We start from the raw sequence: 135,756 nt of genomic DNA on the forward strand, positions 1-135,756 counted from the left end.
GGATATAACCGGCACGAATATATTCTCAACACTGCGGCATGTGAAAAAGTAGGTCAATAGTCAGAGAATACAGGGTGGGTGCGGCACGCCGCACCCACCCAAAAATGAATACAAAAACTTGGGACTATAAACCGACCTCACTTGGTTCCATGGTAAAAGGCCGTATAAAATTAATTCGTTGGTTCTCGGCCGCCCGCATCGTTTCCAAATCTTTGGGTTTAAAGCTCCAGCTATCGTTATTATGATAAAAAAAATATTAAAGTAACATGAGTCACTTAAAAGATACTTTTATACTATGCTTCCCTCAATGACCTTCAAATAATAAGTCGTCTTCCAAGAATGCGTCGAAAATAGATTACAACTGCTAAATGTATTATAGTATACCAATTTTGCATTGCAAACAACCTCGTTGATGAAAATCATGGACACGAGAACCGAAAAACTAATGTGATGAGGCATACTTGAACATGGGACTCAAGTGTACAACGTAATTATGATAAACATAACATGATTTAGTGCTCAAAATCTTAAGGTTTATTTTTCATCATACATGTACATGATATTCCAAGCCAACATTACTGTTATCTTAGAACTTTCTGTTTTGGTGTTTAATGCAGATGCTGCGGAGTTCAATACATTTACAAGTTTCAGTTTAAGGGTAGACGAGGTATTGTTGGTCGAAGCAACCTAAAAATCGATTTTCATTATCTAGATCAATATATTATTAAAAAGTAACACCTTGATGTTTTGCAAAAGGTCATTCTACAAATCGTATATTTTGCAAACTTGCTTAATTAATTGTTGTTAACATGAGTTATGTACGTTTTACAAAAGTGTTGTTGTTTCAGCCCTCTTTACAACGTAACTTAAGAACCGCAGCACCTATAAAAGTATATCTGTGATATTTTAATTCTTCTACACGCTCGCTATGAATTGAGCGATGCAGTTTTTGCCAAAGCTCACTACCATTCGTAAGATGCTGTGAACTACCAAATTACAACAGTTTAAAATAATTAATAACCTTAAGAGGCGCAGTTGATGCACAATATGGATGACCGCACCCTGTATTGTTCGACTATTAACCCTAACACTGACCCATGCTTTTTGGTATCGGAAGTCAGAGAAGATCCGAATTTTTCAAGAAGAAGAAGAATTTTTGATTCGAACCTTTGACCCCTCGCATGCCAAGCGAACGACCGCGGACCGGTAGCTGCTCGGGTTATTGCTGCCCGGCCAGCAATTCCGTGAGCATATCACACTTCGGGTGATTGCGTCATCGCAGACCCTGGGATGCATGCATGTTATGAATTTTTCATCGTGGTATTTTGTGGTAGGGGTAATGGACACTCTAATCTGGAAAAATACATCTTTTTTAACCCTAACACTGACCCATGCTTTTTGGTATCGGAAGTCAGAGAAGATCCGAATTTTTCAAGAAGAAGAAGAATTTTTGACTTGGCACCCCCGGGATTCGAACCTTTGACCCCTCGCATGCCAAGCGAACGACCGCGGACCGGTAGCTGCTCGGGTTATTGCTGCCCGGCCGCGATTTTTTTTTCCACGACAAGGATGCGTAATAGGACTCTCATACACAGTTATATATTATACGCTCTACATAGTTGAGTGACCACCACTGTACGCATGGTATTTGTACAAGAGACTCACCATGCTCTGACAGCGATACCAGTGGAGACTATCCCATGCGCTACCACGTATCAACATCAGTGTGACTTGTAATACAAGTTGTATGTGTAGTTCGCTGTGTAGTAGTCATGCATATCACACCTGGTGCTATTTGTTTTTACTCACACACGCAGGCCGAAGCATTTGTGTGTGTACTTTGAAAATTAAATGAGGTTTTTATTCAGATTTTAAAATGTTTCCGTTAAATATTTCAGAATACCAGGGCCTAGGCCTATACAATCTTGATTATGTGTTACAGATATAGGCCTATACAATCTTGATAAGTGTTACAGATTTAAGAGAGATTTTCTGAGAAATACCGATGATATGGGAAAAAGGCGGAAGATGGGGGTCAGCAAATTTCAACCATATTTTGGCAATTTAGTAAGTTTGGATAAGTGTTCACAGTAATCAGGTTTAAAAAATCTGGTATGCCCCCTCCTAGGAAATATGGGACCCCCTAAAATATGCCCCTAACACATATTTCCCTGACTTGTAAAATACCGTTTTATACCATTTTTGAGCAATATTTTGGCGCCTAAGACGACCATTAATGAAAATAAATTTTTATACACAAAAACTTTCATCCTTCGTCTTCTTGAAAAAATATAAAACATCAAATATTTATATCGGGATGTTCCATTTATTTACAGGGGAGGGGGCCCATATTTCACATTTTACAACTTTTGAAAAAAAATGAAATATCCCTCTACTTGGTGACGTCATTGTAAGAGTTCCCCAATCTTTTTCAAATTGCTCATTACAGGAGAGAAGCTCTGTACATAGGTTATTCATATAATGCAATAAAAATCATGGAGACTTCTTTACTTTTCAGAAAACACAAACATGTATTTCCCCAATATATGGCATTGGTATAATGATGCTGTATATTACACCAACATCAAACGTATGATCTTTTCACTGTATCAGTCCCTTATTTTGAGTCAATAGTCAGTTATTGCTTTGAAGAGGTGATCACCACATTTAAGAATACAAACCAAACCAAGTATATGGGTGCTTCTCTTTTACAGCACATTGGTAAAATCGCCAGTAAATAATGCTCCATGAACTCCCAAACGCGTATTTCCCTGACTTGTAAAATGCGGTTTTATACCATTTTTGAACAATATTTTTGCACCTGAGACGAGCATTTATGAAAGTAAATTTTTGTACACAAAATCTTTTATCCTTTGTCTTCTTGAAAAAATATAAAACAACAAATATTTATATCGGGATGTTCCATTTATTTACAGGGGGGGCCATATTTCACATTTTACAACTTTTGAAAAAAGAAGTGAAATATCCCTCTACTTTGTGACGTCATTGTAAGAGTTCCCCAATCTTTTTCAAATTGTTCATTACAGGAGAGAAGCTCTGTACATTTTCCCCATATATGGCATTGGTATAATGATGCTGTATTATATTACACCAACATCGAACGTATGATTTCTTCACTGATTGATCAGTCCCTTATCTCGAGTCAGTTATCTTGAGTCAGTTATTGCTTTGATGAGTTGAGCACCACATTTAAGAAAATACATACCAAGTAGGCCTACATGGTTCCAATATCTGTGATGGCTGCTTCTTTTTTTACAGCATATTGGTAAAATCACCAGTAAATAATGCTCCATGAACATATAGGCCTATATGTTAGCATTTATCACGATTATTATGATGATCACAAGCTCCTATTCTGACTTTTAATCATTTTACATGTATCAGCACTCTCTGACTTTGGGTATAGGAACTCGGCCTACAAAGGGCCCATGCAACAAAAGTTAAGTACAAAATCCTATTAACCTTGGGAGGGGGAGGGGGGATAATCACAATACTAGTAGTGGGCTTTAATTGATCATGTTTTGTTTTTCTTAGGGCGGGGTGTGTGGGTTGTCTGGGGTCCACAAAAAGGGTGGGCCTACCGGGCAAAAATCTATTTTGACCAAATTTACCCTTTTTTTACTCTAGACTTTGAACCATGCCCGTAAACCTCATATAGAAAAAAGCTAGACAACAGTTTAAAAATTACATAACAATATTGATATTAATGATGAAATAGCAAAATAACATACTGTTAAAAATGAAACATGTAGATAAATTGTTTGCTCTTTGTTTTACATCTTATATTTTGATTTATTCTATATTTTTGATATACAGTGTAAGGTATTCGGATAATTCAAAGGGAAGGCAGTTTCCATGGCAACAGCCACTTATACTCATTCAGTCATTTTTAAGCGAATTTCCCCCGTAACATTTGGTAAATTTTCTTTCCAAAAAATTGCCCTTTGGTATAAATGGTTGATGCCATGGAAACTGTAAACTGCCACAGTTGCAGGCATAATCTACTGTTCGATTGTGACCTGGTTATCATGAGTGCCATGTGGTCATGGTGGTCCCTGCCAAATTTCATCTCCTGTACCAGCTCCTGATCCACTCGGAAGGTTCCATCCACATTATCATCAAGTTAAACCCACTATGCCATCTTTTGTTGCCTTCCTTATTCCAGATGACAGCAACAATATTTTTCTGTGGCCTATGACCTCTTGAAAAATGTGTGACTATTTTTGCATTTTTCTCAAAAACTAATAAAACACTGGTAATAAAAGTTATGTATTTGTAGGGGCAAGGAATCCAGTTACTACACTGGAATTTCAGTGACTCAAGATAAGTAGTTATTGATTTATTGATCAAATATTGGTTTTCCTCATTTTTGACTGTAACTCCACAACTGTTGTCTGTGCTGAAATTTTCAGTGCAGTAGTTGTACATATCTTACTTGTCACCAATGCACTATAATCTGTGAGAAAAATGCAAAAATAGGCACAAAATTGGCCAGGGGTGTAGTACCACCTTAAAGCCGACGATCAATTGAAAATGTTGACCTTAATCTGATATAGATTTTTTTCCCAAAACACCAAAGCAAGTTAGGTCTTTTTGGGGAAAATCCGAGCCCTTAATTGAAAATGTATTCTTTATTTAATACAACTAGAAAGGATGTAAAAATTGAAAAATATTGCCACGCATGGTAGAAAATGCCACTTAAAAATGTTGATTTTTACATGCTTTGCAATATGATGGAGCATGGAGAGAGAGAGAGGAGGGGAGAGAGGAGGAGGAGAGAGAGAGAGAGCACTCATAGGAACCTCAATACAAATCCCAAAATCAATTGAATGTCAGCAGCATGATTGGTATTTCAAAAATAAGGAATCATAGACAGATAAGCATTTTTATGTTTATCATAATAACACCCCTACTTGATGAATGTATCATTCCAATATTACTATTGTCTTTGTTGTTCACTACATGTGATAGAAAATAATTGTAGGCTATATCTAAAGAGATAATATTCATTTGAGGATGCATATAAGCATGATGGAATTTTAAAATCAAAACAGAGGGAATTTTAGTACTGACACGGGGTATTGACACCCAACAAATAATGGAATGGTTCTTTTCTAAGCATTTCTACAGCAAAATTTAGGCCCCAAACTTATTATGCAACAGTATTGTTGATGTTGTTTACTTCTAATATGCTCACTTTTTATCCAATTTCTTTTCAAACATGGAAAATCACCGAACATGAGTTTATAGCTTAGAAATGTCGCGGTTGCATTTTCTGAAAAAGGGCATGAAATAAGATGTGCTCATTTTAAAACAGAAAAAGTCTCCATGATTTTTATTTGCTCAATTGTTTGGCCTATATTTACTTTATCCAACATATCAATAACTTTTACAAAAATATTGGGGAACTCTCACAATCATCTTGTAAACTTGGCTTCAAAATCAGGGATTTTTAACATTTATAAAATTGCTGAAAAGGCCATTACACCCCTCTCTGAAAATGGAACAATCCAAACTTTTTTTAAAGAATTTGTAATTGCTCTGTCGAGATAAAATGTGCATAATTACTGTGAAGTATAAATAAATTGTCTGCAAATTGGTGTTATTACGTGGCTCTAGTCGAAAGTTAGCGCATATTTCGAAGTTTTTGTGTCTGAGAAGACAATCATAGGGGTTCATTTTGAGGGGGGTCCAGTATCTCCCAGTGGGGGTCCTCAAAATTTTTAATACCTCCACTGTAAATACTCATGGACACATGTTTGATTGACAAAATATGAACAAAATTTGCTGACCCCCATCTTCCACCTACCATCTGAGTCTATCGGATAAACTCTCTTAATGTGATGGTATTCTTCCAGTTTATCCTTTTGAGATACGTAGGCCTACTAAAAAAGATTCTCATGTATGAATATTTCCGGGGAATATTTTGATATAGATGTACATGTACATGTAGCTATAGGACTTGTGTACTATGTTGTTGTTGGGGTGTACCTACATGTTTGGTAATGTCAATATTATTGGGTCTTCAACCTGTTGAGTGGAGTTGAGTTTATTTATTGACAATAAATAAACTCAACTCAACTCAACAGGTTGAAGACCCAGTTGAAGAAAGAAGGGAAAGAACGAAGGTAAAATGACTCAAAGCTCTCTCTTTCTTCAAATATGGATAGATGTAAATATAATTGAGTTTAATAATAGTAATACATGGTCACAAGTTCTATGGCTCCAGTATTTACATCAAACAGCATTTATCAAGGTTGCTATTTTGATCACAAGTCTGCACTGCAGCACGCCATAGATTTTTAAAATCTATGAGCACGCATAGATGAAGTTGGGATGATTTTTCTTGCAACTTTTCCCAAAAATATTAAAAATACTTCCAGATATTTAGTTTACCTTTTGATTTCTCATTATATAGGATCAATGTTAGCTCTCCTTAGCAATGCAAACGTGCACTGCTCTCAATATATTAAATATTAATTTGTATTAAATCGCATAAGAGTGTTGTGACTATTTTATATATAAGACATTCTTACACGCGGTCAGCGTGGTTCCCCTTGAATTGCACTACCACTGATATCGCTGTATAGTGAGTCTCTTGTACAACTACTATGCGTACAGTGGAGGTCACTCAACTATGTAGAGCGTATAATATATAACTGTGTATGAGAGTCCTATTACGCATCCTTGTCGTGGAAAAAAAAATCGCTGTCCGGCCAGCAATTCCGTGAGCATATCACACTTCGGGTGATTGCGTCATCGCAGACCCTGGGATGCATGCATGTTATGAATTTTTCATCGTGGTATTTTGTGGTTTTTACTGGTGTTAGGGTTAATCTAGTGGGCTTTGATATTGCATGCCCACACTGGCGTTCATCTGCTGCGCGCTTAGTACATCTACTCCGCCTCTTGCCATTTTATAATATGTATGTGAAATTACCGTAACCACTGAACTAGAAATATTGATTAAAGTATAACCACCTTTTAATGGCGTAAACAGTGGGGACCGGGGGCGAGCTGCCCCTCCCCCGAGACAGAAAACTGGGAAGAAGAGCAAAAAATAGGGAAGGGGGAAAGGGGGAGGAGAGAGAAAAAGGTAAAGAAAGAGGGAAGAAAAGAGAGGAAGGAGAAAAAAAAAAAGAAAAAGGAAAGAAGAGGAAAGGGGAAGGAAGAAGAAAAAAGGAAATCAAAAGAGGGAAGAAGAGAAAGTATTGCAGCTTCAAACAAATCTATACTACTTTCATTGTGAAATTTGTACTCTGAAACATTGATTTTGTAGCTTCTAATGTGCCAAAAACCAGGACCTCGCCCCACCCGTTTAACGCTTAACGTTTAACGCTTCGCGGCAAGTCGCTCGCTACAACTTTTGATCAGATTATTGGGATTTTTTTAATCGTGCCCCCCTCCCCCAGAAGGTCAGGTCTTGTTACGCTACTGCCACCTTTAGCCATCATGTGCGAATATATGTTGATCGCACATTATTGGTTTAATAAATAAAATATTAAATGGTCACTATTATGATGGCGTGGTTATAAGGAAAACAGTATAGCTATATTTGAGTTACAGTTTTCCGGATCTGGTTTAATATGGATTTAAACCATAGAGTCTTGAACTTCTAACATATCCATACAATACTACAAAAACCTTACAACAAGAAAGATACAGAATGAAAGATACACAAGATGATACAGAATCCGCTAAGTATACGTACGACGCTCTTCGTTGGTCAAATTAGAAACATAAACCATAAAGCACTGATTATATAAGTGAAAAAGCTTAAAATTCCCTACGTTAGACTAAGGACTGTACAACTAAGTTAGCTATTTATAGTCGTAGTCGCGGCAACTGGCGGTAGTTGCGACTTTTGACTATGACCTGGTGATAATCGATTATTATCAATGTCACACAGTGTCATCGCCCCGATATCTTCATGGGAGAAATCGCCATGGTAGGTTGAATCCACAGCCACGCATGGCCATTTTGTTCCGACCTTTGAGACGCATAATGAGCCGAGGGATATGACTAAGGCTACTGACAATAGCCTGGTAATTGATCTCTCTGTGTGTGAGTGAGCTTGTATACGCCATTGAGGTAAATGGTCATCGACTTTATACTGCCTCCACAGGAGTGAGTGCAGCTATAGCCTACGCGCTGTAGTCCATACAGGACCAACGCAATATAAAATCAGAATTTTGGTCAGTTTTTGAGTTCAAGACGCACGCTTCTTTCTCAATACTCAAGCTAACGACTATCATATCCTTTCAACAAATATGTTCAAGTGCAAGGATCTAAATATGGCCTCTTTAGAACAAAAAAAAATATGGGAGATATAAATCATATTCTGCCCCGGTATAAGATTTATCGTCAGAATATCAAATCGTGCATAGCACATTCACGTGTATCGATCCCGGGTGTTTATTTTAGTATCTCTGCTGTACCAAGTAATTATTAGCCAGGCGATGTCGGTGTGTGTCATCAAACAGCATAACATTATTATTCACACGCTTACAATGAGGGTAAAAAGTGGACTACAAATTATTTATAAAATTGGTCTTTATTTATGATACATTATTTCATAAGTCTATGTCTGAGCAGAATGTGTTTGGTGTCTTTTTTTGTAATATCTTTTTCGCACCATTATTTTAACCTTGAGTTTTATTCAGATTTGAGCCACCAAATAGTCGTCCTAGTGGCGACTATTTAATACCATCAAATAGACGTCGTAGTCGCGACTATCAAAATCGACTGCTTAAATAGTTTAAAGTCGTGCAACCCTAGAATTACCTTAAAGGTGAACCTCATTGAAAATAAAGTTACATATCAATGGAAAGCTTATGATGTCAGGAAGCAGAAAAGAATATTTTTTATTTGCCTAACGTACCAGGCTAGTCAAAATCTCCATGCAAAGATTGGATATTGGCACCCCCCTAAATTATAAAACGAAATCGTTCAAATTGGGCGCTTTCGTTGATGACGTCAGCTCGGGGACACACAGTTACTTCCGGGTTTGATTGTAAACACAATGTCCATGCATTACTGTGGCATGCATCGGGCCAATGTACGAATTAAGTCATTGTCAACTTACTTTACATGAAAAATATCTTCAATAAAATAAGAATAACATGAAGGAAACATCATGACCAAATCAAGAATGAAGTTCCTGAATAAAGTGTGTGGATAAAAATGGAAAAAGTGCTGGCCGGGGTGATTTGGGATAGGCCAAGCCATCCACGATATGCATAGGGAATATTACAGTTAAGCACGAAGAGCGAAGATTCGCCGAAGAACCGGAATGAAAACAGATTGCAAAAAATAACTGCTAGTGCTACCAGTTCAGATCGTCACACCAAGTTGAGATAAACTTATCACAATGAGAAAATGAAGGAATAGAATAAGGTACATGTACAGGATTTTTTAATTATTTCTTAGCTTTACAACCGGTCATGTATGATAGGCGAACTCGTAGATCATACATAACGGGATGAACTCAGTGACTGACTGAGTCGCCGAGTGTTCGGTATCCGCGACTGTACTGTACTTGCAGACAAAATGACCGATTTGATATTCACATTCTGATATTTCCAACTTATTGCTACTTCATCAGCAAAATTTATTCCTGTAAATGTTCCAAATATCAAGGAACGATTGATCAAATCAGCTAATACACCCGGCTAATACACAGAGAAGTGCTCCCGGAAGACGAAGACTAGCGCTGTTTGGGCATATCCATACAACAATTACATACTAGATGTTTTTCTTTTTCAGTAGGCCTACACCGATTATGCTATCATCAAGAACTGTGACAGAAATGACAATATTATAATTTAGATTTCAGAATTCCATCAAGTCTACCAAGCCTAAATTGTATTTATAAAGTATTTGTTTCTTTCAATTGTCAATTCATGGAAAGAATATTTTCCGCAATGAATGATATCCGACCGGGGAATGATCACGGCGCTAGATATGAAAACCTTTTTATGAGCTGGATTTAATGAAATCTTTTTTTGATTACTGCAAGACAATATTTTTTAGAAATCAGATATTTTAAAATTAATCAAGAACAGGGAATGTCACTTGATAAGCAAGTATTTAATTTGATGTTTATATTATTATGCCATGACCGGTCACCGGTCGCAGCAAGCATTTGCGCATGGAATTGATCACAGCGCGAAATTCGAACTCAATAACCCAATTATACCCAGCCAGTTTCGACTGATTTTGTCCAAAATTTACGGAAAATGTATGTGTTGACAATAATTCTATTATTTGCAACTTGAATATTCCTCTAATTTCAAGCTTAATTGCGAAAATGCATACAAAAGCAGACTTGATCAAATCTGCTGCAACACACATCGCACCGCAAGTGCTATACCGGAGGACGAACTTGGCGACTCGCTGTGTTTGCGCATATCCACCTTGGTCGGGTAAATGCTATTTCTTCAGCAGCAATTTACGCATCGTGTTCGGTATAAATCCCCCATAAAACATGAATGTTTCACTTTTTCAGTACCGTACACTGATTGTACTATCATTAAAGAATCGTGACACAAGTGACAATATTTTAATTTTATTCAGATTTCAGAATTCCATCTACTAAGCCTCAATTGTACTTATTTTATAATAAAGTATGTTTCTTTCAATCGTGATTGTGTGGAAAGAATGTATTTACCGCAATGCGCTAAATATGAAAACCTTTATGGGCTGGATTTGATGAAATCGGCGGTTTTTTTTATTAATTTTTTGATTACTGCAAGACGATATTTTCAAATATCAGATATTTTCAAATGAATCAAGAATAGAAATGTCACAAACAAGTATGTAATTTGTTTTTCGATCATGTTTATTCAGTCCATGACATGAGCGGTAGCAGCAAGTTTGCGCATGGAATTGATCCCAGCGCGAAATTCAAACTCAATTTCCCAATTATACCCAGCGAGTTATGACTGATTTTGTCAAAAATTTACGGAAAATTTATGTGCTGACAATAATTCTATTATTTTTAATATATATAGAAGGAACCAGCAACTTGAAGATTCCTCTAATTTCAAGCTTTATTGTGAAAATCAGACTTGCCGGGCAGCTTGCAAAGTACAGGAAGCAAGTCTTGTTTACATGTTTCCGAGTAGGATCACGTGACTGCGAACCCTGAGCTTACGTCACGAGCATTCTCAAGGTCATAGACGATTGATTTGGGTGCTTTTTGGGCGCTTAAAAAAAGACAAAAAATTCATTCATTTTTTTAATTTTTCAGCTTTATTAGCCATCAAAAAAATCGGAAAAAATAATTTTTAGTATCCTGACATCATAAGCTTTCCATTGATATATAACTTTATTTTCAATGAGGTTCACCTTTAAATAATCTGATCATGCATAAACGATATTGAGACAATTCAATTTAAATAACAGACTGGACAAAAATTATGATCAGGTCATAATTATCAGCAACAAGAAAGTTTGGTGACGTCATCAAAACCAGACAAGAGTGTTGCCGGTTCTAAAAACACCTAGAAACACCAGAACCAGAGTGAAAAAGATTCATGATAGGAATTGAAATATCTCTGCGTGAGTATAATTTTATTGGATCTGATAAAGAACCTTTATCAATCAAAAATACATCAAGAATGTTTTCATTTCTGAACTAATTAGACTTTTGAGCTATTTCAATCCACGACAGGTTGGAAATTATGAATCTTACCGAATATATGCATTTATAGCCTGGACCAATAATTATTGAGTCTTTTCTTTGACCACCTTACTACCTTGGATTTGATAAGTTGTTGACCGATAAGCATAACATGAATAAAAGTATACACCTCGTGTATCGGCTTATCGGAAGGAAATGTTTAAACATACTAGCACCAATATGCTTTTGATAATGTGATTATTACCTATAATAGGCCTAAATCGGGTTCGTTTATGTCAAGACAAGGCACTGCAGAACACAAAATATTTATTACTAGATAAAGTTGGCGTACAAGTGAAGTTTGATGTGCTTCCATTAAACAACCAGATGGAATTTAATTTATTTTATTAATATAAATTCACGATAGTGACCAATGTAAGTTTCACCTTTTCTAGTTTATTTTGCAAGAAAAATGATTGACTTTACTGCAATTATTATCATTCCAGTTGCCAGCATTCATTTCTGTGCAGTGTTCATTACCAAAGGCGTTGTTGGGCTCGGAAACACCCCAGTTAGTGTAGTCAACAGGGCTACCATCAGTCCATTCAAAATTTCCCTCGGAGGACATGTCGTTGAAACCAATCCAGCCCTACATGAAAACAGAATAAACACAATTAAACATTTTATGCAGTCCTTGTCTTACAAATGAAGACTTGAGCACAAGAAGACCGTAAGTCCACTTGGCCCTTCAACATGTATACACTAAAGTTACGTATAGTTTCTTATAATGTGTAATACATGTTCCAGGGTGAAAACATCACGAAAGGTTGTGAACGATTTGTTTTGGCCCCTGAACATGTATATAAAACATTACCAAACTATACATACTGCAGTTACTGTCCGTTTTCCTATACACAATACACAGTGCTCTCACCATTGACGCGTGACCCCTACAAATGATGTATGTTGGGAGAATGGACACTTGCCTAGTTAACATCACTGTGTGAAAAATAACCAGCCAATATTTTATTTATTCTCCAAAACTTCTAGCAAATATATTTCTCTAACATGACCTAAAATTACAGCTAGGTTAGATGTTCAGAAATGGTCGCACTTTTGTAAAATATGAGTGAGGGCAAGGCATAGCTAGCCAACTCCCCGTGTTATTTGAATGGAGATTTGACCGAAAATATTGGTATCGGACCGCTCACTTCTGAAGGATGCCACAAAAAACCGGTAAAAGCTACATTTAAATTATTCTAAATAGGTTCTAGAAAATAAAGTTTTGTAACATGTCCTACATTTTTAGCTAATTTAGGTGTTTGGAGAGGGTCGTACTTTTGTGTTTTAGGAAGGACATGTAAACGACAGATAACACCAAAAATATGAAGAAATTATTTCTAAACCGTGTTAAGTCAAAAATCATTATGTTGCTCATTTTCAAGAATGCTGGTTTACAAAAGCACGACATTGTCTGATTTCGTGAACAAAGCCACACATAACATTGTTTCCTTTCGTTTCCTTTATAATCGGTTACCCAACTGAAGCTATGAATACCAGCTTTATTGCGATATCGCACATGAAAACAGTCACTTGTGCACAACCAGAGAAGATCCGATTTAATCAGTTGAGCTGTTTCAATGAGTGTTATCTTGGTTTAATAGCTTTTAATGGGGTTAAGTCCTGCAAAGGTCGAGATGAATTCTACTGTAGACATGACTGCATCATGACGAAACTATACGCAACTTTAGTGTATATGTTGAGGGGCCAAGTGGACTTACGGTCTTCTTGCGCAGCCTCGGGTCTTCATATATTTTACCCGGTGCACTACAATAGTCCAATAAATTCCCGTAACAATCGTGCAAATCATGTTGAATTTGCCGTATTAGAGATACAGTATTTAATATAGCACTTATCATTATAGGCTATGGAAGCATTTCAATAGCACCCTTATTTGCTGGGAAAAGGTCGTTGAACTTTTACACATATGTCAAGTTCAAAATTGCTCGGACTTGTTTAAAAACACAAGCAATGTATTCCTCTAGACATAAGGATTCAGAAAAAGTATAGTTTGACCTATCTATGATGTACGGTTATGAGCAAAAACGTAACATTGTAACGTCATAAGTCTAATTTTGGCACCACATGGAGTAAAATTGAAAAATGCTCCGATTTTGTTGAAAATAATGCCAAATTATTGGCCTTTCCATGATAAATCAGAAAAATAATAGTGTGTGCTATGTAGAATGGTTCGTTACCTCAGTAACACATCAAAATCGACAATAGGGCCTTATACCTATTGAGTCATCGGTCTAATTTTGGCGCATTGAGTTCTATATTGAATCAATTTGACCTTGACAAATTGCTGTGTTACCTGTATATGAAAGCATCCAAGATAGTAAGAACTATCCTTTTTCTGATTTCTTGCAACAAGACGATTAATTTGAGGCCAGTTTCATCAAAATCAGAGCAAATTTCATTTCGCCCCAGCGGGGCAAATTGGCCCTATGGCGTCACAATGTTACTCTTTTGCCCAAAACTCCATAACCGTCTACATCACAGATAGGTCAAAGTATACTTTTTCTGAATCCTTATTACCAGTGGATCACTAGATGTGAGTTTAAAACAGGTCTGAGTAGTTTTGAAGTTCAATGACATTGCGGTATAATTTCTATCCGGTCAGAAAAGTCCACGAGAAGTGAACCTTTTCTTATTTTTCCTTCAACAAGGGCTGAATTTCAACGGTTTTTACACACACAAAAAGAATCATTGGTTGTCAATCGTGTGAGTATTCGAACTAATTAATGAACACTCGCAAATAAACGGGATCCCGGGATTGAGATAACAGAAACGGCCAGTGACTTCATTACAGAAAGGCCTCGAGAAATGATGGGCCATGACTGTCTACATAGACTTGAGGATTGATTTCAGATTTTGAACTATTTTTCTGCTGGATTTGTTCGCATGTGGACCAGGGCTGTCAACTCTCACGCATTGGCCGTGAGTCTCACGCATTAGGTCACTATCTCCCCGACTATCTCACGGTCTCACGCCAAGGTAGTATAATCACTCCTAGTAGTAAATATCACGCAAAATGCTGGAAAATGAGTAAAATCTCACGCATCGTCAAAATAATTTTGGTCCCTACATGTACTGCTATTTTTCCGAGATTGGAGGTTTAGGGATCTATGATAGCTATTCCGTCATAGTTTTATTGTGAATTTAAAATATAAATGTTACTTACGCCAGCCATCTGAGAGACTAGGTCATTTTCCTCGGTAGAATGAATATTGACAAGGTCTCCATTCAAACCTTTGCAGTGATTGCTTGCATCTTGCCATGTCTTCTGCTCAGAGAAAAACTTGTAGCATCCGCCGTTGAATTCTAACCATCCATCTGGGCAGCTTAGAGCTGGGGACGTAGTCGGCGTCTGAGTAGTGGTTGGTGCTGTGGACGTGGTCGACGTCTGAGTAGTGGTTGGAGCTGGGGACGTGGTCGGCGTCTGAGTAGTGGTTGGAGCTGGGGACGTGGTCGGCGTCTGAGTAGTGCTTGGAGTCGGAGACGTGGTTGGCGACTGAGTTGGAGTTGGGGAAGCGCAAGTACATTGGCCAGTACAAGTCCAGGTAGTACATGGCTCATTTGCATTAGTGAATGCTATGACTAAAGCAAGCACTAAGACTTTAACGACAAACATCATTATCTGCTGGGCTGATGAACAGTTTAAAGCAATGGAGATCCTGGGCGATTACTGAGGACGGTTTCAGAAATCTCAAGTTTATATGGCAGAAATTGTGCATCGTTTGTATTTCTGCGATGACAAAATATTACAATAAGTTAATAATTCCAGGAATAATACAGAAAGAATATAATAGGCCTAAATATATCACGCTAAATGCGCAAACTCTGAAAATTGGCTGAAAATGTAGTTGCACTGGCGAGGGGGTATTGTGTTGTTAGGGTACTCTTTAGACGCAAGACCTGGGGCACAATCGGGCAGCCAGGTGCATCACAGCCTTCACTACATCGTATACAAATTCTGTCTATTTATGCCCCAATTCGCAGAAACAGGAATACAATAAAACTTCTTTTTTTTCCTTTTTTTTTCCATTATACTATGATATTAATAACCCTAGCAAATAATAATGATGATTAACGTAACAAAAGCACAGTTGTTAAATCAAGTACGTTAATCAATGGGAGCAGATTCACGGAAGGCAGATGTCGATTACGCAATTCTCATGTCTATTCCATTTTGCCAATTTTACTTTGTAGTTTTTTTAATGTTTCAAGGGGTGGTCAATGTGTAATGAAAGTTGACCTTTGACACAATATATGGATGATTTTGATGAAATTTCTTAATGACCACATAAAGAATCAACATAATGTCTTTCAAACGATGTATAAATGATACCAGTTTTATTGACTGATGCGTAACATCATTTGTATAAAATCAATATGCTACAGACATTTTGTTTTTTAAATTAAATTGAAGGCATGTGTTTAAAACTACTAGTATATAGGACTATATATACGGTGTGTCATAAGTCTGTTCCTCCCCCATAAGAAAACCACTTTAAGATGCTTTAAATTAAACTTACACAATTAATTTGATATTAATTTGTTACTGGTTATTGTTTTAGATTAATTAAAATGTCACTTAGCAATTTATTTGAAGTTGTTGTCTCTTTATGGTCGATAACCTCCGAAGGTATGCAAACCTCAGTCAGTATTGTTTTTCCATTGAAATCTGAGGTTTGCAGATCTTTGAATCCGTCAACACATACACAATTAGCTCTAAAACTGTAGAACAACGGCCGACATATTTTTTTCTTTGCAATGCGCCTTTGGATTCATTGTAGCTAGTAGCCCAAAGGCAAATAAACAGAGGGGGTACTTCCATATTGACGCTACGCTCCATGGGAAGTCGGAATATAGGTGGAACGGACTTTCCCGGGCGGACTTTATAAATGGGTCTAGTTTTGGGCATTTAGAAACATTAGGTCCCTGGTCTGTCTTTGGCAGAACCAGAGACTCACCATATAAACTTTGCTAGAAACAAGGCGTCTTTGAACTTCAACAATAGGACTTGGGATGAAGCAACATATTTTTTTAGCTTGTTGTTTACCTATTATACATTTTTTTTTTTTTTTTTGCAAAATCACAAAAGTGACAAACATTAATAGTATCCAGTTTCACGTCATTTTGATACAGCCTCGCGGGGGTTGCTTCTTTACAATATGGTCCAAAAACAGCTGTACACAACTACAAAGAATAATTTCTCGGAGTTAAGTCACAATATTGCTATGGTTTGCACGTAGTTGAATGAGTATTCGACCCCGATTTCTACTCTTTGCTCAGCTCATTTTGGATATAGCACAAAGCCGAATAGTTGTAAATACCCGTTTTGAGGGACATATCGATTGTTTCAGAACATTCAAGCATTGTAAATAATTCGTGCACATTCGCTTCTATAATATACATTTCAAATGAGTGCTCACGAATGTTCTAAATTTTAAGAAGGACCAATGGAATGGAACCGAGATTTTCAAACGTCGTTTAATTAAGGCCGTATAAAATTAATGTTTTGGTTCTCGTCCCCTCCCTCCTCAATTTCTGGGATTTGTGAGATTTTTTTATTTTTTTTTAGATTTTTCAATTATTTTAGACTTTGGAATGATTTATGAATTTTTCATACACATAAATAAGTTTATTAGAGAACAAGGATCACTTCAAGTCTTTTGTGGTACTCTAGGGGTTTATCCTCAGAATCTCACATTTGAAAAAAAAAAAAGTGCCTCATCGTTTCCTCAAGCACTGTTGGAAAAGAACGAAAACTACTGACAATGCTGATTTTACATTGGAAAAAAAAAAAAAAAAACCACCTCCCTCCCTCATCAATTCATGAAAATCCTCTGGACGAGAACCAAAATATTAATTTTATATGGCCTAATACTCAGAACGGCAATTTTGCGTATTCGGCACTCTGCCGTGTTCATAACGATATGCAATACTGGCATGTTCTGAAACAATCGATATATCCCAATTAAACATGTATTTACAGCTATTTGGCTTTATGCTAAATCCGAAAAGTTTCCACCGCTGCGCAGAGAGTTGTATGCGGGGACGATGTATCCTTGATTTGGGGCTTTTATGCAAAAATAACTGTTTGTCTTTTGGCACTAGCGTTCATAACGATATGCAATACTGGCATGTTCTGAAACAATCGATATATCGATCCCTTTAAACAGGTATTTACAGCTATTCGGCTTTATGCTAAATCCAAAAAGTGTCCACCGCTCCGCAGAGAGTTGTATGCGGGGATGCAAAAATAACTGTTTGTCCTAAGGGACCGTTCACAAACACTTGTAACTTGTAAGGGGGGGGGGCCTGATGCAAAAAAATTTTATCGCGAAAATTTTTCGGGGTCCCCCCTTTACAGACCTCGAAAATTTCAGGCCCCCCTTTTTGACATGAAAATTATCGGTCAACCCCATAGAAAAGCATATAAACTCAATTTTCCCACAAAAATTTGTGGCCATTTTTTTCAGGGCCCCCCTTAGGAGGGTAAAAAATTATCAGGCCCCCCCTTTTTGCATCAGCCCCCCCTTACAACCTTACAAGTGTTTGTGAACGGTCCCTAAGGCTATGGATTCTAAACTTTATTTATTTATTTAAACTTTCTTTAGGCAGGGTAGCCCCTTCAATGACAAAGCACTGATTTCCAAGGAGGCCCTGCAAGTACATAACATAGTTAAAAGTTAAAACAAAAAATTAACATAGTAAAACATAACATAATTAATACAATACAGCAAAATGTGAGATGCAGATTTGTACAATGATAATATAAATTAAAACTAATTTACATGACATCACCATGTACAGTGATAACAACATTTTACAAAAATATTATTTCAAGGCAGGTTTTACAAATGCAGCATTCTTAAGTTGGAAAATACTCATGTTATCAAAGTTATTACAAATACTAACAGGAAGATTATTCCAAAGTTTAACTGCTCTCATTTGGAAAGTGCGCTTACCAGCATTATTATTCCAAGATGGTTCATGTAATAAATTAAAAGTTTGACTTCTGGTACCTTTTGAATGAACAGAGTGCATGAAGGTAAACTGAGATGAAAGATAAGATGGAGCAGTACCTTTAAGACATTTAAAGATTAGAGTTAACATGTGATTATTCCATCTGTCATTTAGTTTAACCCATTTCAAAGAATTCATCATCTCATTAATTGGACATCTTGGGTCAGCAGACAGGATTATACGTGCTAATCTGTTGTGAAGAACTTGAAGTGTACTTGAGAGCTCATTTGAACAATTAGACCAGACTGGACTACAGTAGTCAAAGTTGGGCATAACAATAGCATTTGCAAGCATAATTAGGATATTATTAGGAATATAATATTTAACACGTTTTACGCCACCACAGATATATTGCACAGGGAGATTCGTAACCTTGCCAACATGAATAAGGTCGAGAACACTATTCATGTCCCCAACATTGATCCTACAAATTATGTAGCGGTTGCCAATGAAATTAATATCCACTTAGCCAGTTTCTCTCAGTCTCAAACAGCACTCAAGCTGGATGATCTTCCTGCATACTTGCCCAGTAAAGATCCACCCCCTATCATTCAACCCTGGGATATTTATGGTGATCTTAAGAAATTATCAGCTTCAAAAGCAGGAGGTCCGGATAATGTTCCACCAAGAGTTCTGAAAGAATTTGCCTATGAACTCAGTAGGCCTGTTGCAGATATTATCAATTCTTCTCTCAGGCAAGGTAAAGTACCCTCTCAGTGGAAGGAAGCTAATGTAGTGCCTATTCCAAAGCAAACCCCCCCTTCCATTGACAAACTTAGGCCAATTTCTCTTACAGCTGGTCTTGCCAAGGTTGCTGAAGGTCGTGTAGCCAAATGGGTCCTTGATGCTATTCAGCCCCACATTGATCACCGACAATATGGTAATCAGAAAGGAATGTCAACCACCCACTGCCTCATTGATGTTTACCATCATATGGTTTCTGGAGCTGAAAAGGCTGGTAATGTTAGCACTCTTGTCCTTACGGACTATACCAAAGCCTTCGACATGATAGACCACAGAATTGCTGTCATCAATTTGTTGAAGATGGGCGTCTCCCCTGCAATTGTGGAGTGGGTGATTGACTTCCTTTCCTCCCGTAAACAAAGGGTTAAGTACAAGCAAACCTTTTCTGAATGGGTTACTCTCTCTGGAGGTGTTCCACAAGGTACCAACATGGGACCTATTACCTTTCTTGCCATGATCAACTATGCATTGAATGATGTCCAGCATACAAACAGAGTCTGGAAATACGTTGATGACCTGACAATAGGTGAAAATCGGGCATATAGTGATGATAGTGCAATCCAAGAGAATCTTGATGCCCTGAATGAGTGGTCTAAGAGCAATAAATTGAAGTTGAACCCTTCAAAATGTCAGGCCATGCAAGTTTTTTTTGGTAAGAAGGCTACCCCACATGTTGATCTCCATTGATGATCATAAATTAGCTGTTGTTGAGAAGGTTAAACTCCTGGGTGTTATGATCCAAAACAATTTATGTTGGGATGAACAAGTTGATTCAATGTATGCGAAGGCCAATCGTAAACTCTTCATGCTCCGTAAACTGAAGGAAGCATCTCTCTCACCCGAGGAGTTGTTATTGGTGTACAAGGGGTACATCCGCCCTGTTTTAGAGTATGCCGCCCCACTTTGGCATTCTGGTCTTACTCATAATCAGGTGGCCCAGCTTGAGAAAATTCAGAGACGTGTTTGCAAATACATCCTTGGTAGAAAGTATACTACCTATGCAGATTCCTTAGCTACCCTTGAACTTCATTCATTGTCTGAGAGGAGACAAAACATCTGCAAGGAATTTGCCCTGAAAGCAAGCACGTCTGTGAGGTTCTCACACTGGTTTCCACCTAGTAAGTATCACTCCCACATGACTCTTAGAAGACAACCAAAATTTGACTCTTTTAGATGTAGGACCAACAGATTTCAAAATAGTCCCCTACCATTTCTCACCAACATCCTAAAAGCAATGTAATTTGCTTTTATTGCCAGTCATTTTTTGATATTGTTCCAAATCCAGTCAAGTGCAATTATAATGTGTTCTTATTTATTTGTATGTTTTTTAATGTTTGAGTGGTTTAATTATAAATGTATGTATTTTTCATAATGCTATTTTTAATGTAAATGTCATGCAATTCAGCCGTTGGCTGCTATGTGATTTATAATAAAATATACAATACAATATATACAATCTTTTGGAGATATCTGCTGACAATTTACTTACATGTTCTGACCAAGACATAAAAGAATCAAAAACAACACCAAGGTATTTGAATTGATTAACACGCTCAATATAATCATTGTTGTAATACAAAGTGATATCATTAAATTTATCAAGAATATGACGTGTACCAAACACCATGAATTTAGTTTTCTTTACATTTAAAGTAAGATTGTTAGTTTGAAACCAGCTAGCTATTTTAAGTAAGTTTGATTGAAGCTCAGATTCAAGAATAGTTGGATTATCAGAAGTACAAAGAAGTGTTGTGTCATCTGCGTACATAGTACATTTACAGGTAACATTATTAGGAAGACTGTTTACAAAATGATGAAAAGAAGTGGCCCAAGTATTGAGCCTTGAGGAATACCAATATTTATATTACTAAAATCAGAAATACAAGAATTAATATTTACAACCTGTGATCTTCCACTAAGATATGATTTAAACCACTCTAACGAACATCCAGTAATACCATAATCACAAAGTTTATCAAGCAGAATGGCATGATTCATGCAGTCGAAGGCTTTACTTAAATCAAGGAAAATTGCCCCTGTTGCACGACCTTCATTCATGTTGTTCAAAATATAATCTTCAACATCAAGTAAAGTAGTAGTGGTAGAGTGATTGGCACGGAAGCCAGACTGATTAACTGAGAGAAGACCATTATTGGTTAAATAAGAATAAAGTTGATTGTGAACAGCTCTTTCAACAATTTTAGAAACAATTGGAAGAACAGAAATTGGTCTGTAGTTTCCTACATCAGATTTATCACCAGCTTTGAAAATAGGGGTAACTTTAGCCTTTTTCCAATCTGCTGGGAATATGGATGTACAAAGAGACAAATTACAAATATATGACAGAGAGATACATATGTACGGAGCTGCTAATTTGAGCAGCTGAACGCTGAAATTGTCCAGACCAGGTGACTTATTATTAGGCAATTTACATATATGATCATAGACAAAATCAGGAGTAATGTAACAAGTTATTTATAATTAGTCATCCCACTAATATTTAGTGAAAACACCGGTTGAAATCAAGGATTTTAGAGTAGAAATAACAATATTGGCCTATATCTTGTGTATAATTTTCTGTGATTTCCCAATATTTGTGACGGCGCGCCGCGGCGCTCTGACATAATTACGCCATAGCAATATCATGTGGGGAATGTTTGTACTTATTTTATTGTATCACTGGATAGAAGATACCTATAGCTAACCATTGGTATCAAATAACAGTATAGGACATGTAATATAGAAAATTCGGAAGTTTTCACCTATACTATGCAAAAGATCAACCTGACTTGTGCAGCTAAGTATACGATTCGTCTTTTGGTCCAATTCATTAATCGCACTTAGGCCCGATTCGTCCAAATCACAATTTCAATATCTACGTCGGGAAGTAAGATTTATCATTAATTTTTGGTGGAAATGAAAGATCCCCTGAAACATAATTACAAGCATACAATGACTCAATTTGCTTAAGGTAGAAAACCCATGAAAGACTTTCTTTTCTTTATCTTAATTCTGGCCCAAATTAGATGACAAAAATTAAGCGATTTCACTCAATTATGCATACTGACAAATTATAGGTATCCAATATGGCCGCCGGAAGGTCGAAAATTAGACATTTTTGGGACGTCATTTCTCCTCAACCCTACCACCTACAGAGTTAAAATAGTTTTTGCATTTTCAATCTCAGTTTTGCATAATTCTTAAAAATAAATCGGGTTTTCTTCAATTTTGACGCCTAAATAAGTATGCGTATATAAAACAGCAATGTTTTACTGGTTATTGTGTCTTTTACACAGCAAAATTCGATACATGTTCAGGAAAGTCTTTATATTGACCCTTTTCCATACGTTGTTGACTTCGATCGGGTGAGCACTTGTTGGTTCAAGTCATATTAATTGGGGGCATAGGTTCGAATCAAATAAGTTGTATGCACATTTAAAAAAAAAAATGTGTAAGCATATACAAGGTTATTAACTAGGAATGAACGCAAGGTCCAACAGCTGTACACGATCCAACCGTGATTGTACGCGGGCCATTCAAAAGTTCTACCTCCATCGTCACATTTCTGTTATCTTACGTGCCAGGAAATTGAAATTACCCATGACTACACTCTTAGATCTTGGCTACAAAATAAAAGTTATTTGGTTAAATTGATTTTTGGTTGTTAAGATGTGTTTGTTAACGTGAATACAGATTTGGTGCGTCGGAGACGGTCTGAAAGGAAAGGCTAATTTTGATTAAAAGGTTGCCCACATCTAATGTGGAAATCATTACAGATTTATTTCTGAAAATGATTAAATTGCTTTATTTTTGTTTAAATAATTTAATCAATATCTAATGCTTGAAGATAATACAGTTTTACTGGGTATCGTGTCTTTTGCACAACAAAACCGATACCGGTAGATGTTCAGATTGATCGGGTGAGCACTTGTTGGTTCAAGTCATATTAATTGGTTCATAAGTTAAAATCAAATAAGTCGTATGCACATTTTTTTTGTATTTCGTAAGTATATAGAAGGTTATGAACAAACTTGTCATCTTATTACCATGTCATGATGCATCCATTGCTTAGAATAAGGATGTAACTACGATTTCCCTTAAACGTGGTCAAGTCGAAATCTGGTTAATTTCACAAACATTTGTGTTTCTGTTGAACCCTTCCATGTTTTCATCTCATACAAAAACATGTTTTATTTTATTTTGAAGTCCCAAGGCATGTCAGGAAGCTCAATTAGGAACAAAATATATATCCTGAGTAAGCAGTTGGACAACCGCATCTTATAAACATTTTATGGAGATTATCCAAAGCTACAATATGATGCTTACTAAACTTTTGGCTTCAGTTTTTAACCGTTTTTAACCATGCATGTATTCACTTTAACCAACACATCTTAACAACCAAAAGTCACAGTTTAACCAAATAACTTTTATTTTGTTGCCAAGATGTATATATGAGTATAATCAATGTTCTGGCGCGTAAGATAACATAAATGTGACGATGGAGGTAGAACTTTTTGAATGACCCGCATACAATCACGGTTGGATCGTGTACAGCTGTTGAACCTTGCGTTCATTCAATTGAAATTCCTAGTATAGTTACATAATCTAAATATAAAAACAGATTTGGTGTAAAAATAACTATTCAGGAGAAAATCACACACAAATATATAAATATTTCCCTCTCTATAGGGCTACATGCTATAAAAGTAGGTATGTCACAGTTAATTACTACACTTCACAATTTTTTTTAAAGTTCTGAATATTCAATTAAACTAAACTGCTCCAAGAAAGTATCCTTACGTTTGGAAAAATAATCACAATTTCAAAACTAAACCATTGTTTGTTTGTTTTGTTTGTTTGGTATTATTAATTATTTCTAATGTGCAATATTTGATATTTATGATATTTAAATGTTTCTCGTGTGCAATTATTCTAAATGTAATTTGATGTTTTTACAATTTCTAAATGTGTCTTTAAAATGTTATTTGATGTTTTTATACTATCTTACTATAAATAGGCTAATGTTGTGTGTATGTATCTATGTATGTGGCATATGTAAAAGGCTCCGTCAGTTTCGATCCAAATGTCGCCAAATTCATACGGGAGATCGAGGAATATACGGGAAATTGCCTGGACTTTATTTGGTTGAAATCGGTCAAGAATTGGCTGCAAAAACAGAGAAAATATGGGTAAAAACGGGATTTTTGTTATGAAAATCAGTTACCACCTGCGCGTCACTGCAGCTGGCAGGCAGCGCGTCGGCGCGCGAGCGAAATTCGCACTACGCCAATGCGCGCGTAAACGGCGCAGAGCCACGCGACTTGCGAGCCAGAGACCAGTGGACATGATAATACAGAAAGAAGGAAGAATAAATAAAAATTAAAGGACAAAAAGGTACATGGACGGGTCACGGGATTATGATAAAGATGAACACGTCCGCATACACGCTATGAGAGGACGTATACGGGAAAAATAGGCCTATGTGTGTTGTATAAACAAAATGAAGCGGTAGACCTACTATAAAGACAAGGCGGTTCTCGAACCACGAGTCTCGCCTGCTTTTGCAACCGCATGCTTTCGCGATTACTTTCAGTAGAAGTAAATGAATTTCGCAAACCGCCTGCTTTCGCGCTTACTTTTGATAGAAGTAAATGAACCTGCAACAACCCATGGTGAACCCGAAATGACCTTCCAAAAATTTGGCTCTAAATGTTGCCCACAAAGTTTCATGGCAATACGACAGTTTTTACTCATTTGACCTCAGATGACCCCTGGTGATCCCTAAATGATCTCCCAAAAATTTGTCTTTAAATGTTGCCTGTACCCACCAAGTTTCATGCCCATACGACAGTTTTACTAATTTGACCTCAGATGACCCCTGGTGACCCTGAAATGATCTTCCAAAAATGTGGCTTGAAATGTTGACTGTACCCACCAAGTTTCATGCCCATACGACAGTTTTACTAATTTGACCTCGGATGACCCCTGGTGACCCCGAAATGATCTTCCAAAAATTTGGCTTTAAATGTTGACTGTACCCACCAAGTTTCATGCCCATATGACAGTTATTACTAATTTGACCTCAGATGACCCCTGGTGACCCTGAAATGATCTTCCAAAAATTTGGCTTTAATTGTTGACTGTACACACCAAGTTTCATGCCTATACAACAGTTATTACTAATTTGACCTCTGGTGACCTCGAAATGACCTTCCAAAAATTTGGCTTTAAATGTTGACTGTACCCACCAAGTTTCATGCCCATACGACAGTTTTGACTAATTTGACCTCTGGTGACCTCGAAATGACCCTCCAAAAATTTGGCTTTAAATGTTGACTGTACCCACCAAGTTTCATGCCCATACGACAATTTTTACTAATTTGACCTCAGATGACCCCTGGTGACCTCAAAATGACCTTCCAAAATTTGGCTTTAAATGTTGACTGTACCTACCAAGTTTCATGCCCATACAACAGTTTTTACTAATATGACCTCGGATGACCTCTGGTGACCTCGAAATGACCTTCCAAAAATTTGGCTTTAAATGTTGACTGTACCCACCAAGTTTCATGCCCATACGACAGTTTTTACTAATTTGACCTAAGATGACCCCTGGATGACCTCAGTGACCTTGAACCACTAACCAATACAAATTTGGTTCTGTCTCGGGTCAAGGTGCACCCACCCACCAAGTTTGAGGAATGTGCGACTCCTAGTCTCCGAGAAAATAGGCGGAAGGCAAACTTTAACCAAAACTTTAACCAAATTTGTCACATACACACACACACACGCACCCCTACCCACATAACCCTGAAAATGGGGACATGGGTAGAGATGTAGGAAATTGGGGACAACCTATTGCATGACATTATGCTTGAAATTTTATTGCTTATGTGTAGGTATACCCTACTTATCAACAATCTGTAGTGGGAATTACAAATTTCAAATTCCTTGTCCTAGTGATTTTTACATTGGAACTGTGGACACACACCAATACACACTCAATGAGATTTTTAACATGAAATATGGGGATATAGAATATCCCCATTTTAAATGTAAAGTTCTGGAAGTGTGTATGGGTATTTAACATATTAACTGGGGACATTGGAACTGTGGACACACACCAATACACACCCAAATGAGTTTTTAACATGAAAGAGGGAAAACGGAGTGCGTTCATATAAAATGTGAACAACCCCTCTCAAGTTCTGGGAGGTGTGTATATAAATGTTTAAAGCCAATTTTAGCTACTTTAGGAAAAGTATTGAGAACTAAAATGAAATGAAATAATAAGGAACCCTGAAAGTACATTGTATGTTTTAATTCTCCCAGTCCTGGGGTTCTTTCAGATCTGGAAAAATTATTCTTGTGCAATATTTGCCACATTTCCCTTCAACATGGCAGGATTCCCACAGGAGTCAATTGGGGAAGTAGGGATATCTCCAATTCTCTTTTGATTACATGGGGGTGTGGCAGAATGTTGCAATTGGTCGTATGCCATGAACTGGGTACGCTAAAATGGGGGAGCCATTTTTTTGTCAAGTTTCATTCAAATTTATTCTTAAAGTACTTGACTGTGTTCAAAGTATTTGGTATCAATTTATTGCTAGAGGTCTGCTCTAAAAATAAAACCATTTCCAGCCCATTTGGACTAGTATTGCATTAGTGTTGCATTTGAACTACAGGGTGTCCCAAAAAAAAGAGGCCCCACATTGCGCCCTCTTTTTCTCCTATTTCTGAAACGTTGATCAAATATATTTTGGTATGTAAAGAAACCCTAAATCGTTAGCTTTAATTAAACCAAAACAATTCTTTCAATCGGCTCACAATTTTTGAAGATATAATATATGCCCTCTTTAAGAAATGTACCCGTTTTTCACTCTGTCCACGGATGAGGTTTGGCTACATCAAAGATTTAAACGAAACACACGGTTAATGACATGGATAGATAATAGCATTAGTCTTGGGAAAGCATTCACTATAAGCGAGGATCACCAGCTAGCTTCAAACATCTTCGCAACCCCGTATTACTGCTGCATTCGCAAGTATCCGGCGCACAAGGCCTTAAGGATGGTACGCAACGCAATTAATGCAATGAGAACTAGGGCTGAAACCTGTATTCGTCACGGAGGCAACCAGGTAGAGGGCAGAGCAGCACAGTAAACTCACTTCAAAAGAACCAAAGACAAACTAAACAGCCCTTTTCAGGGGTACCTTTTATTCCAAAAAGAGAAATGACTTATGTTGTCAATAAAACGACAGCAAGAAACGAGAAAAACATAAGTAATTGCAAGTATAGCAAAAGAAGTCCCATCCCACATCAATTTCGCCCAAATTAATGACACTTAACATTCCCTTAAATAAAGTTGTTATTTTATAAAGTTATCATCAAGGAATGTTTTATATTCATGCATGGTATATGCACTTTTCAATCTTTGAAGTAGCCAAACCTCCTCCGTGGACAGAGTGAAAAACGGATACATTTCTTTAAAAGGACATATCTTCAAAAGTTATGAGCCGATTGAAATAATTGTTTTGGTTTATTAAAGCTAACGATTGTAGGTTTCTTTACATACCAAAATATATTTGATCAACTTTTCAGAAATAGGAGAAAAAGAGGGCGCAATGTTGGGACACCCTGTACAAGTGTAGGGAATTGAAGGAAAGGATGTATGTATACAAACAAGCTAAGCATGATTCAAATGTGGTTATTCCAACAGGTTGTGTTCTTTATGTTGGAATAGATATGATACATGAAAACAATAAATTTGTACTTCGGGTTGAAGACAATATGTGCTCAATATCCGCCTAATAATATACCATATTTAAAGTCACCCTGTATAGTACCATTTTGCATAGAGATGACAAATAATATATGTACTTAACAGAATGTACAAAGGGCCACTTAATTACATAGAAGAAAATGAAGTTTGTATTCCATGACTACACTTACTACATTAAACCTGTTTAATTTTGATGAATTTCGTACTAATGAGTCAAACATAATCACCCTGTATAATATGTTGATCACCCTGTATACTTAATATTTGAGTATAACTATGGGCAGAAACTCACGACTCATGTATTTCTCTTTCTAATTTACATTTTCAGTGATGAAATATAGGACTGCTACTTAAATAAAGAAGTTAATTGATCTTCAAATTAATTTTTTGCATCAAAAAATACAGTCGAATTTGACCACCCTGTATGATCAACACAGAACACCCCCAGTCGTCCCGTTTATGATTTGTTTGTGGGCCATTGTCATATTTTTTTTAATCCACATCTGTTTTGACTTGTACATTTTGGGAGAAAAAGATGACTCAGGTATATCAAAATTTCAAAATATGTAATTTTTTTATGTTACACCCTATAGGAATTTTACCCGCCCTGAATATTGGATCTCTTTTTGCCGTATCTAACATCCTTGTAATAAGCTTTCCAAAAATATATACGTGTGTGCACTTTAAATGTAAGGAATAAAAGTTATGCTTACTGCAGTACATATTGGTGACGTTTATGTCATTTTTCAGTGTGTAATATTCATGACATACGACCAATTACAGACACTTATTTCATGCTGAAATTGGGGATACATACAAGGATTCTTACTAGTCAATTGGGGAAGAACCGCGAAATAAGGATATCTTCATATTTCTCTTTTGTTTACATGGGGATGTGGCAGAATATAACAATCAGACACTTATTTCATGCTGAAATTGGGGATACACACAAGGATTCTTACCAGTCAATTGGGGAATCGAATTGGACACAAAGGTGTGGCAGAGTGTCGCTCTCACAGACACTTATTTCATGCTGCAATTGGGGATACACACAAGGGTTCTTACCAGTCAATTGGGGAAGTACCGCAAAATGTGAATATATTCATTGGGCATTTAGGTGTGGCAGTGTCACAGTGGCAGGGTTCTTACCAGTCAATTGGGGAAGTACCGCGAAATGTGAATATATCCATTGGGCATTAAGGTGTGGCAGTGTCGCTATCACAGACACTTATTTCATGCTGCAATTGGGGATACACACAAGGATTCTTACCAGTCAATTGGGGAAGTACCGCGAAATGGGAATATATTCATTGAAAATTAAGGTGTGGCAGAGTGTCTCTCGCTCTCACAGACACTTATTTCATGCTGCCATTGGGGATACACACAAGGATTCTTACCAGTCAATTGGGGAATCGAATTGGACACAAAGGTGTGGCAGAGTGTCGCTCTCACAGACACTTACATGTATTTCATGCTGCAATTGGGGATACACACAAGGGTTCTTACCAGTCAATTGGGGAAGTACCGCGAAATGGGAATATATTCATTGGGCATTAAGGTGTGGCAGAGTCTCACAGACACTTATTTCATGCTGCAATTGGGGATACACACAAGGATTCTTACCAGTCAATTGCGGAAGTACTGTGAAATGGGAATATAAACATTGGGCACAAAGGTGTGGCAGTGTCGCTATCACAGGCACTTACTTCATGCTGAAAATTTGCTCTTTCAGATTATCCACCCCCCCCATTTCCCACTCCTTTTCCTCTCAATATTGCATGGGAATTCCCATCACGAAAATGCCTAGATTGAATGGCTATAATGCCTATTGCTCAGAATTCCATTTATGTAAATACCTATTGTTTGGGAATTCCCATCAGAAAAATGCCTCTTGCATTGGAAATTCTCATCACAAAGTAAAGTACTCAAACAAAAATGTGCAATTGTATTGCAAAAAATAACCAAAACATGAGATTAAAATTGGTCTGAAACTGGGGTAAGGGCTCTGGTATGAACGTTTGTCATTTGGACAGTATTTTTTATGGGACATGAGAGCACATCATGCATCAGACATATCGAATTGAATTCTGAATACGAGGAATGTCCTGATGATATCAAATAATTTAGATTTTTTGAAATTTGTGATATAATTGGCAAGATTTTTTGGCAGGCCGAGAGGGGTTGGGAAGTAATTTTTGGCAGGCCCAGAGGGGGCAAATGATTAAAAATTGATATTTTTGATATTTAACAGTCCTCGAAGTAAACTTTCTAAATCTAATGATAAATCCAAGCAATCCAGGTAAATCATCCACATAGTAAATTGCTCAACCAGGCCATCCTACACTCATTGCATTATGTTCTGATGTTCTGATCTGATGAGTGTAGGTCGGCCTAGCCTGCTTGGCTTGCCTTCATGAAACAATGTTGTAAACAACAATGTTTTAATCAACCACCAAGTTCATTTTAAATATAAATCTAATGATGTGTACTTAAAGTGTATGTAGCTGGGATGAAAAGCTGACAATCAAATGAAATGTTTGACCTTTCGTATTGAAGATATGGATTTTTTCCCAAAAACACCTAATTTTTATTTTTGTGGTGTTTTGGGGAAAAATCCATATCTTATCATATGTCTGGTGTGCTCTAATGTCCCACAATAAATACTGTCCAAACGTTCATACCCCATCCCTTAAATGGTCTATATTGTGAGTGCAACAAACAGGAAAATTTGCATATTTTAAGCATACTGCTTTTTAAGCATTTTATTTAAAAAGGGGCCCCATTAAGGAATCGGATAACAACGTTTGCACAGTATTCTTTGTGGGACCTGACATAGTTATAATAGATATCGGCAAGGGAATTATTACAGCATGACGCTTTGCGTGTGCAGCAATCCTCTTGACAATCAACCAATTAGAAAAGCACATTACAAAAATATTTTCGTAGAGTTGAATTTATTTCAACTCAGAAATATATTTCAATTTTAATCTCGTTTCACGTTTAGCAGCACTTTGACTTGCGAAAAAGAAACAAAGGGGCAGTGATGATAAGTATACTCTGTGGAAAGCCATAGAGGCCTAATAATTAAATATATAGGCGTTAGTCTTTGCCAAATATTTATATTTTCTATGCGGAATTTCTTTTTGTATACATTACAATAAAAAAAGACGGGTCATACTTTTTAAACGTTCAACGCGTTTATTAGTAGGCCTATACTAATTGTAGTTCTATTAATTTTATTATGGTTGTTAATTATATGAATTAAAATTATTATTTTATTATAGTTTTATTAAAGTTGTATTAATTGTGGGATCATTAGTACCCATGCGTTGCATATGATTAACATTATTCATGTTTTAATGTAGGCCTATTTTGGGATGATAAATAGAACATACTCCAACATTACATGTAATATCACCGATATCAACATGCACAAAGTGTTGCAAATTCATAACCCAACGTGTTTATGTTGTAACCAGTTCTGCAACTCTTATTAATTTATTGTTTTACAAAGTGTTTTGTGTCATCCGGCTTTTTTTATTATTCCAGCGTAGGCCTCTAAATACCGTACCAAACTATTCATGTTTATTGATAACATAAATAAAATCAAAGCAATTTTTATTACCGTATTATTATGTGGGATGTCTATAAAATTAATGTAGTAAATTATCCGGTTTTTTTTGGTTTGTTTGTTTTAAAATTAGTAATTGAAGTATAAGCCTACTGTACAGTTAAAATATTATGCAAGAAGACATCAAAAGGTGTTCATCATTGCGTGTAAGAACACTCACTAAATTTACCACTCTTAGAAATTGAGCAACTCCTTATGAATTAATTAAGCAACACCCAATATAACAAAATATATATTTTCCCGGTACATACTTCTCATTCGACGTGTAATACTTTTTGACGTCACGAAAAGTATTATACATAAAATATTATATGTAACATGTGGAGTCTGCAGACTGCCTTAAGGCCAGAGTAATGGAAGACACATTCGTCCACGACCGAATTTGAGATTTTTTGATATTTATCAACACTAAGATGTATTCTTTCACTTGAAACTGATAAAATACAACTTGCTAATATTTATTCGTATTTTCGCTTGATTTATTTCACTCTTTTCAACTCTAAAAAGTCACATGGCTCAATACAGCTTAGTAAATTGGCGGGAAATAATGAGTCAGAAATGCGCGAATGCGAAATATTGTGATTACGCGCGATTCACGTCGCGTGACGCGACGCAACTCTGCGCGTATGTCCAACGCAGTCAAGGCGCATTCGGTATATTGTTAACGCCAGCAAATGTGGTGTAAACAAAACAAAAATTTTCAGTCAAAACTGCCACTTAGATTTTTTAATTATTTTGAATTTTGACGCACTGAAAGCAGAGATTATTGATTCATTGGTGCAAAAAGATGCATATTTAGACCATGCACCAGATACAGCTTTTAAAAGTGTGAAAGTCTTACCGTTTTAAAATTTAAGGACGTTTTGTGCATAATTTTGACATTTTTTTACTAAAACGTCGATTTCTCAGAGTTCACTTTTGACAATATTGCGTGATTTTTGTGACAAGATAACTCGAAAAATATGCAAGCAAAGGGTAAACTTTTTGCACTATCCTTTAGAGTACATCAAAGTCTAGGGAAGGTTTTTCATTTTTCAAAATATTTGTTTTTAAACAAAAATATACACCATTATGTGCAATTTTAGCTTAATAGAGTGACAAAATGGCTTTTTTCACATGTTTTTTCAATATTTCGAAAAAGAGACGAATTTCAAAAAATTAAAAACCTTCCCTAAGTTCATGTCTCTTCTTCATGAAAAGCTAACTGATTTTTTTTTTACTCCGAACGGATTTTTTTCTAAGTTGTCACAAAAAAATTGGGGTAAAAAAGTGAATTTTTGTGATTTTTTCAAAAACGTGAGATTTTTGAACAAATCTGACGTCACCATGGGATTCCTTGACTCATTTCCTTTCCAAAAATGTATAGTTTTATATACTTTGGACATACAATTCAGAAATAATGAAGCTCGAAAAGGTCCATGTTCTCTCCCATTACTCTGCCCTTAAGCGGTACCCTTGGACAATAGTATTACCCATATACGGATTCATTCAATAATTACCATTTTATTCATTCATTAACATAATAGCAAAATTTGAACCTCTAAACTCAATATAGATATTGTTAAATCTATCATGTTACCTACGAATACCTGGGTTTCTTCACCTATCATTTAATAAAGTGTTAAGTGTATGCTTATAGTAGGGATGACCAATGAACCATCAACTTGATTAGAACACTCCCATAGACATGCAGGGAGCTCAACTGTGCACTGCTTGCACAGACATTTCTAAATTGAGCTCATTCTTTTATTTTCATAATTTTTCTGTAAAAATTGAAGATGTTAATGCCAATTATGTTTTGTAACTATCCTGCAAATTACAGCATCATAACTTATTTGGTTTTTCTGTAAGTGTGAGTCAAAATTGGTCCATCGCCACAGTGCGCTTAATTGCCAGTGGCCCAGTGCAGCACTGCTCAGAATGGCACAAAATATTCAGATGAAAAAGATCAGGTGAACACCTTGACCTACTGAGCTGTAATTTGGCAGAGTTGTTGTTATTACCTCTATCATACCCTCTGTAAAAAGGAAAAAAAACGGACAAGTAGATCTCGAGTTAAAAATTAAATCACCAGCTTCCCTTTGGAATTTCCAAACACCTTTCGAATCATGTTAAATAGACACCTTTCTGAACATAAATGTGAAGTTTCATGCTCATTTGTTGTATTATTCACCTGATCTCAACCCTAAACATTTTCTTATATTTATACCATCTGCACTGACTTGCTGCTATACACGCACAGGAGCTGTACTTTTAAAATACGCGCCTAATCAATAATGAGTCTTTCACTCCATTGTTAAAGTATTGTGCTCCCTGTAGCATATTGTGTGACCAGGCCCTGGATGTGATGGTTTTGTAGCACATGACAGTATTCATTCAAGCCTATCAAGGTCTGTTATTAGCCACTTGCTGAATGGCTGGGCATTATCAGCTATCAAAGAGATACCTTATGCTGCTGCCAATCACAATAGAGGTTAAACATTTTGTTAAAACCCCAGAAGTGATATCAGGACAAAGCTGTGCATGTTGGTACTTGATTGTTTGGATTCCTATGTTGAAAATCCCTTGTAGTACATTAATATTTTTCTTATGTGTAGTGTATATTGTTGTGGAAAAAAAGTTCACCTGGACTTTTGATTTTGTGCCACTTTGGCCATTATGGATGATTTTTGCCAAATGTTTTCTAAAAGCATGATTTCAGTGCCTCGGTTTGAAGAAATACTTAATGCTATTGACTAGTAAAGTGCCATTTCATAAGAAACCCCTTTGATACTTTCACAATATGCTTGTTTCATGTTTGCATATACCGGGTGTCCCAAAAAAAGGTTACATGTAGATTTTTGAAAATAATCTAAGTTAATGTTAACAAATATAAATATCCTTTTCATGACATAATCTATGTACCCTCTACTAGTACCACTGTGAATCTCAAGTTAACAACCTACGTATTTAATCCGCATTCCACGCATTCCTGAGCAAGCTCTTTACGTGACATAATTATGCAACACGGTTCATTATACCACCGTCACAGCCACCGTGCATTTGGCGGGGCACTTGAGTAGGCCCAGTCATAGCATGGCAGATGCAGTATTTTATTCTGATAAATAAAGAATAAAACTTGTTAAGGTTTATTTTCTAAGTTCTAAAACTGATTTATTTTCAGTGTACAATATTTTATTTTTCAATATGTTTCCTTTGTTCAAAAAGTTCAACAATGAAAAATAAGAGAAACATAAAAGGTTATAAAGAAACAAATCTGAAAACAAAGGACTGGTGTGCATGTGTTCAACTTTCGGTGTGCGATATTTTGATGGTTAGCCACTCTTGACACTTCTGTCATCTTGCGCGCATAAGTTAAGTTGCTTTTGAGATACGGAATTGAAACTTAGCTAACAGTTACAAGAATGATCAATAAATAATATCTGAACAAATGACATTGTTTTGTTGTAACATCAAAAAATGCGGTTCATTTTCTACATGTAACCTTTTTATGGGACACCTTGTATATTAAAATAAAGAAATATAAAAAGGTAAATATATGCTTATACCAATTTTGCTCACATTGCTATATTTAGACTTTGTCAATTTATTTCGTTCCAATGACCGGTCAGAATGGGAAACTTTGAAAATTCATAATTCGAAAAGTTTTTGACCGATTTTGACCATTTAACCACCAAAATACTTCTGTTGATGAGTTCTTTCCAGAAAACAATATTTTGTAGCAAAAGGGGCAACATGAAATTATGATGGTCATCCCTACTTATAGTTCCTAAATGCTGCAATTGGGGATACACACAAGGATTCTTACCAGTCAATTGGGGAAATGCCGCAAAATAAGGATATACCCCCATTCCTCTTTTTTATAACATGAAGGTGTGGCAGAATGTCAAAATCACAGACACTTATTTCATTCAGGATAGATACAAGGATTCAATTGGGGAAGTACCGTGAAATAGGGATATATCTTCATTTCTTTTTTTTTGTTACATGGGGATGTGGCAATCAGACACTTATTTCATGCTGAAATTGGGGATACACAAAAGGTTTCTTACTAGTCAACTGGGGAAGTATAGCAAATTGGGCACAAAGGTGTGGCACAGTGTCGCTCTCACAGACACTTATTTCATGCTGCAATTGGGGATACACACAAGGATTCTTACCAGTCAATTGGGGAAAAATAATACCGCATAAAAATAAGGATATCCCCATTCGATCTTCTTTTGATAACAGAATGTCACAATTGAAACCTAAGTATGGGCCCAATTTTCAGCAGCTGTTCTCATAAAAGATTCTTCTCTACAGACTCCAGTACAAGGTATCAATTTGGAATTGGAGTGGCATAATTATAGTTTCTGTATTTTCTCATCTTCTCTGGTTTAATCAAAAGTTCACACACCATGCAAAATGGAACAGGACATTGGTAAATGCCAGTTTAGGGATTGTGCAAGGTCTTGATCGATGTGAATAAAGTGTTAAGTTTGTCACCCATTTTTCCTTGTGTGCTGTATGAGCATAAGAATTTATAAAGATGTTGTTTTAACAATAATAATTTTCCCTATCCAGTAACGATGTCCCGTGTTATATGAGATGATAGATATTGGCCTATACTGGTACACAAAGAAATGTTAGTACAAAACTGGGGATGACGTACTACAATTACAAATCAGCAGGCCTAGGACCAGGCTAAGGTAGCCTAGGTCAACATAGTAGGCCTTATCCTGACAAAACCAAATCAACATCAAAGTTAAGGTCAACGGGAATATACCCATTTAGCGGTATTTCCCCAATTGACTGGTAAGGATCCTTGTGTGTATCCCCATTTACAGCATGAAACTAGTGTACATAAATTATGGGTATAATCAGAAATAATGGCACCAAAGTGTGACAAAGTGGTCAAAATTACAAAGAGTGTTCTTGCGACAAGTGAGTTTTGGAACATTTATTTTATGCACCATGTAGTCTTTATATTTTCATAAGTAGACTATTAAGTGACTAATTTGAAAGAATGTGGTACTTAATAATAGCAAACATTTCAGAAAATGCCATGAAAACCCATGCAAAACTTTTTAACTTGTACATTTTTTACAGTGCATGTTTCAAATACAGTACCTCTTTTCACGCTAGCATGTAACACTCCTGACCATATGGGGAAGAAAATTGGGCATATTATTTTTTACATGACAGCTATGACACCATATACATTAAAACACAGTTTTTGAAGGATGAATTTCCGTGCTGGTCTTTTTCATACAACAACCTCACAGTGCCATTATTTTTTACTTTACCCATTATACATACCAATACCATTCTAGTTTTACTGTTTATAATACAGTGGCCATAAACCAGTAGAAGGGCCCTATTAGATACCATTGTCAAATGAATAGAACTCACAACCTAGCATGTGATTTACTATGAGTATGAACATCACAAATTGAAAATCTAGGCCCCCTATAAATAATATAAACCCGAATATAAACTCGTTAATGAAGAAAACAGCATGAAATCAAAACAGTACTCTGATATCCACATTGCTGATATGAAATTCTGAATAGATATCAACAAGTAATCATGGTAATGATAAATTGGCTTCTGACAGAGTTACAACAATCCCCCAGAAATCAAGATTGGCAGCCAGAATGTTGACAAATTTCTGTAGGCTACATACTTGTCAATTTCAGCTTATAACCATGCAAAATTTAGTTGCAACCCAGCAAACACAAAAACGTTTTAAAAACGTTTTAAATAAGTTATATTTTGGCTTTTGGTTTAGGTAAAAACGTTTTAATAACATTAAAATGTTGGGTTATATAAAGGTCATGATAACGTTTTAAAACGTTTTGTATGAAAACACACTACAACAATATTTTTTAAATGTTTTCAAAAAATGTTATTTTAAACTATATTTTTGCAAACATTTTTGCCAAATATTTTGTCAATACTTAAATAACATTATGTTAAAATATTTGAACCCAGCAAACACAGAAATGTTCTTAAAATGATTTTTTAAAAACCTTTTAATAACATTTAAATGTCGGGTTATATAAAGGTCATGAAAACGTTTTTAAAACGTTATTGCAAATATTTTGGGCAAACATTTTTTACGCAAAAATATTTTTTCAACTCCCAAAATAACATTCTGTTTAGAATGTTTTGTATCAAGTTTTCAAGAATGTTTTTGGAATGTTATTAAAACATTTTTATACCCTTTATATAACCCGACATTTAAACGTTTTCTGTAAAACATTTTTGTTTGCTGAGCAGTAGATTATCAAAAATGTTTTTTAAGGTTATGAAAACGTTTTATACTCTTAATATACCCTTTATATAACCCGACATTTAATCGTTTTCTGACAACCTTTTATATCCTTTTGCGAATGATGTCGAAAACGTTTTGTGTTTGCTGGGAAGTTACTTACGTTGAAGTTGAAAAATATGCACAAGTCAAATGAGCTGCTGGCCACATTAGGTTCACTTTTGTCCATGGAAACGGGGACATCAAATTGGGTTGGCTTATTATATTTTGTCAGTGGAAATGGGGAGATCACATCAGTTATTTTTTTTCTGTGGAAATGGGGACACACTCAGCTTGATTTTTGACTGTGCAAATGGGGCGTCACAACAGTGTGGTTTTTGTCTGTTGATATGGGGATGTCACCTAAACTGTGTGTAAACTGCATTGTTAAAGCATCTTACACACATGTGTGTGGCAGATTGGGATAAAACCATGCAAACTGGGTATGTACCTCAAATCACCCCAGATTTTCAAAAATGCATTTTTACATCAAATTTTAACATATTATGACCATTAGAGAATTGGGGATATCCCCATTTCACCGTATGTCCCCAATTGATTGGTACGAATCCTTGTGTGTATCCCCAATTTCAGCATGAAACAAGTGCACCCCCACACATACATACACACATACGGAAAAGTGATCATATAGTCTCCTGCCTTATCAGGCGAGACAAAAAATGAAATTAAAATGACAAAAGAGGTACGAGTAATTAGGTCAGCAGCATTTTTTTAATGGGAACAAAATAGCCCCATGTAGAAGAAACTGAAAAGAAAGGAAAAAAGGAAATGTAAGAAGAGACAGATTTATATTAATAAAATGTATCTTTTCGATGATTCTACCTGTTCAGTAATTCTTCCTGTTATAGTGAACGCTCCCATTTACTCATCTAGCGGGGACCCGCGCGAAGCGCGGGTATCCCGCTAGTTTAAATAAATTGTAAAATTCATGTAATTCAGCCACTTGGCTGCAATGTGTTATTAATAAATATACTATTCTATTCTATACCATATTTAATCCCGCACATTATGACACCAAATTGAATCTAATGTGACATCAAAAAGTAAAGTTACTAAGAAATTGAATAGATGAAGGTCCAGTTTTAAAAGTGACAAATTGGCCTATACAAGGCGCAAGAAGATTCCAGCAAGCGCAACAAAGAGAACACAGTTTCTTCAATGAAGCCTTATTTAAAGCAGCATTTATTTCAGTTTTTACTTCTCTGTACTTTTCATAACTTGCATTTTATTTGTCAGCTCTTTTGTTTCAGTTTTCTTTTGTTCATTTTGTTTTAAATTAAATGCACACACAAATTAGCCATTTACCGCTCTCAAACCAGATGTCTAGTCCGTGGAGTTTTGAATAGGCCACTGTGTCACTTTTAAAACTGGACCTTTAAATCAAATGCTTGTAACTTTGCTTCTTGAAGTCACATTGGATTCAATGGGGTGTCAAAATGTGCCGGATTAGATATTGCATCTATTAAAAAAACAAAGTTACCCCAATATAGTTCAGTTTTGAAATTGAGATTATTTTTCCAAGTGTAAGGATACTTTCTTGGAGCAGTATATCATCTTTCTACCACATTCACACATATTATTAACTGAATCCAGTACACATGTGTCTGTTGCCAGATGTAAAGCACTTTATTCAGTATCACTTGACTGGAAAATGTACAGCTATACATTTCACATCACAACTTACACATAATTTTTTGGCCCATATTTTTTCAGTACATAAAATTTGCTGAGAAAATACAAGGCTTTATGTGTACAATTATTTTTTTAAAATTTTAAACCAAGGTTAACTTTAAGTCGGTTTGATGTTTTATATTTTAAGAATATAAGTACCCAGGAACAAAAACGTTTTTTTTAATTTCAGGCAGGTTATAAACATCAGAAGAACATAAAAAAGCCATAGTGTATGATCTTATAATATTAAATTGGTTAATTTTGTTCTAATCAGATTTTTTTGCATATTTGTAATGTTTACAATTGTTCAAACTTGCACCTAAATGGAATCAGCCAAATTTGTTGTCTTTGTAGGTCAACAGAGAAAAGTTCGACTTAAGAGTCATAATTTAAATAAAAATATGACTTTATGTCCTCACATAGAACTGCATGTTTAATGGCCAAAATAACCAGTGGGGTTTCTTTCAATTTAAAGTGGACAGCAATCCTTCCCGCCAATTATTACTAATATTATTTCAACATTTTGCATAAAGAATAACAAAATTAAAAGTTGACAGAAACCTTGGAGTAACCTAAAAAACCCACCTAAATACTACAGTGGCATAACCATGACAGAAACACTGAAGCAAAATCCTGTGGGAAGATAAAAAATCCTGAATGGGCTAATTCTACACTCCTATGGAAGACATGACATTAATCTTCCACATAGGGAGTGTGAATTTCAAATGGGGTTACCTGAATTGGTGGCTCCATTTGAAATTCATATTCCCTGTGTGGGAGATTAATGTCATGTCTTCCATAGGGGGTGTATGGATTTCAACTGTAATATCCCAATTAATATTTAATCTTGATCTCTTACATCCCTGAGACATAGAAATATTATGAACAAAATGTTGATAACAGACATAACATAAATTCCCATTTTAAAGGCAGTATTCACAGTATTTAAGCATATGTGACGTGTCATGTCAAAAGCAGACACTTTTGGGCAGGATCGTAAATGGAGAAATAACCAAAAATCTGCCCGGGGGTGATTTTTTCCCAATTTCAGTTTGTTAGAAATTTGTGGTGTTATTAATGTTAATTATTGACATTTTTCAAGGTAATTCCTACCCTCAACATTGTCAATAATATTTTTAAATCTCAATTTCCAATTTTATAATACCATAACTTACTAACTCAATATCTTCGCTTAGGAACGTCCGATTTCTTTGGGGAAAACGGCATTGTGGAGCAAAATATCTCTTTATTTGAGATATGTAAAAACCTCAAAATTGATAACTTGCCCAAAAGTGTCTGCTTTTGACATGACATGTCACATATGTTTGAAATAAACAAAACAATTAAAATCATATAATAATTGTACATTACATTGGACTCTCATACAAACAGTACTGTCAAAATATTTTACAAAGAAGAACATTAGAGCTTGCAGTATAGCGAAAGTACCCAAGTGTCAAAATAGTTGAAACAAAATGGTTGTAGTCTTGTAGCAGCTTGAAATTTGTGCATTTCATGTCATTTCAAAGTTTCTCCATGTACTACAATTTGAAGAGAAAGTGGTAATGGCATCTGGCCGTAAAAAGTTGTCAAAGTCCCCCAACAATTTTTTGCACAAAAGACAAGTAGGATGTTCTTTGCCTTCCAAGTCTTCTTATACCATGTAATGGTAAAAGATGTCAAATTGCATATTGTAGCTGGCAATAAGCTACGAAATAAGTTAGCCTTCAGTATTATGAAGGCTGATAACATTTATACACTTTTCAAACAAAATAAGTTTCAGGAAACAGGACAACTTTAAAAATAAATCCAAAATCTAAATGAAAAATATTTTCACACTTCAGTACTTCTTTCTGTTGTTGAATCAGCTGCTGTCACTATTGATGCAGGTTTTCAATTTCTGGAATTGAGCATTCCAGTTGAAATTCATACATCTCTATGAAAGACATGACCTTACTCCCCATTCTATATAAAAAATACACACTAATTTTTTGTGATTAAATAAATACAGTAGGCCTATTATAAAATTTTGCCAAGTGAAATACAGCTCAATCCTAATTATTCATCTAGTACTAACTACCGTAAAACCTTGTCTACAAGCATATAGTGTTTTTGATGAAAGCTAAATTAAAACGAGACAGCCATAAATATGCCAATACAATAGATTGGTCTTACAATAGTACTTGTTTGTATCAGTAATTAATTTGCTCAAATTTTGGCATATACTCAAGATTTTGAATGCTTAAACTTGTTCTAAGTCTTTGATTGTTGTGACTCGATTGTCAGAAAACATGCCCAAAATGCATGTTTTTGGCTCCTTTTTTCAAGAAATTAGTAAAATTCTTTTACCTCCGATTAGTACTAAATGAATGATTTAATCAATAGGATTGAGCTCTTTTTTTCAAGAAATTAGTTAAATTCTTTTACCTCTGGTTAGTACTAAATGAATGATTTAATTAGTAGGATTGAGCTATGTTTTATTTGGCAAAACTTTTTTTAATTTTTTTAATCCCAAAATATTAGTGCTGTATTTTTCTGGAATGGGGAGAACAGGGGCATATGAATTTCAAATGGGGTTACCATTTGAAACCTATAGACTCCCTGTGTTTGAGATTAAGGTCACATTTTTCATACAAGGTGTATGGATTTCAACTGCTATAACCCCCTTGTGTCAGGTTTCAAGCAATAGTATACTATGGTCAGCTCATAATAGGGTGAGAATTATTTCTTTTTTACTGTGCAAGTCAATTAAATTAAGTACATACTTATGCCAGTAAATTCACAAAAGCGTGCGTCAGTAACACAATATACAAAGTGCAGTTTGCATAGATGCTGTACCCAGCTGTGTGTGTCGATATATCAATCCATGATGCTATACGTCCCACCTATTATGAGCCGATTACAGTATTACCCAATAATTTCTTTTGAATGAACACAGCAGTATGAGATCAGAGAAGATTTCTTACACTTCCCACAATGCATTTCTCCCATTTCAATTTTGTGCATAAATTTGCTATTTAGTGCAACATGGGTTGATATTGACAAAATGTACAGTCTTGTACCCCATTGAACAGAGTACATCCAGATCTTGCAAAATGTGTTTATTTCTTGACTATCGACCCATGTCTAGCCAGTCTATGCTCAAAATGAAAACAATGGGAACCTGAACAAAGTAACACAGAAGTATCTGTTGATAAAATGAGGGGATGAACCTTGTTGCAAAGGATTCTGGGAAGGGTAAGATATCTTTTCAAAGGGCAAAATGTGAGCAGGTGAAAACACTTTTCAAGATAATAATTGGAAATACCGGGCAATCAGAGTGAGTTGCAGTTGCATGGATTCCCTTCCATGGTCGTGTACATTCTCATTGGTAATGTAGTATACATGGGTATTTGTCGCAATATATTCATTCAAATGAAACTTTTTTGTAGTAGTAGGTATGGATTTAGTCTTTTGTTTACCGTGCCCATGTTTACTGTGCCCATGTAAACAGTTGTTTTATCAGTTACTGGCACTGTTGACAAAGGTTTTCAATTTCTGGACCGGACAGAGAATTTATCTTGTATATTCAAGCATTAGTCGTTTTAGAACTTGCACTAGTAGTAGGAGTGGATTTAGTCTTTTGTTTACTCTGTCCAGTCGCTGATGAAGCACTTGCTGTCGCTGTCAATGACTGAGAACCAGCTCCTGTTGCTGTCACACTGGTGGTTACAGCAGGAGTTTTCCCAGACAATGTACTTGATCGAGTCTGCTGCACAGCTTGCACAACAGCTGAAGGTGATTGTGACAATGTTACTGAGGCGACAGAACGCCCTGGTGAGGCTACAGAACGTCCTGCTGAAGAGATAGAAAGTACTGGAGAGGCAACTGAACGCCCTGGTGAGGCGACAGAACGCCCTGGTGATTTCTGTCTTGGTGGTGTCTTTATCGAAGAGGATGTTTGGGGTGAGAATTTGGTGCCAGTTGCACTTGTGACAATAGAATGCGCAGGTGATTTGCTGCCACTTGTAGTAACCGGTAGAGTGGCCACGATTTTGGCACCAGGTGGCATCTGTAAGATCAATCCTTTCCCTTGTGCAACACTTACTGGCATGTTGCCTAGCAACTGACTAGACAGCAAAGCACCTTTGGGTAATCCCCCGGATTGAGCCATCGCTTGTCCTTGAAGAAGAAGCGACATTGGTATCGTCGTCATGCCTGGTGTCCCTTCCTCAAGCTTGCTGAGACTTCCAAGCACATGAATACCGCTGGTTTTAGGAGACTGTGGTCTTGTTTTCTGTGCTGCTTGGGTTGCAGCAGCCTTTCCTGCAGCTGGTTGCGTACCAGGTTGACCCAAACTCTGTAAAGCTAATCTGTGAATGGCCGCAGCATGCGACACAGGTTGTGTCTTCCGTCCTGTCGGCAGGGAGTAGCGTACCTCTGGTATTCTCCCTGGTTGTGATATCATCTTGGAGATCTTCTGAGATTTGGGTTGAGTTGGTCTGCGTACAGCAGGTGCACGAGTTGCAGAGGTTGTCTTCACAGGTGTGACTGAGCCTGCTACTGTTCTAATTGCCTGAGTGGTCACCGTAGCAGATGATACAGTAGTGCTATAAGGAGGAGGTTGAACTACACTTGCCATTGACGTCCCCATACCCATCGTGCTCCAAGTTGCTGTCGCTGATGCACCCCTCTGCTGTAGACCTGCTGTAGCTGCTTGAGTCAAAGTAGCACCTGCCAACAGAGCTGCTGTAGAAGCTGCAGATACGTTAGTAGCTGGTGATCTGGTAGCCATCTGAGGCCCACTTAATGCTTGGATAGTAACAACCTTCCCTTTACTGAGTTGTCCTTCCTTAAACGGCATACCTTGTGATGTCACAGCAGGTGGGAATTGCTGTGCACCTGTCCCCATTGCTTGAGTCATCCCTGGGCTTCGTATAGCAGCAGTTGAATGCTGCAGTGCTAAACTAGCCAAAGTCTGACTAGATGACTTCTTTGACCGTGATCTTGTTTTCTTAGGCGGCGTTCGACCTGTGTGAACCGGCATGTTCCCGTGAGGCATTCCAAGACCGGCTAGTAGGCTTCCAACGGTTGGCATCCTGACGCTTGGTGAATTGCTTGGTTGTCGCGGCATACCGGGAGTAAACTGAGGTGCATCCATGGATTGGGCTCTTTTTAATGTTAATGTTACGTTGACGGTCGATGTACTTGTCGTTGTTCCAACTCCTGCGTGTAAAGCTTGAAAGTCTAGCTCTTGCTTGAGAAGATCAGCCGCAGTGGGTTGTCTCTGAGTAGGGGCTTTGCCACGAGCACCTGCAGAATAAAGAATACAGGATTCTTGTTTAACCCCATGAGAACTATCTGCCGATTGGCCAAAATGGATATTGTGTCCAATTTTGAACCAATCAAGGAGGGTATTAATAAGATCATCTGCAAATGCAAGTTTTACCATAAAAAGTTTAAAGCCTAGTCATAATTGGCAATTAAAATGAGCATTTCAAGTCATCAACCAATCAAAAATGCTGTTAAAATATGATCATTATACAGTTGGGATTATTCCCAATACATGTACATTTGGGTGTATTCCTGACATATTTGGGTGCATTCTTAATACATTTTGGAACTATTTACTTAAACAATGCATGATATTTTACTAATTTTGCAGCTTTTGGCGTGAGATTTACTACTTTGGCGTCAGATTATGCTACCTTGGCATGAGACCGTGAGAAATTGCCTGGGTGAATGTGTGAGACTCACACCAAATGTGTGAGAGTTGACAGCCCTGCTTGCCGGATAGCCTTACCTGCTAGACTCAGTGCAATCTGTTGGGCCTGGTGCGGTGGCATAGAGCCAGGTAGTGATGCCATGGGTGGTCTTGATAACGGCTGTACACCTGCCGGCATGGATAGACTTCTAGCCAGACTCTGGGCTAAGAGTTGGTTCCTCAGGTCTGCACTCATTTGAGCTGATCCTCTTGCAGCAGCATCTGATGTCAACATAACCTGTATTATATTGAAGTTACACACAATTGATAATGGTTAGATTTTTCTCTATAACAAATACTTTGGTAAATGAAAGTATCTTCCTCTTATATTGTCTTTACAACTCACTGTGCTGAACTCTGCACCAAGGGGATTTGCATGGCTGAATGATCAAGAATGGTGAGGATTTTAAACTGCACTCAAACACATGGGGTTTTCCATTAGTAACAAGCCATGAATCAACTTTTGTGACAAGCATAGGCCTACTTTGTGACTTTTGAAAAGGGCAGTTTTTGCCTTCAATTTAGGCTCATTCAACCCTGAAGTCATGGAAATCTCTCATTTTCGCACAGCACTTAGTAAACAGTCATATAATTATTTCAAAGTTAGTTTTATTGGTACAAAACGAAACCTGACAATGTTATGACGACATGTTCAGAGGGGGACTTATTTCTTTTGATGTGTTTATAAATTGTGGGAGATTTAGCTTGCTTCCCGGGAAATTTTTTCAAGCCCTATTCTTTTACCATGTGTAGGTCATTGAAAAAGGTTGACTAAAGCTATATATGACAAAAGGAAGAAGTCATTTTACCATGCACACTTTTGCCATATTAGGGTTGCAGGTTTTACTTTTTTTTCATTTATTTAACCTGGGTGGATCAATCAATGTCAAACACTGCCTACCCATGTTGCTCAGGGTAGGGCATACAGACAGCCATGTGATACCGTGATCAGAACTGGCAGCAAGGTCTTTGTCATTCACTGCATAATCCTCACAATTCACAATGTGTGTTTTGTCAACCATCTGTTTACAAACAATCCTCACAATTCAAATGCAGTGATTGAGAGCATGGATAATTTTTTGTTTATTTGACTCCAGTAGGAATGGAACCGGGGACCTCTTACACCAGAGTCACAACTGGGCCATACCGCTCTCACATAGTAAGTTTTTCATGTTCAAATTGGCCTAATACAGATGAAATCAATACACCCACCCCCTATGGAGGGCATAGCCCTAATCTTACATGCAGGGAGTTTTAATTCCAAATGGGGTTACCTGAGCTGGTCACTTCAATTGAAATTCAAACCCCCTGTGTGGGAGATTAAGGTCATGTCTTCCACAGGGGGTGTATGGATTTCAACTGGAATAGCCCAATTGATCTCTCACCTGTTGTTGTGACATATAAGGATTCAGCTGTGCACCCACAGGTAACTGTCCCATCCTAGGCGCCAATAACTGTGCTTTAATCAACGATGTTCCCGACGATGCATCCATCTGCCCATCTCCACCAAGCCCATGTTGGCCTGCCATACCATGCTGGCCTGCCATACCATGTTGGCCTGCCATGGATTGCACATCTGCAGTAGACGTTCGGACTGCTGTAACTTGTATCCCCGACATCACGCTTCTCAGCAGCTGCGCATTTAGTATCTGTTGTTGGACAGTTTGTTTGGATCCAGGCAGTCCTTGGCGTGGACCACTTAAAGCGATTTGTGGGCTAGCTGGTTGAGGGGCCGTCTGCATTATGCTACTGATAGGGCTTGGGGTCATTAGGCGGGATGTGACTCCTGCAGCATTTGCATGGGATTGTGTAGGGCTGGGCGTTTCCATGCGAGGACCAGTGACGCTGTCGTTGCTTGTCTCCAGGAGGATGGAGGAGGATGGAGACACTGATTGCTCCTTGATAGTTTTCTGAAATGTGAGAAAACAACAAATAGAAAACAGTACAAACGTATGTATCAGCACCACAGACCCAGTTCTACAGGTTTGAATGACTCACGCACCTCAAATTTGCCAATCATTCATTTGAGGATAAGGATGTGCTAGTGCTCGATAGAGAACATTTGAAAATGGGTTCAAGGAGGCCATACATATCCGGCGGGAGGAACCTTCGCTCAACAGAGGAGGGGGACTGCACCATAGCATGTTTAGCCAGTGCTTTTTGAAAGTAATTAACTTAATTTGACCCCTTAATGTAAACAAAAAACAAACTTTGATGTTTTATTAGTGTGCAGACAACCCTATTCTTTGCATTGCAAAAACCATCTCCCAAAATAATTTAGATTGTTAACATTTGGATGTTATAACAGATAGCACTCAAATGTGTTTTCCTCAATATCCCTCTTATAATAGCCCCATTCTTGGTGGTGGACTAAAAATTAGGCCTAAAAAAATTGTTTGATTGGCATAAACATAAAACAAAAACAAAAAAAACAATAGATTAGGTAGGTAGGGATTTTTTTTTAAATTCTTTTCTTTTTACTTTTAAAGCTGTAAATTGCTTTTGGTTTAAGAGCTTGGAACTTTTTTTTCTTTTTTTTAAATTTAATTTTTTATATTTTGTTTTTTAATTTTTTGGTTTTTTTTTGGTTTTTTTAAAAGTCGGGCCTACTAAGTACTTTTTAGCGTAGGTCGGGTTATGCCAATCAAACAATTTTTTTGTTAGGCCTTAGTGTCCTTGTATACATACCACTTTGGAGACAGGTCTTTGATGACGAGGTATAGCTTTCTTAGCCTTGGTACTGGCTGCTACTTCTTTATGAAGACGTTCTGAAATCAAAACAATATAAAAAATACTCCAATGATATTTTAATAATAAAATTTTTTTTTTTGACATTTATACAGTACCTTTCAAATGTATTAAAGCGCTTTACATTTATTCCACTGTTGTTAGGATTATGTCAGCTGTCATAAAATGCTCAAGACATACATATACCATCGAGTATGGACAATATTCCTAATCAATAGGCAATATTCCTAAGAGCTCCCCATTTCACCCCTGGGTAGAGAGAGGCAAGTGAGGTAAAGCACCTTGCCCAAGTGCACAACACGATGGCACCGCCTGGGCTCGAACTTGCAACCCTCTGATTGTGATGTAGCGCGTGTACCGCTGCGCTATCGTGCCCCCACAAAATATTGAATATTCGCTGACTCTCCTTGTATCAATTTTGATACAACAATTTCAGTATTTTTTGTAGCCCAGGGACCTAAGTTAAACAACAAAACCTCTTAGGTGCATCTCACAGCAGCTGGAAGGAGTATCCCATTATGCTTTGCAGTACCCTGATTGATCAACATGTGCCATAGCAAATGTACACAAAATCCCTCATTTCTACTTTCAATTACTCCTTTAAATCACGGGTGCTTAAGACTTTTGTTGACCCCAAAAGTAAACTATTCGTAGGTCTCATTATTTAAGCGGGTCTTGCTTATTTGCTATGGAGCAAGCAGGTATACTGCAATGCATGATGGGATACTCCATTCAGCTACTGTGGGTGTATCTGTAACAATAACATCAAGTGTCTAAGAGTTACTTATTGCTTGATGTTTAATGGTATGCACATATGTTATTCTTCCCCTTGAGTAAGCCAAGGAAGAAAAATATTCCCCCTAAACCATATCACCAGGATATGAACCTAGGACCTCTTGGTTTCTAGACTCAAGTTAACAACACAACTAAACTTCTGTGCTCCAGGAGTGGACAGGATGAAGTTGGAACAACTAGTGAGAACTAGTGGAACAACTTCATTCAAAAAATCCCTTAAGAAACATATTCTTGCTCAATACAACTCTAGTGACACCAGCAACAAGTATGTTTCATTAATTTAGACCATTTTTATTATTATATTCTTATGTCCTGCCCCCCCTTTTTGCACCCTAATTTTTCATTTATACAATCCCGTTCCTAATTTCATTTTTACCTATAATCAATATTATATTCATGGGTACTTATAGATTTTCTGTTTTCAAAATGCATCTTATGCAAATAAGATTTTTATAAAGCATCTTCCATGATATAATTATTTAGTGATTGTATAATACCTCTGTTCTCTTTGTATATTGTATGTTATTAGTCTTTTGTAAACAATGGGGTGCCACCTGACTCACGCTATGCGTTCTAGGCTGGCATCCCCGTCTCTATCATATGATATTCTATTCAAATCATATCATAAATATTTTTATTATTACTATCAATAATACAATTTAGTATTACAATTATTATTATCATTATTTTTATTATTATGAATATGTATGTTGGAGATGAAACCAAATAAATAAATCTGAATCTGAATCTGAAAAAAACGCCTTACGGGACAGAGTGAGTGATATAAGGTATCTGTGTGTGACCATTGCCATCACCTCGCCCTAACCGTCTTACGGGACAGAGTGAGTTATAAGGTAACTGTGTGTGACCATTGCCATTACCTCGCCCTAACTGCCTTACGGGACAGAGTTAGTTATATAAGGTAACGGTGTGTAACCATCGCCATTACATCGCCCCAATCGCCTTACGGGATAGAATGAGCGATATAATATTTAAATGGATGTATTCTTACCAAATTCTTCCTCTGTACGATTCCGGTGCAAATATATCCACATCTTCCTCGTAGTATCGTACTTCACACATGGATCTTTTTCATAGTGTAGTCTATCGAGGGCGCCGCTGACTACAGTATTGAGATGTGTGTCCATTGACAATGACAAGAATTGCGAGTCTTTCAGTAATTCGCACACCTCAGACCTGGTGCCTTCACCGTTGGGCAAACGTGCAACTGCATCACGAACTGGCATAAGAAGAAAAAATACAGATAGAATGACAGATGGATGGTAATTATTGAACTTACATAGGTCAATGATGTGATGCGGTAATATCTGTAAGCTCTCAAGCTCAGCAAATAGAGTGCAGAAATTGTCAAATGCAAGGCTGGCAACTTTTAAGGAGTTGGCATGGTATATTGTCTAAAATTGTAAGTTGATCAGCGCCGCCCATCTTACTTGCGCGATGCAGGTAGGTGTCTGAGGTTATGCCCCCTCAGCCATTGAAAATGTTCCAAAATGAAAGTCCAATTGAAGCCATTAGGTGGCGCCATTTCCAAAAACTTAATTGGTTATTTGCATGTAATATTTTGATAATGCGTGAGATTTTAATACTTAAGCAGCTCTTGTTGTGAGATTTTTTACTACCTTTGACTGGGAGTGTAGAGCCCGAATGAGTGAGTCTCACACTCTATGTCAAATGTCTATAGGGCAGCTCTCTTGCATTAAACCATCAATATCTATACCTACCAAGTGATAGAATGGTGACATATGGTGGTCTCTCTGACACTAGGAGAGAATGTTCCCTGGCTTTTGTGAGTGAGCTCTCTCTACCAAACACACCCTTGACTGGTCCAACGACTGCTTCATATCCATGCGCATGGTATGTGAATGCTTTGTGAGGGTGCTCGTATCGACCTTGTTCCTGTAAGTCGACAAGAAAGGATAAGAGAGGGTTATAGAAGGATGATCCACATTAATACTGGGTTATTCCATTTGAAATCCACACTCCCCCCATGGAAGATTTTACTAAAGGCATCCCCAGAGGGAGTAAGAGTTTTAAATAGAATAGACAATGGAGTAACTTTTATATGCCCACTCCAGTTGTGGAAGACATAGGTAAAGCCATATACATGGGGAGTATGGGTTTCAAAATAATTGACCTTTTCAGTAAATCCCATAAAGCCTTTGCGAGTAGACCAGAGATGTCGTCAATTGATGTCACGCCGATGTGCACATCGTTTAGTGAACATCGCTACTGCACATTTCAAAGCCGTGAAGTGCGCAGTAACAATGTGCACATTGGCGTGGTGTCATCACAGGTCTACCCGCAAAGGTTTATGGGATTTACTGAAAAGGTCAATTAACCCTAGACAGCCAATTTCAAGTGAAAAACATAGTCCCTCTGTGGAAAACTTTTCCAAAGTCTTCCACAGGGGTATGATAGATTTCAAATGGAATAGCCCATTGTTGTGATTTTGCATAATACCAAATAAGGGTTTAATATAAACCGTCTCTATCTAAGGCAGCAAATTTAATATTGAGATAAAGGCAAAAATATGGCGAGGAAAAATACCCAAGAAAATATATGCATCACAAAACTACAGAACTTATGCTGTACACTCTACACCGGGCTGTAGTTAAACGTAACAGTTACTGTAAATATAGCCAATTTCATAATGAGATTAGACCCAAAGAGCAGCAACTCAAAGTTGCCCTGTGTATAACTTTATGGTAAATCCACCATATCGTTTGTTGCTTATGGAGGACAAATAGTAAACCTCTGGTATTTATCGGCAAGAGCTCAAATACGAATAATTTGCATATTCAAGCATAATGCAAGTTTGTGCATGCAGCAATTAGCTCACGTTTTTGGCACAACATGCTAAACACAGAACATAAACATCCACACACTCTGAACTTGAGTTGGCCAGGTGCATAGTAAGAAAATCATGAAGTACACTACTGTGCCCTCCATGAATGACACACTAACATTGTATAGTCGGTACTCTCTGGTTCTAACCTCCATGAACGAGATACAAATCGGTACTCTTTGGTTCTACCCTCCATGAGCGACACACAAACATAGCGGAGTCGATACTCTTTGGTTCTACCTCATTGAATTTCACAGTCAAAAGCAGCAACAACATACCTGTTCTCTAAACTGCTTCTTTTCTTCTTCTGTGCTTGGTCTCACCACATAGTCAGTTTTCCTGACGGGTAAAAAATATTTTCGGTATATGTAGTAAGTTCAAAGCAGTAATCAACAATGGACAAAGAGCAACTTTCAAAACGACATGAGCCATTGTGACTGAATGCAGCAATGTTTGACAATGTAAATCGAACATGGTATGCAAAACAAAATAGGCTGCAAACTTTGAACTTGAAATATCTGTCAGAATTTTTTCTACAAAATGCTCCGATTTATTTTAAAAAGTCTTGGATGCAAACACTTTATGACTTACATCCTTGGACTGGGAATGTTAGTGACAATTTCTACTCCAGACCTGCCAACCTACCAAAGTCAGAAAGAGGGACATTGAGACCAAAACCTTGTACATGTACACAAACCAGATACCGACAAATTCAAAGACTTGAGGTGTGTAATACTTTCAGAATTCAGGGAAGGTTTTGCACGTCAAAATTAGACTAAAGAGAATGCTATAGCTAAATTTTAAAGTGAAATTTGCTTAATTTTTTGCTGTTCTTACTTTAAATTTGCCATCACTAAAATTTTCAGGAAGCAGGACTGTCCCTCATTTTCACTTTGGAAAACCCCAAATGAGGGACAGTCCCTCAAAATGAGGGACAGTTGGCAGGTCTGCTACTCTCCTGCTCTCTACTAGCCTGGGGGTATATCTTCCTTCTTCCTATATACGTGCATACCTCAAATTGAGTATTGTCGCACGGGCTTAACGTGCATAGTTTTTTACCTATGCACGATCCTGGAACCTAGGATTGATTGCAGATATCAGAACCGGGGATGGTCCCCCTTCTCTTTTCGAATAGCTCTGACACTTAACGTGCACAGGGTTTGACTCTTCCTGTACACGGGACCAACGGCTTTACGTGACTTCCGAATCACGGATGAAGCACATAACACTACCTATATCTGCACGTGATAAGCAGTGTATGGGGGCGAGAAGAAATTCTTCAATTAAATTCTGAAATTAATAACTGAACTGAATTGAAGGATTTCTGACCATATAGGAACTTTTTGGGAGGGAAGAGAATTTCCACCTAAGGCAAGCCCAAGGCTTTAACCCTCGTCGATCGTATCTCCCGGCCGGCAGCGCAACGCCTTAACCACTCGGCCATCTCGCCCTCGATATAACTTGGAAACCTTTCTGACTTACATCCTTGGACTAGGAATGTTAGTGACAGTATCTACTCTCCTACTGCTTTCTACTACAGGTGGTTCTGGTGGTACCACTGTTTCTTCTGCCATCACTGATAACCATTGCTTAAATAAATGAACCAGCTCATCATTGGAATCTTTGCCTTGACCTGCAAGGAAAAATTTTGCATGAATATAGGTCATTCTTTATTTTGTGTAACAACTTCTATCAAATCTAGGACCATAAAATTATTTTGTTTAATTTACTCTTTATATATATCAGAAATAATGTTGAATGTTATTATGATAATTCACATTTAACAACAAGTGTATTGATTTCCATCCATTCCAACCTAAACACATTTTGAAGTTTACTTTTTTAACCTTTCAAGAAACAAAGCAAAATGTGTCTAATTGTGTGCAATCTAATGATTCTATATCAATCCATTCTGTTTATGAGTCTTTGTCTACGCTGAATAAATTGTAACATACCTATCCACTTCCATCCCTGTGTAGCCAAATCATAATACACTCTTGGTTCAACAGGTACGGCACTTGGTATTGCACCACTCATAAACCTCAATGCACGACCTACGACCTCTGTCCAGTTGGGTTCCAGCGATAGCCAACCACAGAGTAAGCTTGCTGGTGACTTCTGCCAAGCTGTGACTTTGTTCTCTAAATCTTGTAATGTGATGGTGTGGTTGGGACAGGACAACATGATTTCTTTGAGTAGGACCAGGAATCCTGATGTCATCACTGATGAGGGCGGTGTTCTAATTAGAAAAAAATAATGATAGTAATGATTATTCCATTGGCATTTGGGTGCGTTTCTAAACATATAGGTGTATTCCTAATACATATGGTTGTATTCCTAATACATCTGGGTGTATTCCTATACATTTGGGTGTATTTCTAATGCAATTGGGTGTATTCCTAATACATTTGGGTGTATTTCTATACATTTGTACATTTGGGTGTATTCCTTATTACTTTTGGGTGTATTCCAAACATGATTTCTTTAGAGTAAAACCAGGAATCCTGATGTCATCACTGATGAGGGTGGTGTTCTAATCAGAAAAAATAAATAGTAATGATTATTCGATTGGCACTTGGGTGTATTCCTAATTTGGACATATTCCTAATACATTTGGACATATTCCTAATACATTTGTTGTTTTTGCCAGGATTTGACTGTTCCATTCCGCGCCCTCTGACACAAAAGGGGCGCTTACTGGTGAACCAGTAAATACCTCTTGATGAAACAATTCAAAAAGTTTGATTTCTTATCAGAATAAACTCCCAATAATTACAAAAGAAAAAGCAAATTGGTATCTTCTATGCGGAGAAAATTGGCTGGTACTGAAAGGCCCTGTACAAACCAATAGGGATTTCATGTGGGTGTCCAATTTGACAGACATAAGAAGTGGGTAAGTGCAATAGATGGAACAACCCTGATAGAGAGAATGGATTTCAACTGCAATTAACTTCTTTGGTAAATCCCATCAGCCTTTGCGAGTACACCTGAGATGTCATCATTTGATGTCACGCTGCCTTGCAATGCGCAGTAACGATGTTTGATAAACGATGTGCGCATCGGCGCGACGTCAAATGAGGACATCTCAGGAATACTCGCAAAGGCTTATAAGATTTACCGAAAAGGTCAATAGCCCAATATCTAATAGTCACCCATTGTTTTCTATGGCACAGGAATACTCTTCACAGTTTACCAATTGGGCTACCAAACAGTGTTCCAAGTAAGCCCTATCGCAGTGCTATTTCCACCCCAAAATTCGCCTGTTGTGATACAACTTTAAAACTGTGGTGTATAATTGCGACACCACATTGTACCGATTTTATGTGTTGATTATCTGAGACTGCACTTCATTTTTTTTTTTTTTTTTTCAGATGAAATTGCACCATTACTTTCAAAATGGGGTGCAAAAGTGCACCCTAAAGTAAAAAAAATCATTTGAAGACTGCTACCAAATCATGAGTTTTGCAACTCTGATTGCATTACTTACACTTGAGTGGTGACAACAGTGGGTGTAGGATTTATAACCTCAACTTTTATAGAAGGTGCTCCTGGATTGGTTGGTTTCACCAGTAGTGCAGCTCTCTCATCCAATGAGGTTTGAGGTTCTATCTTGATTGGGGTTGGATCAGGAGTTGCTACTGCTGCTGGGGGTGGTGGTGGCGATGGAGTTCGTATCTTCTGAACTTTTGGTATTTTTGCTGCTTTCTGCTTCTTTTTCTTCTTGATTCTGTCTTTGTCTTTGCGCTTCTTCTTATGGACTGTTGGAGTACGGGGTGCCACAAATGTTGGACCTACAAGAAGGGAATGTAATGTTACAGTTATGGGCCAAGTGCAATTAAGACAACCATAAGTGCAGTAGAATGCAATAGCTGCCACTTGAGATATTTCAATTAATGTACTTACTTTTTGATCAATGAAGAACCACGTACATGTAATATAGTAAAACCTCATTACAACGAAATCTGATACAAGAAAAACCCAGTTATAAAGAATTTTTCCAGAACCAAGATACAACATTCTTTTGTTATTTATTGTTTTTACAACCCTGATATAACGAAATTTGGATATAAAAAACTAATTTCTCTGTCCCTGACAACTTCGTTATAATGAGTTTCCACTGTACCTTGGGTTAGCTTAGTGACCATCATGAAAGCAATGCAGAACATTAATAATTTCTAATGAGGGGATTGTGCTGCAAAATGCACTTGTTTTACATAAAGTAGCTATTACATTGTACTGCACTTACAATGGTCTTGCACTCAAATGAGCCGGAATCTGGTAAATTTACTGGATCGCCCTGGCTGAAGGCAAATGTGAAAGTGACTACACTATGCATCCTAATGATAAGCCTGACTCAATCAATCAATCAATACGATATTGTCATACAATCGCTTAACAACTTCTTTGTTCAACAGCTAAAATATTTAACATAGCCATGTGTCTACACTATTCGCAAACATATATGAATGTATTTCCCTGCACTAGTCATCAGGGCCGGATTTATCACTGGGCCAGATGGGCCCGGGCCCCCAAATTTTGGGGCCCAAAAATTGCCCTTGCATCTTTCTTTTAGCCCGAAAAACACCATGTTTTGGGCCAAAATAGGGTAAAATTGCACGTTCGCGCAAACTGGTCAGTTATATAGCAAAATTCACCTTCATTTTGGGCTAAATTGAATTTTTTCACGTGCTTCACTCGCACAAATGTCCTGCTAAAATCTATGCTCATCTCACCCTAAACTGTAATGGTCTTGCTGCCACCGTCGATACCTAAACCAAGCATTGACCACTTGAGTGCACATGTCTTTTTGGGTGAGTTTGGGGCCTCCAAATTTTGGCCTGGCCCAGGGCCCCCCAAAAGGTAAATCCGGCCCTGCTATATAGTCATTACCTCATCATAACAAATGTTCCTCTGCATGGCACTATAGATTCATCAATGTGGAGGAGCGATTACAGAATAGGGTGCAACTCTACTAGTCTTATTACAATACTGCCCTACCCCAACCCTAAACCCTAACCCTAAATTCCATAAACGAGGACTGGACTCATGTCTAGCAAGTTGCACCCTATTCGGTAATTGTACCAAAATGGATAAAGATCTGAATTGAAACTTGATAGAAATTCTTTCTTTGATAAATCTAGGATTGCACACATACACATGTGATGAGTACAGCCCAGGGGTAGCGCGAGCACAAAAAATCAAGGGGTCCAATTTAATTTTTCTGGACCCTTTGGTACCTGCAAAACCAACATTTAAGGGGTCCGATGAGAATTTAAGGAGTCCATCGGTCCGAAATTTTAAACTTCAGAACTTGTCAAATATTCCAGTGAAATTATTAGTGTTGTTAGCCCAGGGTGATTCAAAAGATTTACTGATCTTTTTATTTTTTTATTTTTAATTGATGATTTATGCCTCCGTGCATCGTGAAATTAAGGAGTCAATACAGTTTTTATCGGACCCTTTGGTCACTTTCAACTTGAGATTTAAGGAGTCCAAAATGGGCAAAATCAAAAAATAAGGAGTCCCTGGACGCGCAAACTCCTTAAATGCGACCCCTGGTACAGCCTGCTTATAGTGCTGGGTAGGGAATTCAGACAGTGGCAAGGCTTGTACAGACACATTGCTATGGTAATTCATCCTGTTACATCACTACTTCTACGGCTAATTCACACTTCTAATTATATAGTCCACAGAGAGGTTTGGCAAGGGGCCGCTGTTGGTTTAACACAGAATTCCATTTAACCAATCCAGGTCACATAATGTCTGGTCATTTGTTTACTTACTAGCTCCTGGTGCTGGAGATCTATGTAGACTGTACACTCTACCAACAACATCATGCAAATGTACTGAGGATGTATCCAAGTCAAACTGATCCTGAAAATATATACAAATGGTATTACAACTTACAGTCATAAACCCTCTGAGAACGATTCAACCTGAATCTTCCACTGAGGGAGGGTGAGATTCAAATGGAGCTGCTAATGTGTTTATTCAATTTGAAATTCATACTCCCCCTATGGAAGATATTTCCAAAATCTTCCACAGGGGTAGTGTGGATTTAAAATGGAATAGCCCAATGTATACACAAGGGGATGTGTGGATTGGATTTCAACTGGGATAACCTAATACCTGGGATTATACAACTACAATTCCTGTAGACCCTCCCTCGGGTCCATGGAGAACGACTGGTAATGTAGATTATACAACATTCTTATTCAATGGGTGCAGTCTAGTAAAAAATTAACGTAATTTGATTGGTTTTCTGGTGTATAATATCTCACAATAGTTTATCGTAGTGGATACCGGCTGCGCCGGCATCCACTATTCAAAATATTGGCCAGCCCATCCATTATGATACGATATTGTATAGGCAAAAGACAAAATCCTATCATTTATTCTCTAATTAAATAAACCCGATACATGGACCCTTCCAATATGTAGGCAAGTTGCCTTCCAGCTCCCAGCATTTTGTGGGAGTTCACTTTTACCGATCCTGGGTCAGGCGAGTTTTCTATATATCACGTCCGTGGTCTCACTGTCTTGCCGTTTGTGTAAGCGGCTACTTAGCCTGACCAATCAATGTAGATCTCAGCAAGCAAGGCGATATTTGAAATAGGTTTTCATTGATAGTCTATTGATCATAACAAATGCGTGCGCAAAATGACAATAGAACTGGGTCATGCATGGTATGTGCCTACCATATTTGAATTGACAATGAGGCGGGGCTATCATAATTGACGCCACAGTCATGTTACATAGCTTGATAATTATTTGGAAGGGAGTTTACTATCAAAGCGGAACAGTCTGGGTTTAGGAGAGCTATTAAAAAAAAACAAGTTGGTCTGTAGATTAATTGAGTTTTCGTTGACACCCGGTGCTCTAGGAGCACTATAACTTTGTTGTCATTTATAATTAGGGCTTAGTGGTGTGTTGTTTTAATCTTTGGAGTGAAGGAGAAGGTGGTTTTAGCCCTAATTATTTACCCACAGATGGAACCCACACTGTGGGACAGTCTACGATTCCTGGGACATACAATTACATGTATCCTGAGGATGCAGGAAGATGAACCATGCAGAAGATATGCTCTCTACACCCCATTACATTGTAAAAGACGACCTGGGAGGCAAAGAACATCCTACTTGTCTTATGTGCAAAAACTGTTGGGGGACTTTGACAACTTTTTACTGCCAGCAGCCAGATGCAATTACCACTTTGGCTTCAAATCGTAGTACATGGAGAAACTCTGTAGTCACCTGCTTTGCAGCCAAATGAAATGAAATGAATGAATGACCACAATACCCACCTCTTCTTCATTCCTCCTGCGTTGATGTTTCTCCAACATACTCATGAAGTCAGCATCAGTGATCCTATGAGGTGCTTCACCCTGGGTAGCAGGTGGACTCATTATTGGAGAACCTAACAAAACAAATAGTTGCAAAGAATTAGAAATGTTGCCATAGATATCCAGGTTTTTGCTAGTAGCTTCAAATCTGATACATTCTTTTTATACAATTTCCTCTCTGTTCAGTATATTAGCTAGAGATAAGTTGTTTTGCCACATCAAAGTAGTAAAAATAGCAAAACTAAGCACTGACACATCAAGCAATCTTTGAAATGGTATAAATTTGATAGCCCAAACTGTCAGAAATGAAAAGAGCACCCCTATCCCTCATTTACCCAAATGTCAATATTTTGAGTTACACTGTTGTGTCATATTATAGAGCTGGCTCTGTCCCTCAGTCCCTCTCCCTAAAACCTAGGGCTCATATTGAAATTCCCTTACACAGGAAGGTGTGCGCCATCCTGCAGCATTCCGGTGCTAGCCTTCTTTTGTGAAAGTCCTGGGCAGGGTGTATCACTAAAGCATTTAATCCATCCGTTTTATGACAGAGCTTTCCTGAGGTGCGCCCTTAGCGAGGGGAGTCCTGCCTTATTTCTGTGTGAAAACGTGGTAGGGTATTTCAATATGAGCTCCTATAGTAAAGGCTTATTTGATAGCAATTTGCTCATTCAGAAAATTTTTAAAACCATCAAAATTCAGTTTTTCCCATAATTTGTGAGTACCACAGACGTGCTAACATACAGCCTGCTATAGTGCTGCCCCTAGTGCTGAAGCCGAAAGCTGTTTATTAAAGATAAAATAGTACACTTTACATGAAACTGTAATGTATACATGTACTTAAGTAGAGAAATCAGCTACACATATTTGAATGGGGCTGTTTTCCTTGTTTATTTAACCAAATTGTTCATTGCAAAAATACATAATGACAATTTCAATTACTTATCCTTCACTATAATGTAATTTGCAAGCTCCAAAATAAGCAGGCTCCCAGGAGCCATTTACCCAATGGTCATAACATTTTGGCTCCTGGTCCACACCAGAGGAGGCTCATCAAAGGCATTCCTGCAATGCACTATGATTGGGAAATTTGATCAATATAACCTAATTTTAAAGGCAAAGTCCCCATTGCCACACACACAAAAATGGTAATTTTAAAACTGCAGCCAGCAAGCTAATGGTTGAGACTTATGACTGATATTTGATTTTCTTACAGGAAACATTCATATTGTCCCACTGCATTAATTTTATTCATAAGTCTCGATGTTTTGAATGTTAAATAATAGGATGAAAACACCAGATATTTGCACACAATCCCAATGCAAGGTATGATCAACTGTACCATATGTGTACAAAAGCCAGACATACAAGGTCAGAAACCCCATTGGGTTGTGGGAATGTCTTTAAACATCCTCTGGGTCCACACAGAAATCATCATGCAGGCTCTAAATTTTTTTTTTTTTAAATAAATCTGGCAGTTAAAGCAGTTTTTGCATTTAATTTGTACAATTGAAATTTAAATGACTCTTAGCTCTTTAAAAATGGCTCCTGGTTCATTAAATCACAGGACCAGGAGCTGATGTGGATCTCGGTCTAGATCTGCTTATTTTGAGGCTTGATCTGTACACAATTTTATATTTGTACACTTTTGCTGGGATCACTGAATGGACCTTTAAATAAGAAATCAAAGTTCTTACCAGTAAGACCTAATTCATATGGAGTAGGCTTGGGAGCTGTAGTAGCCTGTACACTTGTGACACTACTATGGGATGGGTACATTTCTGCCAAGATGTCAAGCCATGTCTTGGTAGTCACTGCTGAATCTGCTTCTACAAGGAATAAAAGATTACAAGGTGTGTCGGAAAGAACTGTAATGTCACAAATTCAAATTTTTGAGCATCTTTCATAAGCATTTTAAATGTTCAAAGCTGACCGATATGTTTTATATCCAATTGAATATTTATTCAAAATCACATAGCAGCCAAACGGCTGAATTGCATGTCATTTACATCAAGTTACATACAGTCGTTGGGCAGGAAAAACCTCCTATGTGCCTGTGGCCCCTAAACATGTTAATGAAAACAAAACTGCCAACAGGATACATAGCTTTTGCTTTAAACATGTTCAGGGGCCAATGACACATAGGAGGTTTTTCCTGTCCAATGACAATGGCCCCTGAACATGTTTGAAACAAAACTACCAACAGGTTACATAGGAGGTTTTGCCTTAAACATCTTAGAGGCCAATGACACATGACAATACATACATACACATTGCACTTGACTGGATTTGAAACAATATTATAATGAAATGATAATGACTAGCAACAGCACTAACTTGCTTTTTTAATAAAGAGGCTGGTGCTAAATGGTAGGGGACTAGACTGAATTATATCGGTCCTATCTAAAAGAGCCGCATTTTGGTAGTCTTCTGAGGGTCATGTGGGACCGGTACTCACATGGTGGGATCCAGGATGAGAACCTAACAGATGTGCTTGCTTTCTGGGCAAATACCTTGCAGATATTGTGTCTTCTTTCAGACAAAATTGGGAGTTTAAGGGTAGTTAAGGAATGTACATATAGGTAGGTCAGAGATGTAAGTAGGGTTGTAGCTATGGTTGGCAGATGTGGGGGTGGTGGTGACCGATTTTAGCAACATATAATCAACTTATGGTAAAATCATATATATATATACAGTTCTGTATTCACAAAACCACAGAAATTAATAATACCCTTCATATTGATGCTCAAAACTGCTGGTTATACAACCCTTGATGTAATTGGGTAACAGCTCAACTTCTGAAAACCTACCTATCAATGGCATGAGTTTGAAGAACAAGCTGAAGTTTGTTATTAGGCTTATATAACATGGAAAAAATAAGCCTCATAACACCCTGTAATTGATATAGAATGGCATGCACAAAGTTCTGTGCAATGCTTACGCTACATGTGCATTGCGTAATGCATGACTGGTGCATGCTTATGTGAATTTAAACAAGCGTGAGTTGGAACTTTATTGACATGTGCAGTAACAAAACCTGAATAATTTCCGCCTTATATAAGCCAAACAAACCCCTTAAAAATAAAAACTATTTTTTACTATTTTGATATTGAAATATCTTGCTTTCTTTAAAATTTTTATAAAAACAAACCAATTTTTTTTACGGCTGCATCTCCAGGTATCTGGATATTTCTGGACAACTTATATCCCTAATAGTCCCTGTGTACTCACCATGTCGGTCATCTTCATCACTTGTGTCCATATCCTGTGAAAAATTGATAGACAAAAACATGCGATATTGAAAAATTTGATATAAACCATTTATTGATTGGTCAGAAACTTCCCATTAAGTACCAAAAGTTTTTAGCTAAGTGCATTTTCCACCCAAATACATGTAAATATCCTTTATTAGTCATTTTTATGGAACTTGCCGCACCCTGGCACTGAATATTTCTAGCAACACTCATTCCATAAAGAGCATAATGTTGCAGGTTAAGCTCATCCACATAGGGCTATTTCAGTCAAAATCCACACTCCCCTACGGAAGACATGACATTAACCTCCCAAACAGGGTGTGTGAATTTCAAATTGAACTACTGGAATGGGCGAGTCCATTTGAAATCTACACCCCCTGTGTGGGAGATTAAGGTTATGTCTTCATATAGGGGGTGTATGAATTTCAATTGGAATAGCCCAATATCCAATATTTCAACAGCCACAAAACCAACAGCAATGACATGAAAACCAACACCACTAAAAAACCAAGAAAAGAGAAGATAAGACATAAAAACTTGTCAACTTACACCACAATCTTGTCTTACATCCCTTAAGACTCTGAAACAAACAAAAAATACATCAGTTAAAGCCATTACAGACTAGAATTATGTGATTCATAATGAAGGTAACCCCCCATACCAACGGTTTGTAAATACAAAGAATATGCAAAATTACATCAGTTAAAAGCATTACAGACAACTAGAATTATGTGATTCATAATGAAGGTAACCCCCCATACCAACGGTTTGTAAATACAAAGAATATACATGCAGTTGAGGCAAAATATGTAAAAAGCTCGTTAATTAAATAACATGACACAAAACATGAGGCCACAGTGTCCTATCACTATACTTAGTTTGAAATTGATCAGTTATAAGCAGGGGCAGACTTAAGTTTCAGTTTTCTACTGGCCCTCCGGGCCAGTGAAGTGGCAAATGTAGTGGCCCTGCAATAAATTTACTGGCCCAGCTTTTTCAATAATGTTCTACTGCAACAAAAAAACAACAACACCGTAATATTTTTGTCGGTGTTTTAGGGAAAAAATCTATATCAATTTTTAATCATTTGTCATAAAATGTGTATTAGGCTATATCGCGAATTTCAAAAAATCTAAATTATTTGATATCAGAAGGACATTCCTTGTTTTCAAAATGTAATTTGATAAGTCTGATGTGCTCTCAGGTCCCACAAAAAATATGTGGAAATGTTGCTATCCGAGCCCTTAAAATCAAGCATTTTAATTTGTTTTGTACTGAATGTATTTAATGTAGAGAGTGTAGTCACTAACACAAGTTCAGTCCATAGTCCTGCCTTTTTAGTTCCAAAAGTTCACAAAGGTTCAAATATATGCAGTATCATCATCACTATATTCATCAGATATAGCACGAAAGAGCTTGGAAGTAGTACGTAGGCCTACTATAGCCGTAAAAAGCGGCCGTATATTTCCAACTTGCTAGCAAAGCAAGAATAAGAATATAAATAAACAAAAAATCATTGAATAAAGATATAAAAGTTTATAAATAAGTGACAGGCGGAGCAGAAACTGTAAATATGTCCATCACTGATTATATCTTGTCTCAAATGTGTTATATCAGGCTCAAAATCTAGTGGCCCACCGAATAACATTGTTGGAAGTTTACTGGCCCGACGCAAAATCCACTGGCCCCGGGCCACCGGGCCACTGCTTAAATCCGTCCCTGGTTATAAGCTGCAGAGTGGATTAATGAAAGTTGAGGCAAATATGCAAATTACCTCATTAATTTTAAAAAATTGATACATATGCAAATAACATGACACAAAATATAAATCTTTGAGAAAACCTGCTCTTCTTTTCATCAATAGATCAATAGACTATTCCAGTTGAAATTCATACACCCCCTATATGGAAGCCATGACCTTTAATCTCCCACACAGGGAGTGTATATTTCAAAATGAGTCGCCCATTCACATAATCCCATTTGAAATTGACACTCTGTGTGTGGAAGTCTTTCATAGGGGTGTATGGATTCAAACTGGAATAGCCCAATGTTGAAATCCTTCAAAATCATACAGCTGCTACTTACTTTCTATACTTCTTGGCAACTCTGTCGTCAAATTCATGATACGTTGGTTTAGGTCTTGGTTTCTTCACTCTGATTGGCTCAAGTGGTGCGGTGTATTGGGCCGCTTCAAGAAGCTCCTACAAACAATATATATATAATTATAGTGAAAAATACATCACAAGGACCCTATAAAAAACACAACACAAAAAGCAAGTCCTCACCTGTATAACCCATCATAAATCTAAACCTGCTTATGTTTTGGCGATTTGATATGGTCCTGTGAATAATCTTGTTAGCTCCAATTTAATGATACCACATTTGCTACTAAAAGCTCTAAATTAACAAAGATTGATACCAGTATTATGAAATTTGGTGCAATTGTGAAACTGGCAAATTAAAAAAGGACAACACAGAGCTGTAGAATATGGATTGCAGGTGAGTAGATTATGTGGGGACTTTCTTTTTGTGTTATGTTCATCATAATACTAATCACAGCGTGTCCGTCCATCCGTCTGTGCGCTATTGCGTTCGCGTGGTGCGCTATCGCGGAGTATCAATGGTACTGTGCGCAGTGTACAGTGCCCGCATCGGAAAGCATTACAGTGTGACTAACATATGCATCTCATCGGACCAATAGGCCTATTTTCAACACATATCCTCCAACTAGCAGGACTGTGCATGGAAGAGGCGAATGATGGGTTTCCAGATTATGGGTAGGCCTACCGAAGTACCGAAGTAAGCATCAGAGCTACAAAAGTTGTGTCAAGTTGTAAAAGGTCAGGGCAGGTATATGGGTAATGGGTGTTGGATAATTAGAAATAGGCCTATCACGAGAACCGGCTGACCTGAGAACCAGTCATAATACTGTGTTGGACATCCTATTGGAGATTACACAGTAGCTAACAGATGCAGATACAGATACTAAGCACAGAGTGTCCGTCCGTCCACGCGCTATCGCGTTCGCACTGTGTGATATCGCGTTTGCGCGGTGCGATATCGCGTACGCGCGGTGTGCTATCGCAGAGTACCAACCATAGACATACCACCTAGACCTATGACTGCCCATCCCATACCATAGCGGGAAGTGAAGCCCCGTATCCAAGGTGATATTGACGGATTGACTGGGTTACTAGGCGCGGAGAAATATCGCATACATGTGTGCACAGAGTACCGCATCGCGCATCGGAAAGCATTACAGTGTGACTAACAGGCAGACCAATAGGCCTATTTTAAAGACATGATTAACATAATAAAAACTCATCAGTTATGGTAAGGCCTATATGTGCCCATCCACCACAAACTGGTCTTAAAGTCGGCATTTTCCATTTTGAGATACAATCAAAAACAGTATATGGATTTCTATGTAAAATATATTAGGAATTTGACCTTTGATGAACCATAACTTCACTTCCAGATGTCTGATGAAGCTGTTTGAGATGTCATTTTGAAGCTGAAAGTGCATTCTTTCACAATCTGCAATAAACAGAAAATGATCTAGAGCAGACTTTACTACCACTTCGTGGTGGATGGTCACATATAACCCGTTTGCGTTCACCATGTTCACATTTCTCCCGAATGAATTGACGACCTACATCCAGACAGAAATTCGGGGTATTTTTGGGTCCTCCGATGTGGTAGCAGGACAGGGCTTGGAAGAGGCGAACGATGGGTTTTCAGATTATGGGTTCCAAAGTAAGCTTCACAGCTACAAAACAGAGTTGATAGTTGTGTCTCAATCATTGAGAGACGTATATCGTAGTAGTTTGAATGGTCAGGACAAGTATTATGGGTAACGGGTGTTGGGTAATTAGAGATAGGCCTATCACAAGAACCGCCCAACCCGAGAACCGCGAAATCTAGTAATGTATATTACTGTTCAAGTATTTTCCTAACTTTCTGGAATGTAAAATCTTGTATTTAAGATATTAGTTCCTCAGAACTCCGAGACTGGTTCATCCCTGACATAGAGTTATGGGCACATTGTAAACTCTTTTCAGAGGACATATCTTACACTTCCCACAATGCATTTATTCCATCTGCTGATTTTCAGTGCAACATGCAGGGGTCTATTGTGACAAGAAATATCTTAATTGCAAGATCTGGATGAGCTATGTTAATTGAGGTATTTTTGTCATTATCAACCCATGTTGCATTGAATAACAAATCAGAACAGGGAAGAAATGCATTGTGGGAAGCGTAAAATATCTTCTCTTAGGTGAGACAAAAATCAGAAAGCCCATTGTATAAGGTTCTTACCTGTCTAGATATAAGTACATCTTTCAATAACTTGTGTGCCCTTCTCTGCTGCCTGTATTTATATTCTTACCTGCCTGGAGATAAGTACATCTTTCAATAACTTGTGCGCCCTTCTCTGCTGCCTGTATTTATATTCTTACCTGCCTGGAGATAAGTACATCTTTCAATAACTTGTGTGCCCTTCTCTGCTGCCTGTATTTATATTCTTACCTGCCTGGAGATAAGTACATCTTTCAATAACTTGTGTGCCCTTCTCTGCTGCCTGTATTTATATTCTTACCTGTCTAGTTCAGGGTTCCCGTTAAGGTTTTAAAAATGTGCGTCCGTAATGACGCAAGTTTGCTGACGAGGTTGCAAAAAATTGCGTCCAGACAGATTTTTGTGCGTCCATCTGAAATTCACGATTTAATATGACGATACACACGTACCCCGGGTCTACACCTCATCAAATGTTGATTGTTAAAAAATAAAAAAAAGTGCATTTTCGCCGTGATATTCCATCTCCGTTCGATATGATAATTTTTCTCATTTCTGTGTCAGTTTTGGTCCTAAACGTGGTCAAAAACAGGTGCAAAAACATGAGCAAAGTCTGTCAATGTTGAGCAATTTTCGTTCGTACTTTCACTTCCGCATATCTATTTTTAAATTAACGTGCTGTTGATGCTACAAAAACTAAAACACGCGCTGCCACAAATAATACGAAAAAGGGTTATCATTTGGATTTTGTCTTTGAAATTGCTTTTATTCATCGTAACAATAATACTTATAAAGGAAACCTAGATTATTTATGAGAAAATAAACTTAAAATATTAAAAATTGAATATTGTCAGGTTGTGATAGATAATTAAATAAACACCGCACGTTAGCGGCACGTGCTTGCTTGTAAACAAATCAATCGGGGCCTGAAAGTGATCAAACAGCTGTACAGCGATCGTTCGGAAAGCATGCAAAAAGTGCACGATTTCCTGACGTTGCATTTACAAATATTGCAGAATTTACTTCAATTCTCAGCAGGTGGGTCAAAATTTTGGGGCTTTTATTATCTTAAAAATATAAAGAATAAAATTTCTTATTTTTATCATCAATTAATGATAAAATTTGAAGTTTTGTCTGCGTCCAAATGCATGTGACATGGACGCAAAATACTTGATTAGCCATGTGAATTTGCGTCCAAATTTGAAAAATACGCGTCTGGACGCAATGACGCACACTAACGGGAAGCCTGGTCTAGTTATAAGTACATCTTTCAGTAACTTGTGTGCCCTTCTCTGCTGCCTGTATTTATATTCTTACCTGCCTAGAAATAAGTACATCTTTCAATAACTTGTGTGCCCTTCTCTGCTGCCTGTATTTATATTCTTACCTGTCTAGATATAAGTACATCTTTCAGTAACTTGTGTGCCCTTCTCTGCTGCCTGTATTTATATTCTTACCTGTCTAGAAATAAGTACATCTTTCAATAACTTGTGTGCCCTTCTCTGCTGCCTGTATTTATATTCTTACCTGCCTAGAAATAAGTACATCTTTCAGCAACTTGTGTGCCCTTCTCTGCTGCCTGTATTTATATTCTTACCTGCCTGGAGATAAGTACATCTTTCAATAACTTGTGTGCCCTTCTCTGCTGCCTGTATTTATATTCTTACCTGCCTGGAGATAAGTACATCTTTCAATAACCTGTGCACCCTTCTCTGCTGCCTGTATTTATATTCTTACCTGCCTGGAGATAAGTACATCTTTCAATAACTTGTGTGCCCTTCTCTGCTGCCTGTATTTATATTCTTACCTGCCTGGAGATAAGTACATCTTTCAATAACTTGTGCGCCCTTCTCTGCTGCCTGTATTTATATTCTTACCTGCCTGGAGATAAGTACATCTTTCAATAACTTGTGCGCCCTTCTCTGCTGCCTGTATTTATATTCTTACCTGCCTGGAGATAAGTACATCTTTCAATAACTTGTGTGCCCTTCTCTGCTGCCTGTATTTATATTCTTACCTGCCTGGAGATAAGTACATCTTTCAATAACTTGTGCGCCCTTCTCTGCTGCCTGTATTTATATTCTTACCTGCCTGGAGATAAGTACATCTTTCAGTAACTTGTGCGCCCTTCTCTGCTGCCTGTATTTATATTCTTACCTGCCTAGAGATAAGTACATCTTTCAATAACTTATGTGCCCTTCTCTGCTGCCTGTATTTATATTCTTACCTGTCTAGATATAAGTACATCTTTCAGTAACTTGTGTGCCCTTCTCTGCTGCCTGTATTTATATTCTTACCTGTCTAGATATAAGTACATCTTTCAGTAACTTGTGTGCCCTTCTCTGCTGCCTGTATTTATATTCTTTATATTTTTGTTTCTGGCAGAGTTTATCTGCTTTGATGACATCGGGATGGAGACGACCTGATTGGATCTTCTTCTGTAGGTAGTCAGCAGGATTACCAAATTGGAAATTGTCACCCGCAAAAAGTCGCCTGTATAGAAGAATTATAAACATTTGAGGATTAATAAATAATCATTATATGGTATTAAATGATAATTACCATTCTCGGGAGCACGGTGGCCGAGCAGAACAGGCTCCGACTCGTAATCGGAAGGTTGTGGGTTTGAGCCCTGGCGACGCCATCGTGTTGTGCCCTTGAGTAAGGTACTTTATTCCTCTCCACCCAGGTGTATAAAATGGGTACCGGCATTCTTTAATGCTGGTAAGGTAACAGACTCGCTGTGGAGGAGGTGTAGCGATCCCCTAGAGCAACATTACATGGAGGAGTCTGGCCAAATCGCTAATGAAAGAGAGATGGGCACTCCGTTCACACCAGAAGTCAAAAACTCACAATATTCTGTAAACATTGCATAGAGGATACACATGGTTGTACCATTTTGATGGTGTCGTAAGATTTATTCATAACCTCATGAATATATACAATGCATGAGACCCCATCAAAAGTATTTGTTTGCCAAAACGTGAACGCGATGCCCAGTTACTAATAAACAACATTATACCCCTGCATAATATCAATGACTTCCGCATGTGCAGGATATGGAAATATGCACTATAATGACTTTTGCGCAAACAAACAATTTACCGTATTTGAACATCACATGATTACGCACTTTGCAATTGACCGCTGGCAGATGGCTATTCAAGTTTTTTTAAGGGAAAATGAAAGATAATTATCTTTTGAAGTTAAGATTGTATTTTTGTTTAAAAAAATAATATTATACTGATGGAATCAAACAAATTGAAATGTGGTGGATATGAATGAATGACTTTGCTTCATTTATTTTTCAGGTATTGTACAGAATCTAAACATTTTGCTTGCACCTCAGAATATCCTTCAGGCTGATAAAAATGTTACCCATTGAAAGCGTTTTAATTTATTCTCAGCAATTGATGATCAGTAATAATGCATTTGAGTAAATTTGGGTTACTCCTTCATGTAATTATACACAAAATTAGGGTTAGGGTTAGGATTAGGGTTAGGGTTAGGATTAGCTTATACGAAATAATTACATGAAGGATCGACCCAAATTTGAGTCATACTATAACATTAATGCCACAGCTACAAACAACAGATGTGGAAATGAGAGAATAAATTGACCAGTAGATAAAAGTTGTAGTCCTACTAATTAATGGCATATTGGATGGTCCAGGGCAAAATTTGCCCATAATTGCAAAACTATCCATGCCTTTAATTTAAGTTGAAATAAACCTATTTGTGTTACTGTCTGGCCATGGTGTGGCATGCTGTCTGATGTTTTCCTGGGAAACAAGAAATACCATCTGCGGCTTTAAATAAGAAATGGCCGATTGATGATAATTTTCTGACACCAATCAGATACACATGTATGAATATATAGGATCCTGCGCTTCTTTGATAAAGTTTATTTTCTGCCGTATGAAATATAGGCCTACTAAATGTTGAAGCTTAAAAACTAGTCTGGTTTCATTGCTGTATTTTATAGGTACCATATTTCGTCAAATAAACGCCCCCGGGGGCGTTACATTTTCCCAAGGGGTGGGGGCGTTTATTCAAGGTCAATAATTCCCGTTACAATCATTAGGTAAACTTAAAACTCACGCTAAAATGACCAACTATGAACTAGAAACACTGACTTCTGGTTCACTTCCGGGTATCCAATCTAGATTTTCGCCAATTATTGACGCTATTATCGACCATGTGGGCAACTTGGTAAGCTTACTACACAAGATAGCATGGAAATATCAGCATTTTTGAAACATCTTGGTTGAAAAAAAGTGGTGGGGGCGTTTATTTGAGGGGGGGCGCTATTTGACGGTACTGACTTACTTGAGTGATTCTCTTTTCTCTTTGCCGTCCTCATCAGGAAAGGAAGGCAGGAATTGTGCCAGTCTATCTTGGTCCTTTGTTGACAACACATTGTCCCACGTCTCAAGGCTCACTACTTCATTGAATATAAATGGCTGTTGGATTGAGCAAAACAAAACAAAACTTTGTATCAGTGTTTCGGTAAATCAGAAAATATATTAAAAAATTCATCAAAACAAAACAAAACTTTAAAGAACTACATTGTATCAGTGTTTTTGACTATTGGTAAATCAGAAAATCTAAAAAAAATCATCAAAAATTAAGGTTGTTGGATTTTGTAAATTGTATAGTGTTCTAATAACACAGAAAGTGACAGGATGAATTTAGCTGATTCTAATTGCTATGTTTGTAGGACAACAGATCAGAGCAATTTTAATTGAAAGACATTAAATCCCCCAAAGCAGCCAAGATAGGAAGTTAGTTTTCTTTCATTTTACTTCATTGCGTGGGTTGAGAATGATCAGTAACAAAATTAAAATCGACAGAATCATTATGGCTTTCAATAAAACAATTCTTCTTGGGTAGGCCTACAGTTGATTTGTTACCCTCTCAATGACATCAACTGAGAACCAATCTTTGGCCTTAACAAGGACACACGGTTCAAACCCTCGTCTAGGGGCTGCATTGGAAGAGAACCCCACCAGAATCCTCGTTTGGGTGAATCTCTTCTATACCAGTATGGCAGTGACCTCATCACATTGAGACAGCTCATGTATCAATCATCATGTGCCTATGTATGCCAGCGCTTTGAGTGAATGCTAGCGATTTGAAGCTGCACTCAATGAAATGCACAATGACACATCATAGTGAAAAATGGTATATAGTTTGATCAGCTCGTAATAGGCGGGAAATGTTAGGTTTTTACCACTACACTGAAAAGTAGACCCACATTAAGAGTGCTATTAGTTGACCTGTCTGGTCTCTATTTTGTGTGTTAAAGAATGTAGACAAAGTATAATTAAACATTCATTTTTGTGATGATTCAGAAGACAATTCTCAAAATAAAATATTTTGATATTAATCCGCGATGTTATAAGGCAGGCCATTTTCGAGCTGATCAAAGTATAGGTGATCGCTGCCTGTTTTTACGTATCTACACAACTATAGCCTGACCTCTTCAATTACATCCACTGGTAGCCAGACTTTGGCCTTGGCAAGGACACATGGTTCAAACCCTGGATGGGGCTGCACTGGAAGTGATAACCGCCGCATTCGGAATCCTCGTTTGGGTGAATCTCTTCTTGGTGACCGTTTCCTCTTCCCTGGTTGTCGACCAGCTATTGATTTAAAATCAAAACCAAAACAATGGAACAAGTTATGAACATCATGTGCAATACAGTGCCCAAAAGAATTAAGGTACCAGTTATGTTCCCACCGTATATCCTAACACAGATAGATATGTCATAATTGGAACGAGCAGTGAATAGTTGCATCTTTTAGCTCCGATTCAAGACCTCATTTGTTGAAATTGTTCAAGAAATAAAGACACAATGATCAAAAAATCCAAGGAAGATGCAATTCAGAAGTTGCAGTTTGCTCCATTGCATGCCCTATTGATTTGTACACAAAGCATCATCAAACAAGAGAACTGTATTCACCAGAGCTAAGAGTACAGGTACTTGCTGCTTGTTTGCCATTCCTTAGAATACAGAGATGAACATAACTGGTACCTTAATTCTTTTGCGCACTATATGTTCCCTGTGCGAGGCATACCATAGTTTTTGGATTAGCGAACCTCAGAACTATACCGACTGGCTGACCCATTTTAACTGTAGGATTGTGTGATTTTCTCTAAAAAAAACACTTCATGCATGCTCTCAACATAAACAAAATACACACAGAGAGTCCCTGACTGTAATGTGCATACACAAAGCATGCTATCAAGTGATTTTGCCTATATAAAAGCCAATAACCTAAAAATGAAAGCAACAACAAACAAACATATCTCTGAACACCACCGCTGGCTGGTTTTTAGTCTCTCCTGATGCTGTTTTTTTCTTTCATTTTGGAATGTCCCATTAGTTTGAAGGATCATTAGTCCAAATAGAGTTAAGGTTACGGTTTCAGCAGTTTAGGTTAATATTAGGGTTAGGGATACGTTAGCATTAAGGTTAGTGTTAGGGATAGTGTCAGGTTAACCCCCTGAGCACTACCTGCCGATCTAACATTGCCTCTGATTGGTCAATTACATGATATCTTCACTTTAATCACCAATCAGAATGGAGCTTTGCAAATATTTGGCCAATTGTTTTGCATGGTAAAATTATTCTAACAATGTTGCTGATTGGTCCGATTGATAATGAAAACTTCTTTTTGGCCAATCGGCAGGTAGTTCTCATGGGGTTAAGGTTAGGATAAGTGTTAGGATTAGGTTAAGGCTAGGTTTTGGGTTAGGGTTATGTTTAAGTTAGGATTAGGACTATACATGTAGGTTATAGGTTAGGATGACATTTAGTGTTAGAGTTAGTTTGGGATTTATAACTAAGTTATTGTGTTTTCAGACTAATGACCCTTCAGACCAGGAGTTTTGCAAATAAGGAGTCTGCGCATTCAGGGACTCCTTATGTTTTGGCCATTTTGGACTCTTTAAATCACAAGTTGAAAGTGAACAAAGGGTCCTATAAAACTGTATGGACTCCTTAATTTTACAATGCACGGACTGCCACAGAAGCGTAAATCAGTATAAGAATTGTCAATTAAAAATAAAAAAATAAAAAGATCAGTAGGCCTGAATCTTTCGAATTGCCATTGGCCTATATATGACACTAATAATTTCACTGGAATATTTGACCAGTTCCAAAGTTTAGAATTTTGGACAGATGGACTCCTTAAATTCTCATAGGACCCCTTAAATATTGGTTTTGCAGGTACCAAGGGGTCAAAAAAAATTAAATTGGACCCTTTGATTTTTTGTGCTCACGCTACCCCTGCTACAGACTATTGACATGTCACACGCTGAGATTGGTTACAGGTCAATAGTCTGAAAACCCAATTCCTACTTGATAACACTACATGTAATCCTAACCCTGCACATTAACCCTAACCTATAACCCAAGCCCCAATTCTAACCCTAATCCAAACCATTTTAATATAACCCTAAACCTAACCATAGCCTGACTCTATCCCTAACCCAAATCCTAATCTAAAATGCCCTAAACCCTAAACTTGGAACCCTTTTTGGACAAATGACCCTTTTGAATAACAGGCTGTTTCCATCTCTCTGAGCACAACTGGTTGATTTGTCCCTGTAAATAAGACCCTGATGCAATTTCCGACACTGTTTTGTTGTATGCCGATACTATTAGCAGGATCCACACAAACAAACAAACAAACAAAACAAACCTATATCTCTGAGCACCACAACTGGCTGTTTTGTCCCAGTATGAAACACTCTCTGATGCTGTTTTGTTGGTGTCAACACAGTAATGGTTGACAATGACTCGGAAGATGCTACACTGGAAGTTACAGCAGATGATATGGCGCCCTGACTGTTAGCCCACTGATGACTAGGTAACACAGACCGTGGGTGAGTAGACGATAATACAGGCTGTGCAAGTGTGCTACATGTAGGTGCTAATTGTGTGATACAAGCAGTAGATGCTGGTTGTGGTTGTGGAGGTGGTAGAGGTGCTGGTTGCTGGGTGATTTGGGGTTTTGATTCATTGTCAGGAGTTTCTAAGATCTTCTCAACATCAACATGGAGGTCTTCACTGTCCATGTTTCTTGTATTCTGAAAGAAATATACAAGATAATGTGACACAAGATTGTATCAAATTCCAGACAGTGTTCCATTTACCTGGTGCATGGCTTCATGTTTTGGACAACAGGCTGCTACAAGTACACGTATACATGTACACAAATTTCAGCTTTAGTTGTACCGGTATAGCAATTTTTACAGTGTAAACATAACATGATAATATATGAACCTCACTTAAGGCCAGAGTAATGGAAGACACATTAATCCCGACCGAATTTGAGATTTTTGATATTTATCAACACTAAGATGTATTCTTTCACTTGAAACTGATAAAATACAACTTGCTAATATTTATTCGTATTTTTGCTTGATTTATTTCACTCTTTTCAACTCTAAAAAGTCACATGGCTCAAGACAGCTTAGTAAATTGGCAGGAAATAACGAGTCAGAAATGCGGTATGTTGTTAACGCCAGCAAATGTGGTGTAAACAAAACAAAAATTTGCAGTCAAAATGCCACTTAGATTTTTTAATTATTTTGAATTTTGGCGCACTGAAAGCAGACATTATAGATTCATTGGTGCAAAAAGATGCATATTTAGACCATGCACCAGATACAGCTTTTACAAGTGTGAAAGTCTTACCGTTTTAAAATTTAAGGACGTTTTGTGCATAATTTTGACATTTTTTTATTAAAACGTCGATTTCTCAGAGTTCACTTTTGACAATATTGCGCGATTTTTGTGACAAGATAACGGAAAAAATATGCAAGCAAAGAGTAAACTTTTTGCACTATCCTTTAGAGTTCATCAAAGTCTAGGGAAGGTTTTTCATTTTTTCAAAATATTTGTTTTAAACAAAAATATACACCATTATGTGCAATTTTTGCTTAATAGAGTGACAAAATGGCTTTTTTCACATGTTTTATTCAATATTTCGAAAAAACAGACGAATTTCAAAAAAATAAAAAAACCTTCCCCAAGTTCATGTCTCTTCTTCATGAAAAGCTAACTGCATTTTTTTTACTCCGAACGGATTTTTTCTAAGTTGTCACAAAAAAATTGGGGTAAAAAAGTTGGACGCACAATACCGCGCACGCAGAAGTCAATTGTGTGCGACATTGGAACAATTACGCATTTTGCGGTCAATTGTGAGATATTAATGACCTCGATTTGCGTTCGCGTTTTAACAAATAATAAAATATGATTGGAACGCACGCATCGCGTTTATTAATGAGGTTATGAATATCTCACAATTGACCGCAAAATGCGTAATTGTTCCAATGTCGCATACCTGACTTCTATGCGTCGATCAACAGCGCCCAATGAACTGGCTTGCGCTGACTGCCGTATTTGGATTGCGCGCTACCATATTTGCACAGATTCTGATACACACTTTTGTTATTGGTCGTTTTGTTTTAGCCTGATCGATTTTGGGAAAGGGAAGATGTAAAAATTGTTTATTTTTACAAACTTTTGAGGAAAATCTTGTGTTATTTTGTAAAGTTAAAAGATCAAAGTGACGGTTATGAATGAGGTTAATAACTTTGCATCGATTATATATGGGCATTGTGAAAAATCTAAACATTTTGCTTTGGACCTCGGAATATCCCTTGGGGCTGCGCCCTCGGGATATTCCTCGGTTCCAGAGGCAAAATGTTTAGATTTTTCACAATGCCCTCCAAATAACCGATGCGCAGTTATTAACCTCTAAATAATAGGATATGTTATGTTTCAGGATAGTAGCACTAGATCTTTGAGGTCTTTTTTAAAAATTGTAATGTATGCAAATAATCTCAAATCACAGCATTAATGAACATTCCTGATGAACTATACTATTAGAAAACAATGTTTATGACCAGAAAGCCGGGCATAAACATTGTTTATGCCCGTCTATCGACCAATCACGCAGGCTGTTATATAGCAGGTATGTATGAATGTACGATCACACACAAAAAAGTCAAAACTATTTTTGTTAAGATTTACAATTATGCTGTATTGATTTTTAAAATCTGGACCCTCAAGAGCAAAATCCTGTACAAAAATCAGACAATTTGGTACATGTAGCGGTTTAGAAAATACAGGTCATAATTGGCACGTATATAAGAGCGCCCTCAATGGTTAAAATCACACATTGCCTTTAAAGTATGGTATACATGTTGTTTATGCCTGCCTATCGACCAATCACGCATGCTGTTATATAGCGCGTATGTATGATGAACACTTGTTTATGCCCGGAGGGGCCGCTTCAAAGTTAATTTCCCGATTCCCAAAGTCATTTTATTAACCACATTCCACTGCATACATTTTCAAAATATCGTACTCACATTCGTGGAATTATTTATCGATAAGCTGCTCAAAAAAGTAGAATAATTTGCTGAAAACTGAATCAATTCGCATCGGGTTTTCTTTCAGTGGGCGCCATGATGTTTATTAATATTCTGACGTAAAAAGGTCATAGGTTGCGTATTTGCCTAATTCGGAAAACTCCGGAAACTCCGCTGTTAAATTTCATTCATAAATCCAAAGTCGGAAGCTTTTTCCGACCGATTATGGTGGTGACGGCATCTAAAAATGAGCCATCTGCGCTTGCGCCGAGTGAAAATAACATTGGTCATTTACACACTGCCGAATGCACTTCGATAAGGGAGTGATCATTATTTACGACAGGGGGGGGTAATGGGCGTTTGGCTATCTTTTAGAATACCCTACCATTTTTTACATTCACAGTGTATGTGTATGGGTCGTTCATAAAAGACCCCCATTGAAAATCTACAGTGGTAGGGTATTCTAAAAGAAATCCGGGCGTTTTGAGGGGGAATCCGAAATTTTTTTGGGTCTTGAGGGGGAACGCGAAATTTTTGTTGAACCAAGAGGGGGAATGTTAAGTTTTAAATAGAAAATTTGGGAAAACAAGGGGGAATCCGAAAATTTTGAGCGGACGCGAGGGGGGAACGCGAAATTTTTTGTCGATATTTTTTCCAAAACGCCCATTACCCCCCCTGCCGTAAATAACGATCGGTCCCTAATGTCCTCTCATGGTAGTGTTCACGTTATAACGGGACTTCCTTCAATCACCGGACTTTAGGGTACGGTGGGAAATAATAATTACGAATATTTAATAATGTCTGCTTGTTGCAAGACATCCTCTAATTAATGTAAGAAAGTGTAAATGTAACAATTTAATTTTTTTTAATTTGCATAGTTATATACATTTGTAAAAGAACTGTAACATGAAAATTTAGGGTAAATTTATAGTAAGAATTCCAATTGAATGAACGCAGCTTTTAACAGCTGCACTCGTTCCACCGCGATCGTATATTGCGTATTTCAAACTACAACGCGAACGCACGACCTTGGATACAATGCTATCCAATCACGAGTGCGTTGGCATTGTTGGATTCACTTCCTCGTTACTCACGCACAGTCGCACACGCTGGCGTACATCGCGCAGTGTACGCAAAAAATTCGTGACGCTATTGAAAGCTGCGTTCATTCAATTGGAATTCCCACTATAGTTGGTAAGCTTACTCACAACTGTTTTTAAAATGACGTTTAATTTTTACTGTGTTGCTATATAATTAACTTGCACATGTATCTGTAGGTATCCTAGGTGAATTCAAATTTGCCATCAAATTGCATCGTTTTATATATCAAATTAAAGCCCTTGAGTAAACTAAGCCAAAACTGAAAACCTTTTTTTTTTTTTATTTTCCGTAACAAAGTTACATCTTGTCAATGTTTGACTTTCATCAAAAAGATTCAGCTTAGCAAAATTCCCCAAAACGGCATTTCGGGGTGTTTCTAGATCTTAGTCTCATGGCGATGGCAGCTTTTTTTAATGGAACTGCTATCAAAATCCCTCTAAAATTCCATGTGCGACTTGATTATCACCATAAAAAAATCATATATTTGGGTCAAGTGAAGTATAGAAAACATATTTATGTAGGTTTCCTTCACCCACCTATTCTCGAAAAAAATTCAAATATCTATGTAAATATGCATTGTGTTGGGGCCCCGGTCTCGGCGAATTCGCTGACTAGTAAATGTGTTAACTAAGGTTTGCCTAGGTTACCTAGTATCTGCTCTGTACGGAATATTACGTCTTACATTTAAATAAATACATAAACTACTTCTAACCTTACAACTGTAGTATTAAGTCATTCTTAGAGCAATTATAAATAAGCCGTTTTAGCAGCTCGTTTCTTCCCAAATAAACGGAAAACCTCTCGTCACCCGCTAAATGCAGCTCATATGCACAAAGTAAATTTATATCCAGAGCCGTCACCCAACCTCAAATAATATTTTTCAGTTTCCCTTAAATTAATAAACCGAAGAATAGCAAAAACAATAATTATCTGAAGCATGCTTGTATTCTCGTATTACAGTTAACATCACGATTAACAAGGAAAGAATCGGTTTTTATGCACAAATTATAGTGATTTATTTGACGGAAGAGCTTGACGGGTCAAGCGAGGTCAAGGGTCAGCTACGTATTCGTGATTTTCTTTTCCGGCGAGTGCAAAATAAGGCGTTGTTTTCAGTGAAATTGAACAGAACTGCTGCGAAAATGACTTTATTTCATTTCGGGAATTGTTTAGCATTGGCTTATGTGCCATATCTCATAACATACAAGTGTTCAGGGTTGTAAGTACATTGCTATATGTGTTATAAAATTGAGAGACGTGAATGATTTTTTTGTAAAGGCTAAAGCTTACTACTAATTCGCCCATGCATGCATGCATGTGGGGAGAATTGACGTGTTGATTGCATGCAGTCATGCTTTGTATACGGTACAAGTAGTATGATGGTCCAGTAGTCTCGCTTAGCTTAAAAAACCCAAGGGAATGAAAGTTTCAGATTTGTGTCCACCGCCCGCATCAGGCACCGCTGTTCGTCGTGGGCACGTAGAACTTAGCTTGCCTTAGTTTTAACTCCTAGACCTAGTCTAAATGCGTGTCGCTTAGGCAGTTTTCCCGCGAAATTTGAAATTTAACTTGCGCTAATTTTGCTGCGCGTAAATACATCAAATTCCACCATAGTCGAGAAATCAGTTGTTGTCCCGGGCATGAGTGACCATAATGGTATCCCTTTGGTAACTGTTCACACAAAACCTGTTATCAATAAAGCTAAGCCTAGAAAGGTATTTTCATACCATAAGGCTAACTGGGATTCTATTAAAAATGACCTCACACAAGTCACAGTCATTAGCAATGACTTCTGTGAAATTGTCCCCAGTTTAGTTACTGTTGATGAATTAGGCTAATGAAAGTCAATTCCCAGTTTCCCGTTACATTATTTTTCATGACTGTGTAGGTGACCATTTCATTATTCATTATTCATTATTTTATACCATTTCATTATTGCATCTGTTACAGGTGTAAACCAATAACTACCCATGTATACATGTGATAAATCACAGTTTGCAGTTTACAGATGTAGTTTACAACCACGTGAAGGTGATTGTACAACTATTATAAAAAGTTTCACAACATTTTTTACGGGATGAGATCAGAGCAGATCAAAAAGTGCGGGACAGAGAATTGAGTAGGTATTCATTAATAATTCATTATTAACCATATACCATGCTCCTACTGCAAAGAAAATTCCTGAAAATCAACAGAAAGAGATTTATGATATATTTAAAACCACAATTATTTATTTGTATGTTAAAGTTTGTTAGAAATCAACATTTTATTCAAAATAATGAAATATTTGGCCAGCAAATTGTTTTGAGCGGAGTAGGGCAACGGGAAAGTGGGAGTCGACTTTCATTAGCCTTATGGAATGACTTCAAGTGCAGAGTCACTGCCACCATGGATGCTAATGTGCCATCTAAGTTTGTGTCATCTAGTAAAAACATGCCTTGGGTTGACCACAAGGTTAAAAAAGCCCTTCGTCAGAAGCATAAAGCTGAATTTATACTCGATCGCCGAGCGATGCGATTAATCGCTTTTGAAAAGCGATTTGCAATCGCCGAATTTTGCGATGCATCGCTCGTCGCTGTTGCATTTATACTTATCACGGCGATAGCGATTGCAGACGACAATTAAAATATTCTAAATGCCACAAAATACATTTTTAAAACATCAGTTGCTGTCAATAATTATTGCTTTGAGGCCATGTGTTTTGAGCTCGCCACCCGTAGCGTTATCCCAAATATATGAATTTTTACACCAATCGAGTTTCAAATTAGAATATCTCCACAATTATCAACCCTAAACTAGCAAAAGTATACATTTTTGGAAAGCTGAAGGCATAAGGAATGTAACAATACATATTTCAACTCATTATACAGGGTGACCTTGAAGTTATACAGGGTGGAATAAAAAAATTCCGGATACAAAAAGGGTTACTTAATGCATTGCTTATTACTAACTTGCAGTAATAAACTGAAAGTAAATAACATCTATTTAGTTAGAGGATAGGGGGAGCCTACAAACTTTGGAAGATAAAAAAATCACAGCTGTTTGGTAATCTCGAAATACAGGGTGTCCCAAAGTATGTTAGAATTTTTTACAATTCATCATATTTTGAACTGAATCATTTTACCCCTAACCCATACAGGAAAAGTAAGTCCATATTTAGATTCCTCATCAAATTTCCTATCAGAAAATGTATACTTTGACTATGATAGGTTAAGTAATAAAAATTTTACAGCAACTTTTAGATTTTGAAGACATCCGCATTACTTTCTACAGTGTTTAATATGAAAACGGGTGGTTTTGTACGTAAAAGTTTGAATTTTATAGACTAAACCAATCATTAAGAGTTCAAAATGATTAAAAACAATTAGCAGAATTGTTTAGCTGTAAATTAAGACCAAAACCAAGTTTATAGCTCCTGTAGCAGTGAATTTATTCAAGTTACACACGTGAAACGTCGCGTTCCCATAGAGTTTGTGTGTACCGCTTCCCCCCCCTCCGCTCCCCCCCCCCACCACCCTGACTGCTCGCAATTCAATCGCCCACAGCTTCAAGTTAGTTGAAAAGCTATATTGTTCATATTTACAGGTTATTTAGTGGTATTATTTAGCTTTTAAATGAGACCAAAACCATGACATAATCTTTTTGTTTAGCCGAGCTATGATGAATTGAACAGATCACAATTTGAAAATACGTAACACCACCACCCTTTTTGGTGGCGAGTTCAAAACGTGTGGCCTTGAATTAATTCATCATCAAAAGTTAAAAATCGAGAAAGGTAAATTAATTAGCAAAATAATAGATCCAATTGGTTGTATATGATTGGTTGACGCATTCACGTGTCAAGCGATATCGCTGGGAAGTTGAGATTTCTTCAACTTGCAAAAGCGACGTCGTTTTTGCCTCCGCGATTTGAATCGATTGATCGGCTTGACGCTCTGGAAATGTAAGTAAACATTGAGCATGCGTGAAAATCGCTTTTCTGCAAAAGCGATCGAGTATAAATTCAGCTTAAGGCTTACAAGGTCCGTGCTAGAAAATCTGACACTCCTGAAGATTGGGAGACCTTTCGGTCCCTCCGAAAGTTTGTCAACCGCTTGACTCGTAGTAAGCATCGCAAGTATATCAGAGATACTTGTGCTACGTCCACAAAGAAATTTTGGACCTTTATTAAGAGTCAAAAAAATGACTCGTTTGGCATTCCAACTCTAAAAATTAATGGGCATTTAATCACCGACAACATCATGAAAGCAAATGCTCTCAACAACCAGTTTGAATCAGTATTCACACAGGAGGACACATCATTACCTAATATTGATAAACAACATTACCAACAAATGCCAGATGTTAACATTACTGTAGAGGGAGTGGAAAAATTACTGACCGACTTAAACCCCGGTAAAGCGACAGGACCAGACGGCGTGCCGGCACGCATCCTGAAGATGGGGGCCAAGGAGATCGCTCCAGCCTTGACTACCATCTTCAGGCTTTCTCTTGAATCGGGCAATCTGCCAAATGATTGGAGATGCGCTAACATATCGCCAATCTTCAAGAAAGGAGACCGCACCAAGCCTTCCAACTATAGACCAGTCACTCACATCTATATGCTGCAAGGTGATGGAGCATGTACTTCATTCGAACATCATGCTCCATCTAGACAAATTTGATATACTGACCGACAAACAGCATGGCTTTCGCGCAATCGCTCGTGCGAGTCTCAATTAATTCTTACGACCCATGACCTTACGAAGACCCTTGACAAGAAAGGACAGACCGACGTTGTGATTATGGACTTCAGCAAGGCCTTTGATGTGGTGCCACACAAACGGCTTATGCTGAAGCTTGACCATTACGGCATACGAGGACCGACCTACAACTGGATTTCAAACTTCCTAATGCTCCGAGAGCAAAGGGTAGTTATTGGAGGTGAATGTTCGGACTGGGTCAGTGTCAAATCTGGCGTTCCGCAAGGCACTGTACTCGGTCCACTCTTATTCCTAATGTATATCAATGACCTTCCTGACGATATAACCTCCACTGTACGATTATTCGCAGACGATTGCGTAATCTACAGAACCATTTCTGGTGACCGTGACGCCGACCTGCTACAGACTGACCTTGACCGACTTACAGTGTGGGAACATACTTGGCAGATGAAATTTAATCAAGAAAAATGTTTCGTTCTGAAAGTTACAAATTCATGTTACAACCCAAAAACCCATACATACACATTAAATAAATCTACCCTTCAGGAGACGAACTCACACACATACCTGGGGGTAGAACTGTCAAGTGATTAAAAAATGGAACAAACACATTGACCGTATGACAGCAAAAGGAAACAGGTTACTGGGGTTCATAAAAAGAAACTTACGCTCATGTACGCAAGACATAAAAGATCTGGCATACCGCTCACTAGTTAGACCATCATTGGAATATTGCGCAGCGGTCTGGGACCCGTACACCACAGAACACATACATCAGGTCGAAGCAGTACAAAGGAGAGCAGCCCGATTTGTTAAGAACGACTATGGCAGATACAGCAGTGTTACCACGTCACCATGATTCAAGACCTTCAGTGGGGAACACTTGCCAGGAGGAGGAACATCACCCGTCTAGCCTTATTTCAAAAGTCACTTCAGGGTTACCTTTCTATACCAGTACGAACACTACTGCGCCCGGTACAGCGCTCCACTAGGAGATCACACTCACATTCATTCATAGAACTTCAACCCACAAAAGACTGCTACAAATACTCATTCATCCCAAGAACCGTCATAGACTGGAATAATCTACCCCGAAGCCAGTCTAATCCCAATAGTGCTCAGAGGCTACTAAATTTAAGGGACGCCATCCGGATATGACAGGACAGGGTATGGGAAGAGGTCCGATTTTAGATGCAGGAGGAAAACCGGAGCACCCGGAGAAAAACCTGCGAGGACTAGCATGGATCGGCAACCAAACTCACATGTGGCGCCGCGGGGAATTGAACCCGGGCCACAGTGGTGAGAAGCAAGTGAGAAGACCACTATACTAACCTGCCCTATGTTGATTATATTTATACAATAAGCATTAAGTATTATCTGGAATCTTGTATACACTTACAATATTGCTTTAGAAGAAGGCCCAATACTTGTGCTGTCAGCCAAGTTGGTAATTTCTCGCTCACCATCCATGCTCACTGATCAAAATGTGACATGTACACCAATTACAGTCCCCGAAATGGTCTACTTAGCCGACCTCAATTCCGAAACATTTAGTGATAGTTAAAAATGCGATCCCCAACCCTTTGGTTACCTTTAGACGAATTTGTAGAAGTCTCCAAGTCAAGACTCCCGCTGGACGCGAATTCTTGCGTCCAGACGCAAGTTAGCTCAAAGCCGTTTGACTATGGTGCGAGAGGTTGCGGGTTCGAACCCTGGCGGTGCCTAGTACGCCTCGTGGAAAAATTGAGTTAGCTTGAAATTCCCTGGACAAGGAACTCACTGCTAATTTGTCTTGTTGTAACCCGTACGAAACTCGGGGAGCTGATCCTGGTTGCGATGGTTATTTCATACACTCCTATATGAAAGCAGCCAATCAGAAAAGCTGTTAGAAAAGTACAAAACATGCATTGATTGTGTATATTATGCGCTCCAGCGTACTACGCGCAGTGTTTTCTTGCGCGTTCGCGTCACTAGTGAGATTGATTCATTTTTCGGGGGTTGATGAATTTATATTTGGTTCTATTTTCCAACATTTTTAGTGAAGTAAATATCACATGTTTTTTCTTCTCGTGTATGAAATAGATTTAATAAACTTGAATTACCGGTACTTATTTAGGGGCTCGTGCATTAGACGCATCAACATCAGCGCAAGTGCATTATTTTGTCTAATTTCTCTCCCAATAAGTAATACGCGTTCATTAAAGGTCCGTGACCCGATCGACAGCATCATCCCCGATTTTTTCATTGTTGATGAGGTTTTGGTATCACATAATAGATACTATTTTTCTCATTACTATCCTGAAATTTGACGCTCCAAGTCGATGTATTTCGGAGAAATCATGAATCACAGCGGTTTTACAGGTATACCAGTTTGTAAACAATAAAATTACTTCGGATCATGGAAGAGAAAAAAAGAACTACGCTAAGTGTAGTCTCGCGGCCAGACTGTATGTGGCTATCACGAGGATCGACGAGTGTCAGACCGACGCAAACTGGCTGTGTAAGAGACTACGCTAAGTGCTGAGGAGACGGTCCGCCGTATATAATTAAAACAATTCCTTGGTTATTTCAGTTGGTGAAATAGCTCAATTGGCTAGCGCGCCGTTCTTTTACCCAAGAGGTACCCGGTTCAAAACCCGGTATCGGAAGGTTTTTTCCTCTCCATTTTAACCCAAACTTTTTATATTAATTTGAAATGTACATATTGCAAGGGGAAATATATTTTGTTTCCTTTTTTTTCTGAAACGGATACGAAAAAAAAAAAAAAAAAACAAATATTTTCCGTTCAATACGGGCCGGCATTGCAGCATGTCAGCATTCGTCATACGAACGGGAATTGTTGTTGTTGCATGCCTACCCAGAATGCAATTCACGTATACAAGGTATTGGGTTGCAAATTTGGCTATTTATTCACATTTACGCTGAAAATGCTCTCGTTTTTTCACAAAGCAGCATAAAGGGGGCAGATATTTGATATTATTATGTAATTTTAAAGACAATCCATATCCAAAACCAATAGGGTTACCCCCTTTAACCTATAATTGTGGAATGTCTAGGGTGTGCGCTCTTGAAGCAGCAAAGTCCCTGAATTGTTGTTTAATGGTTTATGGAATGATGTGGGCCATAGTGGTCAGCGACAACCTGTAAAGTGTGCTGAGGCTTGTGGATCAACGCCTTGGCGTTGTGCCTGTGCGTAGCGCACTATAAATCACTGCGCTTTTTTTTTTCTTTTCTTTTTTGTATATTGCTGGACGCAATGTTCAACAAATGTCATCAACCCCATTGCGTCCAGTCGGACGCAAGTTGATAAAAATCTCAAAATAATGAATTAATTATTTTATTTTTATTTCTAATTTTCTCCTTTAAAATAACTTTCAACTACTTCTACTTGCCATTTTCTGACTTTAATAATATCAATAATAATGATGAATGAACAAAGAGTACAACCCCACCTTCATTTATTTATAAAATCAAATATTGTTGTGAAATAATTAAATGTTCGCTCTAGTCAAAACGAGTCAATAGTTGCTTGTAATAGTTCAAACTAAATAAAGAAAATAAAAGATAATTAATAATTAATGATTAAAAGTCACCTCGTCCCTTTTTAATCTTTTAAATCTTTAACAGGAAACTAATAATCAAGTGCGAAGGGCCTAACCAATGGACCAATCAGTAAACGAGTTATTGACCTTTCACATTTAACCACTCCTATTTTGCAACACTTCCGGGTCACCAGTCAACCAGTCAATGAATGAAAATTCTTACAGCAGTGATGTGATAAGCTTTTGCTCAAACGCGAGAGCAAAAATACAACTTTCTAAACTATCGTACATTGTCAGCAAGTTTGCATTAACGTAATTTGTTATTGGCAATAATATTTACATTATATGTACATGTACATGCAAATCTTTAAAATCTCATCAAGAATCTGAAAGGAAATAGTCATTTCAAATATTTGCATCAGACTGCGAATGCGATGTAATGCGATGCAATACCGGCAATCGGGGGCTTTGTAAAATTGTATTCCCTGTTGCCCAACACATTAATATATGTACGGACGCACAAAAATTTTGTGGGACGCACATTTCCCGACCAGGTTTTACAGTTGTGTGTCAGAAAATCCCCGGTACAAACACCGAAAATGTCGCATTTCTCAGTCCCGGTGATGAATACTAACGTTTTGTACTGGTAGTAAATTAACTGGAATTTCGCTGTCAGACAGTTTGGTCTTCATTCCTTTTGTATTTCACAGGAAATATTAACATAATGTAGGAATGAATAAAAAATGTTTTAAAAAAATGTGTTTTTGAAGGAAGTGCAAAGTTTGCCACCATTGCAAACGTACTGAAGCCTCCTCGTGTTTATCTCCAATTCTATCAGCAAATATAATACCCATGAGGCATCATGATTCTGGAATTGCGAAAGGGCTTACCCGTTTTAAAACTTGATGGGGACACTAAAATGAAAGTGTACGTTCGGGGAGCTGGACATATTATGTGAACCAGATTTTCCAGTGGAAAACGAAACTAGGAATTTCTGCTCTTTGCTTGGTTCAATTTTTACGGGTCAAGCAGACCCGTACTGTAGGAAATTTACAGGTCTGTCTACTTTCACAGGTATTTAATGTGAGGACATGCCTTATTTGGAACGCTGATACACATGGAAAAATTAAAAGCACCGTACCTAGGAGAGTCAAGGAAACGTATATATGGTCAATTGGTCATGTGCCATGAATAGGGCAAAATGTGTATAATTATAAATATGGCATTTTGTTGTGTTTTCTTTATTTTCAGATCAGAATACAGTGCATTCTGGAAATGTGTACAGGCAGGGGCTGCTTATCTGGTCACACAGCTTTGCAAGGTAACATTTAGCTTGATGGGTTTAAAAATATTGTTTGATGTGACCATCCATGGCGAACCCAGTATAAAGTTGCAACTTTGAGTACCGGTACCATGCCCGTAACCAGTGGCGTAGATTTCTTTTTGACATTGGGGGGATGGGTTGGAAAAAATTTCTTGAAGTAAAGTGAATTCAGCACGTTTTGGCGACATAATGCGTTTATGGCACAAATGTGCCAAATTTTGCCATTTTGGAGCTAATCTGTTGAAATATGGTTCAAAAATGGAGTAAATTTGTGCGAAGCGCGAAAAAATTTGCACTTTGGGGACTAAAATGGCCAAATATAAGGTTAATTTGATCAGAAACCCACATACAGGCATCAACATGGGGGGATGATTGTATGGACCACCCCACCCCCCGGTAAAATATTGGGGGGTGCTCAGAGTTGTGGCTGCTTAAAGTAGTGGTGACTTTCTGATTTGATGTGTTCTTTGGACTGACAATTTCTGATAAACTGTGTGTCCCTATCTTTACAGATGATGGTACTGGCTACATTCTTTCCTACATCAGAAGGAAGTGGTGGACATCTGGATATACTAGGGGTAAGTGTTTACCATCAAGGTTTCTAAAAATGACTTTTGACGCTGGATTTATATACTCTTGCATTCTTATTGTCACTTTCCTGAGGTGGTAAAATGCTGGCATTGTACTTACAGAGTCTTTGAAAAGTGTGCCACCAGTCAGCATATTCTTTGAAGTTGAGTTGTTTAGTGAAGAACCGTACCACCCTAGATCTGAAATTCCCGGAGGCCACTCTGTGGCTAAATAGGGTTCTGTACAACAGTTTTGGACAAAGGTGACATTCGGGTTAGAATTAATAGTTAAGAGTCTCCCCTTTCTGTTTAACCTGGCTGTTAATTCTGAAAAGTGACATGAACTGAGCTATTTTGGTTGAAAATGTGTTTTTTATGAATTTTTGCCTAAAAATATTGGTTATTAAATAAGCCATAACTTTATAGGAACAACTACTGCAACCTTAATAATAGAGGCCATAATGAACATTTTATATCTGAACGAAAATCATACCATAACAATGTAAATTTTGGGTTCAAATATGCCTTTTTCATGATTTTTATCATTTTTTAACCAAAAATGCCCAATGTGCACACTGCACAGGGTATACCAGAATTATTCCGTAATGCCTGGAATACAATGTTTACAAAAGATGAACTCAACTTTTGTCGTTCTTACAGGAATTTATGAAATCTACAGTAGATCTTGGAGATCTTTTAGGCTTCTACTTCATTCTGACTAGCATTGCAGCCAAAGGAGAAATGCGGTTTATGATAGCAGGGTTAGGGTGGGCGACAGCCGAACTGGTTATGACCAGATTTATACCTCTATGGGTTGGTGCCAGGGGTACAGAGTTTGATTGGAAATATATACAGATGAGCCTAGAATCCAATATCAATTTGGTAAGTGCATGTTAAGAATATTGGTTGTGATGAATGAGAAAAAAACTCACATCATTCTTTTAGGTCAAATTCAAAATGTGGGCCCCAGTTAAGTCACCTCTTAACTATTTTTTTTTTTTGTGTGAGATAAAAAAAAACTTAAAAACACTCAAAATTAACAGAATTTACATAGAAAATGGTGTCAATTATTTTGTATACTCAGGGTATCAATGAATGCAATGTACTGTACTGATTCGTATCATCAACATAGCAGAGGTCATAGTAGTATAACTCAAAGGTACTTTATCTCACATGCTTCATCCCAGCTGAGTGGAATGGAGAGTTAGAAGGGGGAAAGTACAAATTTGAAGTGCGGAACTGCACTACAGCAAAATGATTTTGTCTGATGTGTTTCAGTGGTAGGAGAATAATTTCCTGAAGTAAGCTGGTACCTTTTATACCTAATGCCCCATGGGCTTTTTGGCAGGGGGAAGAGAGCAGGAGGAAAGAGAGAAGAAGAAGAAGAGAAAACTTCTTTCTTAGGTGCAGATTTGAACCACAAACCTCTCATGGGCCAAAAATGTGCACAAGGATGGCTTGCCACAGGGGTCTATGCGCCCATATGTGTTTGCATGATCATGCAGTTGCGGTCGCTGTGTTTTTGCGTCCCGGACCCACCAAAACCCGAATCTCACACATGAATTTTGCAAAAGTTATTGCGTCCTGTCGTACGCAACAAAAATTCCCACATAAAACTAGGCTCAAAAGTTTTCTCAACTTGCATTATACACATCATTTTTGAAGCAACTGAACCCTGAAATACCAAATTATGGCCTAATTTACTTCAATAATTAATATTATGCACAGTAATACTGCTTTGTGAGTGAAATTTTTGACAGCAAAACAGCCGTGATATTGACAAAATATGGCGAGATCTCTGGCTGCTATTGTTTTTTTTACATGGTTGGCAATTCCCAGACAATAGAGGGCAGTATTAAAATCATTATTGGCCTGCTGGTGGCGGGCGGTAAATATTAGGTAATTAAACTAATTTGATTGAAATAAAAAAAAGAAACAAAAAGAAAAGAAAGAGAAAAGAAAAGAAAACAAAAGAATGGAAAAACAAAAAAATACAATAATATTTAATAAACCCCCTGCGACTATTCCTGAAAGTTCAACAACAAGACATGTTCTAAAAGTGCTACAAATTGTCTAAGAACTTCTGCTACTGCCTTGAAAATCTGTGTGAAAGTTAGTTATAACTTTACCTATTATTAATTTTCTTGCCTGTTAGAACTAAGTAAAGGATTAGTGTATGTTTTTAAGTGTATTATTTTTAAGTGTATTCTGAACTAAAAAAAAAGTAAGCTTGAACTTCAAGCAAATTTTGACCTTTGATAGTCGCCAAGTGGACTACTAAAAAAGTCTATGTCGTGCAGCCCTAGTTATTATCTTTAATATTTTTATAATGCTCTTCTCTCACCCACAGATTCAGCATGTAGCTACAGCAACACTGGTATGGTTATGGAGTAGACATGATCTTAATAAGTCCCTTCAACCTGTAGTTATGGTCCTGCTTGGACTCAGCTGCTATAAACCACTTGTTTTAGAGTAAGTATCACCAAGCCTTGAAATAAGCAGGTCTGGACCAGGAACCACACATTTAGAAAAAGTGGCTCCTGGTCCTGTGATTATCTGTTATAAACCACTTGTTTTAGAGTAAGTATCAGTGTTGCCATATTGGGTGTACGTTACTTGACTGACACTTCTTAAAAACTGAAGAAAGTTCCCACAATCTTATTGGTCCTTAGCCATGGGATATGTCTTGATATAACACACTTTAGGGTGCGCATGTTGACGCGATATGTGTACGCGCTGTTTGAACCAATTGGAGGTGCATAGCTACAACGGGACTGAGGTAATTTCTTGTAAAATGTACAGGATTTAATTAGATTAAAATTTGGTAAAGTTACAATTTATATATTTATTTGACTTGAATGAAAATAAAGTTATTGTTTTTAGCCGCTGTTGTGAACATATTGTCTCATATAACATGTGACATCATTATGTTTGGCGTAAAACAACTTGTGTTTCGCCTTGTTTATTCCTTAAAATAATGATGTCACCCGTGTTATATGAGACAATAGATGCACGACAGCGGCCAAAAACAATACCTTTATTCTCTAATTAATACTTTTGTCTTCTTAGCATATCCAGCATTAGATGTTACGTACCTCAATCAATGACAGTTTCGTGCTAACACTTTCTCATATTGAATGACCAGTCCCTGCACTTCGACAGTTGGTTCACGTTGGTGTTGCTGTTTGTTTTAGGACTTGGTCATGTATGTGCGGAAGAAAGTAGTTTCCTTCGTCTCTGTTGAGTGTTTTGGCCCCCTTCTTTCTTATCCAGATGGCTTCCTTGGTATATCTGTCCTTTCTATTCTGTTCTCTGTCCTTAATTTCTGACTGTTCCCAACCAATAAGGCAATGATAACTTTGCAACATTCTGTTTTATGGTCATTGCATGAAATTATGAATTTGTGTCGGGCCTCAGTATTTTTCCTTGGGGGGTGTTTACTTTGGCCCAAAACAAACCCTTCTGTTTTACACCATTTACAGATTAACCAGAATTTTCTTCATTTTCCCATCTCTTTCACAGAGTACTAGTCAACGCAATGGGTCTTGGTTCCTGGGTATTATTACTCTCCAAAGTGATGTTCACCGGATGTGTTGGAGTCATTGCACTGCAGCTTTATGTAGGCCTTACAGCTAGCTCCCAAAATCACTACCAAGGGAAATGAACTACAAAGTACAACGCCAAAGATATGAACTGAAGCTGTTTAAAAGCAACATTTTGTGTCCAAAGGGAAACATATTGTACTTTCCGATTCCAGCAATGTCCTAAAAGTACCAATTTGAGGCGAGGAAAGTCCAGGTATGGCGAGACGGATGAGGAAGTCCATTTCCAATTAAGGGTACACGATGTATTGTTGGTCGAAGCAGCAAAAAAAAATGTAGTTAAAACAGCATCTTGCGAATGGTAGTGAGCTTTAGCAAAAATTACATTGCTCATTTCATAGCAAGCATGTAGAAGAATTCAAATATCATATATATACTTTTGTAGGTCCTGTGTTTCTTGAGTTATGTTGTAAAGAGGGTTGAAACAACAACACTTTTGTAAAACGTACATAACTCATTAACAACAATAAATTAAGCAAGTTTTCAAAGTATACGATTTGTAGAATGAACTTTTGCAAAACACCAAAGTGTTATTTTTCAATAATATATTGATTCAGATAATGGAAATCAATTTTTTTTGGGCTGCTTCGACCAACAATACCTCGTATAACCTTAAGGGCATGATGCATATAGCCCAGTCATTTTATGACTCACAAGCTAGGAAGGAATCTTATGACCAACTAGTCAACAAGATTTGGGGTTGAGTGGGTACTTCATTACCTGGACATTTCTTCTTGACTTTCGTAAACTTCCTGGGACTACATGTAAGTCGTCGCTCAGGATCTCCCACTTCCCAGACTTTTCTCGCCTAAAAGTGGTACTTTATGGACTTTGTGGGTTTCTGGTGATATCATACCACGGAGGACAAACCCAAGATATGAACTACCCCTTTGTATTTTATTGACTCTAGTATAGAGGGTCATGTAAGTTATGAATTTTTGACAGTGCAAATCTGTATTTGCTACTCACTTGTTTGAGTCGCACATGACACTATACTGGTTACATGGTAATCCGGAATTCATCAGCATATGAAATTGTTACTTTATTCTAAATTTGTGTAATGGGTCCACCGCAAGCTGGAAGTTCTAGCAGGCTGATTATAAGATTTTGCATTCAAACACACAGTTAACTGAATCATGTGAACTATGCACTCTAAAACCCCTATAAAACCAATTTAGAATTAAGCAAAACTTGACAGGTATTAATATTTGGACTAGTGGAACATGCTCAGACTACATACAAAATTAATGGTCAATTTGAGGGCTCATGAACCCCAAACCAGGTTGCCGGATTTTATGCATATTTGGCAGCCATTTTGAAATTTCACGATCAAGGCGACCATTTGGAGACCTGTGCCTTAACCACTTGGCCACAGGAGCTTCATATGATTAGGCTTGTTGAAATTCGAACCTATAAGCAGTCACTCCCCACAAATAATTAATGACATCATGTTAGAATGTTATGCATCAAGTTTTCAAAAATGTAATTGAAATGTTTTACGTCCTTATATAACATTTAAACAGGTTCTCTAAATCTGGTGTTTGCTGGATAAGCATTTCTATAGTTATGAAAAAATGAGTTTGTTACAGATATATAATGGGTTTAAAACGTTTAAATAACCAGGGTTGTTGATTTTTTTTATTTTAAAATTTAAAAAAAAAACAGATTGTTTTTATTTAAATCAGTTTTTTTTTTATTTAAATCAATTTTTTGGATTCCAAGAACTGCTATATCCCATGATAAAGTCAAAAGAGTACCAGTGGAATAATTCAAAACACAATTTCAGTTGATAACAACATTAGTTCACACAACAGTATACAATGTGGTACAGGTCACATAAAGTAATACAGGATTCTGTTTTCAAAAATGTGACCATCCACCACATATGAGCCCAGAAGTCGGAAATGTGATTTTGAGCTACAGTACAAGTTACACAGCTGTACAAAAATTTAAAATAATTAAAAATTTATATTTTATGGAACTGGTTTCAACAACAGAATTTCGCAAACTTTAAGTGCAGCTTTCTCAGTGTTGCGCTCTGTTGTGAGGCAAAATTCGGAAGAAATGTCATTTCATTTCAGGATATCTTTCTTGGCTTATTTGTGGTGGATGGTCACATCTGCAGTTGAATGCTATTAACAGGGTTGTTTGATTTAAATTGTGATTTACATCACTGATTTAAATCAACTTTTTCCATTTTTGATAAATGTAAGTTTATTTCTTACTTAAATTAACTGTTTTACTTCATTCTTAATGATTTATCTATTGCTAAAAATTCATCTTTAAGGTGCAGAATTCAACAGGTTTGTTCCCCATGATTTTACCTTTTTTTTTTTTTGAAATGTTCACATGTAAAAACATTTTTTGGAAATACCTGGTAGGTAAAATTAGCATAAATAAATAAATTTGTACAGTGGTTGTTGACACTGAATTTGATACTGAATTCGCTTTTAGCGAAGTCAACTTTGTATGATTTGCCTGAGGATAGACAGAAGTGCAGCAGTTACAGGTCCCTTGTTACGATAAAGTAAATTCAATTATATTGTTACATTAGCGGAAAGTCATTAATAGTGATTCATAATCAAATTCACTTTATGATGTATGAATGACTGATGACAGTGGCGTCACCCTGCCCCCCCTCCCTGCTCATCAGTGCCGTCAGCTCATCTTACTCTGTCGGTAGACGGCAGACCTTTGATATAAAAAAAATTGAGGGTCAACAATATAAAATTTTAAATAAACGGCACTTACTGTGGACGTTTCGAAATCTGTCAGATTTCTTTATCAACACTGATGTTGTTGTGACGACCTGTGTACAACTCGTTGTTGCTTAGCAACTCGGTTGCCAGTTGGTTTCTTCAGGAGATCGTCAAACATGTGAGTTAGGTTGTATTGCCCCTCGTCTCTGTTCATGGTGGTGCCCTGTTGTCTGATTTTCACTGCTTCTTTAATTCATCTTTTGTATCTGTCTGCCTCTTTGTATGTACTTACTGCTCCCATAACCCTCCTGGGTCGTAGGGGCACTGCATGATGGACCGCTCCACCACCATCCTCCATCTGTCTCGGTTGTGTGCCAGGGTTTGAGTCTGTGAGAAATTCACCCCAGTCCATTGTGCGATGTTGTCCATCCATCTCTTTCTCTGCCAGCCTCTTCTTCTCTTTCCCTGCACTGTTCCCTGTAGGATCGTCTTGGATAGGCCACTGGATCTTGTTACATGGCCATACCACTTCAATTTCCTTTTCTTAACAGTGGACAGCAGGTCCTCATAATTACTCATGTGTTGTAATACTCTTCTGCGCACTTCCTCGTTGGTGATGTGGTCAGTATATGATATGCCGTGGAGCCTTCGTAGGCATCTCATTTCTACAGCTTGGATCTTTTCTGTAGTTCTGCCGTCCAGGGTCCACGACTCACATGCATACAAAAGATTGAGAGCACTAGGGCATGAAGTAGCCTTAGTTTGGAGTTCAGAGTGATATTTTTATCTCTCCAAATCGGTTGCAGTTTTGCCAGGGCAGCTGTTGTCTGTGCAGTTCTTGAGAGGATTTCTGGTTTGGAACCTTCTTGGCTGATTATGGCCCCTAGATATTTGAATTTCTTCACTGTGTCAAGTTGCTGGCCACTGACTGAGATTGGTGTTTTTATTTCTCCGTCATTATTTTTCATCAGCTTTGTCTTCTCTCCACTTATCTCCATGCCATATCTGGACGAGGTCTGCCAGCTCTTCTTCGTTTCCTGCTAGCCCGTCAATGTCATCAGCAAACATTAGGTTTGTGATTGTTCGGCCTCCTATGCTGACTGTTCCACAATGGTCTTCTAGTGCTTCAGTCATGATTCTTTCCAAGAAGATGTTGAACAAGGTAGGAGATAGCAGACAACCTTGACGTACGCCAACTGATGTGTGAAACCATTCTCCGATTTTGCTTTGTGTAAGTACTGCGCTGCTGGCTTTACTGTACAGTTGTTGGATTGATTTGATTAGCTTCTGGCCCATTTTGTAGCTCTTCATTGTGGCCCACAATGCGTTGTGCCATACATGGTCAAAAGCCTTCTTAAAGTCAATGAACACATGGAAGATGTCCTGCTGGTGTTGGTTGTATTTCTCACCCAGGACACGCAGATTAAATATTTGCTCGTTTGTGCTTCTTCCACTCCTGAAACCAGCTTGCTCCTGAGAGATAATTTCTTCTGCCTGTGGTTTCAGCCTGTTCAGTAATACTTTTAGCATGACCTTACTGGCATGACTAATTAGACTGATGGTTCTGTAGTTCTGGCATTGTTGCAGATTGCCTTTCTTGTACATGAGAAACAAAGAACATGTCGCTCTAATACCTCAAATCTTGGATATGACTCTTCCTTTTTAGCTGTGTACATTAGCACATTAAAGGATATTTATATATGAACATAAAAACGTGAAAAATTTCTGAAAATGTTGTCCTAACCTCCGCCCCCCCCCCCAACTTCTTACATTTTCGTGGACCTGAATTTTGACCTTAAATGTCAATAATTTTACGAAAACGCAACATCCAATTTTCATGGAACTTTTAAGAATTGATATTTCGATTTCATTTACATAATTATTATATTTAGATACCAAATTCATCAAAATACCAAAATATAAATAAGCTGAATGATTTTGCACCATAATTCACTCATTTCACTAGATAAAAGTATGGTGACGCTTGAGGGCGCTGCACACTTTTTTGTTCGGTCTATATACACAAATGGTGTCATTTTAAGTTATATTTTGTTATCCGTCTATTTCTCTTCGTGTATTCACTCAGCGAGTTATTCCCCGTGAAACTTTGAAATCCATCGGCCATGTATATGATATAATATCTAAACACCAAATAACTGGTTGACGGATCTTGTGTAAGTTTCCTTTATATCATCTTTCTATTTATTTACTGAACTCTTTATTTCTTTCACTTCATTTTCCCTCTTACTCCCTTATTTAGGCTCCTCTCATTCTTCATACCCCATCCTTCCCTATTCATGCCACATCCTCTCCCAAGACTTCTCACAGGATTGACCCCCCCCCGAGCTAGTAAATCCTGGAGGAGCAATAGATCGAAAGGTACCCTTTGTTCATGACAAAAGGGTTATGCCATTAAATTGGTAACTGACCTGACAGCGTTTTAACGCTTTACCAGGCAGGCTACTGTCAGTAAGCGATCAAACGAAAATGTCCATATAATTTTATTTCAAGAACGAAATTGGCATAGAAACAGTGGCGTACCCAGGGTGGGCAGCTTCCCCTGTGAGATTTTGGGATTGGATGAGGGAGGAAGTGGTAGGAGGGGATATGGAGAATGAGAGGAGCCTGGCGGAAGAAAGAAAAAAGAAAGAAATGAAGAGAAAGCAATGATGGGAATGACAGGGAGAGTGAAATGAAGTGAAAGAAATAAAGAGAAGTAAATAAATAGAAAAGATGATATTGTAAATTAAGTATTATGTTTGAGATTTCCTATGTTAATGGAAGTAATTTGAGACCAGTTTCGAAAATAATCAGACCATTTTTTAATTTTGACCTCTGTGTATGACATTTTTGACGTTTGACCTATTCGACCTTATAACTCCTGAACTAAGCAACGTAGATAAATATGACAATGGATTTTTTTTTATTCCATGCGATATTGAGGAACAATTTGAGATACATTACAACATGATTGAACTATTTTTGAGGTTTTCCCCCACTCTGACCAACCCCTCGTGGGAACTACAGGGGCATAGAAAAAATGGAACCAATCAATTTTTTATCATATCATGTTTAAGGATGTAGGTTTAAATGTAGGAATATAAAATCCCAAACCCATAGCGTCCTGTACTATTTTATAGACTTCAGACCCGCACAAGCACATATTTGGGATACGTGAGAATAATGGTACCACTTTATCAAGTGGTGCGCTTACACACTGTATTGTGGTCATCTTTGAACAAGTTCATTTGGATTGTTAGATTTCACTGTTGACATATCTCTTTTTGTACAAATCCAATAAAAATGAAGATGTTAAACTCACATTTTAGTGACGTTTCTTCAAACTGGCAACTCATCACATCTGACTGCTTCCTTTTATAGGCATCAGGAACCGCTATAATAAACCGGGCGTGATGAGTTGGTCAAAGATGAGTGAGTAGGCCCCCTCGTCCTTGTTTAGGGTGTCTTTTCCTTTTTGGCGGATCCAGATGCTTCTTTCAGCCATCTAGTGGTCTTGTCAGCTTCTCTATCGATGACTTTTGAGTCCTCCCAATAGATGGAATGATTTGTAGAGGCAACATGATCGGTGATAGCTGACTTGTGAATGTACATGTATGTGATAGATGACTTGCGGCTGGCTGTGTAGGGCTTAGTTTCAAATTTCTCCACCTGTTTTTGGTGTTCTTTGAGGCGAACGCCGAATGGACGGCCGGTTTCTCCGATGTAAGTGCCAGCACAGTCCCCGCAGGGGATTTCATAGATCGCGCTCTGCTTTTTGTTGCGGGAGAAGTTTGTCCTTCGGGTGAACCATAGATTTTAAATTTAAAATCTATGGGTGAACAAGCATACTGCGGATGGTACCGTACCAACTTTGTCAACTTTCCTGATGGTACATTAGCAAGTTTGTTAGTACTGTATGCCTATCGATTTTATTGAAGGTCACTGGTAAACAAATAGTTTATAGTACAAAGACTGCATGTGGCTATCACGATGTTGGTTAGGATCGCCCGACACAAACTGGCTGTGCACGAGACTAGGTCTGTGCCAACAAATGAACGACTTTAATCAAGTGCGGCAATTCCCAAATGGTGCATAGGCCTACTACACGTTATTATTCTTCGTATGCGTGCATTTGCTGCACTTTTGGTGATTTTCTTTTTCGTTAAATTTCTCCTTTTCTGAATGCATATTATTAATCAAAATCTATCTAGTCCTCCTTTAGCATACATACTATATTCCTATGCAACTGTCAATCTACACAGTGCCTAGACAACTACAGAAGTTGCAATTTAATTCCTATGTATGGCCGGCTCTTTCGACTATACAAAAGCATAGGGCCTGCACTTTGGCTCGACATTTGAAAGGGGCGTGAATTCATTTTTGGATACGCCCCTATTATAATTAGGTAATACTCGACTCACACACATTCCCTATACGGTTATACATGTACCACATGTAGTAAATCTGTCTGCTTTATCTGTATTGTGCCGTTCTTAAGCAAATAGTTAAACACGATTTCATCAAACATTATAACAATAGCTCTTTTACAGTGTGCAATCATCCCGGGCAATAATTGGGCAATAATAGAGGATGTGCGTGAAATTATTGATTGGCTCCATACAAAGGATTTGAACCGGTGTCCTTCACCGTAATCATGGCGCAATGCAGTGCATTCAATCAAACGTTGTCGTCAACCTATTTGATCGTATAATAGTGCATTTGTTATGTGTGTGAGACGAGCTGTCGCGGTAGATTGCAATAGCTTCTAATCATGCTTTTGTTGAATGAATTTGAGTACTCCGCCATATTTACGGTATGCTACGTCATAATCTAGGTGATTATTTGCATTGGATGTCTTGAATACGCTGGCGAAGTTGTGTAATAATCGGATTAATGCTATAACAGTAGGTGAATACAAGTTTTGAATATATCGCGTTACAAAGCCCCATTCAGTGATACGTCATAATCTATGGTGATTATTTGCATTGGATGTCTTGAATATGCTGGCGAAGTTGTGTAATAATCGGACTAATGCTATAACAGTAGGTGAATACAAGTTTTGAATATATCGCGTTGCAAAGCCCCATTCAGTGATCCCAGCGAAAGTGAAAAAACAATCAAATTGTTACTTTTATAAATTTTTTTAATGAAAAAAAATTGGCAAAAACCCCAAGAAAACGGCAGTATCGACGAAGTTGAAGCCCCATTCAAATAGGCCTACATGTAGCTAATTTATATATACTGTCAGTATATAAATTACAGATACACGTAAATGCATTATTTTTGTCTTAAATAGGCCTACACGGCTTTCGGCTGAACCACGAACAGAAGACACCAAATTGATGTTTTATGACCTTTGACATTCTTTTGTGGCGAGTGACATGGTCAGTTCAATTCACGCCGAGTGTCCTTGACAGGTTTGACTCTGCTTCAGTGGTCATGAAAGAATTCAAAAGATAACCTCTGCCCCAACAATCCCAAGCAATTGTCTGAAACTGCTCTTTGGATGATGTATCATAAGAACTCAGTCGTCAAATGATTATTACTGACTATATCATTGAAGACTGCGTTCCGCAGTCTAGTACAAAATCTGAATTATGATGATTTTTACGATCGTCCGGATGAAAAAATCACTGAATGGGCCGTTAGTTCCCTCCTCTCCTTACCCTGGCAATATGAATCAAAGAAAAATAAAGAAAAAATTAAATAAAACAAGAAAAAAAAAGACAAAAAAAAAAAAACAACAAAAAAAGAAAAACAAATATGAAAAGTTCGAACAATATTTGGTTTATAAAATTAATGTGACCGTGATGAGGCTCGAACTCACCACCTTCCGATTTAAAGTTCGAAGCGCTCGTGTGCCAAATTCTGATGCCTTACCAAGTGAGCTATGCTCCTGAGATACGAAATGAAAATAAAATAATACACTGTATACCTGCTTGTGTCGGTAATTGATTTGCTCATATTCCATAATGGTACAGTGCAACAGAGCAAAAATGCCCATAATTTAAAAGCTATATAATTTATGAACAATATACACTACACATAAAAATACTAATACAAGGGCATTTCAACATAAGAATCCAAACAATTAAGTACCAACATGCACAGCTTTGTCCTTATATCACATTTGGGTTTTTAACAAAATGTTATCAAACCTCTACTGTGATTGGCAGCTGCACAAGGCATCTCTTTGATAGCTGATAATGGCCATCCATTCAGCAAGTGGCTACTTACTGACCTTGACAGGCTTGAATGAGCACTGTCATCTGCTACAAAACCATCACACTCTAGGTTTGACAATGGAGTGAAAGACTATTATTATTGATTAGGCGCGGATTTTAAAAGTACAGCTCCTATGCGTGTATAGCAAAAAATTGGAATAGAATGTTTGGAATCATGTTACTAAAATACTAAATGCATTCTGCAAAATGTGCTCTGACCAATTTATAAAGCATTTCATTAGCTTTAATTTGACACATTGTTTGACATGTTTGGAATTATGGTAAATCATTAAATAAAATATTTATTAATTAATCAATTATGTCAATTAATTAAAAATTTAATGCAAATATGCATATTTTCTCTGACAGAATTGTAGGATTTGACAAGAGCCATTTTTCTTGTAAGTTTGATTCTTATAACATACCGGTATCGTATTGCGTCCCATTATAGTTACAGAAAAAAATACGCGTGCAGGACACACATACGTACACCTACACACACACACACCCCCACACACACCCAAAGGATCGTACCGTTTTACAATCGTATAACATTCTTTGGCGCTAGTAGTAGTAGTAGTAAATTCCAATTTTCTTTGCTTTACCTCACTTGTTCTGCTCAAAATTAAAAGGGGACATATCTGACAGTAAAAGCTTACATTTTATGGAAATTATGTTTAACTATTTGTTTAAACAGCACAAAACAGATAAAGCAAAATTACTATACATAGGACTATACATGTATGGTATGCCAGGGACTGTTTAAGAATATATCATTAGATTTATGATATTTACTTCGAGGACTGTTATATATCAAAAATGTGAAAAATATCAAATTTTAATAATTTGTCATAAAATTTGTATTATATCATAAATTTCAATGAAATTTATTTGATATCAGAAAGACATTCTTCGTATTCAGAATGCAATTCGATATGTCTGATGTGCTCTCATGTCCCACAAAAAATACTATCGAAACGCTCAAAACGCTCATTCCAGATCCCTTAAAGTCATAATGTACGATCTTATAATATGAATTTGGTTAATGTTTTTCAAACCTGATTTTTTAGCATATTTGTAATGTTTACAACTTGCACCTAAATGGAATCAGCCAAATTGCTTGTGTTTGTAGGTAAATAGAGCAAAGTTCGACATAAAGTCATAATGTCCTCCCATAGAACTGCGTGTTAAACGTCCAAAATAACAAGCAGTGTTTCTTTCACTTTACCTTATTATTTCAGCTCAAAATTAACAGAAACCATTCCAGATAATTATTACTAGTATTATTTCAGCATTTTGAGTATATAATGACAAATTTAAAATTTGAAGGAAATCGTACATTAAGTCTTTAATTTGGTTAATTTTTTTGTCTTTTTTTTTTCTTTTCTTGTTTTATTTATTTTTCTTTGATTTATATTGCCAGGGTAAGGAGAGGAGGGAATATTCAGTGATTTTTTTTCATCCCGACGATCGTAAAAATCATCAAAATTCAGATTTTGGATACTAGACTGCGGAACTCGGTCTTCAATGATAGTCAGTAATTTTTATATTTTGGACATTACTATGACTATCATTTGAGGACTGAGTTCTTATGATCCGAGGAGCAGTTTCAGACAATTGCTTGGGATTATTGGAGCAGAGGATATCTTTTGAATGACCACGACCACTGAAGCATAGTCAAACCTGTCAAGGACACTCGGCGTGAATTGAAAGACCATGTCACTCGCCACAAAAGAATGTCAAAGGTCATAAAACACCAATTTGGTCATTTGGTGTCTTCTGCTATCTAAAGGCCTTATATGGCTGATTTTGTACCTTTCGTCATTGTCATATATAGATGTGCTAACAAAGCTTGCTAGTGCAGTGGTTCAGCCGAAAGCCGTGTGTCTAAGGCAAAAAATAATGCATTTACGTGAGTCTGTAATTTATATACCGGTACTGACAGTATATAAATTAGCTACATGTATTTGAATGGGGCTTCAACTTCGTCAATACTGTCGTTTTCCTGTTTTGTTTTTTTGCCATTTGTTTTTCATTAAAAAAGTTTATAAACGTAACAATTTGATTTTTTTTTTCACTTTCGCTGGGATCACTGAATGGGACTTTGTAGCGCGGATTATTCAAAACTTGTTTTTACCTACTGCTATATATATAGTATTAATCCGATTATTACATAACTTTGCCAGCGTATTCAAGACATAGGTTATGTAAGGGATAAACTGTACATGGGTATAGAGGCCCTGCATGCTTTTATTGATTGGCTCCAAACAAAGGATTTGAAAAGTGTCCTTCACCGTAATCACGGCGCAGTAGCCTACAGTCCATTCAATCAAATGTTGTCAGTGTGCGAGACGAACGATGTATAAATCTGGAGGTCACATCATCACTTATCATGCTTATTGTAAAAAGTTTGTCCAATGCATATACTGTGTGTAGGCCTATTGTTCCCGGGTATTGTCAATGCAATCAAGCAAACAGGTATTATATTTTGAAAAGGCCGCTATAGTATATTCACATGGGTGTCTTGAATGGCCAATCATATGGGACATAATCAAATTGCAGTGACTGCTTCCTTTGTTACCACATGTCAGTCATCTTGTGATTATTGGACCATGTCAACCTGCAAAAAACGAGCCAAAGTGCAGGCCCTATGGTGTTCACTCTAGCGTAATTTTGGGCCCTATTGGAACGTTCTAAATGACCTCCCGCGACTATCAAGGTAACATAAATTTGTTATAAATGCCATATTTGAACAAATACCATCGATCTCATTAAGATGTCATGGTTGAATTAATGCCAACAAAATACCAACAATCTCAGTAAGATTTCAAGGTTAACTTATGCCAATATCTGAATATTGATAAGATATGATACAATGGTATTCACTTCATCTTTTTATTAAATGTGTCCCGATTTTAAAAGTTGTGCTGAGCTGCAAAGGGCCTTGCACATCCAGTTATAACTATGGCTGTTTCATCATCCTATGTGGTTCGAATTTTTCTTCTTCTTTGCTTCCTTCCAACCGGTAAAACGGCGAAGTACCTTTTTTACACCAGTGACAGCGGTAGTTCCGGATTGAATTCGAAATTTGTTGGTAAAGCATTAGCCGCAAGAGGACATGTAGTTACCTTCGTTGCTGCTGTGCCAGCCAATAAACTCTTCGACGATGACCCTGACAATAATTACAAACTGATCAAAGCCAAAGGTTTGTATTCTGACGAAGATTATTCAGCAATCAAAGACGCTATCGCTACTGCAGCTTTACAAGGAAGGGCAAAGGACATCCTGGTTGATTTGGGTAAAATTATCATACCAATGGTTAAAAGAGGAAAAACCGCGTTATTCAATAATTCAGAACTCAAGAATCAACTTCGCAACCAAACCTTTGACTTGGTATTTTTTGAGGGTATGCATATAGAGTTTGCTCACATAGCGAACGCCCTTAATGTACCATACGTTCTAATGGATCCAATGCTCACGAACCCATATATATGGCATGGTTTATGAGAGCACAACGGAATCCAGCGTATCATCCGGGAGATTTATTAGATTTTGATCAACACATGGGTTTTACCCAACGATTTCAGAGCACAATTGAAAACATCAAAGGCTTCATCGCCTACTACATATTTATGAAAGTCACAGAAGTTTCGCCAGAATCTCTCCTGGTGGATATTAGTAAACCACCATCTCAGCTATGGATGGAAGCAGAACTTTGGTTCGTGAGAACACACTTTACTTTGGATTTTCCAAGACTACTACCACCTAATGTTATACCCATAGGAGGACAAATGGCTAGGCCGGCACAACCTTTAAATGAGGTATTTTATTTTCCACTTGGCATGCTCAGGGAACTTACTATACAATACATCTGCCATTATACATTAATCAATGAATTTGATCTATACTGCTCCAAGAAAGTATCCTTACACTTAGAAAAATAATCACAATTTCAAAACTGAACCATATTGGGGTAACTTTGGGTTTTTTTAATAGATGCACTATCTAATCCGGCACATTTTGACGTCCCGTTGAATCCAATGTGACTTCAAGAAGCAAAGTTACAATCATTTGATTAGATGAAGGTCCAGTTTTAAAAGTGACACACGGGCCTATTCAAAACTTCACGGACTAGACATCTGGTTTTAGAGTGGTAAATGGCTAATATGTGTGTGCCGTTAATTTAAAACAAAAGGAACAAAAGAAAACTGAAACAAATACTGCTTTAAAAAAAGCTTCATTGAAGAAACTGTGTAGTCTCTTTGTTGCACTTGTTGGGCCAATTTGTCACTTTTAAAACTTGACCTTCGTCTGTTCAGTTGCTTGTAACTTTACTTCTTGTCTTGATGTCACATTGGATTCAATGCGGTGTCGTGATATGCAGGATTAGGTAGTGCATTTATTACAAAAACAAATCTACCCCAATGGTAAAGATTTGAAATTGTGATTATTTTTCCAAGTGTAAGGATACTTTCTTGGCGCAGTATATAACAAGGCTGCACATACAATTCAGTATCGAAGTTACGTAATGTTACTATGTCAACGGGATCACGCGCTAGAGTAATGAACCACGATCGAAATGATCACCACATAAAGTATATGGCACTCGAAGGCATACCAAAGTAGCGTGATCCGGTAACCAAGAGAATTACGTAACCACTTCGATGCTGAATATAAACACATCACATATTAAAAACAAGATATGTTTTCAAAGTGGACTTTTGAAAGTCTATTATTTTGAAGAAAAAACACTTTTTTGATGTACACCAAATTAGTGTTGGGTTTTGAAACATGCGTAATGTGTGTTTATACTTATAGTACCGCTTGTATTATTTAGGTTCAATGTGTTAGAATAATCAGGGTAGTATTCATGATAATTACCCAAGACAAACAAGGTGGCGTATCTATGTCCACCTCGCGTGCCAACGCACATACTAGTAAACGCGTGACTCGCTGATCACTGTACGCATTGTACGCATAAATACGCACATCCGCGCCAGAATACACACATAATGCTGCTTGCTGAACAGTATACGTAATGACACATTACGCGAGTGTATACATATATACATACGTACCCCGCGAACTACGCACGTATATATACGCACATAATAATTAATGTATGACTTGCCAAACCTTGTACGCACATGACATACACGAGTGCACCCCAACCACAGAGGAGTAAGATAAGACAGAGCGCGTACCACCAGTCAAAGTCCCTGTGTATTGTATGGTACCAGTTCTCGCATATTCATGAGGGCCGATTGTTCGATCGTGCTGTGTCAAACAATCACGCCAGCGCTGCGTGCCTTCGCGTATACGCGATAGAGCGTTGCGTGCTTTCGCGATTACGCGATAGACCATGAAAATACGCGGTAATTGCGTAGCAGTCTCGCCTGTCGCATTTCATGGAACAATCGGCCCTCATTATCGGATGAGGCGGAGACTTTGACTGGTGGTACGCGCTCTGTCTTATCTTACTCCTCTGTGACCCCAACATACCCGCAAACCTCCCCTGCACATTCTACTTTTAACGTTGAAACGCCAAAAGCGCATTGCGCTTGTATACGCATACAAGTCAAAATGCGAAACGTATAATGCGAACACCGTACGCGTATATGACATTAGACTATGCCATAGTCGATTTTTGATCAATAAAAGCATGTTATTAATGTTAATCATGATGAAAGCATTCAGTTGAACTCGAAATTATACTGATATTTATTACATCAAAATACTAGTTTATATAATTATATTAGTGACAGTAAAAGTAAAGTGTACGTAGGCTTAAATATTATTGAATGCAACCAAAGATACTCAGTATCTTTGATGCAACATATCATAATGTCATAATTGTATAGGCACTTCAATACTGAACAATTCTGATTTTAGAATCTGCCAGTTTATTAATCGCGAAATTCCAGGTTATAATCGACTATAGACTTTCAATTTTAAACGGGATTTTGAACGGGCGAAGTCCCTAACACTCACACTGTCAATCATACTTGTTTATCAATCAAATTTAACCGCAAGCAAATACAAGACGCGCTCATGCACTTACTTACGCGTTCATGCAATTACACAGCACAAAGGCCGCATATTTGTATACCATGTAGTTATTAATGGTAATTACAGGTACCCGGAGGATTTAAACCATAACGAGATCTGGGCGACCAATCACAAGCCAGCTCCATTTAAAGATGCATTACATCATGGCCAATTTTAGTAGGCCAGATTTTCAACAATCTCATCCACAGAGGCTCATAGACAGCCGTGTTAAGCATGTAAACCGCAATCTAAAGTCAGTAGTCCACTTGGGTAGACTGTCCCACAGTCTCGGTTCGGTCCGGCCTGGATAATGGAACGATACATAATTACATAGGCTACCAAAATATGCCATAGTCCTTCACCCCCCCGATTCTAAATACACAGCCCAAAACCAATTCCTCTCTCTACACAAATTAGCTCAAATTGATGCCACTACACTGATCACACCTCCTACATTGAACGCTAAAATTCAGTGACCGCTCCCCACGCCGAGACTGTTCCGAAGTGTTAGAGATTACACTTCCAAATTTTCGTTCAACGAAGCCCGGTGATTCTGATGTCAATTACGAAAGCCCCGCCCCAGTTTCAATTCAAATATGGTAGCACAAAGCTATGCCGCGGGATGTGACGCAAGATCGGATGGGACACTTGTCATTGCTTGTCAACAACTGAGAGGTATTGAGCTCAAGTGGCACGCGTCTGATAGACCCATGGTACGCGCAATAATAAAAGGCAACCACTCGACTTGGACCTAGGCCTATTGTCCATATTGCGTATATTATCGCGTGCGGTTTGCAAATGTTTGCACATTATTTAGCTAGGGAAGCCTTTTCAAATATCCCCGCGCTGCCAAGCTGCATTATTGGTTGGATACAATATCGTTGTTTTAGTCGCTTACACAAACGTTAATGTAGTGAAAACATGGACGTGGTATATAGAAAGATTGCGTGACTCCAAATCCGTAAAAGTGAACTCCCAGCATTTTGTGGGAACTGGAAGTCAAATTGCTTACAGACTGGGAGGGTCCATGTATTGGGTTGATTTTTAATGCTATGTAATCTACATTACCAGTCGTTCTCCATGGACCCGAGGGGGGGGCATGTATTGGGTTGATTTTTAATGCTATGTAATCTACATTACCAGTCGTTCTCCATGGACCCGAGGGAGGGTCTACACTTGGGAAGCTAACAAACAGAGGGAGTAGGGTGACTGAAAAGATCAGATGTGAAAATCTATCAATTGTGCTCACATTAATTAAATCAGAGTTTTAAGCTTAAATACAATATCCAGAGTATGCACAATGGGCAAGTGGACTACAGGGGTAGCCTAATATGACATACGAGTGTGTTCACGCACAAACATGCGTGGTACATAATTTGCCTTTCGTTATAAAAGGTCAGCAGACCTTGTTCGTCCTTCGACATGTTTGAGGGGATTATGCAGATTTGTATTAAAAGTAAAACGGGTATGGATTCTCATACTAGCCTACGTTAACTGGTCGGACCATTTTGTAGCGATCTCCGAAAAGTTTTGATACGTTCATTAATTTCTCAAAAAGTAAAAATCGCAGTTTAACAAAATATAAAGGTTAAAATGAAAGGCATTATTGGGGGCTAATTGTTGCATCACTATGAAAGGCCTGACACCAATGTAAACATTTGTATCGGTGACCCAATTTCATAGTCCTTTACGCTCACGCTCTTTTTACAGATGACCTGGAATTGCATAATTATTTCGGTTTCAGCGATGGCCCGAAAAAGGTGGTATGTTTTTGAAAAGCTTTTCTGTGTGGAATGTAGATAGTAATTATTGATATCACTGTTCGCAATTTTAATTTATGCACTCTTTAGCCGGCATTTTCAATGCATTTTACACACTAAAAATGTCGCTTGCATAAACACCGATATTTTTAACACTATTGGGTTTTTTAAAACTAAAATACCATCCACATTATTTCCCAAGACTATGATGAAACCATAGATACGATATCAGAATAGATTTTAAACTAGAATTAAAAGAACCAGTGTAGGCCCGCTCAAAATTTCGTTTTTTAATATTGTTGTGATAAAAAGTTAAATTTTGTCCTTGTTTTTATAAAAAAGGAAATGCTTTATTTACCCCAAACTTCTCACGTAGTCTTGATTTAATGTCATTGATAATGACTGGTAATATTCCAATTAAGCGATGTGAGTTATTTACTTGCATTTGACCACAATGTTTGCCCACAGAATGTTGGAGTATAATTCTAAACATGACAAAGACGTGAACTCACTTTAACGACAACCTTGTACTCCGATGTGTAATAGTTTGTGACGCTATATTCACGGTTTTTTCTACTAGCAGTTCAAACATATGACAAAATTGGCTAGTTTGCGATAGGCTATACCATTTTTTCACCCTGATGTGGCAGTGACGTCAGGGTGAAAATGGTATAGGAAATAGATGACTATGAAACCTCAAACTCGCTCCTCGTTTAAGGTTGGCAAATGAAGCAGGCGGGACCGAACTAATCGGCACATTAACGCGTAATATCCAGGAGAGGATAAATTACCAGCCCTTGCAGGCGGTATAGGACACGCGACACGTGACGTACGAGGCTAGCAAAATACAAGACTAACAGTCCCATTCAAAATAGACGGTTAGCAGTTATAAATTGAACAAGAAATGTCTTTAAAAAAGACAATGCCTCCAAGATACCAGTGGACACCTTTTGTTATTAGTTAAGGAGATACTTATAATGCTAGCTTTAAGGTACCGCTATTGGATATAGATTTTTGTCTGATTAAAATATGTGAGTCCATTTTCTCCTAATACAAGACTGAAAATTTTATTTTAATCGGATATTCGGTTACCAAAATATGGCCTGTCAAAATGGAGCGAAACCAAGTCGTTGGCAACAACTTTCTTTTATTTTTGTTATGCAATGTTGTCAGGTAGGCCTTATTTTCTAATTATATATGCAAGAATTATGCAAAGTAAAATTTTCAGATAGGCTACAAAATAAGATATAAAACCCATGGATGCATTTGGCAAATTCGACACACCGCTAGTCCGAATCTAAAAACACTTTAACAGTCCGACAGTAGACCGACACACCCCTAGTCCGAAATACACTGCGCTAGTCCGAGTCTGGAAAACACTTCGTCAGTCCGAAACTGCAGAAAACCAAAGCGGTAGTCCGAATCTGAAAATCACAGCGCTGGTCCGAATCTGAAAACGGCGCTAGTCCGAATATCGGACTAGCGCAGTGTTTCTAAATTCAGATTCGGAATAGCGCCATGTTTTGCAAATTCGGACTAGCGCAGTGGTTTTCAGTTTCGGACTGGCAGAGTGTTTTTTTTTTTTGGACTAGCGCTGTGTCGGAGGAGTGTTTTCCAGATACTGCCAACTGCCAAGGGCTAGTAAAGGACTAGCCCCGGGCCTAGCCCTAGACTAGTCATGCTAGCATCATGCACTCAGTCACGCACTACACATAACTGTGCGACATACAATGTAGATTTGACACGGGTTCTGTTTTGTATTTTAATTGAGGTCAAACTCATGAACTTACCATTTAAATGTTGATATCAAGATGAACAGAAATAAATAATCCATTATACCTTCTAATCATAAACCGGCATGGATCTCACTGTTTAGTGTCACTGATGGTATATGGTCATGAGTTTGCAATATTGAAATTGTTATTGAAATCAGTTTGCTAGCCCCGGGCCTAGCCCTAGACTAGTCATAATTATGCTAGCATCATGCACTCAGTCATGCACAACACATAATTGTGCGACATACAATGTAGATTTGACACGGGTTCTGTTTTTTTTATTGAGGTCAAACTCATGAACTTACCATTTAAATGTTGATATCAAGATGAACAGAAATAAATAATCCATTCTACTTTCTAGTCATAAACCGGCACGGATCTCACTGTTTAGTGTAATGTATGGTCACTGATGGTCATGAGTTTGCAATATTGAAATTGTTATTGAAATCAGTTTCTTCCAAGTTCAAGATAAAAGTAACATGATTGTATTGAAATGTAAGTTATAAACATTCTTCCTGCTGTCCAGCGGGTATGAACTATTATTATGATGTAGACACGATGATTGCGGCCTAGTCGAGCCTAGCATGCTAGCCTGCATGTCAGTCGGTCTGCTGATTCGCCGCAAAAATACCTCCAATTTTGCACAAAACAATCCTTGATGTCAAATTATCACATCCAAAGTGTCGCCATGAACGTCAGCTTCAACTTCTCCAGCCAAAGTTTTTCCATTGATAATCAGGTTTCATGTAATCATGAAATTAAACCTTGTTTAATGTGTATTCCCATTGCCACACACAGCATAACGGTTGTCCGACTTGATTTCTACGATATTGCTGATGTGATGAGGCAAAAATCCATAATTAAATACCGAATTAAAAAAATACTAGTTTGCGTCTGACGTCAGGACAAAGGCGCGCTGTGATTGGTTGCTGACCTGCACAGTATGGCATTTTTGGTCTGGTTGACAGGACGGCATACGCAAGCTAGTCTTTTTAATTCGGTCTTCAATTATACAATATATGAGTTTAAAAAAATTCTAATGCATAATTCATGAGCTTGATAGACCCGCACCATTGGCGCCACGTGCTAGGTGTTTCTAGAATCCCTATAGAATAAGATTAATTTTAATGCTAATTTATTGCACATGCTGAGGAAGCGTGATTACCTTTTTGAACATTCGGAAATGGCGATAGGCGAATTTATGTATGGCGCAAAGAGGTGGGGATATATATTGGGCTCTCGATATTGGGCGGAAATTAGAGTACTTGTCAGAATATAAATTTGTACAATCGGCCTACATGCCGCGCAATGTGCGGCATTTTAGGTGTAAATTTCAAAGCAAACTACCTCCTGCGGAACATACTTAAAGCTGGGTACTTTGTTGTACCCCAACGCACAGTGGGCCAGAATCGCCTCAAAGTGTGCCAAAATTATAAACGGACAATCAAACGCATAAACACACGGTAAAATGACTATATTAGGGGTTTTTGAGGCTGTAGAATTCAATGGAGGCATTTTCAAAAATGTATGACGTCATCAAAATGCTGAACGGTGATTGGTCGATTATTTTTACAACAGTATTTCAAATGACATATGTAAAAATTTTAATTGAAAAAGCAAAATAGGGGTTCCAAGGGGTGCGAAATTCAGTGATGACATTTTGAAAAGCGTATGACGTCATTAATATTCTGATATGTGATTGGTCAATTATTCCTCCCACAGTTATTCAAATGCCTGTGTAATAATTATTATAAAAACTTTCAAATCGGGGGTTTTAAGGACTGTGGAATCCAAGAGAGCCATTTTCCAAGGCATATGACGTCATTAAAATACCGAACCGTGATTGGCTAATTACTCTTACAACAGTAATTCAAATGTCCGATTGGAAAAGTATTAGCAAATAGCATATTCAAGGTTATACGGACTGCAATATTCACTGACGGCATTTTCTAATACGTATGACATCAATATTAATGCGGACATTTTAATTGTCTAATATAAGCAAGCAAACAAACAACCAACCAGACTAGATGTTGGGGTGGTTTCTCTTCCAAAATTTGTACGTGATTCTTCCTGTCGGACTCCAAAACGTCGCCATTATCTTAAACGTAATTTTGGCCTTAATTTTCAACCCATCACTATATACCAATTTCCTTGAAAAAGCATTATCAAAAAACTTATTAATTTAATTCACGAATTTAATATTTAATTAACGAATCTAGTATAATATATAATTCGCAGAATATTAAATTCGTAGATTTAATATTTAATTTATTTAATATTAAATTCACAGATATAACATTGAATTCGCAGATTTGAAATCTAATTCGCGAAATTTATATTAAATTCACGGATTTTATATTTAATTCGCAGATTTGATATTTAATTTACAAATGTTATATTTAATTCTTGAATTTAATATTAAATTCGCAGATTTGATATTAAATCTGCGAATTATATATATTTCATCTGCAAATTTAATATTTGCGAATTTAATATTCAATTTGCGAATTAAATATTCAATTTGCGAATTTAATATTAAATCTGCGAATTAGATATTAAATCTGCGAATTAAATATTAAATTCAAGAATTAAATATGAAAATTTCGAATTAAATATAACATTTGCAAAATAAATTTTAAATCTGCCAATTTAATATTAAATCTGTGAATTAATTAATTATAAATTTAAAATTCGCAGATTTGATATTTAATTCGCAGATTTAATATTAAATCGGTGAATTCAATGTTAAATTTACGAATTAAATATTAAATTCTAGGCCTACTAGTGTATTTAAAAGTTTGTTAAACTTTATCCATCTCTATACGGAGGTTGTTAAGCTATTAATAGAACACTGTGCATCTCCAGATGTTTGTACACGCTGCAGCGCGGTACATCTCTTTTCACCTGAATTTACGATTTTGTGGCCACTTTTACTGGCACAGGGCCTCATAAAACTGACTCCACTGCAGAAGACTGCAAAAAGCTGCAACTGAATTTGGTACCACCACAAAGATGAAACTTTTCTGAATGTGCCTGTATAAGTTTTAAGGCGGGAATCGACTTGAATCTAATCTAGCGAGATCAAATTTGTTAAAATGTAATATTTCCTTAGTTTCGAGGACGTTTAAGCCAAAATATTTAATTCCGTGAAGGTTTTCACATTCTTCATATCCTATTGTTATATTCTACAAATAGTTTCTCAAATAGCTGTGAAAGCACAAATGAATCAGAAATGTCAAAACAAAATTATAGAATTTTACCCCCAAATCATGATTTTTCTAATAAGAAGCAGATTGTGGCGATTTCGCGTGTTTATTATAAAAAATACCAGCTTTAAGAACAAACCAGTGGTGAAATATTTTCAGAAAATATTCTTAGGTTCATTATCTTTCCAAATCACATAAAAAAAATTCGAACATTGAAAGTCACTAAAGTAGGGTTTTGGCACACTTTGACTTTGACCTGGCCCACTGTGCAACGGTTTAAGAGTATTAAAGATAATTTTGCTTTGACACCAATTTAGAATTGTTTATGAAGATTTCATGATTATGTGTTAATCCAATGGCCAGCTGAATGGCGACGTCAAAATGGCGATATCGCATCCACCACCACCTGAGCCCTTGCATTAAGCAAGGTAAACCGTACAACCGTGTTGATGAAAAGTTGAGCGCTATGAATTAGCAAGTGCGGATGCCGCAAATGAAATTTTCTATGGTAGCAGCTTTAAATCTTATCCAGCTGTACCCTTAAAGATTACCTGTTTATATTTATAATTTTTTTTAGGATCTTGATACTTTTATCCGCCAATCTGGACTTCACGGTACGATAATCTTCAATTTGAGTACCTACATGACTGCAATGACGAACGAACACGCTGACATCTTCATCAATGCATTTTCAAGACTCAAGCAACATGTCATCATGAAGGATGAACGAAACTACGGGGGACTACTCTCCCGGCCAATGTGCGGATCATGAAATGGATACCACAAAATGATCTGCTGGGTAATTGTTGCTTTCTTAATATTTCCTAACATTTCTTTCTGAAGAATGTTTTATTGTAATACTTTCGGGTTAGGGGATGTGCAATAATGGCTTTGAGTGTGATAGGCCAACAAGAATATTTTTCTAACATTTCTTTCTGAAGAATGTTTTATTGTAATACTTTCGGGTTAGGGGCTGTGCAATCATGGCTTTGAGTGTGATACAAGAATATTTTTCTATCGAATTTTTCTATTCAATTATTATTCAGGCTTTTGAGTGATACAACAAAACTATATAGATATTGTATAGTTTTTGCAAAATACCCGGATGCAGTACAATATTGTACGCGTATCGCGAACACCATCGCGCGTCACCATGGTCACGGTACCTGACGTATGACAGCACCAACACGCATCACAATACAACAACACGCCCCGTACCGGCCCACAAGAGATTTTATAAACAAGTAAAACCACAAACTGGGCAATTCTGGATGGTGAATGACCTAGGAAATATAATCCACATCTACAAAGGAACCTATATATTTTCCGAATTTATCAGTTTACCACTCGTTTGATTTTCAAAACGTTCTTGTTTTGCCTAATATATAACAATGCGTCACCTTAGTTTGGAATGTCCATTTTAAATAACACTGCATAAATAACACTTGTCCATATATTAGTACATGGCTCTATTCGCCGCAGTAATGACATGATAAGAGGATTAACTACCATAGAAGTGACGTGTTTAGAGGATTAACTACCATAGCAATAGATGAATACACTTTTTGAATATATCGGCCTGCACTACAAGCAGGTTGCACTCATCACCTGTACATGTCTGCAATCATAGATTGAATACAACCTCGCTCCTTTCAAAGATACCAATCTTACAGGTGCGAGTGATCAGCATAATATGAATATTCTATCCAGGACTTTATCCCTGTTCTTTGACATTTATGGTTCAATGCATAGGTACTGCGTGAACGTTGTAGTGCGGGGTGATATATTCAAAAATTATATTCATCTATTGCTATGGTTAATTCTCTTATTACGTCACTTCTACGGCGAATGGGTATCTTCGGATATATTTCGAACAGGGCGCTATGGGTTTAGGATTTTCATTAGCTACATTAGTGGACCAATGTTTTTTGGCATCCTTAAACCTGAAAGGATAACAATTTGATTGGTTCCATTTTTCAATACCCCCTGTGGGGCCAAAACTTTAAAAAAGTCGCATCATATTGTTACAAGCCTGGCTCACTGACTTGTAATCAATTGAAACAAAACCACTAAAACGACACTTTAATTGAATGATCTGCGACAAATATATATATATTCTATGGTGTTTAATATCACCAAACGTTGTTTTAACGTAACAGATCAAAGTTGTTACATAAACAATAAAAAAATGCAATTACTGATTTAGTTACTTAAAGCCATATTATAACATTTCTTTAAAAATAGATTAGTATTCATTTTCAATAAAATGTTAGCATTTACTGTCAGATATGTCCCCTTTTAATTTTGAGCCAAAAAAGTGAGGTAAAGCAAAGAAAATTGGAATTTACAACTAGCGCAAATGCATGTTACTCCGGCGGTTGTAATATGGTACGATCCTGTGGCGTGTCTGTGTGTGTCTCGCACGCCGTACGTGTACGTAGGGGTGTGTTGACATCGCATACGCGTTCGAGTAACATTTCTATCGTAATAATAAAACGCCGAATCCGGCGGTTTATTGAAAATCTCTGATTTTGACAAAACTACAGCACCTAAAGTCTTGATTTTTGCAGAGAATCTTTGTTTACTAAAGTACATTACAATCGTATAAAAACCTGAATTTTCAGCAAATGTTATAATATGGCTTTAATTAATCTGAATATCATTGATGGTGCAAGGTTTTAGTGAATTTCCAGAGTACTTTAAAGTGATCACGGTGGAGCGCTAATTGAAGCTTGAATTGAAGTTATCAACCTTGGCACCAATTAAGATCATTTCTTTATGATTACTTTTATATAAGTTTTCCTTGCACAATCATTCAATATAATAACCAACCTCAATCAACTGGCATGACAAGGGTCAAGGGCGTAACAATATAGTTATGTATATCAAATTATTCATTTTATCACAGGGAATAAAAAACCGTCAATTGTCATATTTTTCCACGGTGGTTAGTTCAGGAATTTAAAGGTCGAATAGGTCAAATGTCACAACGTCCACACACAGAAGTCAAAATTTAAAAATGGTGCTCAATCAAAACTGGTGTCAAATACTCCCCTTAACATAAGAAATAATTTCAAACATATTCTTATTCACAATTTTGGTGCAGTTTATATTGTCCTGTTCCCTTCAAAGTTAATGCAGCCAAAGTCCACTTGAAATATAGTTTGATCAGCTCGTAATCGGCGGGCCTTGTACCCGGCCTTGTAACATCGCGTATTAATATCAAAATATTTTATTTGGAGAATTGTCTTGTGACATCTCGCCAGAAGTATTACAAATTATTAATTAATTAAGTCCTATAATTCGTCTAATTTCTTGAACTCGCAAAATATACACCAGCAGATCAATTGATCACTTAAAACGTCGGTCTACTTTTCGGCAATGTGGTAATTAAAACCCTAATAATTCCCGCCGATTACGAGTTGATCAAAGTATATGTACATACTTATCTTTTTAACCCATGATTTCATCCGATTCCGGAGGTTAAACATTTCTCAATCAAATTATTTTCATATTTCGTTTGTCGAGAGGAGTATTTTGAGACAAAACGCGATTTAATCGAAGCATTTTGAAAATTTGGCCTCTGCCTCTATGCATGAGATATTTAACATTTGACCTAATTTACTTTATAACTCCTGAACTAAGCACCCTAGTGCAATATGACGATTGACTTTTTTATATTCCTTGCAATAAGAGGAACATTTTGAGATATTGCAACACGATAGAACAAATTTTACATTTTTGACCCTATTATGACCTTCGAACCCTTGTTTTATCATTTGAGATACGAGGATGCCAAAAATCATTGGTTCCACTATACAAATGTAGCAAGACAAAATGCTAACCCAAATATCACCACATAGCGCTATGTACTAATAAGTGGAACCAATATTTTTTGGCATCCTTAAACCTGAAATGAATAAAAATTTGATTGGTTTCATTTTTTCTATGCCTCCTGTGGTTCCCACGATGGGTCGAAGGTCACAGTGGGCCAAAAAAATTGAAAATAGTCCCATCATGTTGTAATCTATCTCAAATTGTTCCTCTTATCACAGGGAATAAAAAAAAATCAATTGTCATATTTTTCTACGGTGCTTAGTTCATGTAATACGCCAGTGGCAATCACATGTGTTAAAACCATGCAATTAAATGAGGCTCATGAATAAGTAAGTAGCTGTTGTACAATGTTCGCGCGTTTTATATGCATATATGGCTGTGAATAAATATATCGTAAATCATAAAATATTGAGAAATTCATTGATGATCAAAAATTACTTCGACCCCCCCACCCTCTCGGCCTGCCAAAAAAAATCTTTGCCCCCCCCCTCGCGTATACCAAATCTTTGGGACCCCAATTTGCAAATCATAAATGGTGTAGATGTATATTTCGAGCACAGCGAGCAGGAAAATTTGCATACTGTTTTCCTTTTTTGAGCGTATTATTTTGGCACCCCATGAATGTGTGCCAAAAATTGCTTGCCCGCTCTCGGCTTGCCAAAAATTGCTTGTCCCCCAATTTTACCATCACCCAGGGCTCATAATTAGTGCACAATGAGCCCCTAATCTGTTTTATTTTTTTTATCAACATTTCAATTATGTTTTCCCTTAGGTCATACCAATACCAAGTTGTTTATATCTCATTGCGGATGTAATGGCGCCTTTGAAGCCCTCTACCTGTTCCTATTTTATGCATTCCTCTCTTCCATGACCAATTTGCCATTGCTCAGCGGATAATATCAAAAGGAATAGGAACCAGGCTGGATATTGTCGGACTAACCAGTGACAAGTTAGAGGGCGCTATTTCTCATATTTTGAAGAATCAAAGGTTGGTGCATTTTTTGTTATTGATTTGAAATCAATGCCTTTAGTGAATCGATAAGTCATAAACGAGTCCGTGTTTCGATTAGTTTCGACTCAAACAAGTCCCCTCTATCATCCAAGACTCTATGCACAGTTTAATGTGTACGAACAGGAAGCCCAAATCTGAAGGTATACATAATGTTCATTATTAATTTTGCGATGTATACAATTAATCAACTACTATCACATTAGAATTAAATAGCACAAATAACAATGGGCCTAGAATAGACTCCTGCGGCACACATAATAAACATATCATATGCCTTACCTTACAGCTACCAGGATAGCATTAACCATCTGTCAGCGATTTATCGAGATGACCTCCAAACACCCATCGAACGAGTCGTCTATTGGATGGAGTTCCTAGTACGCCATGGGGGCGCTAAACATCTACGAAGCTCAGCCTATGATCTAAACCTCTTCCAATATCATCTCCTTGATGTGTATCTTGTGCTTGTAATAATTACCATTGCTGCCATTTTTGTGGTTTTTAAGTTTGCAAAATTTGTATACCAAGGACTCATTAAATGCAAGAAAGTATGGTCAGAGCGTAAATCTAAGGCAACGAAAAAGAAACCAGAATAGTATACGTATAAAGGTCGACCAGTATCTCCTAAAGAAAGAAGTTGGGACCTGTAATGAATTGTCCTAGTTCTCATGTACAATGTACAATGGCCATAATACAGGGTGTTGGGTAATTGTAAAAGGTTTGTCCATTATTTAATACAACTTATTAAATTGATAGGTAGTCGTTACTCTGAGTTTCATGCCAAGAAGGCAATCACCAGACGACACGATGAAATGCTTTGGAGGGACAACCATCTCTTGGGAATGTGAATGAATATACATTCCATGGTGTCAACACAGCCAAAGTCTATCCCAGAGTCACTCTGTCTATCGGAGATAGTCAGAATGTGCTCAACGGCAAAACAGGAGCGTAATAACAAAATATTACTCATAGTTAGACTTTTGAATAAAGTGGTCAATCCCAAGAAGGGAGAACGTATAAAAATTAAAAGAACAGACCTTCCAGAATAGGTAGTCGTTACTCTCAGTTTCATACCAAGATTAGAAAGTCGTCAGACGACACGATGAAATGCTTTGGAAGGACAACCATCTCTTGGAGAATGAATATACATTCCACCGTGTAAACAGAGCCGAAGTCACCGTGTCGTCTGACGAGTGCCTTCTTGGCAAAAGGGGGAATTTAGTTTCCCTTGTCTCATTTTCACATACCACTGTCAGTAGGAGATTTCCGGAAATCTGAACTTAAAATGAATATAGAATTGTTTTGTTTTGATTTTTTGATGTATAATAGTAATACCAAAAGGAACTGGTTTTGGGTCACTATGTTTGAAAAAGTCATTTTAATTAACAAAGGTGTAGCTTCGGAAATATCCCAAAATGCCATTTTCCCGAATTTAATTAAAAATTCATAATTAAAAAAGTAAATGAGATATTTCAATTTTTCTTTTTGATTTTCAAAGCATTAGTCAAGTTACATAATGTAGTGTAAACAAATTGGCTTAAATTTGATTGCAAAGGTGGTTTCTAGAAAAAGGGTAAATTTATTTTGTTGCAAAACCCCTTACATCCACAAAAGGTGCGATATAAAAATAATAATATAATAAATAGGAAGGCTTGAAAATTGTACCAAACCTATTCTTTTAGTTTCTATTCATCAACACTTTATCCAAACCCAAATTGAATCAAATCGAACAAGTAATACTTGCACAATTAAAAAAAGCTGTTTTTCTCAAAAGTCAAAAGTGGATGTAAAGGGTTTTGCATCAAAGCTCTTCATATCCACCCCAATTCATAGGCCTATGCCTAAATTGCAGTCAAGTTAGCTCAATCGATAAGGCGTTCGACTATGGTGCGAGAGGTTGCGGGTTCGAACCTGGCGGTGCCTAGTACGCTCTCATGGAAAAATTGAGTCAGCTTGAAATTCCCCTGGACAAGGAACTTACTGCTAATTGTCTCGTTGTAACCCGTACGAAACGTGGGGAGCTGATCCTGGTTGCGAAGGTTATTTGTGGAATGTCTAGGGTGTGCGATCTTGTAGCAGCAAAGTCCCTGATTTGTTGTTAATTGGTTTATGGAATGATGTGGGCCGTAGTGGTCAGCGACAACCTGTAAAGTGTGCTGAGGCTTGTGGATCAACGTCTAGGCGTTGTGCCTGTGCGTAGCTTAGCGAACTATAAATCACTGCGCTTTTTTAATTATTCAAACAGAATAAACAACCTCATCTCTTTTTCTAAAAAAAATAGCCACATCTTGAAGGTCATCACAAGAAAGTCATGGCACTTTGGAACTTGTAGCCCAATGTCTTCACCATATAGCATCCAGTTTGTGCTGTGGTTTTCAAGCATGGGATGGCATGACAGTGATTGTAAATTTGAAATACACGACGACGACATCGTATTCGATAAATTTGGAATCAACTCCAGCGTTTTTAATTTCTTTAGATGAATTCCGATCATATTAACCACTGATGACATTAAAGAGATACCCCTCTTAATTCAAGTGTTTCTAGATTTAGTATTCCTGGTATCATCATCTCAAATGCTGCACCTGTAAATCGTATGCCTTCCAACGCCAATACTTTTAGATGTGTCTAATGAGCGATGGATTGTAAAAGATCATCAATCTTGATATGGTCACAGTCTCTGTATAGTCGCAGGAGTGTAATTGGTTATTTAGTTTGAAGCAAGTTAACGACGTCAGGGACCCGATTGTTGAAAATAAATTAAAATCAGCTGCTCCATGCATTGATGCGCCAAACGTAACAATGAAGTCAAATTACAGACCAACTCACTTATTCCCTTGCGTTTGAATTTCTGAACAATAGACTTCCAAAAACTGAATATTTAAAAAGACCTCTAGTAACAGGCAGGCCGTGGGACAAGGCTGGAGGGTGAGGGGTGGGTATCACGGGCAAAGATATTTGTGTTGACTTCGTCTTTTCTTTTCTACGACCGATGAAGAAATAGGGCGCATATAGCGGCCACTTGATACTTCAATTTCCGCGGATTGTATGACTGGATATGCGTTTCGACTAAAATGATGACTTATATCATCTAGTAATATTTTTACGTTCTTGATCCTAGGAAGTGTGCTTAATACTTCATATAATGTCCTGTTTCCATACCTGCCTCTCACCTGAACTACAAGGTTTTCAAGCATGGGATGGTATGAGAGTAATTGTAATTCGAAACTTGAAATACAACCATAACATGGAATCAGTTCCAACGTTTTTAATTTCTTTAGATGAATTCCGATCAAATCAAACACTGATGATGTCACGGAAGTTTCGTTTAATTCAAGTGTTTCTAGATTTAATATTCCTGGTAACATCATCTCAAATGCTTCACCTTTAAATGTGACTCCTTTCAATGCCAATACTTTTAGATGTGTCCAATGAGCGATGGATTGTAAAAGACCATCAATGCTTGAAAACCTTGTATAAATGAGTTCTAGTCTGAAGTATGTTAACGATGTCAGGGTCCCGATTATAGACAGATCCACGTCAGATGCCATCTCAAAATCCCAATAGGACATATCTAACTCGCGTAGACATTTCATTTCTGACAGCTTCTTCAGCTTTGTGGATGTTAAATTGATATCCCTAATGGTAATCGTTCGCAAATGAAGACAATTTTCCAACCATGGAATTAAGTGTTCATGACAAAAACCAGTGAAATGAGAAGAGCCGCTATAAAAGTAATGGTAGTACAATCGTTGAATTTGTTCATAGTCTTTATGATAGTCCTGCTTTGTTAATGTTGAAGTTCGATTGTGTATGTAACGCAACCCAAGTGTGTTGATGTTAGGACAGTTCAAACGTAAATAGCTCATGATTTCATCGTTGACTACATTGAGATAAATCTCTTGTAAATTTACACCGGCAAAAAGAGTCATGAAATTTAATACGTCATTTTCGTTGCTTTGAAATTGCCATTCGTTGCCACACTCTCGGTATTCAAATACGTTTGGGTCATTTTTTGATACAAACCGCCTGTATAGTCTGTCAGAAGCTTTAACCTTTCTGATGGGACCTTTGTCTCTGAAGTCTATGACAGTCCAGGCAGCATGGTTTTTGATTATCTGATGCCATTTCTTGCTTACCCTAGAAAAGATAATTACAAATAAATAAATGGGCCGTGAGTGAAATAGAATATATTATTATACTCTACGTTTAAGGGGGTACTACACCCCTGTGGTAAATTTGTGACTATTTTTGCATTTTTCTCAAAAAATAATAACACACTGGTAACAAAAGTTATGAATATTATTGGGGCAAGGAATCCAATTACTACACTGAAATTTCAGTGATTCAAGACAAGCGGTTCAGTATATATGATAGGAAATGAGGTACATCCTAGTAGTACCTTATTTCTTATCATAAATAACGAACCGCTTGTCTTTGGTCACTGAAATTCCAGTGCAGTATTTGGATTCCTTCCCCTATAATATGCATAACTTTTGTTACCAGTGTAATATTAGTTTTCCGGGAAAATGCAAAAATATACAAAAATTTATCGAGGGGTGTAGTACCCCCTTAATAGAAAATATTTGCACTCTTCATGCTAAGGAGCTGTGTAGTAATTTTGAGTCCTGGGGAGAATTTAATTTTTTTTTTTTTGGCACGTCGGCGGGGGGGGGGGCTTTCCTGTGATACCATCTCTTGTTTAGCCTATAAAACCATAATCACATATCAATAGCAATCAATATTACAGATAAAAGTTACAAAGCAGTTGTATGCTTTATTTTTCTTCAATTTAAAGATTTTCAAATGTTCATCTGGCTTCAAACAAAATTGTGAAAATAATAAAAATAATTTAGTTTCTTTAGAGAAGGCCGTACTGCTTTGCAAGTTAATCAATTATTACATAATAAATCATTACGGTTCCCAGGAAGTGAGTTTTGCCTAAGGCAAGTCGTGGTTAAATGTTGATCTCTCACTACAAGAGTTATTACCATCGATTTGGTTGAAAAAGGAAGTGAAACATGATCAAATCTCTCCAGGTAACAAAACGTAATGTCTAAATTTGGAAAACAGTGGTTTCTTACCTCATTGCCATTAATTTGTCGTATAGAGACAAGTAGTTGAATATAACCAACAATGTATCGATATTAAGCATTTGAATAGGTCCCTCTTCGACTATGTCGACAGGCACATTCTTCTTCAATAATGCAGCACCCATTTCTGTAGATAAGATATATGATTATTAATTTATCAAAGTGCGTTTGCAGTTGCAGTGTGTGTGTGTGGGGGGGGGGTTGGTGGGGGCAGTTTTGTGTGATATTTGGTTCTGAATGCCGATGAGCACAGCTCATGTTTGGTGTGAAAATGTCACGTACATTACGCTCGTATGTCCCTCCTGCTCGTCCCATATCACCGCCACTGCACTGAGCAGAACCAAATGAAGGGAAATATTCGGGTGAATGGTTTCGTAGATTTTTTGTATTTTTCATACTACGCATGTCACTAACCCGGGGGGCATTCATGTATAAAAGTTGTAAACATCCGCGTGAATTGACTTTCAAAAATGACCCTAAGCTAGGATGTCGCAAATGTGTCAAACTAACCCTAAATGAGGATTTTACTCAAATAAAAACACCCTAAATATATATTCCATATCAAGTCTTAACCATAACCTGAACCATAACCCAAAACCGTCACACTATCTCCAACTCTAACTTCAACACATAGTCCTAACCTAACCTTTACCCTTTCCCTAGCAAACATTATTTCATATTCGATGTAGCGAACTATTGGCATAGTGAACCTTGAATATCGCGAAACATAGCTAACGAACACCGGCGAAAATCTACATACTTTAGACATTTCATATGTGTAATATAATACTACATTTTTGTGATTGGTCTATTTTATGATTTTCTATCTTTATGATTCAAGTCTGGTTTAGTTGGTGTCATTGTGTACTCGATCATTTATCTTGCTTAATTAAAATCTCACTTAGGGGTTGGTCACCCACCTTTTAACAGTACTAGCGGTCACCCGTCTTTCGCGGTTCGTAAATAAATGCAATTTTAATGCATCGCCACCCTCCGAGGTTTTATTGCGAATAATTTTACAAACTCTATAATTTATATACCGATTGATCAGTCAATTCATTTAATTCATTTTAATCAACTTCTTCTTTGTTGCCCCCCCGTGTTGTCCCCTATCCTGCTGTTCTCACTGTTCCCCCTTTATCCCTCTTCTCCCTCTTATCCGCTCTGCCTCTTATCTGTCCCTAGTACCAATTTAGTACTTCTTCCTAGTCAACTGCTAAGAAATTTGTGAATGTGAAAATAAAAAGTACAATTTTTAAGTCAGTGTGAGTAGGTCATGTCAACTCATGGCTCCCATGCACTCTCCTCACTCATTTTGATATTCCCGTGTTCATTATTCGAACTTTCTTTAGAGGCAGCGTGTTGATACGTACGCGATGTCGCGAGATGACGCGAACGCTCATGTTTAGACTTTAATCACTAAGATTGAAAATAATGAGGTGAATATGCAGAGTAACTCTGTGATTGATTAGGTTTGCAAAAGTGAAATTTGCAGTTGCATCACCACCGTTCGAGTTTTTATCACGACGAAAAGTTTTCTAACTCGGTAATTTGTTATAGATGTTTGTGGGATCTGAATGTCCTTCGAATATCAAATCATTTTGAATTTTTTGAAATTCGCAATATAATACACATTTCATGGCCAATAATTAAAAAGTTGACATTTAACAGTCCCTATTTATAAAATAAACTCCATAAACTTCATAAATCTAATGATTTGTACTTAAACTGAAATGAAAAGCCGACCATCAATTGGACATTTTGACCTTTTTGATCTTTCGACTCGTATTATTTTGGTTTTTAATGACATTTCATGTATAGGCCTTATCTTAAATGTAGACAAATATGTTTGCTGCACATCCGTTGGATGTACGTCTATACGTAAATCGGGGTTTGGGGTTAGTAAATCATTAATGTACTCGTACATATTAAACATCGAACACGTTACGTGTATTAATCTTCGTCAATAACCCAAACATAACATTTTATAAATCACAAAATCACAAGACTTACTTGACAGATTAGAACCATTTCCTTAACAAAATGGCGGCAGAAAACGACAACAGTAACGTTTTATTTGCTCATCATGTGACTATAGTGTTAATATACTGCATACACTTGGCCTGTGTGTAACGCTTGACTGGGCAATAATAAGTTCACTGTGACCTTCCTATTTCAATTGGTTCAAGTTCAATGCATACTTTTTTCAGAAATACCAAAGCAGGACCTTTTGGCAAACATGCATTGAGTACTCTTATAGGCTGTGCCCCACATAGTATGTGGAATATCAAAGGGAGCTATAAATTGCCCACGACATAATAAACATCTCAACAAAAGTAACTAACACCCCTTAAATAATGACGATTATTAAAAAAAAGGGACAATTGTATTACAAATCTGTAAAATGCGTTGGAAGCAGAATTTATTTCTGCACATTTTGACACCTCATTTGTAGCAATTGATAAATATTGACGTCAACAGCGTACATTTAAATCAATGTAACTCAAAATTTGAAAGTTGCAGTAAATTGTATTGATTTTGTATTCAGTATATTTATGGAAGGAAATCTGTGTACTGATGAGTGTTTTTTGTATTGTATGTAAGTGCAACTTCAAATCTGGACCTCACTACATTAAATTTACCGGTGTTTTATTGTTTTCTGGGTTATCGTATCAAATGAGGTGTCAAAATGCGCAGAAATAAATTCTACTTTGAACACATTTTACAGATTTGTAATACAATTGTCCCTTTTTTTAAGGGGGTGGGGGGTAGTTATTCTTTGAGATGTTTATATACAAGTATATTTTACAATATCTTGCCTCATTAGAATGTAGTTATTTGTCACTATTTGAACTTCAACCGCGTCTCACGCAATAACCGTTTGCCCACCGGTTAGTTTGTTGTATGTGTTTGTTTGCTCAGCTTTGGTCGGGGATAGCCTGTGGTTTGGGGTAGTTCGAAAACATTTCACAATACGTAAATGATGATAAATGATTTGCAATTCGCAACAATTGTTGTTCAAAAGAGACCAACCTCTCAATATCGTCACTGGGCGGGAAAACCTCGTATGTACTTTTTGCCCATGAACATGGATGAAGCAACCACTTCAATATAAAATTTACACCTACAAGGCTTTATCCATGTTCAAGGGCCAAAAGTAAATAATGAGGTGTTGTCTGCATGTACTTTTGGCCCTTGAACATGGATGAAGCAACCTCTTTAATATAAAGTCTACGCCTACAAGGCTTTATCCATGTTCAAGGGCCAAGAGTACATACGAGGCTTAGTCACGGATCACGGCAAATTTGCGCTAGATTCTGCCATATTCTGCTAAATCAGTAAACATGGTGCATATAATCGTGAGCTTTTATTACAGCGGTGGCACGGGGCCTTTTACCAGGGTGTTGACACTAAATTCACAGTTTAACTATAAGCAAAGAAAACCAATGATGAAGTCCGGTGGTTTGAGAGAGAAAAGTATACTATCAAGCATACTATCGATCGGTTATGATATCATACTCATCCCGTGATTAACTTTAACAATTAAAGCCTGTTCCGTTTAATGCGGGCACAAGCGCCCTCAAACAAGGTCACCGCAGACAGGCAAGGGGTCACTTGCTATGTTCCATTATGGCTTTTGTGATATTTTGTCAAAGACAATCTACTAATTTGATATGGTAATGTTTATTTGCAATAGTAATGTCAAAGTTATAATTGATTGTCAATAAATAGAAGGAATTGCGTGATAGGTGTAATATTTTGCAGGTAGTATTTGAACTCACTCTATTTACTCACTATCTGAACCCCATATTAGTATCCCTATGAATGTCAAGTTCACAACCTACGTACTTTAATAGCCTGAGCAAGCTGTTTACGTGACATGATGCAACACGAGGTTAATTACCACCGTTAAAGCCACCGTACATTTGGCGGGGCATTTGAGTAGGCGCAGCCATAGCATGGCAGATGCAGTATTTTATTCTGGTAAACAGAGAATAAAACTTGTTCAATTTTATTTCAAGAGTCTAGTCAGAAATGTATAATATTTTTATAGTATGTACAACATCAGTGATTTCAACTCGACAAAATCCAAACAAAATGCAAAAGATTGTTATTAACTTAACTATGTTGATGACAAGAGATACAGCGTGCAGAAGTGCCTTCACCAAAGCTGTGTTTCTCTCTAATGACCATCTTCCTTTATTTGTAACCACCAAGAGTCAAGAAGCTCTAAAACTGATTTATTTTCATGTATATAGAATATCAAAATTGTCTTCAATAAGTTCAACAAAGAAATAAAAAAGAAAAATAAAAAGTAATAAAGAAAAAATATAAAAACAACGGTGTACTTGTGTTCAATTTTCGTTGTGCGATATTTTGATGGTTAGCCACTCTTGACACTCCTGTCATCCTGAGCTAAATTAAGTTAGAAAACTTAAGTTAAGTTGCTTTTAAGATATGAAGTTGAAACTTAGCAGACAATTACAAGAAGGGTGAATAAATAATATCAGAAAAATTTACATTGTTTTGTTGTAACATTACAAAATGCGGTTCATTTTCCTTTTATGGGATACCTTGTAATTTGCTTCCATTCTCATCTTATTTATGTTTTTTATAATCATATCGGCCTTTTACATGTAGGCCCTACTAATATACAATATTCCGGTTAGGGGCCGTCCATAATTTTCGCCATTTTCACAAAGCGTGCATAACTTTTTATCCCCTCCCCTCGAGTTATGCACAAATAAAATGGCGAAAATTTTCCATGAGTAGGGGCCTACTACTGATCCAAATATTCTGTAGATACCTTAGTGCGGGTGTATATGATGCAACTCTGGTGCGGGAGTACTCACTAGGCTTATATAAATCAAAATTAAACTGCTAGGAATACAGCCTGTCTCCAAAAAAATTGTGCAAGTGAAAAACGCCCTCTTTGGCAATTAGAAAATACCGTTGTGACATAATACTTACATCAACGTCACGGGCGCAGTCTTAGCTCTCAAATGCCGTTTATTCTGTTCAATTTGCTTGTTCCAATTTTAAGATATGTTTATTTAACAACGAAAGGGTAAAATCACAATTGTGCCACTTTTAGGGAAAAGAGCTGTACATGTAAATCAATGATAGCTGATGTTGATGCGTCTGATGCACTCCCCCTTTCGGGGCGCATGCATTAGACGCGTTCATTAACCTATAACATATATAAGTGCGCAATATTTATTGTCTTTTAACATAAGTGACTGAGAGAACAGTATTTACCATGATAAAGTCATTGACATGCACATGCAGAACAGCAGAATGTGAAGTCCATTTTTACAGCAGAATGTGAAATATTTATTTATCTTTTAATCTCTTTTAAGTGGAAAAAGATAATCATCATTCCTGCATCATGATAAAACAGTCAAAAATGTTGTATTGTGTAATTGATGCATTCTTTTAAATTTCACGAAGGAACTCTTTATAGACTTGATGCTATCACTGTTACATGTAAAGCACTCTTCCCTAGTAAAAGTGGCACGATTGTGATTTTACCCTTTTGTCTTTAACTAAACATATCTCGAGATTAAAACAAGCAAATTGAACAGAACAAACGGCATTTGAGAGCTAAGACTATACCTTTGACGTTGATGTAAGCATTATGTCACAACGGTATTTTCTAATTGCCAGAGACGGCGCTCTTCACTTGCACAATTTTTTTTGGGACAGGCTGTAGTGTGAAATTCTCCTTGCAACTTTATTTCCTTTCCCCATATCAGATAAACTTTCGGATGATGCACCATTCATTCCTGGCATGCGTGGCAGTTCTTTCTTGGTCTAAAAGACTTCCACATAATAAAATATAAAAATAATATTACTTCAAACAAAATATCCGAAATCAAGGTGTACATCCTTCCTTACATCACAAACCCGGTGAAGGGCCACAGATTCTCGAATTTTGGCTGCGTATGTACGACTGGGTCTCAGAAAACTTTAATTTCAACTTTTTGGAATTTTCTGTTGAAAATTAAGGTATGATGCTGTATAAAGTGCCATCATAAAGTTTTGTATTCAGTGAATACAAAACTTCAGCAAAAGGTATATAGACACGAAAATACAACATTCGAGATAAAACCACTATTGGTATATTATAGAATTTGTTAAACAATTTCATTAAAGCTATGAATAAAATGTTGTGAAAATACCATTATTTTACACTTTCATATTTTTTATTGCTCAAACAAATCGCCATTTTTCTTATGCACACATGCCCACAACTTAAAATGGCGAAAATTATGGACGGCCCCTTAACTACCAACATTTTGCGACCATTTATGTCTCGTAAAAATATTTAAAACAAACAAACATGCATGCATAGTAGTAGTGACACAACAAAGTTAGAGGAACACCCTCTTGTCCCATCCCCTTGTCACTGTATGGTAAAAGTGGAGTGTTGGATGCGTTCTGTAGACCATTAGGCACACCGACACCGCCTGGCTAATAATTATTTGGTGCAGAAGGGACACTAAAATGAATACACGGGATCGATACACGTGAATTGCTATGCACGATTTTGATATCAGACGAAAATCTTCGGATACCGGGTTAGAAAATGATGAATATCTCCCGTAAATGATTTTTTCTCAAGAAACCAGATTTGGTCTCATACACTTGAAAATACGTGTTGAACAGATATGATAGTCGCTAGAATGCGCTTTGAAAATTGGCCGTGCGCTTTGAACTCAAAATCTAACCAAAACTCTAATTTTATATTGCGTTGGTCCAGTATGGCTACAGCGTGTAGTACAGCTGCACTCACTACTAGGCAGTATAAAAGTCGATGACCATTGACCTCAATGGGGTATACAAGCTTATTCACGCACAACCAAGATCAATACCCGGCTATTGTGAGTAGCCTTAGTCATGTCCCTCGACTAATTATTCGTCTCAAAGAGCTTCAAAGGTCTGAACCAAATGGCCAATCGTGGCTGTGGATTCAACCTACCATGGCGATTTCTGCCATGAAGATATAGGGTCGATGACACTGTGTGTTAGGCCTATACAATAAACGCCGTTTCAGACAAAAGTCTTTGAACATATCAAGTTCCGATGAAAAACATCTAAATCCACCGATACTGAGGTCTTCATCAGTGTTCCAGCTCCCTCCACATCATACAGTTTAACAACCGGATTATCTACAGTATAATTGCTACGATCTGCCCTAGGTTATGCTCACTCCATGGAGGACATACCTGCTGAATTTGAGCCCACATGAGAAGCTCTAGATCACCATGATATTACCCCCCCCCCCAAAAAAAAATACCTGTGGTTGACATTGCTTTGTATTGGCCAAGTGTTTACCCAGAACCTGAATTTTAAACCCAAATGCATTTGATATGTGCATAAGGCTTAAGGTCAGGGTTGAGATCAGGGTTAGGCAACTTGTAAACTTTTCACTCTTGTACACCCTATAGTTTGATCAGCTCGTAATAAATATAAATATATTTTATTTTGAGAACTGTCTTGTGACAACTCGCCAGAAGTATCACAAATTATTATTTAAGTCCTATACTTTTTTACAAACATTATTTAACAAGCACAATATAGACCAGACAGGTCAACAACATCCCTCTTAATCTGTGTCTAATTTTCGGCGTAGTGGTCAAAACCTAACAATTCCCGCCGATTACGATAAAACATTAGGGCTATCGGATGAAGATTATATAACAACATTTAAACAACCCTATTTAAAACACATAATCACATACATCAAGACTTACTTGATAGAATAGACTGACAGAACACAAACTATTTCCTTAACAAAATGGCGACAGAAAACACAGTGTCTGTGATTTAAGTATAGTGCATTGTATGCTTACATATACTTGTGTGTAACACTTGACTGGGTAATAATACAATCAACGTAACCTTTGCAAAATAAACTATTGTTCAAGTTCAAGGCGCAATTTCACCCATACAACGGAAGGCTGAACAAGCAAAGTTTGTGTATATTTTTTGTCAGCCTCAATATATTAAAAACAGCCTAAAATATACGTTATCGCCAACTAATTAGATATGGCACGATATGCGATTTAGGGCAAAAACGGACATGGTAGGCTGAATCCACCGCCACGCATGGCCATTTTGTTCCGACCTGTTTAATAGTTTTGAGACGCATAATGGGCCGAAGGACATCTGACTAAGGCTACTGACAATAGCCCGGTGACTGACCTCGCTGTGTGTGAGTGAGCATGGTACGCCATGGGTCATCTGCTTTTAGACTACCTCCACGATTGGCATATACACTGCGCTATATAGTTCGGCACATATAAAATCAGAATTATTGTCAGTTTTTGAGTTCAAGACGCAAGCTTCTTTCTCAAGACGCAAGCTAACGACTATCATATCTGTTCAATAAATATATTCAAGTGCAAGGAACCACATCTGGCTTCTTTAGACGAAATCAATTACGGGAGATATTCATCATTTTCTACCCCGGTATTTTCGTCTGAATATCAAAATCGTGCATAGCACATTCACGTGTATCGATTATAATATATTGATTTTAGTATCTCTGCTGTACCAAGTAATTATTAGCCAGACGATGTCGGTGTGTAACTTTAATTAACTTTATTATTCGAAAATTACGTCTTGATAAAGCTCATAATATGTCGAAAAATTTACCAAATCATTGCAAAATGGCGATTGAGTAAATTAAAGGTGACCGTGCCCTTAAGCTACGTACTACACCAGGACATTTTTTGTCTCAACAGTTGGGGTTAAAAAGTTACCGATCCGTATAGGGGTTCGAACAGGTTCGAACAAAAATATCTTTCAAAAAACAATTAATGAAAACTCCCTTACATTAACGCATAGCTTATTTTATTGTGCATCACAAACGAAAATTCAGTTGACTGGTTGCGAAGAAATTAACGATTACATAATGCGCGCATTAATGCAGTTCATTCCAAGTTTGATCAAAAGCGCTTTTTTCATACTCGCTCGCCGCTTCTCATTAAATTTAGTCAACATTATCTATTTTATAATTCGACGGTGTTATATTATTCATGCTTTCACTGAAGATGAATATCAGTTTGTCCGTGGAAACTTTGATTTCTGCAATTGGATAAAGAATTCCAGCTGGCTTAAAAAATCTCATACATATTAATGTTTTTGGAATATCTTTTAAAACTTCAACATTAATGTTGCATGCTATCAAAAATCACCCTAAAGCTGTAAGTTGTCATAAAATTTGTATTATATCGTGATTTTCAAAAAATGAAAATTATTTGATATCAGAAAGAAATGCTTCGTATTCAGAATGCAATTTGATACGTCTGAGGTGCTCTCATGTTCCATAAAAAATACTGTTGAAAAGCTCAAAACGCTCATTCCAGAACCCCTAAATTACTAACCTAAGGGGATAATTACTGTAGCAAAGGGGCTATAGCTGATTCAGTAGAGAGATTGCGAAATTTACGTGAAACGTGATACGGGAACGCCAACGGCAAGCTATATTAGTCGAAAATCGGTTAGTATGCCCTCTAGAGGGTGAAATCTATTGTGAATTGGTCAATCGTGGAATTACCGTAAGGCAATTACGTTGCGGTTGGTAGCAAAAAATGACGTTCCAAAATGACAAAAAAAATGCATTATAAAATGCAGAAAATTGTTATGTTTGTCGTGTTATGAAGCAAATTAAAGTATCCAAATAGAACAAGTAGAGTCAGACATATAATATAATCCATTTTGGGGTTACAATTTGACCTAGTATAGACAAGAAGAAGTGACTAAATTTAGATTTTGGCGCGAATTCGAACGGGAAGATTGCCTATTCATTTGTGTGTGGAAAATGCCGTCCAAAAATCATCTTGCGAAGAGGCGTTTTAGGCAAGATCGTGACGTCTTACGACATAATCCGGCAGAATTTTTCGCCATTGCTATTTCGTTGCATTAAACAACTGTCAAAGTGTTTTGCTTATGGATACTATTCAGCAAACATTTTGTGTACTTAAGTCTATTGTGTTAGAATGTTTTCCAACAAGTTTTGAACAAAATGTTTTTTGAATGTTAAAACCTTTTTATACCCTTGACCCCCACATACCCTTTAACCCGACATTTAACGTGTTCTGTAATATATTTGTGTTTGCTGGGTAGTAATCGAACTAGGCACATTAGATTATCTATTTTCATTTTGCTTTAAAAAGTAAACAGGGTACTATTTATATGATAATGGAGTTTGTTAATTTTTATTCGAATATATACACCATAACGATTTCCTAGGCATCCAACACCAAACTCTGTTTAGGTTATTTAGACAAATATCATACACGTGTGAACATAGGCCTATACTCATTTTCCAATAGCTCTCAAAACTCAAATATCGCTAATCTGGACTGAATGCTCAGAGCAATTACAGATACGGCCAGACGTATTTGCATATCAATAGGGCCTACCGAGGAAAGTGGGTTTGATGAGAGAAGATAATCTTCTCTGGTTCGATGCACCCAAGGTGAATCAATGTGTGCTCCCTATATCTTTAGATATATTTGTCTCAGCATAGCGCCACCATGAGCTTTTACATGTAGTCTTGGTTCAGACTCTATGCGGCTATCACAAACATACTACGAACGACGAGCGTTAGGACCGACACAAACTGGCTGTGTAGGAGGCTAGTTTGGATGTGAACGGCATTATCACGTTCTACCGCATAATGCCGTAATCCGTATCCCGTATGGTGTTTGCAGTGTACGCCTCTTCGCAATCTCTCTAGTATCAACTAGTATCCTGCTGCAAATAAACCTAGTATGGTTTGGGAATTTCATATGCATTTCGTTGGGCGAGATATTCCTCTCTCATAGATGCAGAAGTGTACACATAAATTGACAGTGTTTTTATCCAATACACCTCTGGGTGCAATTGGAATTATAAAATCAATGCAATTTGTTTCAAAGTGCTTCTCATACACAGTAAACTGCGAAAAATGTTTAGATGTATAGCTCGGGTCGGTTAAAGGCGGGTGGTTAAATTTATTTATATTCTGTTTTCTATTTTGCATTGAGGCTCAGCACCAGAACACTTTGTGTCCAAATGCTATACCGTAAAATACTCGATAGTTAGCATTATGTGCTTTAATACTAACAACCGCTTTTGAAAACATGAAATTGTACCATAGACCGGCGCTTTACCAAATGGGGTTGAGGCACAAATTTGCAGGTTAACTTGTTTGTATATAACTATATGTATAGATGATTTGATCAAAATCATTTACACTTTTCTGGATGGGGCTCTTCATGTTTGCATGTTTTAAAAGCGCTCGATAGTAAGCACATAATGCTAACTATCGAGGTTTTACGGTATTTACTAGTGGTTCTGATATGAGAAGCAAATACGTGAATATTAGTGCTATTGTCTTTTACAGCGTTTTTGTTAACACCATCAAAACGAAACATATCATTAATCGTTAAAACTGGGATAGTGAGAAAATTAATATGAGTTTTCTTCAGATCCTAAAATTACAGTTATGATGAGGGGAATAGGGATGAGGCTATGATCTGGTCACACATCTTTAACACTGAAAATGGTGTCTTAATTTGTCAAGTTACCATTTATCATCAAACTTACTATATATTTTTATGACGATATATTACGGCAAAATAGGAATACTAAAACTCAAGACGTGACCCAATAAATTAGTTTCACTGCAATATCGTTTAATTCATATTTCTGGTTGTACAGGGTTAAACATTTTAACCTATTTTGACTGAAATGTGACGAATGCGTTAGCTGATATGAATGAGAAGTAAGGGTGTTTTGTCTTTCTACTTAAAGTCAAATGTCATATTGGTGACCTCTGGTGATCATTGAATTCCATTGCACATAAAAAGTAAAATTGAACAGTTTAGTTGGCATGTTCTTTATTTTTTGATGATTCTTATGTCTCCACACATCTTAAAATGAACTTTGTAC

At 37.3% G+C, this 135,756-nt stretch overlaps 4 protein-coding genes across 5 annotated transcripts; 1 reads left to right on the plus strand and 3 right to left on the minus strand.

Annotated features, from left to right (window-relative positions):
• Positions 1 to 39,401: 39,401 nt before the first annotated feature.
• On the minus strand, positions 39,402 to 88,721 carry LOC140170411 (uncharacterized). The gene is made up of 21 exons (XM_072193781.1): positions 88,673 to 88,721; positions 74,633 to 75,020; positions 72,404 to 72,567; positions 71,252 to 71,385; positions 69,220 to 69,415; positions 64,712 to 64,827; positions 63,176 to 63,206; positions 62,604 to 62,637; positions 61,070 to 61,201; positions 59,337 to 59,449; positions 57,817 to 57,907; positions 55,521 to 55,824; positions 53,989 to 54,272; positions 53,516 to 53,666; positions 52,312 to 52,372; positions 50,910 to 51,084; positions 50,180 to 50,407; positions 48,313 to 48,392; positions 47,010 to 47,534; positions 45,664 to 45,862; positions 39,402 to 45,173 (listed from the first exon to the last, which is right to left on the minus strand). Exons 1-21 carry the CDS (start codon positions 88,703 to 88,705, stop codon positions 43,450 to 43,452), a joined length of 5,163 nt encoding a protein of 1,720 aa, XP_072049882.1. The 5' UTR covers positions 88,706 to 88,721; the 3' UTR covers positions 39,402 to 43,449.
• LOC140170410 (BOS complex subunit TMEM147-like) lies at positions 79,455 to 94,589 on the plus strand. Its single transcript, XM_072193780.1, has 6 exons — positions 79,455 to 79,632; positions 87,910 to 87,979; positions 88,495 to 88,560; positions 89,212 to 89,433; positions 90,902 to 91,023; positions 92,074 to 94,589. The coding sequence occupies exons 1-6, from the start codon at positions 79,556 to 79,558 to the stop codon at positions 92,213 to 92,215; spliced, it is 699 nt and encodes a 232-aa protein (XP_072049881.1). The 5' UTR covers positions 79,455 to 79,555; the 3' UTR covers positions 92,216 to 94,589.
• Positions 94,590 to 95,140: 551 nt separating this feature from the next.
• Positions 95,141 to 95,515, minus strand: LOC140169555 (uncharacterized). Its single transcript, XM_072192819.1, has one exon. It carries the CDS (start codon positions 95,513 to 95,515, stop codon positions 95,141 to 95,143), a length of 375 nt encoding a protein of 124 aa, XP_072048920.1.
• Positions 95,516 to 121,036: 25,521 nt separating this feature from the next.
• Positions 121,037 to 131,624, minus strand: LOC140170413 (uncharacterized). Of its 2 annotated transcripts, none has more exons than XM_072193783.1 (3): positions 131,568 to 131,624; positions 123,802 to 123,937; positions 121,037 to 122,857 (listed from the first exon to the last, which is right to left on the minus strand). In XM_072193783.1, the coding sequence occupies exons 2-3, from the start codon at positions 123,933 to 123,935 to the stop codon at positions 121,660 to 121,662; spliced, it is 1,332 nt and encodes a 443-aa protein (XP_072049884.1). In that variant the 5' UTR covers positions 123,936 to 123,937; positions 131,568 to 131,624; the 3' UTR covers positions 121,037 to 121,659. The 2 variants fall into 2 exon arrangements, with proteins under 2 accessions (XP_072049884.1, XP_072049883.1); XM_072193782.1 differs by lacking the exon at positions 131,568 to 131,624 and adding an exon at positions 125,824 to 125,945.
• Positions 131,625 to 135,756: the final 4,132 nt, after the last annotated feature.

Source organism: Amphiura filiformis, chromosome 14 (genome assembly GCF_039555335.1).
Source record: "Amphiura filiformis chromosome 14, Afil_fr2py, whole genome shotgun sequence".
Classification (NCBI taxonomy): Eukaryota; Metazoa; Echinodermata; class Ophiuroidea; order Amphilepidida; family Amphiuridae; genus Amphiura; species Amphiura filiformis.

Bases quoted from the DNA above. Each gene is read 5' to 3' on its own strand.
- LOC140170411 (XM_072193781.1), bottom strand. From the start codon at position 88,705: ATGCTGACTGGTGGCACACTTTTCAAAGACTCT. The intron at 53,667-53,988 runs GTATGTTACAAT...TTTTCCTTGCAG, and splicing joins ACAGGGATGGAAGTGGATAG to GTCAAGGCAAAGATTCCAAT. The intron at 52,373-53,515 runs GTAAGTCAGAAA...TTTACCCGTCAG, and splicing joins AACATTCCTAGTCCAAGGAT to GAAAACTGACTATGTGGTGA.
- LOC140169555 (XM_072192819.1), bottom strand. From the start codon at position 95,515: ATGAGATGCCTACGAAGGCTCCACGGCATATCATATACTGACCACATC.
- LOC140170410 (XM_072193780.1), top strand. From the start codon at position 79,556: ATGACTTTATTTCATTTCGGGAATTGTTTAGCATTGGCTTATGTGCCA. The intron at 87,980-88,494 runs GTAACATTTAGC...CTATCTTTACAG, and splicing joins TGGTCACACAGCTTTGCAAG to ATGATGGTACTGGCTACATT. The intron at 88,561-89,211 runs GTAAGTGTTTAC...TCGTTCTTACAG, and splicing joins GACATCTGGATATACTAGGG to GAATTTATGAAATCTACAGT.
- LOC140170413 (XM_072193783.1), bottom strand. From the start codon at position 123,935: ATGGGTGCTGCATTATTGAAGAAGAATGTGCCTGTCGACATAGTCGAA. The intron at 122,858-123,801 runs GTAAGAAACCAC...TATCTTTTCTAG, and splicing joins GACAAATTAATGGCAATGAG to GGTAAGCAAGAAATGGCATC.